A 141,589-nucleotide genomic window follows, 5' to 3' on the forward strand; every position below is an offset into this window, starting at 1 on the left:
CTTTACTGTTTAAAGTATTACATACGGTATTACATATGTGTCCTCTTTCCCCCAATGACCACAAATGAGTGAGATGATGTGATATTTATCTTTCTTCAACTGGCTTATTTTTTTAGTATAATGCTCTCCAGGTACATCCATGCTGTTTCAAATGATAAGAGTTCCTTCCTTGCTGAAACCGGTTTGGCTCAGTGGATAGAGCGTCGGCCTGTGGACTGAAGGGTCCCAGGTTCGATTCTGGTCAAGGGCATGTATCTGGGTTGCAGGCACATCCCCAGTAGGGGATGTGCAGGAGGCAGCTGATCGATGTTTCTCTCTCATCGATGTTTCTAGCTCTATATCTCTCTGCCTTCCTCTCTGAAAAATCAATAAAATATACTTTAAAAAAAAAGAGTTCCTTCCTTTAGGTCGGGACAGCCCAGGTGAGGCTGAAACGGCCCCGGTGAAATCGGAATGGCCCCAGGGAGGTTGAAACGGCCCCAGTGATGCCGAGAGGGCCCTGCTGAGGTCGAGACGGCCCTGGTGAGGTTGAAACAGCCCCAGTGAGGCCGAGACGGCCCCGGTGATGTTGGGACGCCCCGGTGGGGTTGAAACGGCCTGGGTGAGGTAGGGATAGGCCTGGTGAGGTTGGGACGGCTCCAGTTAGGTTGGGACAGATAGTGGGGACCAGTATCGACTGATGAACAGGGGTAGATGCAGAGGCAGAATAGCATTGAACAGACTGTCAAACTACAGTGGGAAGCCTGGGGAGGGTTTGGGGAGGGTGGTTAAGAGATCAACCAAAGGACTTATATGCATGCATATAAGAATAACCAATGGACACAAGACACTGGCGGGTAGGGGAGGCCGGGGGAATGTCAAGGGGAGCGGGAAGGAGACATTTGTGATACTCTGTAATAATTCAAGAAATAAAAATTATTTAAAAAATAAAAAGAGTTCCTTCTTTTTACAGCAGTATAGTATTTCATTGTGTTGATGAACCACAGTTTTTTAATCCATTCATCTACTGATGGGCCCTTAGGCTATTTACAAATCTTAGGTATGGTAAATTGTGCTGCTGTGAACACAGGGGTGCGTATGCCCTTTCCGATTGGTGTTTCTGATTTATTGGGATAGATATATTGCTAGAAGTGCAATTACAGGGTCAAATGGGAATTCCATTTTTAATTTTTTGTGGAAACTCTGTACTATTTTGCACATTGTCAGCAACAGTCTGCATTACCATCCGTCGTGCACAAGGGTCCCTTATGTCCACTTCCTCACCAGGACTTGTCGTTTGTCCGTTAGTTGATGATAGCCATCCTGACAGGTGTGAGATGATATCTCATTGTAGTTTTGATTTGAATCCCTCAGATAATTAGTGACTTTAGGCATGTTTTCATGTGTCTCTCGGCCCTCTGAATGTCCACTTTCGAAAAATGTCTATTTAAGTCTTTTGCTTATTTTTTGATTGGATCTTTTACCTCCTTTTTGTGAAGATGTATGAGTTCCCTGCGAATTTTGGAGATTAAACCCTTACCAGAGATAACATTGGCAAATGTGTGCTCCTGGGCTTTCTTGTTTTTTTGTTGATGGTTTCATTTGCTGTGCAGAAGCTTTTATTTTGATGTAGTGCCATTTGCTTATTTTTTCTCCCTTTCCATTGCCCTCAGAGCTGTACTTGTAAAGATATTGCTAGGACATATGTCTGATATTTTGCTGCCTGTTTTGGATCCTTCTGAGACGTTATGGTTTCCCCTCTTACGTTTAAGTCCTTTTCCCATTTTTAGACGATTTTTGTGTGTCATATAAGTTGGTGGTCTAGTTCCATTTTATGCATGTATCTGTCCAATTTTCCCAACACCATTTATTGAAGGGACTGTCTTGACTCCATGGTATGCTACTTCCTCCTTTGTGAAACATTGTGCATAAGGGCTTGGGTCAATTTCTGGGTTCTCGGTTCTGTTGCATTCTTCTCTGTGTCTGTTGTTGTGTCAGAACCAGGCATTTTTGTGCTATTGCTTGGTATCTGATCTTGTGATTCCTCCAACTTTGTTCTTTCTCAGGATTGCTGTGCTTATTCGTTTTTTTTTAATTCCATATGTATTTTTGAACACTGTATTATAGGTTTGTGAAATATGCCACTCTCATCTTAATGGGTATTGCGTTGAGTCTATACATTTGTTTGGGTAATATGGACATTTTAATAATGTGGATTCTACCAATCCACAAACACATTATTTTCTTTGATTTGTTTATATCTTCTTCTATCTCCTTTTTCAAGTTCCTGTAGTTTTTTCAGTACAGGTCTTTGACCTCCTTACCTAAGTCTATTCCTAAGTATCCTAATATTTTTATTGCAGTGGTAAATAGGATTGTTTGTTTCTGTTTCTGTGAGTTGATTATTGGTGTATAAAAAAGCCATAGAGCCATAACCGGTTTGGCTCAGTGGATAGAGCATCAGCCTGGGGACTGAAGGGTCCCAGTTTCGATTTGATTCCGGTCAATGGCATGTACCTTGGTTGCGGGCACATCCCCAGTAGGGAGTGTGCAGGAGGTGGCTGATCGATGTTTCTCTCTCATCGATGTTTCTAACTATCTCTCTCCCTTCCTCTCTGTAAAAAATCAGTAAAAGATATATTTTAAAAAAAGAAAGCCATATTTTTTCGGGTGTTAATTTTGTATCCTACTACATTGCTGAATACATTTATTATATTTAGTAGTTTTTGATGGAGACTTTAGTGTTTTCCATGTACAATATTATATCATCTGCTAATAATGAGTTTTACTTCTTCTTTTCCAATTTGTTTTTTTAATTAAATCTTTATTGTTCAGATTATTACATTTGTTCCTCTTTTTTCCCCCATAACTCCCCTCCACCCAGTTCCCACCCCACCCTCCACCCTTAGTCCTCACCCACTGTCCTCATCCTTAGGTGCACGATTTTTTTTATTTTATATTTTATTGATTTTTTTACAGAGAGGAAGGGAGAGGGATAGAGAGTTAGGAACATCGATGAGAGAGAAACATCGATCAGCAGCCTCCTGTACACTCCCTACTGGGGATGTGCCCGCCTCCAAGGTACATGCCCTTGACCGGAATCAAACCTGGGACCCTTCAGTCCGCAGGCCGATGCTCTATCCACTGAGCCAAACCGGTTAGGGCAGGTGCACGATTTTTGTCCAGTCTCTTCCCGCATCCCCCACACACCTTTCCGCCCCAAGAATAGTCAGTCCATTCCCTTTCTATGCCCCTGATTCTATTATAATCACCACTTCATTCTGTTCATCAGTTTATTTATTCCCTTGATTTTTAGATTCACTTGTTGATAGATGTGTATTTGTTGTTCATAATTTGTATCTTTTTTCTTCTTCTTCCTCTTCTTAAAGGATACCTTTCAGCATTTCCTATAATACTGGTTTGGTGGTGATGAACTCCTTTAGCTTTTTCTTATCTGTGAAGCTCTTTATCTGACCTTCAATTCTGAATGATAGCTTTGCTGGTTAGCTAAGAACCTACAACCAAGACTGCTTTATCCAGCAAAGCTATCATTCTTTTCCAATTTGGATGCCTTTCATTTCTTCTTGTCTGATCTCTATGCCTAGCACTTCCAGTCTTATATCGAACAGGAGTGGTGCAAGTGGGCATCCCTCTCTTGTTCCTGTTTTTAGGGAAAGTAGTTTTAGTTTTTGCCCATTGAGTGTGATATTGGCTGTAGGTTTGTCACATAAGGCTTTTATTATGTTGAGGTATGATCCCCGTACTCTCACTTTGCTGAGAGTTTTTCTCAAGAAAGGGTGTTGGTTTTTGTCAAATGCTTTTTCTGCATCAATTGATATGATTGTGATTTTTGTCTCTCATTTTATTTATATGATGTATCATATTTATTGATTTGCAGATACCGTACCATCCTTTCATCCACAAATTAAATCCCACTTGGTCATGGTGTATGATCTTTCTAATGAAATGCTGGATCTCATTTTCCAGAATAATGTTGAGGGTTTTAGCGTCGATAGGGGTCATTTGTACTACAATGGGCCAGCTGCCGTGCAGAAAACACCCCTATGTTTTGGGAATTGCTTCAGTTGGGCTTTGGTGCTCAGTGAATCTGCCCCTTGAGTGTGTGGCTTATGGATGTGAAGAGTTGTCAGCTGCTATAATGACACTGACCACTGAGTACACTGGCTCTTGGGTCTCCTGGGAGGTGTAAAGTCAGCCAATGCCTGGGGACACCCAGCTGGATCTACAGAGAGATTTGTAGATTCCCCTCTTTCTATCGGGTTTGGAAATGCCCTGATGAGGCCCAGCCTTGAATAAAGGGAGGCTAGTGCTGCTGCTGCATCTTGGGCCTTTTATTGATAGGTTTGGGGCTCCCAGACCCAACTGCAACTTTTTTAAAAATATTTTATTGATTTTTTACAGAGAAGAAGGGAGAGGGATAGAGAGTCAGAAACATCGATGAGAGAGATCAATCAGCTGCCTCTTGCACATCCCCCCACTGGGATGTGCCCGCAACCAAGGTACATGCCCTCGACCAGAATCGAACCTGGTACCCTTCAGTCCCCAGGTCGATGCTCTATCCACTGAGCCAAACCAGTTTGGCCCAACTGCAACTTTTTTGACAGGATTTAGTGTGGGAAGCCACATATTGTCCTCACTTGCAGGGGGGTGTGGACAAGGAACCAGGAAGGCTGGTGACCCTCGAATCCAGGGCAAAAGGTCAGGTCTGTGCACCCACTTTTATTCCAGACAATGGTAGCTGAATCGACTTCCCCCATTTATTATGATGTAAATCCTTGCTGATGGCCTAGTCTGCCTGTTACTGGAAATTGCCTGCCTAAGGGCTCTGGGTGTATCCCAAACCAATGAAAGGTTGGTGAGACCTGACCACCAGTGGAAGTTCTTCCCCTTGAGTTGGACTTACCCACCTGGCCCCCCAATATTTCCAAATGATTACTTCTCTCGTCTCTTTCATTTGTGTGCGGCCGTCTTCCAGATCCTGAACCCTGAACCACGCGGGATGACCAGGGGAGAGAAACAAACAAACATACAACCTTACACAATTTAGCCGGACAAGACAGGCCATTCATATAGAAAAGGTGCACATAGCTTGGGTGGGGTTTTAAATGGGATATAGTGAGGTCTCATGGAATCCCCAGGGTGAAGCAAACTGAAATGGTTGTCAGTCAGACCCACGACCTGGGATGTCCCAACGTAGGTATAATGACCTCTGCCAGCACCTCCATCTGGGAGAAAGCCTCCCCATAGTTCCTGCCCCAATGTCAGTCAGTCCAGTCTCTCCTCATATATGTCTTCATCTGCCCCTCCCCCGCAAGACCTCCTGGCCCAGGACGTCAGAGGAAGTTATTGCTTGTAAGTTCAGTATTTCCTAACATCGACCTCCCTTTTGATGCTTTGGGGTTCATAGATTCCGGTGTAACGTCTTACGTTTCATTACTTTTTTTCATTTCATTGAGGCTTGTTTTTGTTTGTTTATTTGTTTGTTTTTGTTTTTTGCTTTAGTCTAGATCAAGGTTTACCAATTTTTGTATTAGAGAAAAGTACCTGTTAGGTATTTTTTTTATTTTGTCTTATCTCCCTTTAATTGATGCTTCTTCAAATATTTCTTGTGCCATTTCTTTGCAACCTTTCCGTTTACTTTCTTGTTTTGTTTATAGATTCCTGAGATGGAAGGTTAGGTTTTTTGACATCTTTTTTCATAATGTAGGCATTTTTGCCTACAAAATTTCCTCTTAGAATTGTATTTTGTGAATTTTATACATGATTTTGATAGGTTGTCTTTTTATTTACTTTGTCACTAGACTATTTTGAGTTCAGTTTTGGGTTTGGCTACCTTGAAATTGTTATTTATATAGTTATTATTGCTTTCGATAGAGGAAGATAGATGGAGAGAGAGAGAGAGAGAGAGAGAGAGAGGCAGATAGAGAGAGAGAGAGGGAGAAACATCAGTGTGAGGGAGAAACATCAATCGGCTGCCTTCTATACACAAGCTAACTGGAAATGGAACCCACATACTGATATGTGCCTTCAGTGCAAATAGAATCCTCGACCCTTTGGTACTCAGGATGATGCTCCAACCATTTGAGCCATACAGGCCAACGCATTCTGTGGTTTTTAAACACACAAATTTCCAGGTTTTCTAGAATAGGCCACTAGGGTCAATGAGAGCAGAAGCACAGTGGCTGCTAGAGGTAAGTCTGACCCTTGTTTTTGACTGTCGGTATCTTCAAATATATTTGTTCACCCAGTCTTTCCAGTCATCCTTTCTGTACAGTTCTGCTTTATTTGTGTCTGTAATACTTTCTGTCTTCATGGTACTCTTATTCCCATATCCTCCGGGGTTTTTGTTCATGGAAAGCTGTCTACTTACATTGGGAAGGGGGAAGAAGCTCATCTCTCTGATCCTGCCATCCTGCTGATGTCACTCACATAGGTCTTTTGACTGTGATCTCATTTGTACTTTGTTGTTCTGCCACAGTATTGACCCTCCATGTTCTTTGCATCATTTATCCCAAGCAATGCCTCAAATGGGATTGAAGCGGAAGAATCATTTGTGCATTACAGAAGAAGCACGACTTTATGAATGACACAATGGACCCCAGGTGGTCTTTCTTTAGGGAAGGGTCACTGGGGAGGAATTCAGGACAGGCCTTTGTTACATTCATAGGTAGAAACCCAGTGTTTTCTTACAGTTGCCCGTTCCTCAATGGATTATGCTTGTTTGTGCTGATTGGTGATACCTTACCCACCATTTAGTTTTAATTTTGATAATTTCTACTTAGATTCCCCGCTCAGGGATAACCTTAACCTCTCTGAACTTTGCACCTCTGCCTCTTTCACAGGTCTCTCTTTACTGCAAGCCAATGTTGGTCCATGCCTGCAGCACCTTGGAGAGCACACGTGTTATTATATTGAAGTTGTATATTCTGTGATCTAATACAATTAATTTTTTTAATTAAATCTTTATTGTTCAAATTATTACATTTGTTCCTATTTTTCCCCCCATAACTCCCCTCCTCCCAGTTCCCATCCTACCCTCCGCCCTCACTCCCCACCCACTGTCCTCATCCATAGGTGCACAATTTTTGTCCAGTCTCTTCCCACATCCCCCACACCCCTTTCCCTCCAAGACTAGCCAGTCCACTCCCTTTCTATGCCCCTGATTCTATTATAATCACCAGTTCATTCTGTTCAGCAGATTATTTATTCCCTTGATTTTTAGATTCACTTGTTGATAGATGTGTATTTGTTGTTCATAATTTGTATCTTTACCTTGTTCTTCCTCTTCTTAAAAAATACCTTTCAGCATTTCCTATAATACTGGTTTCGTGGTGATGAACTCCTTTAGCTTTTTCTTATCTGTGAAGCTCTTTATCTGACCTTCAATTCTGAATGATAGCTTTGCTGGATAAAGTAATCTTCGTTGTAGGTTCTTGGCATTCATCACTTTGAATATTTCTTGCCATTCCCTTCTGGTCTGCAAAGTTTCTGTTGAGAAATCAGCTGACAGTCATATGAGTACTCCCTTGTAGGTAACTGCCTTTCTTTCTCTTGCTGCTTTTAAGATTCTCAATATCTTGCTCTCTCTCTTCTTCTGGCACCCCTATAATTCGGATGTTGGTATGCTTGAAGCTGTCCCAGAGGCTCCTTACGATATCTTCGTATTTTTGGATCCATTATTCATTTTGTTTTCCCATGGGTGTTTTTTGCTTTTTTGTATTTCAAATCGTTGACTTGATTCTTGTGATCCTCTACTCTGCTGTTGGGAGTCTGTATAGTATCCTCCAGTTCAGTCAGTGTATGCTTAATTTCCAGTTGATCCTTTATCATAACCTCGAGGGTCTGACTAGATTTCATGAGGATCTCACATTTATCGGTGGTCTCACCAGTCTTTTTGAGAGTCTTACTAAATTTATCGGCGGCTTCTAGAAAGTTCTAGAAAAACCTTAAATGTGTGGTTTTGGACTCTATTTCCAGTAGTTTGCTTTCCTCCATTTCTGTCATTTGTGTCCTGTTTCTTTGTCTCCGCATTTTTTATGCTTCCCTGTGTTGATAAAGTGGTTTCCTGTGCTGAGTGTCCTCTAGGGCCCAGTGGTTCAGCCTTCCCAATTACCTGAGGAGGACACTCTTGGTTCACCCCCTTGTGCTCTTTGTGCACAGTCTTGTTGTAGTTAAGCCTTGATTGTTGTAGTTATCACTGGGAGGAATTGACCTCCAGGCCAATTGGCTGTGAGAATCAGCTGTGTCTGCAGTGGGAGAACTTCTGTGTTGGAGACACCCCTCTGGGCCAAGACTTGCTTCAATGGGGCTTTGGTGCTCACTGAGTCTCGTCCCTCAGTGTGTCCTTTATGGATCCGAGGGGCTGCAAACTGGATGGTCCCACGCTGACCACTGGGCATACTGGCTCCTGGATATCTAGGAAGGTGCTAATCCAGCAAAAGCCTCCCTGCAGGGCTTGGGCGGGGCCGGTAACACGGGATCAACCTAGCGGGGCTAGCAGTTATGGCTGCTCTCAGTCCTGCCTGCAGAGGCCCCGCTTCTCAGTGTCCTAGCAATCACTGCAAGCACTTCAGAGAGAAAGCTGCCCTTGAGTTATAAACGATGCCAGAGAGTCCCACTTCTCCCGTCTGAGTTTGGGTCCCCAGACACTTGCCCGGAACTGGAGCTAACAGCCTGAGACTCCCTCCTGATTGAAAACGACAACCGTGCCGTCAGCCGCCAGCCCGCTCCGCATGCGCCTCTGTACCTTAATATTTTACTTCCTCACCGCACCTCCTCTGAGTCTCAGTATGCTTTTCTCTTTCCTTCTAGTTGTAGAATTTCCACTCAGCCAGCCTTCCTGTGGTTCTGGATATTGTCCATTCCGTCTTTTAGTTGTATTTTTGAAGTGGTTGTGCGAGGCAGCAAACTCCGGTGTTTACCTATGTCGCCATCTTGGTTTCTCCCCTACAATTAATTTTTAAAAAGTATATATTTTATGGATTTTTCACAGAGAGGAAGGGAGAGGAATAGAGAGTTGGAAATATCGATGAGAGAAAAACATCGATCAGCTGCCTCCTGCACACCCACCCACTACTGGGGATGTGCCCACAACAAAGGTACATGCCCTTAGCCGGAATCGAATCCGGGAACTTTCAGTCCGCAGGCCGATGCTCCATCCACTGAGCCAAACTGGTTATGGCTAGAATTAATTTTTATTGCTTTGAGCAGCTTGAAATTATTCCACACAGATTCACATGGTCAGAATGTAAGGTCCTTAAGGAAGCCGTTTTTGCAAGAACAATGAGTAGAGCCTTCCTCTCCTCTTTGTATGTACTGCTGTGCTTCTGTCCCTCTCTAGATGAGATTTCCATCATCGACTCACTTTTGGGGCCGCGTTATTTATAACAGTAATTTCCTCACTGTCTATCTCACTCTTGAAAATCTTCCTATGCAATCATGCCTAGTCATGACAGTTAATCATTTGTGGTGAAGATACTCTGTTTTCATAAGGTCATCATGTACCTAACCAATATTTACTTTTATACAGGTTGCTGCTGTGGAGCAGAGAATGTGGAGGCACCGACTGAGCAGAACATTTCTGTTAGAGTGTCACAGGCAAGGAATCCCAAGGTAGCCTTGTCTTCCCAGAAGAGCCACCCCTGTGAGAGTTGTGGACTAGTTTTGAGAAACATTTTCCACGTGATGGGGCTGCAGGGAACACAACACCCACAGATACTGTTGAGGTGTGGGGCGTGTGCAAGACGGTTTTATTTCACTGTAAAATTTCACCAGCAGCATGTGAGAGAGAAGACTTTCATTAGAGGGGAGGACAGGATCTCACTTGCAAACAGCTGCAATTTCAATGTGTCCCAGGATCGTTTCACCTGCAGGAAAGTTGGTCATGGTGTCTTTACCGAATCAGGACATCTCCACCTAAAGGCTACTCCGACCAGAGACAGTCTAAATGCTATTTCGAACCGTGGGGTGACGTTTCAAAGTAGGAAAAATCGTTACGCCAGAAAAGAATGTAAGGACAGTAGTTGCACTGACATGCTTATTCAGGAAAACGGTGTCCATGTTGCAAGGCAATGTTTTGTGTGCTCTGAATGTGGGAAATCTTTTACAACTAACTCTCACCTTAATTATCATCAGAGAGTTCACACAGGTGAAAAGCCTTATCAATGTAGTGAATGTGGAAAAACTTTTACAGGTCCCAGTGGTCTCCAATATCATGAGAGAGTTCACACTGGAGAGAAACCTTATAAATGCATTGAATGTGGAAAATCATTTACAACTAACTCTTACCTTCATAGATATCAGAAAGTTTACACAGGAGAAAAGGCTTATCAATGCAGGGAATGTGGAAAAACTTTTACAACTACCAAGGGTTCCCAGTATCATCAGAGAGTTCACAATGAAGAAGAGCCTTATAACTGCAGGGAATGTGGGAAAACTTTTACAAGTGTCAAGGGTCTCCAGTATCATCAGAACGTTCACATTGGAAAAAAGCCTTTTAAATGCATTGAATGTGGGAAATCTTTTATCACTAAGACCCACCTTCATAGTCATCAGGGAGTTCATACAGGAGAAAAGCCTTATAAATGTAGTGAATGTGGGAAATCTTTTACAGGTACCAGTAGTCTCCAATATCATCAGAGAGGTCACACAGGAGAAAAACCTTATCAATGCAATGAATGTGGAAAAACTTTTAAAGGTCCTAGTAGTCTCCAATATCATCAGAGAGTTCACACTGGAGAAAAGCCTTATCAATGCAGTGAATGTGGGAAAACTTTTACCACTAACGGCCACCTTCGTAGACATCAGAGAGTTCACACTGGTGAAAAGCCTTATCAATGTAGTGAATGTGGAAAAACTTTTAAAGGTTCCAGTGGTCTTCAATATCATGAGAGAGTTCACACTGGAGAGAAACCTTATAAATGCACTGAATGTAGAAAATCTTTTACAACTAACTCTGACTTTTATAGACATCAGAAAATTCACACAGGAGAAAAGCCTTATCAATGCAGGGAATGTGGAAAAACTTTTACAACGACCAAGGGTTTCCAATATCATCAGAGAGTTCACACTGGAGAGAAACCTTATAAATGCAGTGACTGTGGAAAATCTTTTACTGCTCGGGGTACACTACAATATCATCAGAGAATTCACACTGGAGAAGAGCCTTATAACTGCAGGGAATGTGGGAAAACTTTCACAAGTGTCAAGGGTCTCCAGTATCATCAGAACGTTCACATTGGAGAAAAGCCTTTTAAATGCATTGAATGTGGGAAATCTTTTATTACTAAGACCCACCTTCGTAGTCATCAGGGAGTTCATACAGGAGAAAAGTCTTATAAATGTAGTGAATGTGGGAAATCTTTTAACTCATGCACTGATCTTTGTCGTCATCAGAGAGTTCACACTGGAGAAAAGCCTTATAAATGCAGTGAATGTGGAAAATCGTTTAAATGTAGCAGTGGTCTTCAATATCATCAGAGATTACACACTGGAGAAAGACCTTATAAATGTAATGAATGTGGCAAATCTTTTACAAGTAACTCAATCCTTCATAATCATCAGAGAGTTCACACTGGAGAAAGGCCATATAAATGCAGTGAATGTGGAAAATCTTTTACCACTAGCACCCACCATCGTCGTCATCAGAGAGTTCATTCAGGAGAGAATACTTATTAATGCAGTTTATGTGGGAAATCTTTTACACATAGTGATAGTCTTCAGCATCATCAGAGATTTTATACAGGAGAAAGCCATTATGAGTGCAATTAATGTGAGATATTGTGGGGAGCTGGCACGACCATGGCATAGTCGGTCCCAGTGCGCGTTATGTGCCATCCCATCTCAGCCTGGGTCAGTGACCCTGAGTGGGGGCGGTGAAAGGATTAAGAAAAGACAGACACGCCAAAACCGGTTTGGCTCAGTGGATAGAGCGTCGGCCTGTGGACTGAAAGGTCCTGGGTTCGATTCCGGTCAAGGGCATGTACCTGGGTTGCAGGCACATCCCCAGTAGGAGATGTGCAGGAGGCAGCTGATCGATGTTTCTCTCTCATCGATGTTTCTAACTCTCTATCTCTCTCCCTTCCTCTCTGTAAAAAATCAATAAAATATATTAAAAAAAAAAAGAAAAGAAAAGACAGACAAGAGAATGAAAGCTGGGTCTCGGTGTGACGCTGCCCTCGGGTGGAGAGAGACAGTCCTACGCCCACAAGCCGTGTCTTTATTTTATAGCAGATACCAGGTGGCAAAGTAAGGGCACGATCAAGATGTTTACAATATTCTGGTGGGTTTCAATCCTACTCAACTACATGTACCTGAACTCTATCACTCAGGCACGTGGGGCCAAGTGTTCGGAATATAGGATCAAGCTTACAATGATAGGTATTGGCTATAATTGTGCCAGGAAGGCTCTGCCCTCCAAGCTGGAACTTGCACGTGGCAATGAGAGGACTGTGCCCTGTCATCAGTCCAAGGCTTGAACCTGTCCAAAATACTGTAGCCACGCCCCAAAAGATATCTCTCAGCCAAATTTGTAAATCCGCTCTGCACAAAAGAGTCCAAATGTGGAAATTATTTTAGATGTGTAGGAAATGTCGTTTCTTAGTTAGGATTTAACAATTCTGTAAAAAAATATGTGAAGTCTCAGTCTGAATTACATCTCATATATTTAATCACCTCCATTATGTAATATCCCCCAACTGTTTTTGTTGTTCTGTTTGTTAGTATTTCTTTTGGAACCATATGTGTCTATATTGCAGTTTCCAACATAGAGAGAAGTGTTTCCATGTGTATGTCACTGCATATTTCTGTTGCTGAAGGTATTTCACCTGAATCACCTATAAGGTCCCTACAGATGGCATCAGTCACCATCCTCATGTGCGCAGGGAAGCTAACCCTGTTGTCTCATTTGTTGACGAAAATTAGGAATACCTGGGCCCTTAGTTCTTCCTTGTTTCCCAGGCATGAGTTGCCACATAGGACTGATTACTGTTGGCCCCAGTAAACACAATGTTGGAGAAAAACTGCCATTGTCAGGGACACACTTACCCATTCATCAGATGCCAGTGATGAATTTATTGAGTTCCTAAGTCATCAGTGGGAGAACTGCCCGTCTCGGGTCTCTTTCTTTGCAAAATAATGAAGGCTTTTTCCTAGGACTTCTTTAATGTTGGGTGTTCTTTTGAATCTATTGGTTAACTTATAAGAGAAGGAAATATTTTGCCTCTATGATGTCATTTCCCTCATTTTCACGCACTTAACTTCTTAGAAAAAAGGAACACTGTTCGGATTTGGCAGGTGATGCAGGCTGTGGAAGAATTTACAGCTAAAAGAAGTCATGAAAAGAGGAAGTTTGTTTTACTTTCCAAGAGAAGACAGGGCTAAGTATTGGTTGTCAATACAGGCCAAGGAAGAAAGGCTGGGTTCCATTTTTCATCAGTGGCTCTAACTCAGTGGGCAGCAAACTCATTAGTCAACAGAGCCAAATATCAACAGTAGTTCTTCAAAATAGACTCTGCCATTCCGAAAACTGACTTTTTTGCTTGGGCCACGACGTTTCAATCGCACTGTATGTGCGCACCCACAGGTGGTATTTTCTGAAAGAGCCACACTCAAGGGGCCAAAGTCACCGTTTGCCGACCACGGCTCTAGGTAATAGAGAACAAATACAGGGGCCTGGTGCTTTGCTGAAGTTGAGTAGATATGAGGGGCTGTCTTTTAAAGTTGCAGTTGGTTTGCTTTCCAGGAGACAGTCTGGCAGATGTATAGGGAGGTGTCTTATCAGTATTTTTCCCAAGTCTATAAAATATGACTAGAGAAAAAGTTATGTAGAGTTCAAAAGAGGCTTGTTTGAAGAGGTGGAGGGAAGCAAACTTTCTGATAACTACAGACCCCTTGGGGCAAATAATGTCTGAGGTGTGACAACAGCAGGAAGAAGGGGTACGTAAGAATTTAGCCTTGAAAGTAGCTTATCTTGTTAAGCAGTTTGACCAGAGGAGCTGTGTGAATTAGAGGAGCCAACAATCTTGGGGTTTAATTAGCAGGTCCTTCTCATAAATTGTGGAAGGCCACAGCAAAGAAAAAAACTTTTTTTTTCTTTACAAACACCTCAACCACATTTAGAACCTAATGCTTTATTGGCTGCAGACTGACTACTTGTAGGAGACCAAATAAAGGGGCACCAGCAGTACTGGGGCATTGTGTTCATTAGGACTTAAGCCAGGAGTCCTGGAGTTAATAAACCACTCATTGAATTTTCTCCTGAACCCACAGGTTCTAAAGTTCCCAGTATGGACAAAATTGATGGCTTTGAGACACAGAAGTCACTCAAAAGAGGGGTAGCTGTGACAACCCCAAGTATGTCTGGGAGCAGCATAAATTTTTTTCTTGTTTTCAAGGGATGCTAAGACATTTGAAGGGATTCTTTTCCCCACATGTTGCGGAGGGCCCTGTGCCCTAATGCCTTCAATTCCATGGGTGATGGGCACTGGTTGGAGGACCATCGCAGTGAGGGGGACCCCTTCAGTGCGGAAATCTGACCTAATTCTATTACAAGAAATGGACTCCTATTAAACCTGCACCTAGAAAGTTTTTTGAGGAAAAGACTGCAGGAACTGTCTGAACACAGATCTGAGAAACTCCGGGCATGTTTATGCTGTGTGCAGCAGTCATTGTCATTGATTATAATGAAGAGGTTCTGTGGCTTCCGGTAGCTTCTCAGATGTTCCCAATAGAGCCATTGGTGCTCTGGCAGCAAAACTAAGAGGAAAATAAAGAGTGTCTTTAGGCCGGAGATCTGGCTTTTGTGAACCAGTCAACATTCCAGTGGTTTGGGTGAAAGTTCTTCGTTGTTTGTTACATTTTCTGTCACTGAGATGAGACTGGCCCAGAGGGGATAAGAATGTGGCTTGAGTGCTAACCGGTTTGGCTCAATGGATAGATCGTCAGCCTGCGGATTCCAGGTTCCCAGGTTCCATTCTGGTCAAGGGCATGTACCTTGAATGCGGGCACATCCCTAGATGGCGTGTGCAGGAGACAGCTGATCGACGTTTCTAACCCTATCCCTCTCCCTTCCTCTCTGTAAAAAATCAATAAAAATATATTGAGGAAAAAAAGAATGTGGATTGAATATAGAGTTGAAAAACATGTTGTTCCAAAATTGGTGAACCTACATTTCTTTTATCTTGAGCCATTTAATTTACAGTTACTTTGCATTCCTGGAGACAGTCTGGCAGATGTATAGGTAATTGTGCTGTCAGCATTTTTCCCAAGCCTATAAAATATGATTAGAGAGAAAGTTATGAAAAGTTCAAAAGGCTTGTTTGAAGGAATGGAGGGAAGGAAACATTCTACTAACTAGAGACTCTGTGGTGCAAATTATCTCTGAAGTGTGACAACAGCAGGGAGGAGGGGTAGCAAGAATGTAGCCTTGAAAGTAACTTCTCTTGTTCAGCAGTTTGAACAGAGGAGTTGTTGGATCAGAGGAGTCAACAATCTTGGGGTTTAATTAGCAGGTGATTCTCATAAATTGTGGAAGGCCACAGCAAAGAAAATGAAGACCTTTTTCTTGTCCTTAAAAATATCTCCACCACATTTAGAACCTAAGGCTTTAGTGACCTGAAGAGTGACTACCTCTAGAAGACCAAATAATAGTACACCAGCAATACAGGGGTCCTTGTGTTTAGTAGGACATCAGTAATGGGTCCCTGAGTTAATAAACCACTCATTGAGTTTTCTCCTCAACCCACAGGTTCTAACTTCCTAGTATGGACAAAAATGATGGTACATAGTAAACCTAGTAATCTCAGGGAGCCTGACATAGCATAGCCAATCTTGCAAACTCGGAGGCTAAAAGTACCCATATAGGATGCTTTGAAGTTAAAACTTGCCAAGTAAAAGCTAGTCACAGGGGTATTTATGTCCTACTCTGTTTTATTTGTGTGTGTGAGTGTGTGTGTGTGGTTTTTTAATTTTTTGCAAGTTACAAATTTCACCTTAGTGAGCCTGTCTGTTGTCTTTTTGCACCTGGGACAACATACCTTTGGATTTTCAGGGACATTTCTGTTTCACAGACTCCTAAGAGCACAATCTCTGAACACAGACGATCACAGAGCCCCAATTATTGTTATTGTTTTGAATATTAAATGTTACCAATCATATAAAGTTAAAAAGAAGTTTATGTCTTTTTTTAAACTTTTTATCCAATCCCAGAGAATTTCCTCCTTAGCCCCTGCCCCCCACCCATTTTATCACCAGTGAATGTCATGTAAACCATTTATATCTTCTTCTTTAGTCTCATGTATAACAAAGGTGCAAAACTGCCATTCTCACAAGTAATTTATTGTTATTCTGCTTCCTAGCACTGTTACCGGCTTGGGTCACATAAACTTAGGAACATTCTCCACAAGTTTGGACATTTCTTACATCACCAAAAGCAATTGATTCGTGAAGCAGGAGAAAGTTACATGGAGGGTTATCAGCATTTCCAGAGACACAACTGACTGAACACAGATTAATAAACACAAATTTAGAGCAGACTCAGAACACAGCAAGCTCGTGTTTATCCATTGCTTTCAGAGAACAGAAGAAAATGCTCAAGGCTCAGGTGACTTGGTTGTGTATGTGTGTGTGTGTGTGTGTGTGTGTGTGTTTAGTTCTTATCAGAGGCTGAATTTTCTTTCTTTTTTTCCCCTCCTATTCCTTTCCTCTGAGATTCTGTACTCCCATGCTTCCATGTCTCAGAATCCACTCCCTCCACCATTTTATTTGGTTAATTAGAATTCATATGAGTGAGATCAAGTGATACTTGTTTTCTGACTGACTCATTTCACTCTGTACATCGCTTTCCAGGTGCCTCTATGTTGTCTGTAAAGGTAAAGATTCTTCTTTTTATTTTTCTTATTAATTAAATCTTTATTGTTCAGATTATTACATTTGTTCCTCTTTTTCCCCCCCATAACTCCTCTCCACCGAGTTCCCACCCCACCCTCCTCCCTCACTCCCCATCCACTGTCCTCATCCATAGGTGCACGATTTTTGTCAAGTCTCTTCCCGCATCCCCCTCATCCGTTTCCCCCCCAAGAATAGCCAGTCCACTCCCTTTCTATGCCCCTGGTTGTATTATAATTACCAGTTCATTCTGTTCATCAGATTATTTATTCCATTGATTTTTAGATTCACTTGTTGATAGATGTGTATTTGTTGTTCATAATTTGTATCTTTACCTTTTTCTTCTTCTTCCTTGCCGGGGTCCAATCCCAGCAGGTCCAGGGGTCCCCAAAGGTGTGGACGGAGTCGGCAAAGAAGGAATGACACGAAGACAGCCTTCAGTTGATCAGCAGCCTAGTCAGGACCTATAGCCAGGAACTCCAGCCAAAGTTCTGGTCGGAGCTCTGGTTAGGAACTGATAAGGTTCTGACGTTTATTGTCTTGTTACATCCGTATTTATACCAGCCGATTTTAATCCTGTCAATTTCTATTACAAAGGTTAGGGCGTTTCTTATCTCCATTCCAGGGAGTAAAGATTATGTAGCTTAACTACCCGCCTGGCACTTAATTAAGGGGTTGTATCCCCTCCCTAACCTCAGGGAAAGATCCCCACCTGGGGAAACAACCTTTCTCGGAGAGGTGACCTTGGTTAAAACACATGGGCTAAAGGGAGCAAACATATTAAGAACAGTATGCCATATATGCCAGGTCCCTTGAAACATATGCTGTGCAGATGTTTCTTTCCTGCAGTGACTGTGTCAAGCAGCAAGGATGGACCGGCTTCCGGCACTTCCTCTTCTTAAAGGATACCTTTCAGCATTTCCTATAATACTGGTTTGGTGGTGAGGAACTCCTTTAGCTTTTTCTTATCTGTGAAGCTCTTTATCTGACCTTCAATTCTGAAGGATAGCTTTGCTGGATAAATTAATCTTGGTTGTAGGTTCTTGGTATTCATCACTTTGAATATTTCTTGCCACTCCCTTCTTGCCTGCAAAGTTTCTGTTGAGAAATAAGCTGACAGTCGTATGGGCACTCCCTTGTAGGTAACTGACTTTCTCTTGCTGCTTTTAAGATTCTCTCTTTGTCTTTTGCTCTTGGCATTTTAATTATGATGTGTTTTGGTGTGGCCCTCTTTGGATTCCTTTTGTTTGGGGTTCTCTGTGCTTCCTGGACTTGTAAGTCTATTGCTTTCACCAGGTAGGGGACGTTTTCTGTCATTATTTCTTCAAATAGGTTTTCAACATCTTGCTGTCTCTCCTGGCACCTCTATAATTCGGATGTTGGTACGCTTGAAGCTGTCCCAGAGGCTCCTTACACTATCTTCGTATTTTTGGATCCTTTTTTCATTTTGCTTTTCCAGTTGAGTGTTTTTTGCTTCTTCGTATTTCAAATCTTTGACTTGATTCTTTTTTTTTTTAAACATATTTTATTGATTTTTTACAGAGAGGAAGGGAGAGAGATAGAGAGTTAGAAACATCGATGAGAGAGAAACATCGATCAGCTGCCTCCTGCACACTCCCTACTGGGGATGTGCCTGCAACCAAGGTACATGCCCTTTGACCGGAATCGAACCTGGGACCCTTGAGTTCGCAGGCCGACAATCTATCCACTGAGCCAAACCGGTTCGGCAGTTGACTTGATTCTTGCGATCCTCTGGTCTGCTGTTGGGAGTCTGTATAATATTCTTTATTTCACTCAGTCCATTCTTTTTTTTTTTTTTAATATATTTTATTGATTTTTTACAGAGAGGAAGGGAGAGAGACAGAGAGCTAGAAACCAAGATGAGAGAGAAGCATCGATCAGCTGCCTCCCACACATCTCCCACTGGGGATGTACCCGAAACCCAGATACATGCCCTTGACCGGAATCGAACCCGGGGCCCTTCAGTCCGCAGGCCGACGCTCTATCCACTGAGCCAAACCGGTTTCGGCACACTCAGTGCATTCTTAATTTCTAGTTTGTCCTTTATCACAACCTCAAGGGTCTCATTAGATTTCTTGTAGGTCTCATTAAGTTTATCACCAGTTTCTAGAACATTTTTTAAAAAATTATAAGTGTGGTTTTGAACTCTATATCCAGTAGTTTGCTTTCCTCCATTTCTGTCATTTGTGTCCTTTTTCTTTGTCTCCGCATTTTTTATGCTTCCCTGTGTTGATGAAGTGGTTTTCTGTGCTGAGTGTCCTCTAGGGCCCAGTGGTTCAGCCTCCCCAATTACCTGAGGAGGACACTCTTGGTGCACCCCCTTTTGGTCTTTGTGCACAGTCTTGTTGTAGTTAAGCCTTGATTGTTGTAGTTATCACTGGGAGGAATTGACCTCCAAGCCAATTGGCTGTGAGAATCAGCTGTTTCTGCAGTGGGAGAACTTCTGTGCTGGAGACACCCTCTGGGGCAAGACTTACTTCAATGGGGATTTGGTGCTCACTGAGTCTCCTTTCTGAGTGTGTCCTTTATGGTTCCATGGAGCTGCAAACTGGATGGTCTGACTCTGACCTCTGGATTTCCTGGCTCCTTGTTCTCCAGGGAGGTGCTAATCTAGCCTTTTCCTGCGGCTATCCAGCAAAAGCCGCCCTGCATGGCTTGGGCAGGGCAGGTCCCACAGGATCAACAGGGCGAGGCTAGCAGTTATGGCTGCTCTCAATCCAGCCCTCAGAGGATCTGCTTCTCAGTGTCCTGGTAATCGCTGCAAACCCCTCGGAGAGAAAGCTGCCCTCGAGTTCCGACCAATGCCAGACAGTCCCTCTTCTCCCATATGAGTCTGTGTCCCTAGAGACTTGCTCAGAACAGGATCTTAGAGCCTGAGACTCCCTCCTGATTGAAAATGACAACCGCGCCCTCAGCCGCCAGCCCACTCCGCATACACCTCCACACCTTAGTATTTTACTTCCTTACTGCGCCTCCTCTGAGTCTCGGTATGCTTTTCTCTTTCCTTCTAGTTGTAAAATTTCCACTCAGCCAGCCTTCCAGTGGTTCTGGATGATGTCCTTTCCGTCTTTTAGTTGTATTTTTGAAGTGGTTGTTTGAGGCAGCAAACTCCGGTGTTTACCTATGCTGCCATCTTGGTTTCCTCCAAGATTCTTCTTTTTTACTGCTATAGAGTATTCCATGGTATAAAATTTCCGTGGGTTTTTTTTTTTTTTAAGTATTTGAGAGTAGAAATGACAGGGAGAGAGAGAAACATCAATGATGAGAGAGAATTATTGATTGGCTGCCTATAGTGCACTCCCTACTGGGAATGAAGCCTGCAACCTTGGCATGTACCATTGGCCTGAATTAAACCTGAGATCATTCAGTCTGCAGGGTGACGCTCTCTCCAATGAGCCAAACTGGCTAGGGTTGTATCACAGCATTTGAATCCACTCATCTATTGATGGACACTTGGGCTTTTCCCACATCTTTGCTATTGTAAATTCTGCTGCTATCAACAGAAGGGAGTATATATTCTATCTTATTGTTTCAGGTTTCTTAGAATATATTTCTAGAAGTGGAATCACTGGATCAAATGGAAGTTCCATACTAAATTTTTTTAGGAAAGCCCATACTGATTTTCATAATGGCTGCACCAGTTTGCATTCCCACCAGCAGTGTACTAGGGTTCCCTTTTCCCCATATCCTCCCCAGCACTTGTCTTTTGTTCATTTGTTGATGGCAGCCATTGTGAAAGCGGTGTGTGACACATAATTGTTGCATTAATTTCCATCTCTCTGGTAATCTGTGACTTTTAAGCATCTTTTCATCTGTTTCTTGACCATCTTCTCCACACTGCAGTCCAGTCAGATTTGACACTTTGGATGGCATCAGAAGCAGATGCTCTTAAGTATGAGCATCTGTTTTGTGACCTTAACTTTGTATAATGAATTCAATGGAGGCAGGTTAAGGCAGTTAGAGACTTGAACAACCTCCTCCAGATACATATGGCCTGAGGGAGACACATGCCAAAAGTCTTGAATGAAGAAATAACGCCTGCCAGTCAGAAAGAGCAAGTCCTGAACAAAAATATGCAAAACTCACTGCTAAAGGAATCTGTGCAGGTGCAGTAGGAACAAACTTGTCCTGGAAATCACGTCCCTTGAAGGCTCTAGAAGACCCTTAGTGTACTTGGTATGTTCTTGGGCTATTTGCCCCTAAATCTAGGCCTACAGTCAACTGAGAAATACTGGATCCTGGCCGTGCAGCTTAGAAACTACATTACCCAGAAGGCAATGTATGGAATGGCATCAGGCTGAGCCAATAGAGGTTCAGAGAAGGCATTTCCGTTTGGCCGCTTCTGTAGGGCGGAACCGGCAGTCCTTGTGGCGGGATTTTTGTCTTCTCAGATTTCTGTCTCAGGTGGTGAGGTTTTCCACGTCCGCAGTCCCGTGGGGAAGGCCGGAGAGTGGTGCTCCCAGTCACACAGCTAATGGTCGGAGCCTCCAGTGGTGCTCACAGCTCACACGGCGCCACCCGAACCCACGCCAGGGCCGGGACAGGGACCGCCATTCCTGCAGCGGCTTCTACTCCCGACCCGCTCAGCCCACAGAGGGCAATGGCGGCGCCCCCACCGACGAGACGGGCTGAGGTGAGTTCCTGTTCCCCAAGCCCTCAGCGCCTCCTCACACAGACACCACAGCCTGGGGAGGGCGCCTGTCCCGTCCTGCAGCTCAGTCCCGCGTGGGGGACCGTGAGGAAGGCGGAGGGGAGAGAGGAGTGTTGTGGCTTCTGAGGACACAGCAGGTGCAGGGCAGAGAGGACGGGGGTGACTCGCATCTGAAGGTCCCTGAGGATGTGGCTGTGAGTATTGACGGAAAGAGCAGAGGCTGCAGGGAGGACGGCACAGACTCATTCGGGGCTTTCCCAGCTGTGGGTCCATCAGGGGCCTGGGGTGGGCCTGGATCCGGCTGGACTACAAGCTCTCTACACGCCATATGCCAAGTTCATGGGTGAGTCCAGCGAGATCCAGTGGCATTGGAGCAGGAAGGGGGCAGAGCTGAGGGAGTGAACCTGGGGTCTGAACATGGGAAGGGGATGAACATTACCCAGTGGTGAGCACATCTGGAGGAAGTGTGAGCTGATGGTCCCGGGTCCTGCTGTGGGGACTTAAAGGGGAAGCATAAACCGACGCTTGGCTTTGTCTTGGAGGCAGGATCTAGGAGACTGCAGTGGTGTTGCTTGGCTGGAAGGCTGGGACCCTGCAGGCATCGCCCAGACCTTAAATGGCTTTGCCCTCTCCCCTTCCCTCCCCTCCCCCAATCCTTCCCGCCCAACCCAGCTGCTCTGCTGAGGGCCATCACAGTGAGTAATGGGACTGTGATGAGAGAGCAGCCTGCACTGGCATTAGGGCCTGGTGTCCACATTAACCGGGTGCCCTGGAGGAGCTTGAAGGGGGAAATATGTGTAAGGAGTAGAATTACTGGTTCTAAGAAAGTCAGCTCTGCATTTAATTGTCTCCATTCTGACAGGTTGGAGTCACCTTTGAGGACATTGCCCTATACTTCTCCAGGGAGGAATGGAGCCTCCTTGATGAGGGTCAGAGACAGCTGTACCTGAATGTGATGCTGGAGAACTTTGAACTTATATCCTCGCTGGGTAAGACCCTCACTCTCACCAGTGACCTGGACTTGGCTTTGCGATTTCCCAGGGCCCAGCCCCCAGGGTGTGCTCTGTCCTCCCAGTTAGACTGTGGTTCTGCTTGATTTTTCCAGTTTCCTGGGTAGCTGCTGTCCTGGGGAGGGTTGGTCTATTTCTACTGCTCCCTTCTATTCCTGAAGTCCCAATACTCCCCACTGCACTAAACTCACAGGGAAGGACTTGTGGTTGGTAGTGTTGCTGGAAGCCTGAGGGTTTCCACCTTGTTCAGTGAGGAAAGCATTTTCTATATTCCTGTTGGTCATTTGTACCTATATTTTTGGAAGAATTGTATGTATTTCCTTATCCTGTTTATTAACTGTATTTTTTGGTTAAAGATTCTTTTGACTGCCTGGTATATTTTATAAATTAATTGCTTACGACATACAGGAACGCATATTTTTGTCTGTGCGTAATTGCTCTTTGCAGATGCAGATATCGCTCCCCCACACCGGTGTTTCTAGAAATGCCATATTTTTAGCAACCCTGCGTTCAGCAGGTCTAGTGCCACCATGGTTTTAGCAAGCTCAGATTCTTGTTACTAGTCCTTAGCAATCACCTATTTTTTTAAAAATAAATTTTATTGATTTTTTACAGAAAGGAAGGGACAGGGATAGAGAGTCAGAAACATTGATGAGATACATCGATCAGTTGCCTCCTGCACACCCCCCACCGGTGATGTGCCGAAACTAAGGTACATGCCTTTGACCAGAATTGAACCTGGGACCCTTCAGTCCCCAGGCTGATGCTCTATCCACTGAACCAAACTAGTTAGGGCAGCAATAAAGTATTTTTTTTTTAAATATATATTTTTTTGATTTTTTACAGAGAGGAAGGGAGAGGGATAGAGAGTTAGAAACATTGATGAGAAAGAAACATCGAACAGCTGCCTCCTGCACACCTCATACTGGGGATTTGCCTGCAACCAAGGTACATGCCCTTGACCAGAATCGAAACTGGGACCCTTCAGTCTACAGGCCGACGCTCTGTCCCCCGAGCCAAACTGGTTTTGGCTAAAGTAGTATATATTGTATTACATATGTGTCCTTTTTCATTCATTGACCACAAATGAGTGAAATCATGTGATACTTACCTTTGTCCGACTGTCTTATTTTGCTTAGAATAATGCTTTCCAGTTCCCTCCATGCTGTTTCAAATAGTAAGAGTTCCTCCTTTTTTACAGCAGGGTAGTATTCCATTGTGTAGATGCACCATAGTTTTTTAATCCACTCATCTACTGATGAGTACTTAGGCTATTTCCAAATCTTAGCTATGGTCATTCGTGCTGCTATGAACATATATCCTTTCTGATTGGTGTTCCTGATTTCTTTTTTTTAATATTTCATTATTGATTTCAGAGAGAGGAAAGGAGATGGAGAGATAGAAACATCAATGATAGAGAAATGATCGCTGCGTTCTTCACCCACCCTATTGGTAATCAAGCCCCCAACTTGGCATGTTGCCTTGACCGGCATTGAACCTGGGACCCTTAAGTCTGCAGGCCGACGCTCTATCCACTGAGCCAAAATGGCTAAGGCTGTTTCTGATTTCTTGGGACGTTTTCCTAGAAGTGTGATTACTGGGTCAAATCGGAGCTCCATTTTTAATTTTTGTGGAAACTCTATAGTATAATCCACAGTGTCTTTACCAATATTTATTCCCACCAGCAATGCACAAGGGTTCCTTTTTCTCCACATCCTTGCCAGCACTTGTCGTTTGTTGATTAGTTGATAGGAATCCTGACAGGTGTGAGATGATATCTCATTGTGGTTTTGATTTGTGTCTCTCAGATAAGTGGCTTTGAGCATGTTTTTTTCATGTCTCTTGACTTTCTATATATCCACCTTCGAAAAGTGTGTATTTAAGTCCTTAGCCCATTTTTTGATTGGATTGTTTATCTTCTTTTTGTTAAGATGTATGAGTTCCCTGTAAATTTAGACGAGTAAACCCTTATAGGATATAACATTGGTAAATATGTTCTCCAATTCAGTGGGCTTTCTTGTTGTTTTGTTGATGGTTTCTTTGGCTGTGCAGAAGCTTTTTATCTTTACATAGTTCCATTTGTTCATTTTTTCCTTAGCTTCCCTTACCCTAGAAGCTGTATCTGTAATACATTGCTAGGATATATGTCTGATATTTTGCTGCCTGTAGATTTTTCTAAGAATTTTATGCTTTCCCGTCTTAAGTTTATGGACTTTATATTTAGTTTATTTTGTGTATGGAATAAGTTGGTGGTCTAGTTTCATTTTTTTTCATGTACCTGTCCAATTTTCCCAACACCATTTACTGAAGAGATTATCTTGACTTCATTGTAAGCTCTCACCTCCCTTGTCAAATATTGAGCTAAATGTCTTGGGTGGTTTTCTGGATTTTCTGTTCTGTGGCATTGTTCTATATGTCTGTTTTTGTGCCAGTACCAGGCATTTTTGCAATACACCTTGGTATCTGGTATTATCATCCCTCCAACTTTGTTTTTTTTTTTCAAGATTGCTATGGCTGTACCCAGTTTGGCTCAGTGGATAGAGCGTTGGCCTTTGCATTGAAGGGTCCCAGGTTCAATTCCGGTCAAGGGCATGTAACTTGGTTGCGGGCACATCCCCAGTAAGGGGTGTGCAGGAGGCAGCTGATTGATGTTTCTCTCTCATTGATGTTTCTAGCTTTCTAACCCTCTTTCTTCCTCCCTGTAAAAAAAATCAATAAAATATATATTTTTTAAAATTGCTATGGCTGCCGAAACCGGTTTGGCTCAGTGGATAAGAGCATCTGCCTGCGGACTGAAAGGTCCCAGGTTCGATTCCGGTCAAGGGCATATACCTGGGTTGTGGTCACATCCCCGGTAGGAGATGTGCAGGAGGCAGCTGATCGATGTTTCTCTCTCATCGACGTTTCTAACTCTCTATCTCTCTCCCTTCCTCTCTGTAAAAAATCAATAAAAAATACATTGTAAAAAAAATTACTATGGCTATTTTATTATTATTATTATTCCATATTTATTTTTGGAGAGCTTATTATAGGCCTATGATATAATGCAGTTGATATCTTTTTTTTTATGGAAATTTTATTTATTTATTTTTTTAATTCTTTATTAGTTAAGGTATTACAAATGTGTCCTCATCCCCCTCATTAAATCCCCATCCTCCCCCCCGCCACTCATGCTCTCATCCCCCTCTTGTCCATGTCCATTGGTTTGGCTTATATGCATGCATACAAGTCCTTTGGTTCATCTCTTCCCCTTGCCCCCTCCCTCCCCTACTTTCCCTCTGGGGATTAATAGTCTGATCGCTGTTTCTCTGTCTTTGGATCTGTCCCTGTTCATCAGTCTCTGTTGTTCTCTATATTTCACAAATGAGTGAAATCATGAGGTATTTATCTTTCTCTGACTGGCTTATTTCACTTAGCATAATGCTCTCCAGTTCCATCCGTGCTGTTGCAATAGGCAAGAGTTCCCTCTTTTTTAACGTAGCATAGAATTCCATTGTGTAGATGTACCAGTTTTTTAATCCACTCATCTGTTGATGGACACTTAGGCAGTTTCCAAATCTTAGCTATGGTGAATTGTGCTGCTATGAACATAGGAGTGCATATATCCTTTCTAATTGGTGTTTCTGTTTTCGTGGGATATATTCCTAGAAGTGGGATCACTGGGTCAAATGGGAGTTCCATTTTTAGTTTTTTGAGGAAGCTCAATACTGTTCTCCACAGTGGCTGCAATGGTCTGCATTACCACCAGCAGTGCAGAAGGGTTCCTTTTCTCCACATCCTCTCCAGCACTTGTTGTTTGTTGATTTGTTGATGATAGCCATTCTGACAGGTGTGAGGTGATACCGCATTGTCGTTTTGATTTGCATCTCTTGTATAATTAGTGACTTGGAGGATGTTTTCATATGTCTTCCGGCCTTCTGTATGTCCTCTTTCGAAAAGTGTCTATCTAGGTCCATTGCCCATTTCTTGATTGGATTGTTTACCTTTCTATTGTTAAGTTGCATGAGTTCCCTGTAAATGTTGGAGATTAAACCCTTATCGGTGATATCATTTGCAAATATGTTCTCCCATGCAGTGGGTCTTCTTGTTTGTTTTGTTGTTGGTTTCCTTTGCTGTGCAAAAGCTTGTTATTTTGATGTAGTCCCATTTGTTTATTTTCTCTTTAGATTTAATTGCTCTAGGAGCAGTATCAGAGAAGAAATTTCTTTGGCATATGTTTGCAATTTTGCTGCCTATGGTTTCCTCTAGTATTTTTATGGTTTCCTGTCTTACGTTTAAGTCTTTTATCCATTTTGAGTTTATTTTTTTGTATGGTGTGAGTTGGTGGTCTAGTTTCATCCTTTTGCATGTATCTGTCCAATTTTCCCAACACCATTTATTGAAGAGACTGTCTTGTCTCCATTGTATGCTGTTGCCTCCTTTGTCAAATATTAATTGGGCATAGTGTTTTGGGTCTAGTTCTGGGTTCTCTATTCTATTCCATTGATCTCTATGTCTGTTCTTGTGCCAGTACCAAGGTGTTTTAAGTACAGTGGCTTTGTAATAGAGTTTGATATCTGGTATTGAGATCCCACCGACTTTGTTCTTCTTTCTCAGGATTGCTGCAGCTATTGGATGTCTTTTTTTATTCCAGATGAATTTTTGGAACGTTTGTTCTAGATCTGTGAAATATGCAGTTGATATCTTAATGGGGATTGCATTGAATATGCAGAGTGCCTTGGGCAGCATAGACATTTTAATGATCTTGATTCTACCAATCCATGAACACGATATATGTTTCCATTTGTTTATATCTTCTTCTATCTCTTTTTTTCAACTTCTTGTAGTTTTCGGAGTACAGGTCTTTTACCTTGTTAGTTAAGTTTATTCCTAGGTATCCTAATTTTTATTGTTGCAATGGTAGATAAGATTTTTTGTTTGTTTGTTTCTCTTTCTGTGCGTTGATTATTGGTGTATAAAAAAACCATAGATGTCTGAGTGTTAATTTTGTATCCTGCTACATTTCTGAATGCATTTATTAAATTTAGTAGTTTTTTGATGGAATAATGACCATTTTACTTCTTCTTTTCCAATTATGATGCCTTTAATTTTTTTTCTTTTCTGACAGCTGTGGCTAGCACTTCCAGTTTTATATCAAACAGGAATAGTGAAAGTGGACATCCCTGTCTTGTCCTGTTCTTAGGGAAAATGGTTGTAGTTTTTGCTGATTGACTCTGATATTGGCTGTAGGTTTGTCATATAAGGCTTTTATTATGTTGAGGTATGATCCTTGGGCTCCCACTTGGCTGAGAGTTTTTATCAAGAAAGTGTGTCAGATTATGTCAAATGCTTTTTCTGCATCAATTGATATGATTATATGATATCTGTCTTTCAATTTGTTTATGTTTTGTATCATATTTATTGATTTGCAGATATTGTACCAACCTTTCATCCCAAGAATAAATCCCACTTGGTCATGGTGTATGATCTTTCTAATGTATTGCTGGATCCCATTTTCCAGAATTTTCTTGAGGCTTTAAGGATTGATGGGTGTCACTATGACTACAGTGGGAGAGCTGCCGTGCAGGAGACACCCCTATGGAGCATGACCTGTATCAGTGGGGCTTTGGTGGTCAGTGAGTCTGCCCCTTGAGTGTGTCGCTTATGGATGTGAAGAGTTGTAAGGTGGTATGGTATGACACTGACCACTGGGTACACTGGCTCTTGGGTCTCCAGGGAAGTGTAAAGTCAGCCTCTTCCTGGAACTACCGAGCAGCATCTACAGAGAGATCTGCAGATTCTCCTCTTTGTATCGAGTTTGGAAGTGCCCTGATGAGGCCCAGCTGTGAAGCAAGGAAGGCTAGTGCTTGTGCCAGGTATAGGCCTTTTATTGATAGGTTTGGGGCTCCCTGACCGAACTGCAACTTGTTTGACAGGTCTTAGCCTGAGCAAGGACAGGCAATTCATATACAAACCCTGCTGCACACAACTTGGGTGGAGTTGTAAATTGGATGGGGTGAGGTCTCATGGAATCACCAGGTCGGAGCACACAGAAATGGTTGCCACTCAGACCTGCGACCTTGGATGTGGCAGCATAGGTATAATGACCACAGCAAGCACCTCTGTCTGGAAGAAAGCTGTCCCCGAATTCCTGCCCTGATTCCAGTTAGTCCAGTTTTCCTGGTACGTATCTTGATCCGCCCCTCCACCCCCAGGCTCAACAGGCCCTGGACGTCAGAAGAAGCAGGAGCTTGTATGTTCAGTTGTAAGTGGAGCAGCTGGGTCTCCTGCAGCCTCTGTGTCACTGAGCCCCATCCGCATTGGTTTTTACAGCCCGTAGTTCTTACTGCTATTAGGGCTTTTTTCCCCAGCTCTGGGACCCTGTGCTGGGCGTCTGATATGGTACTGGGACTCCTTGCTCCTCCAGGTGACCTCTGCAGAGATGATCTCCCTCCCCATTAGAAAAGTGGCCCAAATGGGTAGAGGACCATCACCTTCTGAGCCTCTTTACCTCCTACCAGACTCAGGGTGCTTTCTACTTTACCTCTCAAGTCCTAAGACTTCCATTCAGCAAGCTTTCCAGGCTATCTGGCTGATGTTGTTGTGTATTTTAGTTGTAATTTTCATGTGGTTGTGGGAGGAAGCCAGTATAAGCCTTTACCAACACCACCATCTTGGATCACCTCTCTCGTACCTTTCCTGAATTCTATTCTTTCTTCTTTTATCTTCACCGGAATAGTGAGAATATTTTTTCCATTGATTTTTTTCCTGAGGGAGAGAGAGAAACATCAATTGGTTGCCTCCCACTTGTGCCCCGAGTAGGAGGCGGGTTGAACCTGAAGCACACATACCTGCCTCTTATGGAGAATCAAATCCATGACCTCCCACTGTGCAAGCAGGCATTCTCAGCACTGAGTGACACAGGCCAGGGCTATTTATTCCTTAAATTATTTATCTATTTATTTTTAAACTACATTTTATTGATTTCAGAGAGGAAAAGAAGGACAGAGCAATAGAAACATGAATAATGAAGGAGAGTCATTGATCAGCTGCTTCCTGCACAGCCCCCCTGGAGATTGGGTCTGTAACCTGTGCATGTCTTCTGACAAGGAATGGAACTGTGATTTCCTAGGTCCGTGGTCGGCAAATTGCGGCTCGCGATCTACATGCGGCTCTTTGGCCCCTTGAGTGTGGGAAATAGAGAAAAAGGGAAACATTGAACTGCTGTTTTTTCCCATGTGAGCATTTATTGGCTGTCCCCTACATGTACCCTGCAAACCCACAGCCGTGCTGCATCGGGACCACACACTCAACAAGAGAGCTACGTGGCCAGGGCTGTGAATTTGTTTATTAATTTCAGAAGCTCATGTGGGATCTTGACCAATTTCTCTATGGAGGGTCATGTCGTCTTCTAACATCAACATCTCATGATGCTTTGTATTTCCTAGTGTCAGCTGTAATGTCTTATCTTTCATTTCTTTGAAGCATGTTTTTTTTTGTCCCACAATTTACCTTTCACTACGATCCCCTACGCCTCTGAAGCTAGTTTTTGTTTGTTTTTGTGTTTTGCTTTAGTCTAACTCTATATTTAGGGTAGCCAATATTTGTATTGTTTTATTTTGCCTTATCTCCCTTTTACTGATGCTTCTTCAAATATTTGAGGAAGAGTGATGGAGAGAGAGAAACATCAGTGTAAGGGAGAAACATCAATTGGCTGACTTGTGTACACAGGGTAACTACAAATGGAACCCATATACTGATATGTACCTTGCCGTGGGAATTGAATACTCCACTCTTTGGTACACAGGACAATGCTCCAATGAACTGAGCAATACTGACCGAGGCATTCTATGTTTTTTGTTGGTTTTTAAATATATTTTATTTATTTATTACAGAGAGGAAGGGAGAGGGATAGAGACTTAGAAACATTAATGAGCGAGAAACATCGATCAGCTGCCTCCTGCACACCCCCTACTCGGGATGTGCCCGCAGCCAACGTACATGCCCTTGACCAGAATCCACAAGGTCTATGCTGTATCCACTGAGCCAAACCGTTTAGGGCCATTCTATGGTTTTGAAACACACAAATTTCCAGTATTTTTTGAAGAACAGGCCACTATGAGTAATGATAGTGGAAGCTCAGTGGCTGCTGGAGGTAATGGTGACCCTCTTTTTTGACTGTAGGTATCTTCCTATATGTTTGTTCACCCAGTCTATCCCGTCATTCTTTCCATATAGTTTTCCTTTATTTCTGACTCTTATACTGTTTGTCTTCATGGTACTCTTATCCCCATTTTCTATGGGGTTTTTGTTCATGGTTAGCTGCTTACTTACACTAGGATAGGGCAGATACTGATAGCTCTGATCTTGCCGTCTTGCTGATGTCACTCCCATAGGTCTTTTTTTTTTAAATATATTTTTATTGATTTCATAGAGGAAGGGAGAGGGAGAGAGGGATAGAAAAATCAATGATGAGAGAGAATAACTGATTGGCTGCCTCCTGCACACCCCCTCCTGGGGATGAAGCCTGCAACCCAGGCACGTGTCCCTCCCAAGAATGGAACCTAGGAATCTTCAGTACACAGGCAGACACTCCATTCACTTAGCCAAGCCGGCTATGGCTCACATAGGTCTTTTGTCTGCGATCTCATTTGTCCTTTGTTCTACCACAGTGTTGACCATCCAACTTTGTTGTTTATCTTTGCAGATTTGCGTCATTTATCACGTGCAGTGGCTCAAATGGGATTTAAGGGGAAGAATCATTTTTGCATCACAGAAGAAACATGACATTATTGATTTTTAAATGTATTTTATTGATTGTTTTACAGAGGGGAAGGGAGAGGGATAGAGAGTTAGAAACATCCACGAGAGGGAAACATCAATCAGCTGCCTCCTGCACAGGCCCGACTAGGGATGTGCCCGCAACCAAGGTACATGCCCTTGACCAGAATAAAACCTGGGACCCTTGAGTTCAAAGGCCGACGCTCTATCCACTGAGCCAAACCTGTTAGGGCAAAACAGGTCTTTATTAATGACACAGTGGACCCACAGGCGGTCTTGCCTAGGAGAAGGGTCTTTGGGGAGGAATTCTCTGCTGGCCTTTGTTATAGTCATAGCTAGAAATCCAGTGTTTTCTTACGGTTGCCCATTCCTCACCCAACTAATGTGTGTTTGTGCTAATTGTTTTTATTTTGCCAACTTCTCAGTTCTAGTAGTGATCCTTTCTTGGATTCCCAGCCCACAGATAACGTTCACCTCTCTGGATTTTGCACGTCTGCCTCTTTTACTGGTCTCTCTTTACTGTGGGCCAACGTTGGTCCATGCCTGCAGCACCTTGAAGTGCACACATGTTATTACATGGATGTTGAACATCATGTGCTCTAATACAGTTAATTTTTATGACTTTGAGCAGCTTTAAATTATTCTACACAGACTCACATGGCCAACATGTAAGGTCCAAATAGAAGCCATTGGTTTAGGAACTTCCTCTGTTGTTTGTATCCCGTCCTGTGCTTCTGTCCCTCTATTGGTTTGTTTTACATCACCGACTGACTTTTGGGGCCACGATATGTATAACAGCAATTTCCTCAGAGGATACCTCACTGGTCCTTAAAATCTTTCTATGGCCTCATGCCTAGTCATGACAGATAAACATTCGTGGTGAAGATATTTAGTTTTGATGGGATCGACACATACTTCACCAGTGTTTCCTTTTATTCAGGTTGCTGCTGTGGAGCAGAGAATGTGGAGGCAGCGACTGAACAGAATGTTTCTGTAAGAGTGTCACAGGAAACGAATCCCACGTTAGCCTTGTCTTCCCAGAAGAGCCACCCCTGTGAGAGTTGTGGACTAGTCTTGGGAAACATTTTCCACGTGATGGAGCTGCAGGGAACACAACACGGACAGATACTGTTGAGGTGTGGGGCATGTGCAAATCGGTTTTATTTCACTGTAAAATTTCACCAGCAACATGTGACAGAGAAGACTTTCATTAGAGGTGTGGACAGGATCTCCCTTGCAAACAGCTGCAATTTCACTGTGTCCCAGAATCGTTTCTCATGGGTAGAGGTTGGGCAGGGTGTCCTTACCGAATCAGGACATCTCCACCTAAAGGCTACTCAGACCAGGGACAGTCCAAATGCTATTTTGACACAGGAGATGACATTTCAAAGGACAAAAAATTATTACACCAGAAAAGAATGTAAGAAAAACATTACCTGCACCCACACGTTTATTCAGGAAAAAGATTTCAATGCTGGAAGTCAATGTTTTGTGTGCTCTGAATGTGGGAAATATTTTACCAAATTTTCTAGCTTGTATTATCTACAGCGAAGTGACACTGAAGAAAGGCCTTATGAGCACAGTGAACATGGGAAAGCTTTTAGCAGTATTAACAGCTTAGGTGATCATGAAGCTTTGCACACTAATGAAAGGCCTTATGAGCATAGTGAACGTGGAAAATCTTTTACCAATAGCAGTGCCCTCCATTATGATCAGAGAGTTCTCACAGCAGAAAGGCCTTATGAATACAATTTGCAGGGAAAATCTTTTACCGGGAGCAATAACCTTCATGGTCTTCAGAACATTCATACTGGAGAAAAGCCTTATATATGTAGTGAATGTGGGAGAGCTTACACCTATAGGACTAAACTTTTACGTCATCATTATAGAGTGCACACTGCAGAGAGACCCTATCACTGCAGTGAATGTGGGAAATCTTTTATCACCAGCAGTAACCTTGGTCGTCATCAGATACTTCATACAGGAGAAAAGCCTTATAAATGCAGTGAATGTGGGAAATCTTTTGCCACTAAGTTTTTCCTTCACAGACATCAGAGAGTTCACACAGGAGAAAAGCCTTATAAATGCACTGAATGTGGGAAGTGTTTTACCACTAAGTTTCAACTTCATTGTCATCTGAGAGTTCACACAGGACAAAAGCCTTTTAAATGCACTGAATGTGGGAAGTCTTTTGCCACTAAGGCCTACCTTCACAGACATCAGAGAGTTCACACAGGAGAAAAGCCTTATAAATGCACTGAATGTGGGAAATCTTATACCAGTAAGACTGACCTTCGTTGTCATCAGAGTGTTCACACAGGAGAAAAGCCTTATAAATGCACTGAATGTGGGAAATCTTATACCGGTAAGACTGACCTTCGTCGTCATCAGAGAGTTCACACAGGAGAAAAGCCTTATAAATGCACTGAATGTGGGAAATCTTATACCAGTAAGACTGACCTTCGTTATCATCAGAGTGTTCACACTGGAGAAAAGCGTTATCACTGTAGTGAATGTGGGAAGTCTTTTATCACCGGCAGTAATTTTCGTCGTCATCAGAGAGTTCATACAGGAGAAAAGCCGTATAAATGCAGTGAATGTGGGAAATCTTTTGCCACTAAGACCTACCTTCACAGTCACCAGAGAGTTCACACAGGAGAAAAGCCTTATAAATGCAGCCAATGTGGGAAATCTTTTGCCACTAAGGCCTACCTTCACAGTCACCAGAGAGTTCACACAGGAGAAAAGCCTTATAAATGCAGTGAATGTGAGAAATCTTTTACCACTAAGGCCCACCTTCAAGGTCATCAGAGCGTTCACACAGAAGAAAAGCCTTATAAATGCAGTGAATGTGGGAAAGCTTACAGCACTAAGGGCCACCTTCACAGACATCAGAGACTTCACACTGGAGAAAACCCTTTTAAATGCACTGAATGTGGGAAGTCTTTTACCACTAAGTTTCAACTTCATCGTCATCAGGGAGTTCACACAAGAGAAAAGCCTTATAAATGCACTGAATGTGGGAAGTCTTATACCAGTAAGACTGACCTTTGTACTCATCAGAGAGTTCATACGGGAGAAAAGCCTTTTAAATGCAGAGAATGTGGGAAGACTTTTATCACCAACCGTAATCTTGGTTATCATCAGAGAGTTCATACAGGAGAAAAGCCTTATAAATGCAGTGAATGTGGGAAATCTTTTACCACTAAGTTCAACCTTCACAGTCATCAGAGAGTTCACACTTGATAAAAGCCTTATTAATGTAGTGAATGTGGGAAATACTTTGCAGGTCGCAATGGTCTCCAATGTCATCTAAGTTCATACAAGAGAAAAGCCTTATAAATGCAGTGACTTTGGGAAATTTTATACCAGTAGCACCAACCTTCGCTGTCATCAGAGTTCATACAGGAGAAATTGCTTATAAATGCAGTGAATGTGGACAGTCTTTTACAACTGACTCTCACCCTCATTGTCATCAGAGAGTTCACACAAGAGAAAGTCCTAATGAGTGTAATTAATATGAGATACCTTTCTGTCCAATTTGTAAATTCGCTTTGCACAAAAGAGTTCAAATGTGAAAAGTTTCTCAGATGTGTTGAAAATGTAGTTTCTTAGTTAGGACTTAACAATTGTATAAGAAAATATGTGAAGTCTCATTAGTCTGTTTAGCTCATACATTTAATCACCTATATCATGTAACGTACCCGCAACTATTTTTGCTCTTCTGTTTTCTTGTTTGTATGTTGTAACCGTATGTATCTATGTTGGACTGTTAAACATACAGAGCTGTCATGCCAGGTCTGTGTCATTGCATATTTAAGTTGTTGAAGATGTTTCACCTGAACCACTTATAAAGGCCCCTACAGATGGCCTCAATCACCATCCTCATGGGCCCAGGGAAGCTAATTCTGTTGCCTAATTTGTTGAAGAAAATGAGGAATACCTGGGCCCTTTGTGTTACTTGTTTCTCTGTCATGATTTGCCACATAGGACTGATTACTGTTGGCCCCAGTAAACATAATCTTGCAGAGGACCTGCCATTTTCAGGGACAGTCTTTCCGTAAATGCCAATGAGTGCCTAAGTAACCAATGAAAGAAATGCCAGTCTCACGGCTCTTTCTTTGAAAAATAATGAATGTTTTTCCCTAAGACTTCTTTAATGTTGGGTGTTCAATTGACTCCATTGGTTAGTTTATAAGGAGATATGGGCTCTCCAAGCATGATGATGTGAAAAACTTAGATGGGGTCTCAAACATTTTTGTCTTTGGGGGAATACTATGGTGCAGAAATTAGCTCAGCAGTTTTTGCCAAATTTACACTGCTGCCCATAATTTTCCAAGAAACAGTGTAGTCTCTCTAGTCCTCATGTGAAGCTGGATGCCTTGAGACAGAGACCACTCCGAAGAGCATGCAGCTGTGACAACCTCAAGTATGTTTTCTAGCAGCTTGAATGCTTTTCTTGTTTTCAAGGAATGCTAAGACATTTGAAGGGAACCTCCTGTCCAGGTCTTGCAGAGGGCCATGTGCCATAATGCCTACAATTGCATGGGTGATGGGCACTGGTTTCAGGACCATTGCAGTGACTTAATTTCTGTTGGACCAGACTGCAGCCCATTAGATGGAATGGTCTTCATCTAAACCTGCACCAAGAAATGTTTTTGAGGAAAAGACTATAGGAGCCGTGTGTACACAGATCTGAGGGATATCTGGGTATGTTTTTCTTCTGTGAAGCAGTCTTTGTCCTTGATTACAATCAAGATGTTTTCTGTCTTCCTGTAGCTTCTCAGATGTTCCCATCAGAGCCATTGGTGCTCTGGCAGCAAAACTAAGAGGAAAACAAAGGGTGTCTTGAATTCAGAGATGTGGCTCCCGTGAGCCAGCCAGCATTTTTGGTTTGGTTCTGTGGTCGGCAAACTGCGGCTCTCTGGCCCCTTGAGTGTGACTTTTCCTCAAAATACCATTTGCTGGCGTGCGCGTACAGTGCGATTGAAACTTTGCGGCCCATGCACGGAAGTCAGCTTTTGGCCTTGGCCAGTCTATTTTAAAGAAGCACTGTTGACATTTGGCTCTGTTGACTACTGGGTTTGCCGACCACTGGTTTGTGTGAAAGTACTTCATTGTTTGTTACATTTTCTGTCACTGAAATGAGACTTGCCCAGAGGGCATAAGAATGTGGATTGAATATAGAGTTGAAAAACCTGTTGGTACAAAATAGGTGAATGTACATTTCTTTTTATCTTTAGCCATTTTATAACAGCAATAATGCGTAAATTATATGTGTTAAGGATACTGTTTTATAAATATTGACATGTGCATGAAACTGAAACCATCATCTACTTCTATAAAAACTATGGGTGGTGTTTATCACGACCATCAGAATCCCGACCAAGCAGAAGGAAGTCAGTCCTGCACCAGTTGTCTTGGCAAGGGCTGCTCCCTCCCCTGAGCTGTTTCCCAGAGCTATTTCCGGTGAGGGCGGGGTTTGAAGCAGAAACCCGCCCACGGAGCATGGACCCTCTGAATCCTGGGTTGCTTTGCCAAGGGCTGCGCCCTCCTGGAGCTGTTTGGGTGCAACATTAAGCCAGAAGCTTGACCAAGCTGAAGGAAGTTAGTCCTGCAGGGGTTGTTTTGGCAATGGCTGCGCCCTCCTTCAAGCTGTTTCCTGGAGCTATTTCCAGTGAGGGCGGTGTTTGAGGCAGGAACCCGTCCTCGGAGCGTGGACCCACTGAATCCTGGGTCGTTTTGCCAAGGTCTGCACCCTCGCCAGCTGTTTCCCGTGTGGCCTGAGGGAAGAACCCACCCTCAGAGCACCAGGAGCACCCAGAAGCAGTCAGTCCTGGATTGCTGAAGTGGAGACCACAGCATGGTAGAACTCTGGGTCTGGCTTAACCGGGGGTATGGCTGACCTTCAAACCAGACCCTGACAGTAGAAAGGAGGGAGCCCCCATTCCTCACAGAATCCGCTCTTGGATAGCTTGCTGTCAGTGGCCTGCCAGCCATGAAGCCCGTTCTCCTGCATCCCGGACCTTGACAGGAGAGAGGAGGGAGCACTTTCCTCACGGAATTGACAGGTGGCCAGTTTGCTAATTAATTCCCTTTTTAAAAAATATATATTTTATTGATTTTTTTTACAGAGAGGACGGGAGAGGGATAGAGAGTTAGAAACATCAATGAGAGAAAAACATCGATCAGTTGCCTCCTGCACACTCCCCACTGGGAATGTACCCGCAACCAAGGTACATGCCCTTGACCGGAATGGAACCCTGGACCCTTGAGTCTGTAGGCCGATGCTCTATCCACTGAGCTAAACCGGTTAGTGCAATTAATTCCCTTTTAATGGGCATGAATTTCGTGCCCTGGGCCACTAGTTCTACTCATAATACTGATCATATCTATGACTGTGTAGTTGTTTCATGACCTCGTTTAATCTGTCCCTGTTCTTCACAGCTTTCCTGGTAACCAGGAATTTACATTCCATTTTAGTACTTATCTTTGCTTCTTCTAAGTATTTTCCTGCTTTAATTTATATTTCATAAATTCTTTGACATTTATTAAAGATACATTAGTAAGTCTCTTTTTTATAAATATTCTTTTTGTTGTTGTTAATCCTCACCAGAGGATATTTCTTCATTGATTTTTTTTGGAGAGTGGAAGAGAGAGGGAAAGACAGAAACATCGATGTGAAAGAAACACATCTATTGGTTGCCTCCTGCATAAGCCTGGACTAGAGCCCGGGCTAGGAAGGCATCTTGAACCAAGGTACATGCCTTTGACTGGAATCGAATCTGGACCCTTCGGTCTGCAGGCCTATGCTCTATCCAGAGACAAACCAACCAGGGCCCTGGTAGATATTCTTATCTTTGAATATATCACCATCATGTGTCCATTTTAATAAATATTTGGTTATTTCTAATAAAGCTGGTACAAACATTTTTGTGTAATTCTTTATATGGATTTAAGTGTTATTTACCTTTGTCAGTCAGACATCTTCCCAGGGCTTCGGGGTGCAAAAGGGCAGAGCCCGGGATGAAGGCTGCCCTCTGTGTAGGAATGTCGGGGACCAGGCCTGTAGTTTAAAGATACTCTGTAATTTTGTGATTCTACCTCACTATTGTTTGATTGTATTTTTTGTAAGAATTTTTGGTGAGCCTTTTCTCAAAAGTCTTAAGTGGTTTGTTTCTTTTTTCTTATTAGAATAATACTTGTTAATATTTTTTAAATAAATATTTTAATTGATTTTAACAAACATTTTCGTTGCTTTCATAGAACAAGGGGGATGGAGCAAGAGATAGGAACACGATTGTTGAGAAGACAGCTGGCATGGCTCAGTGGTTCCATAGGGACCCATGAATGAGGAGGTCAGGGTTCCATTCACAGTCAGGGAGGATGCCTGTGTCCTGGCTTCATCCCCAATGTGGGGCATGCAGGAGGCAGCTGATCAATGATTCTCTCTCAGCATTGATTTTTCTCAGTCTCAGTCTCCTTGCAACTCCAGCCTCTCCCTGTTGAGACATTCTCAGGTAGGCACTTCTCACTCCCCTGATGCCCACAAGCACCTTTGTCTTTGGGTGCATTTTAATAAGAAATGGGACCTACACTAAGCCACTGACTCTGCTGCAGGGAGGCAGGTGCTGTGGGCACTCAGTTGTCATTGTGGTGGGCCCCACCTGGGAATGTCCAGCAGACTCCCTAGAGCTCCCTGAGTCTCAGGTGGCTGAATGTGACATGCAGATGATTGATGGCGCTTACTCTGGCCTTCCAAGATCAATACAAGGAACAAGGTGAGTACTTGTTGCCAGGATTCCAGGGTTAGATTTTTGAGCATTTTCTCTCTTAATTCTCACAGCAACCTGGACAACTAGAAACTCATCATATTGCTGAAAAACATCAGTATCTGAGAAATGAAGTCAGCTCCCCAAATTTACACCACAGACAAGTGTCAGATTCAAGGGCTGGATTTTTTTAAGTATATTTTATTGGTTTTTTTACAGAGAGGAAGGAAGAGGGATAGAGAGTTAGAAATATCGATGAGAGAGAAACATTGATCAGGTGCCTCCTGCACACCTCCCACTGGGGATGTGCCCACAACCAAGGTACATGCCCTTGATCGGAATTGAACCTGGGACCCTTCAGTCTACAGGCCGCTGCTCTATCCACTGACCCAAACCAGTTAGGTCAGGGCTGGATTTTTAACCATTATTTTCTGCAGCATCAGACACAGTCTCTACCAATGATGTGCAGCCCTCACTGGAGCAGGTATAGTATGAGTACCACAGTGGTTCAGCTGCAGCTCCTAATTCCATGGTTTCAGTTATGCCTTTCCAACCATTCCCTTTACACCTCTGAGTACTAACCCTTGGCCTCCCTGTGTTCAGGGGAATGCCATCATTTCTCAGCTGCAGTGGTTTCTCTAGGGAAACCTTCTTTCAGAGTAAGCTGCTGTTCGTCTGCCTCCCCTTTGATCCCGGAAAAGAGTTTGACCCATATGATACCTGGGTAATTTAGGCTGGTCTCTGTACCTTCACCCACATTTTGGGCGTCATGCTGTGATCCCATGCACTGCGATGATTTTCTTGCCTCATTTTGACCTTCAAATGATTTTCCAGTCTCTTCCCGCATCCCCCTCACTCCTTCCCCCCCAAGAATAGTCATTCCACTCCCTTTCTATGCCCCTAATTCTATTATAATCACCTGTTCATAGTGTTCATCAGATTATTCACTTGATTTTCAGATTCACTTGTTGATAGATGTGTATTTGTTGTTCATAATTTGTATCATTACCTTTTTCTTCTTCCTCTTAAAGGATACCTTTCAGCATTTCATATAATACTGGTTTGGTGGTGGTGAACTCCTTTAGCTTTTTCTTATCTGTGAAGCTCTTTATCTGACCTTCAATTCTGAATGATAACTTTGCTAGATAAAGTAGTCTTGGTTGTAGGTTCTAGGTATCCATCACTTTGAATATTTCTTGCCACTCCCTTATGGCCTGCAAAGTTTCCGTTGAGAAATCAGCTGATAGTCATATGGGTGCTCCCTTGTAGGTAACTGACTTTGTTTCTCTTGCTGCTTTTAAGATTCTTTCTTTGTCTTTTGGTCTCGGCATTTTAATGATGATGTGTCTTGGTGTGGTCCTCTTTGGATTCCTTTTGTTTGGGGTTCTCTGTGCTTCCTGGACTTGTAAGTCTATTTCTTTCACCAGGTAGGGGAAGTTTTCTGTGATTATTTCTTCAAATAGGTTTTCAATATCTTGCTTTCTCTTCTTCTGGCACCCCTATAATTGGGATGTTGGTGCACTTGAAGCTGTCCCAGAGGCTCCTTACACTATCTTCGTATTTTTGGATTCTTTTTTCATTTTGCTTTTCCAGTTGGGTGTTTTTTGCTTCTTGGTATTTCAAATTGTTGACTTGATTCTTGCGATCCTCTAGTCTGCTGTTGGGAGTCTGTATAATATTCTTTATTTCAGTCAGTGTATGCTTACTTTCTAGATTAGGATCTCACTACATTTATCAGCAGTTTCTAGAAAATTCTTGAAAAGCCTTAAAAGTGGGGTTTTGAACTCTATATCCAGTAGTTTGCTTTCCTCCTTTTCTGTCATTTGTGTCCTTTTTCTTTGTCTCCGCATTTTATATGCTTCCCTTTGTTGATAAAGTGGTTTTCTGCGCTAAGTATCCTCTAGGGCCCAGTGGTTCAGCCTCCCCAATTACCTGGGGAGGTTACTCTTGGTGCACCCCCTTGTGGTCTTTGTGCACAGTCTTGTTGCAGTTAAGCCTTGATTGTTGTAGGTATCACTGGGAGGAATTGACCTCCAGTCCAATTGGCTATGAGAATCCACTGTGTCTGCAGTGGGAGAACTTCTGTGCTGGAGACACCCCTCTGGAGCAAGACTTACTTCAATGGGGCTTTGGTGCTCACTGAGTCTGCCCCATGAGTGTGTCCTTTATGTTCCATGGAGCTGCAAACTGGATGGTCCCACTCTGACCTCTGGGTTTCCTGGCTCCTGGATCTCTAGGGAGGTGCTAATCTAGCCTCTGCCTTAGGCTATCCAGCAAAACCCTCCCTGTAGGGCTTGGGCGGGGCGGGTCCCAGGGTATCAACAGGGCGGGGCTAGCGGTTATAGCTGCTCTCAGAGGCTCTGCTTCTTAGTGTCTGGGCAATCTCTGCATGCCCCTCTGAAAGAAATGCCCTCAAGTTACATGGACGGGTGTCAGCATTTCCAGGGACAGAGTTGACTAAAGACAGATTTACAAACAAATTTAGAGCCAACCCAGAACACAGCAAGCTAGAGCTTTCTTGTTGCTGCCAGAGAACTGAAGAAAATGCTCAAGTGGCTTTGTTTGGTATGTATGTGTGAGTGTGTGTATGTTTCTTTAATCTTCACCCAAGGGTGTTTATTCTCTCTCTCTCTCTCTCTCTCTCTCTCTCTCTTTTTTTACCCTCCCTCGAGTTCCATCTGAGATTCTGCACTCTCTTCCATGCTTCCCTGTCTCTGGATCCACTCCATTCTTCAGTTAATTTTGTTAATTTGGTTTCATCCATGTGTGTGATCAAGAGATGCTTTTCTTTCTCTGACTGACTTGTTTCACTTAGCATGATGCTCTCCAGGTCCCTCCATGCTGTGTGAACGGTTAAGAAATACTTCCTTTTTACCGCTGCGTAGCATTCCATGTTATAAATGAACCACAGCTTTCCTATCCACTCTTCTACTGATGGACATTTGGGCTGATTTTAAATCTTAAGTATTGTAAATTGTGCTGCTATGAACATAGCGGTGCATACATTCTTTCTGATGATTGTTTCAGGCTTATTAGGATATATTCTCATTAGTGTGATCATAGGGTCAAATGGCAGTTCCATATTTAATTTTTTTTAGAAAACTCCCTATGATTCCATAATGTCTGCACCAGTCTGCATTCCTACCAGCAGTGTACTAGGGTTCCCTTTTTTCCATATCCTCACCAGCACTTGTCCTTTGTTACCGGTAGCCATGCTGACAGTTGTGAGGTGGTATCTAATTGTTACTTTAATTTGCATCTCGATGATCAGTGTCTTTCACCATTGTCACATGTCCCTTGGCCCTCTTATCCACACTGAAGCTCAGGCAGAGCCTACACTTGGAATGGCCCCAGAAGCAGAGGCTCTTAAATAGTGATGTCTGTTTTGAGACATTAACTTCGTTCATTGGAGGCAGGTTAGATGAGTTAGACACTTGAGCAACCTCTGCAAGCAACATTTAGCCTAAAGGAGACAGATGCCTAATGGCCTGAAAGAAGACACAATGCCTGCCATTCAGAAGAGAGCTGATCCTGAAGAAAGATATGCAAAACCAGCAGCTAAAGGAAGCCATGCCAGTGCTGCAGAAACAAACTTATCCTTGAAATCACCTCCCCTGAAGGCACTGAGGGTCCGGTGTATTGATAGATCCTCCCTTCCCCCAACTGGTGGGCGGGGTATGACGTAACCTGCTGCCCAGAAATACCAGAGTGACTAACCAGGTACCTTATATGGACTACACATTGGACCACCAATCCACACCTGCCAAATACCCTAAGCCTTTGTCCTGTATGGACGATGCAGTAAGCCACCAATCAGTGTGCGCCGAGTACACTAAGCCCCCACCCCTTCCCATTCCGCCCCTCAAAAGGCGTGCCCACCCTTGCACGTGCTGCTGTTCTCCCCTGGCTAGGCAGCCTGGCAGGTGCTTCTCCTCTAATAAAGCCTGTAGTCCCGGTATTAGGCCTCCGTCTGATCTTTCCAGTATACTTGGTATTTTCTTGGGCTATTTGCTCTCAAAACCAGTCCTGGAATCAGCTAAGGAAATACAGACCAATGGCCGTGGAGGCTGGGAACTACATTACCCAGAAGGCGGCGCGTGGAATGCCACCAGCCTGAGCCAATGGAAGCTCAGAAAGGGCGTTTCCGTTTTTCAAGTTCTGGTGAGCGGAAACTTTAGTCTTTTCTCCATTTTGTCTAACCGGTCGGCACTTCCTGGTCGTAGAGTCCGGTGGAGAAGCCTGGAGAGTGGTGCTCCCTGCATCCCAGCCAATGGTTTGAGCCTCCAGTGGTGCTCACAGCGCACACGTGGGATTGAACCTCGGAGTCGCCACCAGACCCGCCCAGGGCCGGGACAGGGACCGCCATTCCTGCAGCGGCTTCTGCTCCCTTCTCCGCCCCGCTCAGCCCACGAGGGCAATGGCGGCGCCCCCGCCGAGGAGACGGGCTGAGGTGAGTTCAGTCCCCCGGGTCCTCACCGCCTCCTCACACAGACACCACAGCCTGGGGAGGGCGCCTGTCCCGTCCTGCAGCTCAGTCCCGCGTGGGGGACCGTGAGGAAGGTGGAGGGGAGAGAGGAGTGTTGTGGCTTCTGAGGACACAGCAAGTGCAGGGCAGAGAAGACGGGGGTGACTTGCATCTGAAGGTCCCTGAGGATGTGGCTGTGAGTATTGACGGAAAGAGCAGAGGTTGCGGGGAGGACGGCACAGCCTCATTCGGGGCTTTCCCGGCTGTGGGTCCATCAGGGGCCTGGGGTGGTCCTGGATCCGGCTGGACTACAAGCTCTCTACACGCCATATGCCAAGTTCATGGGTGAGTCCAGCGAGATCCAGTGGCATTGGAGCAGGAAGGGGGCAGAGCTGAGGGAGTGAACCTGGGGTCTGAACATGGGACGGGGGTAAACATTACCCAGTGGTGAGCACATCTGGAGGAAGTGTGAGCTGATGGTCCCGGGACCTGTTGTGGGGACTTAAAGGTGAAGCATAAACCCAGGCTTGGCTTTGTCTTGGCGGCAGGATCTAGGAGACTGCAGTGGTGTTGCTTGGTTCGAAGGCTGGGGCCCTGCAGGCACCCTGCAGGCATCGCCCAGACCTTAAATGGCATTGTTGCCTCCCTTCCCCTCCCCTCCCCCAATCCTTCCCACCAACCCAGCTGCTCTGCTGAGGGCCATCACAGTGAGTAATGGGACTGTGATGAGAGAGCAGCCTGCACTGGCATTACGGCCTGGTGTCCACACTAACCCGGTGCCCTGGAGGAGGTTGAGGGGGGGAAGGTGTATAAGGAGTAGAATTACTGGTTCTGAGAGAGACAGCTCTGGTTACAATTGTCTCCATTCTGACAGGTTGGCGTGACCTTTGAGGACATTGCCCTGTACTTCTCCAGGGAGGAATGGAGCCTCCTTGATGAGGGTCAGAGACAGCTGTACCTGAATGTGATGCTGGAGAACTTTGAACTTATATCCTCGCTGGGTAAGACCCTCACTCTCACCAGTGACCTGGACTTGGCTTTGCCATTTCCCAGGCCCCATCCCCCATGGTGTGCTCTGTCCTCCCAGGTAGACTGTGGTACTGATGGATTTTTTCCAGTTTCCAGAGTCATTGCTGTCCTGGGGAGGATTGGTTCCACTGCTCCCTTGTATTCCTGAAGTCCCAATACTCCCTGCTGTACTACATTCACAGGGAAGGACTTGTGGTTGGTAGTGTTGTTGACATGTAAGGGATTCCACCTAAAGTAGTGAAGAAAGCATTTTCTGAAGAAGAAGGAAAAAAAAAAAGAAAGTATTTTCTGTATTCCTATTTGTCATGCGTAAATATTATTTGAAAAATTGTCTCTACATACTTATCCAGTTTGTTAACTAATTTTTTCTTGTTAAAGAATCTTTGGAATACCATGTATATTTTATATATTAATTTCTTACAACATACAGGAACACATATTTTTGCATGTGCTTAATTATGCTTTGCAGATATTACTCCCCCCACCTGCTTTTCTACGAAGTCCATGTTGTTGGCAACCCTGTGTTCTGCAGGTCTAGTGCCACCATGATTCTAGCAAGCTCAGATGCTTGTTATTGGTGCTTAGCAATTAAATATTGTTAGTGAAGTTATATAGACTTTGCTTATGAGGCAGAGTCATTGCATTGTTCTTAGCCAGCAGTATAGTATTAACATACCTTCATTATTCCCAGGGGACTCCAACTATTTGTGTGAATTTTTGTCTATATCGCAATATTTGATTTATTGTGCTGATCAGAGCTGAATCCACAATATCTCCAAGATATTCCTTCTTATGATTTGCAAGTATTTTCTCCTGTCCTCTTGATTGCCTTTCGTTGCGTTTTGTTTATTGCTGTTGTGCAGTGAAGGCGCTATTTTTCTTTATTTGTTGCAATCTGAACTGTTTATATTTTCTATTTTGTGTGGTGGTTGGTGTCACATTCAGGAAATCCTGTCCAAAACCAACCTTCAAAACGTTTTCTCTAGGTTGTCCTGAAGAATTTTAAGTTTTAGCGCTGACATTTAATTCTGTCCTGCAGGTTGAGTTAAATTTTATCAGCAGTGTCCAGTTTTGTTGTTTTACATGGGAATGTTGATTATTACCAGCCCCATTCAAAGAAGAAACTATCTTTCCTTCCTTCTGTGGCTGTTGCATTGTCAAAGATACTTGAAAGTCTGTGCCTGGGCTTATTTTTGTGTTTTTTTGTTCTGTTCTATTGATGTATGTGTCTGTGTTTCTCCAGCAACACACTGCTTGCTTGCTTTGTCTTTGTAAGAAATTGAAGCCAGGAAGAGTGATGCTACCAGCTTTGTTCTCCCTCAAGATTGATTTTGTTGGTGGAGGTTTTGATTCCATTGCAAGATTCTCTATTGATGTTTTTGTAAAATGCCATTGGAATTATTGGGATTGCATTTAATCTTTAGATTGCTTTGTATACTACAGCTGTCTCCACCCTATTTCATTTCCAGATCCATGAACACAGGTTGTCTTTCAAGTTATTTGTGTTTTCTTCCATTCCTTTCATCACTGTCTTATAGTATTCACTGTACAGATGTTTCACATTTGGGTTGAATTTATTCCTGCAAATTTTGTTGTGGTTTTTCATTATTTTGTTTTGTTTTTAATATATTTTATTGATTTGTTACAAAGAGGAAGGGAGAGGAATAGAGAGTTAGAAACATTGATGGGAAAGAAACATTAATCAGCTGCCTCCCGCACACCTACAACTGGGGATGTGCCCACAACGAAGATACCTGTCCTTGACCAGAATCAAACCTGGGACCATAAAGTACGCAGGCCGACGCTCTCTGCACTGAGCCAAACCGGTCAGGTTCCTTCATCATTTTTCTGTCAAAGAATATATTGTTAGTATGTAGAAATTGAACTGGTATTTATATATTTATGTTGCATCCTGTAACCTTTCTGAATTTAATTCTTTATTCTTCTGTTATCTTCACCTGAATAGTGAGGATATTTTTTTCATTGATTTTTTTTTTTTTTTTTTTAGAGAGAGAGCGTGGGAGACAGAGAGAGAGAGACAGAAATCGATGGGTTCCCTCCCACATGTGCCCCTACTGAGAGTGTGGATCGGACCAGCAACCCAGTACTTGCCTTTGACTGGGAATCGAACCCTTGTCTTCCAGTGCACAAGCTAGCACGCTCCTCAGTGAGCTACACTGCCTAGGGCTCTTTATTCTTTAAATTATTTATTTATTTAAATATATGTATTTTTTATTTCCTAGAGGAAGGGGAGAGAGAGATAGGAACATCAGTGATGAGAGAGAGTCATTGATCAGCTGCCTCCTGCACGACCCCCACTGGTGATTGAGCTTGCACCAATGGAGGTGTCCTAACAAAGAATTGAATTGTGACCTCCTAGTTCATGAGTCAATGCTCAATCAGTGAGACATACCGGTAGCATTTATTTATTGATTTGAGAGACAGGAAGGGAGACAGAGAAAAGGAGGAAAACACTGATCAGCTGTTCTACCCACCTCTGCATTCATTGGTTGTCCCCTACATGTGCCCTGATGGGTGATCAAATCCACAATCTTGGTGCATCAGGAGCGCACACTCACCAACTGAGCCACCTGGACAGGATTCTGAATTTCTTTATTAATTTCAGAATCTCATAGTGGGATCTTGACCAATTTCTCTATGGAGGATCATGTCATGTGCTAACATCACCATCTCTTATGATGCATTGTGGTTCATTGTGATAGCCGTAATGTCTTATCTTTCATGTGTTGTTGTTTTTTTAAATGTATTTTATTTTATTTTTTAAAAATAAATCTTTATTGTTCAGATTATTATAGTTGTTCCTCTTTTTTGCTCCCATAGCTCCCCTCCACCGGGTTCCCACTCCATCCTCTGCCCTTACCCACCCCTGCACTGTCCTCATCCATAGGTGTACAATTTTTGTCTAGTCTCTTCCCACACCCCAACCCTTTCCCCCCGAGAATTGTCAGCCACTCCCTTTCTATGCCCCTGATTGTATTATATTCACCAGCTTAATCTGTTCATCAGATTTTTTATTCACTTGATCTTTAGATTCACTTTTTGATAGATATGTATTTGTTGTTCATAATTTTTATCTTTACCTTTTTCTTCTTCTTCCTCCTCATTTTTTTTTTAAAATATATGTTTATTGAATTTTTACAGAGAGGTAGGGAGAGGGATAGAGAGTTAGAAACATCCATGAGAGAGAAACATCGATCAGCTGCCTCCTGCACACTCCCCGCTGGGGATGTGCCTGCAACCAAGGTATATGACCTTGACAAGAATCGAACCTGGGACCCTTGAGTTGACACGCTGTTGCTGTATCCACTGAGTGAAACTTGCTAGGGCTTCTACCTCTTCTTAAAGAATACCTTTCAGCATTTCCTATACTATTGGATTGTTGGTGATGAACTCTTTTAGCTTTTTCTTATCTGTGAAGCTCTTTATATGACCTTGATTCTGAATGAACGCTTTGCTGGGTACAGTAATCTAGGATATAGGTTCTTGCTATTCATCACTTTGAATATTTCTTGCCACTCCCTTCTGGCTGCATAGTTTCTGTTGAGAAATCAGCTGACAATTGTATGGGTACTCCCTTGTAGGTAACTAACTGTTTTTCTCTTGCTGCTTTAAAGATTCTCCCTTTGTCTTTTGCTCTTGGCATTTTAATTATGAAGTGTCTAAATGTGGTCCTGTTTGGATTCCCTTTTTTGGGGGGAGTGGGAGCTTTGGATTCCTTTTGTTTGGGATTCTCTGCACTTCCTGGACTTGTAAGTCTATTTCTTTCACGAGATAGGGGAAGTTTTCTGTCATTATTTCTTCAAGTAGGTTTTCAATATCTTGCTCTCTCTCTTCTGGCACCCCTATAATTCGGATGTTGGTACGCTTGAAGCTGTCCCACAGGCTCCTTACACTGTCTTCATATTTTTGGATTCTTTTTTTCATTTTGCTTTTCCGGTTGGGTGTTTTTTGCTTCTTCGTATTTCAAATCTTTGACTTGATTCTTGCGATCCTCCAGTCTGCTGTTGAGGGTCTGTATAATATTCTTTATTTCAGTCAGTGTATGCTTAATATCTAGTTGGTCCTTTATCACAACCTCAAGGGTCTCATTAGATTTCTTGTGGGTCTCATTAAGTTTATTGGCGATTTCTAGAAAATTCTTGAAAAACCTTAAAAGTGTGGTTTTGAACTCTATATCCAGTAGTTTGCTTTCCTCCATTTCTGTCATTTGTGTCCTGTTTCTTTGTCTCCGCATGATTTTATGCTTCGCTGTGTCGTTAGAGTGGCTTTCTGAGGTAGGTGTCCTATAGGGCCCAGTGGCTCAGCCTCCCCAATAACCTGAGGTAGACACTCTTGGTCCACCCCCTTGTGGGCTTTGTGCACAGTCTTGTTGTAGTTAAGCCTTGATTGTTGTAGATAACACTGGGAGGGATTGACCTCCAGACCAATTGGCTGTGAGAATCAGCTGTGTGTGCAGTGGGAGAACTTCTGTGCTGGAGACACCCCTCTGGGGCAAGACTTGCTTCAATGGGGCTTTGGTGCTCTCTGAGTCGGCCCCCTGAGTGTGTCCTTTATGGATCAGAGGAGCTGCAATCTGGATGGTCCCACTCTGACCACGGAGCACACTGGCTCCTAGATCTCTAAGTAGGTGCTAATCTAGCCTCTGCCTGAGCCTATCCAGCTGGAGCCAGCTGTGAAGCAATGCAAGTTGCCCTGGGGCCTTGGACTAGCTGCAGTTTGTTAGGTAATTATCAGATTGCAACGGGCCAGGCCTTTCATATGCCAAAGCCTAGTGGCTTGGGCAGGGCAGGGTCCCAGGAAATCAATCGGGCGGTGCGAGCAGTTATGGCTGCTCTCAGTCCTGCCCTCAGTGGCCCTGCTTCTCAGTGTGCCTGCAATTGCTGCAAGCACCCCGAGAGAAAGCTGCCCGCGAATTCTGACCCATGCCAGACAGTTCTGTTTCTGCCGTATTACTCTGGGTCCCCACGAGACTCCCCCGGAATTGGAGTTCAGAGCTTGAGATTCCCTCCCGATTGAAAAAGGCAACTGTGTCCTCAGCCACCCACCTTCTCCGCATGTGCCTCTGTACCTCTGTATTTTACTTCCACACCGCACCGCCCCTGAGTCTCGGTATGCTTTTCTCTTTCCTTCTAGTTGTAGAATTTCCACTCAGCCAGCCTTTCTGTGGTTCTGGATGATGTCCTTTCCGTCTTTTAGTTGCAGTTTTGAAGTGGTTGTGCGAGGCAGCAATCTCCGGTGTTTACCTATGCCGCCATCTTGGTTTTTCCCCTCTTCAGAGTTCTTAATCAGGATAAATCTTCTTTCATTTTTCAAGGTTACTGAGTGGCAGAATTGGATCTTCTTTTTTTTTTTTTTTTTTTTAAATATATTTTATTGATTTTTCCACAGAGAGGAAGGGAAAGGGATGGACAGTTAGGAACATCGATGAGAGACAAACATCGGTCAGCCGCCTCCTGCACTTCCCCACTGGGGAATTGCCCGCAACCAAGGTACATGCCCTTGACTGGAATCGAACCCGAGACCCCCCAGTGCTCAGGCCAGTGGTCCATCCACTGAGCCAAACCAGTTAGGGCAGAAGGTACCATTTTGCACATCCTTTTATCCAAGTGATACAACCACCAGCAGTGACTGAGAGTTCCAGATCCTGCAGATACTTGCCAATAATTAATATTATAAATCTATTTAATTTTAGCTATCCTGGTAAGTAAGTACTGGAGGAACAAATTTGAGTTTATCTAGAGAGATGATATTGAATATATTTCATTTATTTTTTGAGATTTGGATATTATCCTTTATCAATTCTTCTTTACATTTGTGTTCTCTTTCCTGAGGAGCCTTGATTTTCCCCATATTGCTGAAGGGTATTTTCACTGGAAATAGGACTCTGTTGACAGTTCTTTTATTTTTAGACTTTCTGGTTTCTAATGGAAAACGTATTGTAGCCGAAACCGGTTTGGCTCGGTGGATAGAGCGTCACCCTGCGGACTCAAGAGTCCCAGGTTCCATTCCGGTCAAGGGCATGTACCTGGGTTGCGGGCACATCCCCAGTAGGAGATGTGCAGGAGGCGGCTGATCGATGTTTCTCTCTCATCGATGTTTCTAACTCTCTGTCTCCCTTCCTCTCTGTAGAAAATCAATAAAATATATTTAAAAAAAGAAAAGGAAAACGTATTGTCATGAGAGTTACTTTTTCCTTATAGAGGAAGTGCTATTTGTCATTCAGAACTTTCAAGATTCTTTTCTTTGTTTTTATTTTTCAGAAATTTGACTATGATATGGGTAATTGCTATCTTTGGGTTTATTTCATTTTGTATTTGCTCTCCTTCTAAAATTGAGGATTTCTGTCTTTTGACCAATTGGAAGATTTTTCAGCCATTATTTCTTCAAGTACTCTTTCAGTTCCATCTTCTTTTATTTCTTCTTGGACTCCAAATGTTACAGTTTTATTTTGTGGTGTGTTTTCTATTGTTGTTTTTGTTGTTATGACGCCACTGGTTCCTGTGGTTCTGATCTTTTTCTGTTGCTGTTTTCAAGCCCATTTTCTCTCTATTCTCATTGAATATTTTTATGGTTATATTTTCTAGTTCCCTAAGTGTTTCCTCTGTTTTATCCTTTCTGCTTTCAGCCTATTCACTGAGTTATTTATTTCAGTTATTATAGTCTTCTGTACTATTATTTTCATCTGGTTTTCTTTATAGCTTCATTTTCTTTGCTGAGACTTTCTATTTACTTGCCATAACTTGCTTTTTTTTCCCATTTAAGGATGTTCAAAATCACTCATGTAAAGATTGTTTTGGCCGAAACCGGTTTGGCTCAGTGGATAGAGCGTCGGCCTGCGGACTGAAAGGTCCCATGTTTGATTCCGGTCAAGGGCATGTACCTGGGTTGCGGGCACATCCCCAGTGGGAGATGTGCAGGAGGCAGCTGATCGATGTTTCTCTCTCATCGATGTTTCTAACTCTCTCTCTCCCTTCCTCTCTGTAAAAAATCAATAAAATATATTTAAAAAAAAAAGGATTGTTTTGATGGCTGCGTTAAACTTATTATCAAATAACTCTATCATCTCTAATAGTGTTAGTCTCTATTATCTTTTTTATTCAGTTTTAGATCTTTCTGCTTCTTTGTATGACTAATTTGATCATTGACACCTAGAAATGTTGAGCATTATGAAACTTTGGATCTTTTCAAGCCATTTTATCTGGGTTGCTTTGTTACTGCTCTTGTAAGGGAAGGGTGAGATGCTATCTCATTATTTCAAGAAGAGAGTAGAAGTCCAGGTTCCCCACTTGGCCCAGGATTTGTAGGTGTCTGTGTGTGTGTGTGATTCGGTGGGGGTGGGGGGCGAAATGGGTATTCGTTATTGTTCTCAGTTGGTGGGAGTTCTGGTTCCCTACTATACTTCTGCCAATAGCTCCTCAGGTGGAGGGATAGGTCTTCCATGTTTCTATATCTCACGGTTTCCACTTACATGACCCGGAAATGACACCTTCCCAGGACTGACTCCCACCTCTGACTCCCGCCTGGCGCTGCCAGACTTCCAGACTCGGCAGTCAGTGTCGGGTCAGGATTGACTTCCGGTGTTCGGTTGTCAGTTCGGTCATTTAGGCCGCCAGGGCCCCTAGCTGTTTATATAATTAGATTCCTTTTACATAGAGAGGAGGAGAAATGGAGAAAGAGAGAGACAGATAGAGGTGGGGGAGAAAAATCAATCTGCTGGCTGCCTTCTGCACACATGCAAACCAGATATGAAAACCTCATTCTGATATGTGCCCTAAATGAGAATCGAACCCACCACCCTTCGATACACTGGAGGATGCTCCATCCAACTGAGCCACACTGACCAGGGCAATCTGTGGTGTGTTGTTTTTTTTGTTTGGTTGTTTTTTGTGGTGTTTAAAATAAAAAATTTCTAGTTTTTTAGAGAACAGGCCACTAGGATGAATGAGAATAGAAGCACAGTGGCTGATAGTGGTAACGGTAACCCGTTATTTTTATTTATTTATTTAAATATATTTTTATTGATTTAACAAGGGAGAGAGAATGAGAGATAGAAACATCAATGATGAGAGAGAATCATTGATTGGCTGCCTCCTGCACGTCCCCCAGCGGTCATGTGCCTTTGCCTTGAATGGAACTGGGACCCTTTAGTCTAAAAGCTGATGCTCTATCCACTGAGCTAAACCAGCTAGGACTAACACTTGTTTTAATACATTTTTATTGATTTCTCAGAGGAAGGGAGACAGACAGAGAGAAACATTAATGATGAGAGAGTATCACTGGTAAGCTGCCTCCTGCATGCCCCCTTACTGGAACTGAATCCACAACAACCTCGGCCTGTGACCTTGACTGGAACTGAACCTAGGACCTTTCAATCCCCAGACTGACACTCTATCCACTGAGTAAACCAGCTAGAGCTGACCCTTACTGTATTTATTTATTTACTTAGTCAGTTCGCTCGTTATTTAGTTATTATTAACCCTTGTTTTTGACCTCAGGTATTCTCAAATGTGCTTCTTCACCCAATTTACTGTCATCCTTTCTATGCAGTTGTCCTTATTTGGTATTCTGTATTCCTTTTTGGATTCATGGTACTCTTATTCTCATTTCCTGTGGAATGTTTTTCTCATGGATAGCTGTCTACTTACTCTGGGATGGGGAAAGATTCTCTCTCTCTCTCATTCTGCCATCTTGCTGATGTCACTCTCATAGGTCTTTTGTCTGTGATCTCCTTTGTGCTTTGTTGTTCTACCACAGTGCTGACCATCCATCTTTTTAGTTTTTCTTTTTAAGATTTGCATAATTTATCCCATGCAGTGGCTCAACTGGGATTTAAGAGGCAGAATCCTTTGTGCATCACAGGAGAAACATGACTTTATCAATGATAGTCAAGACTAGAGGTCCTCAAACTTTGTAAACAGGGGGCCAGTTCACTGTCCCTCAGACTGTTGAAGGTCCAGACTATAGTTTTTAAAAAAACTATGAACAAATTCCTATGCACACTGCACATATCTTATTTTGAAGTAAGAAAACAAATAGGGAACAATTACAATATTTGTATTTGCATGTGGCCCGCGAGCCGTAGTTTGAGGACCTCTGGGCTAGACCCGGAGGCAGTCTTGCCTTGGTGAAGGGCTGTGGGACAGTTTTCACGCATGGGCTTTGTTACATTCATAACTAGGAACCCATTTTGTTCAACAGTGTTGTCTTACCATTGCCCACTCCTCACCCAATTCTACTTCTTCTTACTTAATGTTGACACTTTTCAGTTTTAACACTTGGAGTGCGGGAAACGAGTTAAGTCGGCTCGCGTGAATTGCGCGTACTCCGCGGGAGCCGTCTTTAACTCGGTTCATATAGATTTGCGGTGGAGTGCGGGAAACGTGTAAACTCGGGCCGATTGTAACTGCGTATTACCAAATATTTGTTTGTAATCCACCCTTTTGGTGGATGGAACAAAACCAAAAGACAGAGCCATCTTATATTTTGGCGGGAAATTCACCCGCACTCCAAGTGTTAATACTGATCATTCCACTCGGATTCCCAGCCCGTGGATAACCTTAACCTCTCTAAACTTTGCACCTCTACCTCTTTCACAAATCTCTCTTTATTTCACTACAATACTGTTCCATACCTTCAGGCCTTAGAGTGCACATGTGTTATTATGTTGGCGTTGAACATCACGTGCTCTAATTGGATTGATCATTTGTGGTTTTGATCATATTGAAATTATTCTACACAGACTCATATCACCAGCATGAAAGGTCCTAAAGGAAGCCATTTGTGGAGTAATAACGAGCAGACACTACCTCTCTTCTTTTTGTGCCAGCCTATGCTTCTGTCCTCCCTTAGTGAGATTTTGATCATCCAGTGACCGTTTGGGCCATGTTATATATAACAGCTATTTCCTGAGAGTCTGACTCACTTGTCTTGAAAATCGTTGTAGGGAATCATGTCTAGTCATGACAGAGAAACATCTGTGTGGAAAATATTCTGTTTTTATTAGGTCAACACGCACTTCAGCTACGTTTCCTTGTTTTCAGGTTGCTGCTGTGGAGAAGAGAATGTGGAGGTCCCGACTGAACAAAAGGTTTCTGGAAGATTGTCACAGGCAAGGAATCCAAATTTACCCTTGTCTTCCCAGAAGAGTCACCCTGTGAGAGTTGTGGGCTAGTCCTGGGAAACATTTTGCACATGATGGAGCTATAGGGAACACAACACAGACAGATACTGTTGAGCTGTGGGGCATGTGCAAAAAGATTTTCTTTGTGTGCAAAATTTCACCAAAGCATGTGAGAGAGAAGACTTTCATTAGAGGTGTGGAAAGGCTGTCACTTGCAAACAGCTGGAAGTTCAATGTGTCCCAGAATCATTTCACATGCAGGGATGTTGGGCAGGTTGTCCTTAATGGCTCAGGACATCTCCACCTAAAGGCTACTCAGACCAGGGACAGCCCAAATGCTATTTTGATGAGTGTGCTGGCATTTCAAAGGAGAAAAAATTATTTCAGCAGAAAAGAATGTAAGAAAGACATTAGTTGCTCCCACACATTTATTCAGAAAAAAGGTGTCCATCTTGGGAGTGGTTGTTATGTGTGCTCTTAATGTGGTAAATATTTTTTGGTTTTCATTTTCAACAGAGAGTTCACACTGGAGAAAAGCCTTATCAATGCAGTGAATCTGGAAAATCTTTTACAAGGAGCAGTGTTCTTCAATATCATCAGAGGGTTCACACTGGAAAAAAGCCTTATCGATGCACTGAATGTGGTAAATCTTTTACATGTAAGTCCAAATTTCATCGTCATCAGACAGTTCATACAGGAGAAAGGCCTTTTCAATGCAGTGAATGTGGAAAATCTTTTACCCAGAAGACATACCTTCATTGTCACCAGAGATTTCATAGGGGAGAAAATCCTTTTAAATGCAGTGAATGTGGAAAATGTTTTCTAAGTAGGAGTGGTCTCCAATATCATCAGAGACTTCACACTGGAGAAAAGCCTTATCATTGCAGTGAATCTCAAAAATCTTTTACCACTAAGACCGTCCTTCATCGTCATCAGAGAGTTCATACGGGAGAAAAACTTTATAAATGCAGTGAATGTGGAAAACCCTTTAAAAGTAGAGGAGGTCTCCGATATCATCGGGGTGTTCACACTAGAGTACAGCCTTATCAATGTAGTGAATGTGGGAAATCTTTTACCCAGAGCAATGTCCTTCATAATCATCAGAGACTTCATAGAGGAGAAAAGCCTTACAAATGTAGTGAATGTGGGAAGTCTTTTCCCACTAATTTCGAACTTAATCGTCATCAGAGAGTTCATACGGCAGAAAAGCCTTATAAATGCAGTGAATGTGGAAAATCACTTAAATCTAGAGAAAGTCTCCAATATCATCAGAGAGTTCACACTGGAGAAAAGCCTCATCAATGCAGTGAATGTCAAAAATCTTTTACCAGTAAGACCACCCTTCATTGTCATCAAAGAGTTCATACGGGAGAAAAACCTTATAAATGCAGTGAATGTGGAAAATCTTTTAAAAGTAGAGTAGGTCTTCAATGTCATCGGAATGTTCACACTGGAGAAAAGCCTTATCAATGTAGTGCATGTGAAAAGTCTTTTACCCAGCGCACTGCCCTTCATTATCATCGGAGACTTCATACAGGAGAAAAGCCTTATAAATGCACTGAATGTCAAAAATCTTTTATCACTAAGATAGTCCTTCATCATCATCAGAGAGTTCATACAGGAGAAAAGCCTTTTCAATGTAGTGAATGTGGAAAATCTTATACCAGTAAGAACAGTCTTCATCTTCATCAGAAAGTACATACGGGAGAAAAGCCTTTTAAATGCAGTGAATGTGGAAAATGTTTTCAAAGTTTCAGTGGTTTCCAATATCATCAGAGAGTTCACACTGGAGAAAAGCCTTATCAATGCAGTAAATGTGGAAAATCTTTTGCCATTAAGATCGACCTTCGTCGTCATGAGAGAGTTCATACGGGAGAAAAGCCTTATGAATGCAGCGAATGTGGGAAATGTTTTAAAAGTAGAAAAGGTTTCCAATATCATCAGAGAACTCACACTGGAGAAAAGCCTTATCAATGCAGTGAATGTCAAAAATCTTTTGCTAGTAAGACGGTCCTTCATCATCATCAGAGAGTTCATACAGGAGAAAAGCCTTTCCAATGTAGTGAATGTGGAAAATCTTTTTCAAGTTGTAATGGTCTCCAGTATCATCAGAGAGTTCACACTGGAGAAAAGCCTTATCAATGCAATGAATGTGGGAAAACTTTTACAGGTCCCAATGGTCTCCAATCTCATCAGAGAGTTCACACTGGAGAAAAGCCTTATCAATGCTTTGAATGTGGGAAAACTTTTACAGGTCCCAATGGTCTCCAATATCATCAGAGAGTTCACAATGGGGAAAAGCCATTATGAGTGCAATTAATATGAGGTATCTCTCAGCCAAATTTCTAAATTCGCTCTCCGCATATATGAGGCCAAATGTGAGAAATTTCTTAGATGTGTAGGAAATGTAGTTTCTTAGTTAGGACTTAACATTAGTACAAGAAAATTTGTGAATCCTCATTTTTCGGAATTGTGTCTCATACATTTAATCACCTACATTATATAAACTTCCAATTAGTGTTTTAGTTATTGTCTTTGTTTTATGTTGGATCACTGTGTAATTATGTTGCACTTGCTAACATACAGAGATGTCCTGCCAGATCTATGCCCCTTCTTATTTCTGTTGTTGATGGTATTTCACCTGAACCACCTATAAGGTCCCTACAAATGCCATCAATCTCCATCCTCATGTGCCCAGCAAAGCTAACTCTGCTGTCTTTTTTGTTGAAGAAAATGAAGAATACCTGATCCCATAGTTCTTTCTTGTTTCCCTGTTATGCGTTGCCACCTAGGACTTATTACTGTTGGCCCCAGTAAACATGTTGCAGAGGGAATGCTTTCCCTGAATGCCAGTGATGAATTAATTGAGTGCCTGAGTCATCAGTGGAAGAACTGCCAGTCTCATGTCTCTTTGCTTTGTACTGGTGGACTTTGATCCAAATCCAGAAAGATGGTGCCATTACAATGCAGAAGCATATGAAGATGATGACCATCATCCTAGGGGTGGTGTTCAGTGTCAGACCTCTTAATGGGGCCAGTCAATAACACTCACTGCTGGCATTTTATATACAGTAGTGAATGAGGGAAGGACTGTAACCTTAATATGCTCACTACTTGGTTTGGTTTTTGTTTTAATATTCAAGTATAGTAATGTTTTAAAAAGTTCAATGAAGAATAAACACAAATGCTCAAATATAAAAGCTCTGAAAAAAATATTTTATTGATGTTACAAAGAGGATGTGAAATGGGTAGAGAGTTAGAAACATCGCTCAGTCCATCAGCTGCCTCCTGCACCTTCCCTACTGGAGATGTGCCTGCAGCCAAGGTACATGCCCTTGAGCAGAATCGAATCTGGGACCCTTTGGTCCACAGGCCAGCACTGTATACCCTGAGCCAAACTAGTTAGGGCTCTGATAGATATTCTTATCATTGATATATCACCATCAGTTTGTCCATTTAAATATTTGTTTATTTCCTAAAAAGTCTCGTACAAACATTTCTGTGTAATTTTACATATATGTGTGTGTGTGTGTGTGTGTGTTATTTACCTTTGTCAAAAATTCAGTGCATAGTCTGGGTTTTTGAGTAGATGAATGTTTAAATTTACAGACATTAGCAAATTGTGATCTAACCAGAATACACCACCAGGGTCTGGCTTGTGGGCTAGATCCACAGAAGTGGGTGTGCATGGGGGGGCTCTTTCATCAATGTTTCTCTCCCTCACCCTTCTCTCTAAAAATTACTAAGCTATTCTTTAAAAATAGAAAATAAACTTTAACTGATTGTAGTTTTTTACATTTTTCAGCAGTGTGTTAGGGATTCACAATCTCCACATCCTAGAGAATAATTTGTTCAGTCAAGAATTGATTTAAACTGTAAAAAAAAAAAAAATATATATATATATATATATATATATATATATATATATATATATTATTGATTTTTTTTACAGAGAGGAAGGGAGAGGGATAGAGAGCTAGAAACATCAATCAGCTGCCTCCTGCACACCCCACACTGGGGATGTGACCGCAACCAAGGTATATTCCCTTGACTGGAATCTGAGACCCTTCAGTCCACAGGCCGATGCTCTATCCACTGAGCCAAATCTGTAAGGGCTAAACTTTTTTTTTTGAGATGTTTGTAGTGCTGCTTCACTGTTTGTATATTTTCTAGGAATTTATGCTGAGCCTTCTCTCAAACGTGTGTTTCCTGAGCGTGTATCTTTCTTAAAACATCATATGCTCTGCCTGATGTGCTATGAGTTTAGGCAGTTTTCTTTAACAAAAGAATTGTGGAACAACAAAGATGGATGTTGGCATTTCACTCATTTAGTGCATTTTTACTATAGAAAATAAACATTTTTTGTATTGGAGTAATATGTTTTAATATTTTTTTCCTTAAAAAATATTTTAATTGCCCTAGCTGGTTTGGCTCAGTGAATAGAGCATCAGCCTTCGGACTGAAAGGTCCAGGTGAGTTTCTAGTCAAGGGCAGGTGCCCTGGTTGCGGGCTCAATCCCCAGTGTTGGGACTGCAGGAGGCAGCCAATCAATCATTCTCTCTCATCATTGATGTTTCTCTCTCTCTACCTCTCCCTTCCTCTGTGAAATCAATAAAAATATATTTTAAAATATTTTAATTTATTCTACTAAATTAATACACATATTTAATTGATTTTTAAAATAGTTTTATTGATTTCATAAACCAATGGTCAGTAAACTGCGGCTCACGAGACACATGCGGCTCTCTGGCCCCTTGAGTGTGGCTCTTCCACAAAATATCACGTGTGGGCGCGCACATACAGTGCGATTGAAACTTTCTGGCCCATGGGCAGAAGTTGGTTTTTGGCCTGGGCGAGTCTATTTTGAACAAGTACTGTTGATATTTGTCTCTGTTGACTACTGAGTTTGCCAACCATTGTACGTAGACCAAGGGAGATGGAGAGAGCGAGAGAGAGAAACGATGATAGCCAGGTGAAGGGGGCTCAGTCTACCTATGAACCAGGAGGTCACAGTTCCATTGCCCCTCAGAGCACATGCGTGGGCCCCCTGCTAGATCACCAGGTGGGGCTTGCAGGAGGCAGCTTATCACTGATTCTCATCATTGATATTTCTATCTTTCTGACTCTCTTCCTCTATGAAATCAATTAAAAATTAAAGAAAATTGAGTCCCTCATTTTAAAAAAGAAAAGGAACATTAATGATGAGAGGGAATCATTGATCGCTGCTTCCTCCACACCCTGCTGGGGTTGGAGCCTTCAATCCAGGCATGTTCTCTGACTGGGAATCTAACCAAGGACCTCTTTTTGCACAGGTTTAAGCTCAAGCACTGACCCATGCCAGCGCGGTGATTCATTACTTTTTCAATGCTATGCCCTGTGCAATGAACACTTTTAATTTTAACCTGCACTACTAACATTCTCCATTGCTTTCAGAACACCAGTCATCTGATCCTGCACTAAACCCTTGATTTGTCATCTTCTGCATTGTCCTTGTCTCCTGTCATGGGGATTCTTGGGTTGGAACAGTTCTCTCAGGAAGTCAGGAGGACATTTGGTTGGGCAGGTGTTTTATAGTCCCGAAGCCAATGCAGTGGGAATTGGGGGGCAGTGATCAGACTCTCTATGCCATGGATCCAGGCATCCTAGATTTGAATTTCAGATTCTCTATTATCACTGGGACTTGCAGTGAAATAACCCCTTCTGCTGGTCTAAATCAGTTTCCTCCTGTGAAAAACAAGTATGAGGTAAGTCCCCATGCCGGAGCTATTGGAGAAGGTCCAGTGGTAAGGTGTCCACTTGTGTAATGCAGCTGTGCCTGCAGCCTGCCGTGGCTCTAGCAACTCCATCCTCTCCCTGCAGAGACCTTCCCAGGCAGGCGCTTCTCACTCCCCCGATGCCCGCAAGCACCTTTGTCTTTGGGTGCATTTTAGTGAGAAATGGGACCTATAAGGAGCCACTGACTCTGCTGCAGGGAGGCAGGTGCTATGGGCACTCAGGTCTCATTGTGGTGCGTCCCGTATCAAATTGCTGAAAAAGTTCAGTGTCAGGAATGAAGTCAGCTCCCCAAGTTTACACCACAGACAAGTGTCAGATTCAAGGAGCTGGATTTTATCTATTATTTTCTCCAGCGTCAGACACAGTCTGTACCTCAGATGTTTAGCCCTCACTGGAGCAGTTATGCGATTCCTTCCATTCCCTTTACATCCCAGAGCACTTGCCCTTGGCCTCCCTGTGTTCAGGGGAACGGCATCATTTCTCAGCTGCAGTGGTTTCTCCAGGGGAACCTTCTTTCAGAGTGAGCTGCTGTTTGTCTGCCTTCCCTCTGATCCCAGCACAGACTATGACCCTCAGGAGACCTCGGTAATTAGGGCTGGGTCTCTGCACTTGTGCCCATATGCTGGGTGTCATGCTGCCATTCTCTTTACTGGGGTGAATTTCATGCTTCAGTTTGACCCTTCATATGTGACACTGACACTCACCCTTCAGGAGAGGATAGGATTTGACATGAATTTTGGGACCTAATATTCGGAAGTGATGGTGGAGTCCTACATGATCCTGGTCTCATTGGACGGGTGCTCACCTCATTCCTGCATAGGACCCACTGCCATGTGATCCTGTGCTATATATCCCTCCTGGCTGAGACAATGGCACTCACCATGCTTTCCCTGCAGCCTGGATCATGTTGTGGACTCCCATCCTCCCCAGTCTCCTGTGTCTGCACCATTGGTCCTTGGATTGGAACAGAGTCCTTTTGAGGACAAGCCCTCACCATAGTGCACAACACACTGGGCCACAACGGAGGTCCTTACTGTGCTTTTCCTGACAAGCTACGCTGACTGACTCTCCACACACAACATTTTTTGACTCTAGGTTAAGTTGGCTTTTCAGATGATGGTGTTTGCCATTTCGGACTGGTTTTTGAGTCCTTTCCATATACTAAGCATGTCAAGCTCAAAGGCTAACATGAGCCATATAAACAAGGTTTAAGTTTATGTGAGCTGCAAAAAAACAAAAATATAAAACAAAAAAAACCCCCACAAAATCAAATTTGAATTTTATAGAAATGTAGGCTTATTTCGATAGGTTGAATACAAAGGACTGATTAAAATTCTGATGGGCATTCACGCTTAGCGCCATATTGTGAAATGGGTATAGATATGTAACCTCTAACTGACGTAAAGAAAATTTTGTAACTTGTTTGTATTGTCTGTATCCTGATGTCACTCTGTACTTCAGGGACTCGGACACGCTCCAGCCAAGGGTTACACCTGTTTCTACTAAACTTTCAAAGAGTAGGTAGTTTCCACTGGATTGTTCAAAGAATGGGTTGTGGTTAAAAAGCTCCAGCCAGGTGTGACACCGTACTGGCCGCTGTCGAGTTTGTGACACCTTTTAAAAAGGCTCTTAGGGAAAGGCTCGGGGCTGCCAGGATGGGCCTCCCTGTGTGGAGGCACCTGTTGCAGACGCTGGCCAGCTTTCAATAAATCCTCGCTTGCTGCTAAGACCTAATTGGAGTTGGTGGTCTTACTGTCGCGAACATTGGTCCATAACAAAATGAGTGATCGTTATTGAATATTCATTCTGGGCCCCCTGCAGCCTGAGGGACCCACCTTTGACAGGCTTGATTATACAGCAGGTATACATTTTAATAAGTTTTTTTTTATTGTTTTCCCCTGTTAATCTGTGTTATATCCATTTAATTTTCTATTTTATTTTTTAAAAATATATTTCTATTGATCTCAGAGAGGCAGGGAGAGTGAGAGACAAACATCTATGATAGCCCAGAATCATTTCTGGGCTATCTCCTGTGTGCCCCACACTGGGGATCAAGCCCGCAACCCGGGCATGTGCCCCTAACTGGAATTGAACAGGAACCCTTCAGTCCACAGGCCGAATCTCTGTCCACTAAGCCAAATCAGCTAAGGCTAACCATTTAATTTGTAGACTAACCAAAGAACCTACAAAAGAAGGGAAAATTATTTTGCCTCTACAATGTCATTTCCCTCATCTTCTTTCACAATCACTCCCTTTACTCCACAAAATAAAGGAATACTGTTAAGTTTTGGGCGGTGATACAGCCTGTGAAAGAATTCGCAACAAAAAACAATGGAGAGAGGAAGTTTATTTTACTTTCCAAGAGAGGAAAAGGCCAAGTATTGCTGGTCAATTCAGGGCAGGGAAGAAATGGTGGCTTCTGCTTTTCAGCTGTGCCTGTCACTAAGGGACACTGAATGGAGGCGCCTTGGGCTGAACTGAAGTTGTGTAGATAAGAGGGGCTGCCCTTAAAACTTACAGTTTGTTTGTTTTCCCGGAGACAGTCTGCAGATGATCTAGGGAGGTGTCTTATCAGTTTCTTCCCCAGCCTATAAAATATGACCAGAGAAAAAGTTATGAAGAGTTCAAAAGAGGCTTGTTTGAGGGCATGGAGTGGAGGAAACTTTCTACTAACTAGAGACTCCTTGGTGTGAGTTATCCCTGAGGTGTAAGAACAGCAGGAAGGAGGGGTATGTAAGAATTTAGCCTTAAAAGTAGCTTATCTTGTTCTGCAGTTTGAACAGAGGAGCTCTTTGAATTAGAGGAGCCAGTAGTTTGGGGGTTTAATTAGAAAGTGCTTCTCATAAATTGTGGAAGGTCACAGAAAAGAAACAGAAAGACCTCCTTCTTGTCCTTACAAATACCTTGACCACTTTTAGAACCTAAGGCTTTATTGACCTGAAGAGTGAATACTTCTAGGAGACCAAATAAAGGGGCACCAGCAGTACTGGGGGCATTGTGTTCAGGAGGATGTCAGCAATGGGTCCCAAAGGAAATACACCACTCAGTGATTTTTCTCCTGACCCCATAGGTTTTAAAACCACAGTATGGACAAAAATGATGGTACATAGTAAACATAGCAAGCTCAGGTAGCCTGGCATTGCACGGTGAATCCTACAAACTCAGGCCAAAAGTAACCACCTGTTGTAGCTGGACAAGTGGAATGAGAAGTTAACTAGAAGAGGACATTCTGCCAGGAAAAGGCGGGGGCCTGAAAGCGGGCCACGTCAGAACAAAGTCTTGCACGCAAGACTTATTGTTCAGAGGCAGAACTTTCCTTGAGGTGATAAATAGTCCATAAGGGCATGGGAAGTTCAAGGGAGGGTGCACTGCTGCAGGTGGAAAGGGTCTTTCTATAACATAGGAAATTAATAGTGTAATGTATAACTTTGCTGTGATGATCTCATAAGCATGCCTGTTAGTCATTGTCACTTGCTGTACTCCATTGTTATTTGCTGTACTCCCCAAATAAAAGCTATGAGGGCTTTGGGGGCTTGGCTATTCGCCTGAGCGAGCGGTGGCCCTCTGCTTCTCTAAACTTAATCCTGTACTCGAAGCTCATCTCAGCGTCACCGTTCACAAAGAACATCAACACCTGTTAAAAAGAATTCTTGTGAGTTTATTTGAGCCAAACTGTCGACATATGCCGGGAACCAGAACCTCAACGAATTGAGATAATGCTCTGGAGAATGGCGGGATTACAATTGTATTTATACATTGCAATCAAAGGAGGGACATAGGTGAGTTACATGAAATTCATTGGTCATAGATGAAGGATGAGGGATAAAGCAAAGCGGGGAAACCCCTGGGATTGGATAAAAATAAAATGATGGACACACACTGAGGTGGGTACAGGAACATGAACATGATAAACAAAGGAATCTGCTGCATCTGTCCTGGGCCCAGCACACCTGGCTGTGCCCCAGGGGCTCCATAAAAAGGGAAGTCACAAGTTACCCAGACATTTCAAGGATATGTTATCATAGATGCAAAAAGACATAGGCTCAGTTATGGTAAAGGTTGACCTTGTCAGTGAAGATACTGGCCTAGGACATAACTGCCCACCATAACTGCTTTTGTTAAAGTTTAATTTCAGCCAAAGCCGATTTGGCTCAGTGGATAGAGCGTCGGATTCCGGTCAAGGGCATGTTCCTGGGATGCGGGCACATCCCCTGTGGGAGATGTGCAGGAGGCAGCTGATCGACGTTTCTGACTCTCTATCTCTCTCCCTTCCTCTCTGTAAAAAATCAATAAAATATATTTTTTTTAAAAAAAGTTTAATTTCAGACCATCCTTTGTGGTTATTTTAGGTCTTTGAGTCTGCAAAACTGCTATGCAGGCCTCCCCTGAGCTTGTCAGGTCAGCATGTGGCCCCTTTCGTCCACACACCTATGATGGTTTGAAGTTAAAACTTTCTTTTTTTTTAAAAAAAATATATATTTTATTGATTTTTTACAGAGAGGAAGGGAGAGAGATAGAGAGCCAGAAACATCGATCAGCTGCCTCCTGCACATCTCCCACTGGGGATGTGCCCGCAACCAAGGTACATGCCCTTGACCGGAATCGAACCTGGGACCCTTCAGTCCGCAGGCCGACGCTCTATCCACTGAGCCAAACCGGTTTTGGCTGAAGTTAAAACTTCCTAAGGAAAAGCGAGTAACGGGTAGTTATGCCGTAGCCTCCTTTTTTTTTTTTTTTTGCAAAGGTCAATCTTGAGATTATTGTATTTTTGCATCTAGAATACATACCTTTGGATTTTCAGGGAAATTTCCTTTTTTACAGACTCCTAAGGGCACAATCTCGAAACACAGAAAACCTCAGGATGCAATTATTATTATTGTTGTGTCAAATATTAACTGTTAACTATTGGAGAGCATTTTAAAAAGAAGTTTTTGTCTATTTTTTTTACTTTTTATTTAATCCCAGAGATTTCCCTTTTCATTCCCCCCCACTCTAATTTATCACCAGTGAAGTTCATCTAACTCCCTTATGTCTTCTCCTTTTAGTATAATGTATAAGAAAGGTGCAAAACTGTTGTTCTCCAGAGCATTACTCATCCTTTTGTTATTTTGCTTCCTGGAAAATGTCTCCGACTTGGGTCAAATAAACTTAGAAAAAGTCTCCACAGGTTTGGACATTTCTTACAACATCACCAAAAACAATCGACTCATGTGAAGCAGGAGAATGTTACATGGAGGGGTATCAGCATTTCCAGGGACTCAACTGACGGAAGACAGATTTATAAACACAAATGTAGAGCAGCCCCAGGACCCAGCAAGCTACAGCTTTCCGGTTGCTTCCAGAGAACAGAAGAAAATGCTCCAGGCTCAGGTGACTTTGTTATTATTGTGTGCGTGCGTGCGTGCATGCGTGCGTGCGTGCATGCGTGCGTGCCTGCATGCGTGTGTTTTTAATCCTTACCTGAGGACATTTCTTTTTACCCTTCCCCACTTTCCCTCTAAGATTCTGCAGTAATCCCATGCTTCCATGTCTCTGAATCTACTCCATTCATCAGTTTTTTTGTTAATTAGATTCCAAATATGAGTGAGATCAAGTGACACTGTCTTTCTCTGACTGACTTATTTCACTTAGCATGATGCTCTCAAGGTCCCTCCATGCTGTGTGAAAGGGTAAGAGATTCTTCATTTTTACTGCTGCATAGTATTCCATGGTATAAATGTAAATCAGTTTTTTATCCACTATTCTACTGATGGATACTTGGGCAGTTTCCAGATTTTTGCTACTGTAAATTGTGCTGCTATGAACAGAGGGGTGCATACATTCTATCTGATAGTTTCAAGTTTCTTAGGATATATGCCTAGGAATAGAATCACTGAAATAAATGGCAGTTCTATATTAGAATTTTTGCAAAAATTCCAAACTGATTTCCATAACAGCTGTACCAGTTTGTATTCCCACCAGGGGTGTACTAGGGTTCCTTTTTTTCACATCCTCCACAGCACTTGTCCTTGGTTGATTTGTTGACAGCCATTCTGACAGTTGTGAGGTGGTATCTAATTTTTGCTTTAATTTGCATCTCTCTGATGATCAGTCACTTTGAGCACTTTTCACATGTCTCTTGGCCATCTTATCCACACTACAGCCCAGGCAGAGCTGACCTTTTGGACGGCATCAGAAGCTGATCCTCTTGAGTATGAGTGTCTGTTTTGTGACATAAACTTTGTATAATGAATTCCATGGAGGCAGTTTGGATCGAGTCAGAGACTTCAGCAACCTCCCCCAGCTACAGTTGGCCTGAAGGAGACAGGAGCCAAAAGTCCTGAATGAAGAAACAATGCCTGCCAGTCAGAAAGAGCAGGTCCTGTAAGAACGATATGCGAAACCAGCACCGCAGGTGCTAGAGAAACAAACTTGCCCCGGACATCACCTCGATGAAGGCACTAGAGGACCCTTAGTGTACTTGGTGTGTTCTTGGGCTACTTGCCCCTAAATCCAGTCCTTTAATCAACTGAGAAATAGGGCATCCCGGCATTGGAGCGGAGAAACTACATTACCCACAAGACCAAACGTGGACTGCCACCAGGCTGAGCCAATGGGGGCTCAGAGAAGGCATTTCCGTTCGGCCGCTTCTGCAGGGCGGGACCGGTAGTCCTCTTGGTGGGTTTTGTCTTTTTACGTTTTCCTCTCAGGCGGTCGGGAGTTCTTGGGCTCAGTCCCGTGGAGAAGGCCGGAGAGCGGTGCTCCCCGCCTCACAGCCCATGGTCGGAGCCGCCAGTGGTGTCACAGCTCACACTTGGGATTGACGCTCGGAGTCGCCGCCCGGACCCAGGCCAGGACCGGGACAGGGACCGCCATTCCTGCAGCGGCTTCTGCTCCCGCCCCGCTCCGCCCACAGAGGGCAATGGCGGCGCCCCCGCTGAGGAGACGGGCTGAGGTGAGTTCAGTCCCCCAGGCCCTCACCGCCTCCTCACACAGACACCACAGCCTGGGGAGGGCGCCTGTCCCGTCCTGCAGCTCAGTCCCGTGTGGAGGACCGTGAGGAAGGCGGAGGGGAGAGAGGAGTGTTGTGGCTTCTGAGGACACAGCAAGTGCAGGGCAGAGAGGACGGGGGTGACTTGCATCTGAAGGTCCCTGAGGATGTGGCTGTGAGTATTGACGGAAAGATCAGAGGCTGCAGGGAGGACGGCACAGCCTCATTCGGGGCTTTCCCGGCTGTGGGTCCATCAGGGGCCTGGGATGGTCCTGGATCCGGCTGGAAGACAAGCTCTCTACACGCCATATGCCAAGTTCATGGGTGAGTCCAGCGAGACCCAGTGGCATTGGAGCCGGAAGGGGGCAGAGCTGAGGGAGTGAACTTGGGGTCTGAACATGGGAAGGGGATGAACATTACCCAGTGGTGAGCACATCTGGAGGAAGTGTGAGCTGATGGTCCCGGGACCTGGTGTGGGGACTTAAAGGTGAAGAACAAATCCACCCTTGGCTTTGTCTTGGAGGCAGGATCTAGGAGACTGCAGTGGTGTTGCTCGGCAGGAAGGCTGGGGCCCTGCAGGCATCGCCCAGACCTTAAATGGCATTGCCCTCTACCCTACCCTCCCCCAGTCCTTCCCACCCAACCCAGCTGCTCTGCTGAGGGCCATCACAGTGAGTAATGGGACTGTGATGAGAGAGCAGCCTGCACTGGCATTAGGGCCTGGTGTCCACAGTCACCAGGGGTCCCAGAGGAGGTTGAGGGGGGAAAGGTGTGTAAGGAGTAGGGTTACTGGTTCTCAGAAAGGCAGGTCTGGTTACAATTGTCTCCATTCTGACAGGTTGGCGTGACCTTTGAGGACATTGCCCTGTACTTCTCCAGGGAGGAATGGAGCCTCCTTGATGAGGGTCAGAGACAGCTGTACCTGAATGTGATGCTGGAGAACTTTGAACTTATATCCTCGCTGGGTAAGACCCTCACTCTCACCAGTGACCTGGACTTACTTGGCTTTGTAATTTTTCAGAGCACATCCCCCAGGGTGTGCTCTGTCCTCCCATGTAGACTGTGGTACTGCTTGATTTTCCAGTTTCCTGGGCAGTTGCTGTCCTGGGGAAGAGTTGGTTCCACTGCTCCCTTCTATTCCTGAATTCCCAATACTCCCCGCTGCACTGAATTCACAGGGAAGGACTTGTGGTTTGTAGTGTTGCAGGAAGCTTAAAGGATTCCACCTTAATTAGTAAGGAAAGCATTTTCTATATTCCTATTGGTAATCCTATATAATAAAGGGGTAATATGCATATTGACCATCACTCCAACACACAAGATGGCCTGCAGGGGAGGGCAGTTGTGGGCGATCAGGCCTGTAGGGGAGGGCAGTTGGGAGGGACAAGGCCTGTAGGGGAGGGCAGTTGGGGGGAACCAGGCCAGCAGGGGAGGGCTGTTGGGGGGCAGGGACCAGGCCTGCAGGTGAGGGCAGTTGGTGGGGACCAGGCCTGCAGGGAGGGCATTTGGAAGCGACCCAACTGGCAAGAAATTGCAGTTAGGGGTGACTGGGCTGGCAGGGAAGGGCAGTTAGGGCAACCAAACCTGTAGGGGAGGGCAGTTAGGGGCTTCAGCTGGCAGGGGAGCAGTTAGCAATGATCAGGATGGCGGGAGAGTGGTTAAGTGGTGATCACGCTGGCAGGACGAAGCAGTTAGGGGATGTCAGGCAGGCAGGCAGACAAGAAGTTAGGAGCCAGCCGTCCTGGATTGTGATGCTGGGCTGAGAAACACACCCCCCACCCCCCACCCCCACCCCCACATGAATTTCATGCATCGGGCCTCTAGTGTGTATATATTTTTGAAAAACTGTCTCTACATCCTTATCCTATTTATTAACTGTATTTTTGTATCCTTATTTTTTTATTTTTTATTTTTCATTAATTAAATCTTTATTGTTCAGATTTTTACATTTGTTCCTTTTTTTTCCCCCCAAAGCTCCCCTCCACCCAGTTCCCACCCCACCCTCCTCCCTCACTCCCCACCCACTGTCCTCATCCGTAGGTGCATGATTTTTGTCCAGTCTCTTCCCGCATCCCCCTCACCCCTCTCCCCCCCAAGAATACTCAGTACACTCCCTTTCTATGCCCCTGATTTTTATAATCACCAGTTCATTCTGTTCATCAGATTATTCACTTGATTTTCAGATTCACTTGTTGATAGATGTGTATTTGTTGTTCATAATTTGTATCTTCACCTTTTTGTTCTTATTCCTCTTCTTAAAGTATACCTTTCAGCATTTCATCTAATAGTGGTTTGGTGGAGATGAACTCCTTTAGCTTTTTCTTATCTGTGAAGCTCTTTATCTGACCTTCAATTCTGAATGATAGCTTTGCTGTGTAAAGTAATCTTGGTTGTAGATTCTTGGCATTCATCACTTTGAATATTTCTTGCCACTCCCTTCTGGCCTCCAAAATTTCTGTTGAGAAGTCAGGTGACAGTCCTATGGGTACTCCCTTGTAGGTAACTGACTTTCTTTCTCTTGCTGCTTTTAGGTTCTCTCTTTGTCTTTTGCTCTTGGCATTTTAATTATGATGTGTCTTGGTGTGGTCCTCTTTGGATTCCTTTCAGTCCGCAGGCCGACGCTCTATCCACTGAACCAAACCAGTCAGGGCAATAGTTCGTTTTCGACACTTCTCTCTGGTACTCCTGTCTCTAATCGCTTTTTTTCAATGTTTTCCAAGTCAACTTTAAGGCCAATAAATTTCTGCTTCGAAATTGAGCTACTCTGAAATTCAATCAACTGCATTTCAAAGTCAGCCATGTCTATCTATGAAAACATTTGTAAGTTTAGTTCCTCCAGTTTTATGCTGTCTGGAAATCTCATGAATTTTGCTGTCTCTTCCAGTTCTCTGAATTTCGCAAATCTTGAGAAGAACTGCTCAATACTTGACTCGATGATGTTTAAAAACAGCTTTTGAAGACTTTGACAGTCCGTTCTGTCATCTTTTTTTGGAGGTTTTTGATGTGCCTCTTGAGTTTTGGGAAATAACTAAATATCTCACCATCCACATCCCTTTTTTTTTTTTAAGTTTTTTTTTAAATATTTATTTTATTGATTTTTTACAGAGTGGAAGTGAGAGGGATAGAGAGTTAGAAACATCGATGAGAGAGATGGATCAGCTGCCACCTGCACGATCCCCACTGGGGATGTGCCCGCAACCAAGGTACATGCCCTTGATCGGAATCAAACCTGGGACCCTTGAGTCTGAAGGCTGACCCTCTATCCACTGATCCAAACCAATTCGGCCATTCACACCCCTTTTAAAAACTTCCAGTTTCGCCCTAACCGGTTTGGCTCAGTGGATAGAGCGTCGGTTTGCAGACTCAAGGGTCCCAGTTTTGATTCCAGGCAAGGACATGTACCTTGGTTGCGGACACATCCCCAGCAGGGGGTGTGCAGCTGGCAGCTGATCAATGTTTCTAACTTCTCTATCACTCACCCTTCCTCTCTGTAAAAAATCAGTAAAATATATATTTAAAAAACAAAACAAAAAAAACTTCCAGTTCCTTTTCAAAAGCCTTGATGTAACCAAACATAACTTCAAGTGTCTTGCCAGTTTTTTGTAATTTAACATTTAAGTTATTTAAATGTTCACAAAAATTATAAATGGAAGATTATAAGAGAGGGTTTCTTGTGCCAGCAAAAGTTACTGGCGTGCCATGTTTGGCATGTGTGCCAGGGGTTGCCCACCCCTGTACTAGTTCTTGAGTTGATGCTCAATCAGTGACACATACCGGGCAGCATTTGTTTATTGATTTTAGAGACAGGAAGGGAGAGAGAGAAACAGAGAGAATGAGGCATTGATGTGCTGTTGTACCCATCTGTGCATTCATTGGTTATCCCCTACATGTGCCCTGATGGGGGATCAAACCCATAACCTTGGGGTATCAGGGCCACACCCTGAACAACTGAGCCACCTGGACAGGATTGTGAACTTGTTTATTAATTTCAGGAGCTCATAGTGGGATCTTGAGAAATTTCTCTATCGAGGGTCATTTCGTCTCCTAACATCCACATCTCTCATATACTTTTTTTTAAATATACCTTTTAGGTATTCCTTTCTTTTGTCTTGTCTCTCTTTTATTTATGTTTGTTCTAATATTTATGGTTTCTTTCCTTTGAAACTTTTGGTTTACTTTCCTGTTGTGTTTCTAGTTTCCTGAGGTGCCATGTTAGGTTCTTTGAGATCTTTTGTGACAATGTAGGCATTCATCTCTATAAAATTTCTCCTTAGAATTACATTTTCTTTCTTTTCTTTTTTTTTTTTTTTTTTAATATATTTTATTGATTTTTTACAGAGAAGAAGGGAGAGGGATAGAGAGCCAGAAACATCGATGAGAGAGATCAATCAACCTGCACGCCCCCCCAGTAGGGATGTGCCCACAACCAAGGTACATGCCCTTGACCGGAATCGAACCCGGGACCCTTCAGTCCGCAGGCCGACGCTCTATCCACTGAGCCAAACCGGTTCGGCCTTTCTTTTCTTTTTTAAAATATATTTTATTGATTTTTTTACACAGAGGAAGGTAGAGAGAGGGATAGAGAGAAACATTGATGATAGAGAAACATTGATTCCGTTGCCTCCTGCACAACCACGGTATATGCCCCTGACCGGAATTGAACCAGGGACCCATCAGTCCTCAAGCCAATGCTCTATCCACTGAACCAAACCAGTTAGGGCTTCATTTTCTGAATGTTATCCATAAACTTTGGTACGTTGTCTTGTTATTTACTTTGCCTCTAGACTTTTTTGAGATCTCTTTTGTTTTTGGCTACCCTGAAATTCTTATGTCTTTATTATTCCTTTTACATAGAGAGGAAGGGAAATGGGGGGAGAGAAATGAGGGAGAAACATCAATCGGCTGCCATCTGCACAGTTGAAAACCAGGTATGGAACCCACATTGTGATATGTGCCCTAACCGGGAATTGAACCCTCGACCCTTCAATACACAGGACACTGCTCCAATCATCTGAGTCACACTGGCCAGGGCATTGTGTGGTTTTTTGAAACAAAAATTTCTGGGTTTTTGGAGAACAGGCCACTAGGATCAATGAGAACAGAAGCACAGTGGCTGATAGTGACCCTTTATTTGTATTTTTTATTTACAATATATTTTTATTCACTTCAGTCAGCAAGAAAGAGGGAGAGAGAGATAGAAACATCAGTGATGAGAAAGAGTCATTAATTGGGTGCCTCCTGCATTTCCCCCCACCGAGCCCACAACCCGGTCATGTGCCCTTGACCTAATCGAACCTGGGACCCTTCAGTCCACAAGAAGATGCTCTATCCAACTGAGCCAAACTGGCTATGGCTGACTCTTTTTAAAATATATATATATATATATATATATATATATATATATATATATATATATTTATTAATTTCTGAGAGGAAGTGGGGGGAGAGCGAGAGAGAGAGAAACATTAATGATGAGAAAGTGTCACTGATCAGCTCCCTCCTATATGCCCCTACTGGAGACTGAACCCACAACAAACTGGGCATGTGCCCTTGAGTGGAATGGAACCTTGGACCTTTCAGTCCGCAGGCTGACACTCTATCCACTGAGCAAATCAGCTAGGGCCGACCTTTCCTTCCTTCCTTCCTTCCTTCCTTCCTTCCTTCCTTCCTTCCTTCCTTCCTTCCTTCCTTCCTTCCTTATTTCCTTAGTTAGTAGTTAGGTAGGTAGTTATTATTAACCCTTGTTTTTGACCTTAGGTATCTTCAAATGTGTTTGCTCACCCAGTTTCCTGTTATCCTTTCTATGCAGTTGTCCTTATTTGCTATTCTGTATTCCTGTTTGTCTTCATAGTACTGTTATTCCCATTTCCTGAGGGATTTTATTTCATGGATAGCTGTCCACTTACTCTGGGATGGGGAACGGTTCTCTATCTCTGATTCTGCCATCTTGCTGATGTCACTCTCATAGGTCTTTTGCCTGTGATCTCATTTGTGGTTTGTTGTTCTACCACAGTGCTGACCATACCTCGTTTTAGTTTTTCTTTTAAGATTTGCATCATTTATCTCATGCTGTGGCTCAACTTGGATTTAAGCGGCAAAATCTTTTGTGCATCACAGGAGAAATATGACTTTATCAATGACAGGGTAGACCCAGAGGCAGCCTTGCCTTGGTGAAGGGCTGTGGGGGCAGTTTTCATGCCCGGGCTCTTTTACATTCCTAACTAGGAAGCCATTTTGTTCAACAACAAAAATGTTTTGTTACCATTGCCCACTCTTCACCCAATTCTACTTCTTCTTGCTTAAGGTTGAAACTTTGCCTATTACTCAGTTTTAATAGTGATCATTCTACTTGGATTCCCAGCCCATGGATAACCCTTAACCTCTTTAAACTTTGAACTTCTACCTCTATCACACATCTTGGCTTTACTGCACTCCAGTGTTGTGGCATGCCTGCAGAGCTTTAGAATGCACATGTATTATATTGACGCTGAACATCACATACTTTCCTATGATTGATATTTTATGGGTTTGAGCACATTGAAATTATTTTACACAGACTCATATCGCCAGATGAAAGGTCCTAAAGGAAGCCATATGTGGAGTAGTAACGAGCAGACACAGCGTCTCTTCTTTTTGTGCCAGCCTATGCTTCTGTTCTCCCTTGGTGAGATTTTGATCATCCAGTGACCTTTTGGGCCATGTTATATATAACAGCCATTTCCTGAGTAGCTAACTTACTTATCTTGAAAATCATTGTATGGAATCATATCCAGTTGTGACATAAACAATTGTGGTGAAGATATTATGTTTTTATCAGGTCAACATGCACTTTACCTACGTTTCCTTTTGAACAGGTTGCTGCTGTGGAGCAGAAATTATGGAGGCAACGACTGAACAGAAGGTTTCAGTAAGAGTGTCACAGGCAAGGAATCCCAAGTTAGCCTTGTCATCCCGCAAGAGCCACCCCTGTGAGAGTTGTGGGCTAGTCTTGGGAAACATTTTCCACATGATGGAGCTGCAGGGAACACAACACAGACAGATACTATTGAGGTGTGGGTCGTGTGATAAACGATTTTATTTCTGTGCAGAATTTCAACAGCAGCATGATACAGAGAAGACTTTCATTAGAGGTGTGGACAGGATCTCACTTGCAAACAGCTGCAATTTCAATGTGTCCCAGAATCATTTCACCTGCGGGGAGGTTGGGCAGGGTGTTCTTACCGGGTCAGGACATCTCCACCTAAAGGCTATTCAGACCAGGGACAGTCCAACTGCAATTTCCACATGTGGGATGATGTTTCAAAGGAGAAAAAAATATTACAGTAAAAAAGAATGTAAGAGAGACATTAGTTGCACCCACACATTTATTCAGGAAAAAGGTGTCCATCATGGAAGTGGGTGTTTTGGGTTCTCTGAATGTGGAAAATTTTTTACCAAATTTTCTAGCTTTCATTATCAACAGAGAGGTCACACTGGAGAAAAGCCTTATGAATGCAGTGAATGTGGGAAATCTTTTGCAGGGAGCAATGGCCTTCGTTATCATCAGAGAGTTCACACAGGAGAAAAGCCTTATAAATGCAATGAATGTGGAAAATCTTTTCCACGGAGCGATGCCCTTTGTTATCATCACAGAGTTCATAGAGGAGAAAAGCCTTATAAATGTAGTGAATGTGGGAAAGCTTACACCACTAGAACTAATCTTTGTTGTCATCAGAGAGTGCACACTGGAGAGAGGCCTTATCAATGCAGTGAATGTAGAAAATCTTTCCCAACTAACAGCCAGCTTCGTAGTCATCAGAGAGTTCACACTGGAGAAAAGCCTTATAAATGTAGTGAATGTGGAAAATCTTTTACATATAGCAGTGGTCTCCTATATCATCAGAGAGGTCACTCTGGAGAAAGGCCTTATCAATGCAGTGAATGTGGAAAATCTTTTATCACTAAGGCTGATGTTCATCAACATCAGAGAGTTCATACGGGAGAAAAGCCTTATAAATGCAGTGAATGTGGAAAATCTTATACCAGTAGTAGTGACCTTTATTGTCATCAGCGTATTCACACTGGAGAAAAGCCTTATAATTGCAGTGAATGTGGAAAATCTTTTGCACGGAGGAATGCACTTCGTTATCATCAGAGAGTTCACACGGGAGAAAAGCCTTATAAATGCACTGAATGTGGGAAATGTTTTAAAAGTGTCAATGGTCTCCAATATCATCAGAGAATTCACACTGGAGAAAAGCCTTATCAATGTAGTGAATGTGGGAAATCTTTTACCTCTAAGAACATCCTTCATCAACATAAGATAGTTCATACAAGAGAAAAGTCTTATAAATGCCCTGAATGTGGGAAATCTTATAAAGGTAGAAGTGGTCTCCTATATCATCAGAGAGTTCACAATGGAGAAAGCCCTTATGAGTGCAATTAATATGAGGTTTCTCTCAGCCAAATTTCTAAATTTGCTCTCCACTAGAGTACAAATGTGAGAAATTTCTTAGATGTGTAGGAAATGTAGTTTCTTAGTTAGAACTTAACAATAGTACAAGAAAATTTGTTCATCCTCATTTTTCTGAATTATATCCTATACATTTAATCACCTATCTTTTGTAAAGTTCCCATAAGTGTTTTTGCTGTTCTATGTGTGTGTTTTTATGTTGGAACTCTATGTAATTATGTTGTACGTTCTAACATACAGAGATGTCCTGCCAGATCTATGTCACTGCACATTTCTGTTGCTGAAGGTATTTCACCTGAACCACCTATAAGGTCTCTACAGATGGCATCAGTCACCATCCTCCTGTGGCGGGGAAGCTATGTCTGTTGTCTGATTTGTCAACGAAAATGAGGAATACCTGAGCCCTTGGTTCTTACTTGTTTCCCTGTCTTGTGTTGCCACATAGGACTCATTACTGTTGGCCCCAGGAAACATAATGTTGCAGAGGGCCTGCCATTTTCAGGGACACACTTTCCGTAGATGCTAATGATGAGTTTATTGCGTGCCTAAGTCATCAATGGAAGAAATGCCAGTCTCGTGTCTCTTTGGTTTGTAAAATAATGAAGGCTTTTTCTTAAGACTTCTTTAATCTGGGGTGTTCTATTTACTGTATCGGTTAGTTTATAAGGAAATCAGGGCTTTCCAAGCATCTTGAGGTGAAACACTTTTATGGGATCTCAAACATTTTTCCCGTGGGGGAACCGTATGGTTCAGAAATTAGCTCATCGGTTTTTTGCAAATTTACACTGCTGCCCATATTTTCCTAGGAAACACTGTAGACTCTCTACTTCTCATGTGATGCTGGATGCTTTGAGACACGGAGGTCACTCCAAAGAGGGGGTAGCTGTGACAACCCCAAGTATGTCTGGGAGCATGAATTTTTTTTCTTGTTTGCAAGGAATGTTAATACGTGTGAAATGAATCTCTGTCCCAGGTCTCGCAGAGGGCCATGTGCCCTAATGCCTACAATTTTACGAGTGATGGTCACTGGTTTGAGGAGCATCGCATTCAGGGGAAACCCTTTCACTACAGCAACACTGACCTAATTGTTGTTAGATGAGACTGCACCCCTTTAGATGGAATGGTCCTCACCTACCTGTGCATCCAGGAATTGTTTTGAGGAAAAGACTACAGGAGCTGTGTGTACACAGATCGGAGGGACTCCAGGGATGTGTGTCTTCTGTGGAGTCGTCATTGTCATTATTATAATCAAGATGTTTTGTGGCTCCTGTGGTTTCTCAGAAGTTCCCATCAGAGCCATTGTGGTGCTGGCATCAAAAGAAAGATGGAGACAAAGGCTGTCTTTAGTCCAGGGATGTGGCTTTTGTGGGTTTGGGTGAAAGTTCTTCATTGTTTGTTACATTTTCTGTCACTGAGATGAGACTCTCACCCAGAGGGCATAAGTACAAGGGGATTGACTATGGAGTTGCCAAACCTGTTCTTCCAGAATACCATTGACCCATTTTTAACAGCTATAATGAGTAAATTACATGTGTTAAATATAGTGTTTCATAAATCTTGACATGTGCATGAAACTGAAACCATCAGTATGGTCATAATGCTGACCATATCTGTCTCTGTGTAATTAATTGCATAATGACCTCTTTTAATCTGTCCCTGTTCTTCACAGCTCATCTAGTAACCATGGATTTACATTCCGTTTTCATAGAGAACTTTATGTTTATAAATATTTTTCTGCTTTAGTTTATGTTTCATGAATACTTGGAGATTTATTAAAGTTACTCTAGTAACTCTTCTCTTTTTTTCTGATAGATATTATCATTGATATATCACCATCAATTTGTCCATTTTCATAAATGTTTGCTTATTTCTAATAAAGCTGGTACACACATTTCTGTATAATTCCTTGTGTGTACATGTGTTATTTACCTTTGGCAAAATTTCAGTGCATAGTCTGTGGTTTTTGAGTAGATGAATGTTTGAATTTACCGAGATTAGCAAATTGTGATCTAAATGGGATATACCACCGGGGCCGGTGTGGGTCAGTGCTTGGCCATCATCTCGTGCAGCACAGGGTTGTAGATTTGATTACCGGTAGGGATATGTGCCAAGTTGTGGGCTAGCTCCACAGAAGTGGGTGTGCAGGAGGTCACTGGCCAATATGGCATTTTTCCATCAATGTTTCTATCTCCCTTCTCTCTAAAAATTAATAAACTATTCTTTAAAAATAAAAAACAAACCTATCCCTAGCCGGTTTGGAAGAGTGGATTGAGGGTCAGTCTGTGAACTAATAGGTCCCTGATTGGATTCTGGCCAAGAGCACATGTCTGGGTTTGGGGCTGAATCCCAAGTAGTGGGCATGCAGGAGGTGCAATCAGTGATTCTCTCTCCCTCTCCTTCTTCGAAATCAATAAGAAAATACGTTTGTTGGTTTTTTTAGATGCAAGCACACAGGGGGTTTATTTACCAGTTCCTGATGGGTCTCAGATGCTTGGAAGGATCCACCTGGTGATGCTCGCTGACACACACACAGGGGTAGAGGGCGCTGTTGGCTGCTGTCTCCTTTCGTGCTGGGAACAGAGATGTGAGCACACACAGGTCCTCACCCTCTGGCCACAGGAGACCTATGTGCTCAGAAAATATGTTTAAAAACAAAAACCATCATTGTCTATGAGCATGTCTCACTAAGAATGGAGTGATTCAACCAATAGCTGAGCTCTATGGTATGCTAATAAGTAATAAAGATTGTTTTTTTTTTGTTTATTTATTTATTTTTACAGAGAGGAAGGGAGAGGGATAGCGAGCCAGAAACATCGATGAGAGAGAAACATCGATTCAGCTGCCTCCTGCACGCCCCCCACTGGGGATGCGCCCGCAACCCAAGTACATGCCCCTGACCGGAATCGAACCCGGGACCCTTGAGTACGCAGGCCGACGCCCTATCCGCTGAGCCAAACCAGCCAGGACAATAAAGATTGTTTTTAAAACATAAATAAAATAAACCTTAACTGATTGTACTTTTTTGCATTTTTCCAGTGGTGTGTGAGGGATTCACATTCATCACATCCTAGAGAATATTTTGTTTGGTCAATCATTATTTATTTAAACGTTTTATTTTGTAAGTTTCTCATGCCACCTCACTGTTTGTACTTTTTCTAGGAATTTACGGTGAGCCTTTTCTCAGAAGTGTATTTGCTGAGTCTGTATCTTTGTTAAAACATCTTACCATATGTTCTGCTTAATGTGCTTTCAGTTTTGGCAATTGTCTGTAACAATAGGACAGTGGAACAACAAAGATGGATGTGGCATATCACTCATTTTGTGCATTTTTACTTTAAAAAATAAACATTTTTTTTGTATTGGAATAATATAAGGAAATACTAGATCTGAGCTCAGGTAGCCAGGCATTGCATGGTGAATCCTACAAACTCCGAGGACGAAAGTAACCTCCTACGATCGTTTGAAATTAAAACTTTCTAAGTAAAAGCAAGTCACTGGGATAGTTATGTCCTAGCCTCCTTTTTTTGTTTCTTTGCAAAGGTCAATCTTTACCTTATTAAGCCTGTCTATTGCCTTTTTGCATCTAGGAGAACATACCTTTGGATTTTCAGGAAAATTTTTTTTACAGACTCCTAAAGGCACAATCTCCAAACACAGAAGACCTCAGAGCTAGAATTATTATTGTTGTTATGTTAAATATTAACTCTTAAGGATTGGAGAACATTTTTTTTAAGAAAAGTATATTAGCCCTAACCGGTTTGACTCAGTGGATAGAGCGTAAGCCTCCGGATTCAAGGGTCCCAGGTTTGATCTTGTCAAGGGCATGTACCTTGGTTTCCGGCACATCCCCAGTAGGGGATATGCAAGAAGCAGCTGATCGATGTTTCTCTCTCATCGATGTTTCTAACTCTCTATCCCTCTCCCTTCTGCTCTGTAAAATATCAATAAAATATATTTAAAAGAAAAAAGAAAAATAAGAAAAGTATATTGTATTGATTTTTTTACATAGAGAAAGGGAGAGGGATAGAGAGTTAGAAACATTGATCAGCTGTCTCCTACACACCTCCTACTGGGGATGTGCCCGCAACCAAGGTCCATGCCCTTGACTGGGATTGAACCTGGGACCTTTCAGTCAGCAGGCCGATGCTCTATCCACTGAACCAAACCAGTTACAGTTTGGAGAATATTTTAAAAAGAGGATTGTGTCTATTTTTTTTTAACTTTTTATTCAATCCCAGAAATTTCCCTCCTCAGTCATCCCCACTCTAATTTTTTACCAGTGAATTTCATGTAACCCCAATATGTCTTCTTTGAGTCTCATGTATGAAAAAGGTGCAAATTTGCCATTCCTCTTACCATTGCTCAATGTGTTGTTATTTTGCTTCCTGGCAAATATTGCCAACTTGGGTCAAGGAAACTTAGAAAAACTCCCCTCACGTTTGGACATTCCTTACAACAACACCAAAAGCAATTGACACATGTGAAGCAGGTGAAAGTTACATGGAGGGGTGTCAGCATTGACTGAAGACAGATTTACAAACACAAATTTAGAGCCAACCCAGAACACAGCAAGCTAGAGCTTTCTTGTTGCTGCCAGAGAACTGAAGAAAATGCTCAAGTGGCTTTGTTTGGTATGTGTGTGTGTGTGTGTTTCTTTAATCTTCACCCAAGGGTGTTTATTCTCTCTCTCTCTCTCTTTTTTTTTTTACCCTCCCTCGACTTCCATCTGAGATTCTGCACTCTCTCCCATGCTTCCATGTCTCTGGATCCACTCCATTCTTCAGTTAATTTTGTTAATTAGTTTCCATCTATGAGTGAGATCAAGAGATGCTTTTCTTTCTCTGACTGACTTGTTTCACTTAGCACGATGCTCTCCAGGTCCCTCCATGCTGTGTGAACGGTTAAGAGATACTTCCTTTTTACTGCTGCGTAGCATTCCATGGTATAAATGTACCACAGCTTTTCTATCCACTCTTCTACTGATGGGCATTTGGGCTGTTTTTAAATCTTAAGTATTGTAAATTGTGCTGCTATGAACATAGCGGTGCATACATTCTTTCTGATTGTTGTTTCAGGGTTCTTAGGATATATTCTTAGAAGTGTGATCACAGGGTCAAATGGCAGTTCCATATTTAATTTTTGAGAAAACTCCCTATGTTTTCCATAATGTCTGCACCAGTCTGCATTCCTACCAGCAGTGTACTAGGGTTCCCTTTTTTCCATATCTTCACCAGCACTTGTCCTTTGTTGATGGTAGTCATGCTGACAGTTGTGAGGTGGTATCTAACTGTTGCTTTAATTTACATCTTATTGATGATCAGTGTCTTTCACCATTCTCACATGTCTCTTGGCCATCTTATCCACACTGAAGCCCAGGCAGAGCTGACACTTCGAATGGCCCCAGAAGCAGATGATCTTAAATAGTGATATCTGTTTTGAGACATTAACTTCGTTCAGTGGAGGTAGGTTAGATGAGTTAGACACTTGAGCAACCTCTGCAAGCTACGTTTAGCCTAAAGGAGACAGATGCCTAATGGCCTGAAAGAAGACACAATGCCTGCCATTCAGAAGAGAGCTGGTCCTGTAGAAAGATATGCAAAACCAGCAGCTAAAGGAAGCCACGCGGGTGCCCCAGAAACAAAGTTATCCTTGAAATCACCTCCCCTGAAGGCAATGGAGGGTCCTGAGTATACTTGGTGTTTTCGTGGGCTAATTGCCCTCAAAACCAGTTCTGGAATCAGGTAAGGAAATACAGGATCCTGGCGGTGGAGCCGGGGAACTACATTACCCAGAAGGCCGCGCGTGGATTGCCACCAGGCTGAGCCAATGGAAGCTCAGAAAGGTCGTTTCCCTTTTTCAAGTTCTGGTGTGCAGGACCGGTAGTCTTTTCTCCATTTTGTCTTAAGTTGTTGGCAGTACCTGTTCGCAGAGTCCCGTGGAGAAGGCTGGAGAGTGGTGCTCCCCGCATCCCAGCCAATGGTGGGAGCCTCCAGTGGTGCTCACAGCGCACACGTGGGATTGAAGCTCGGAGTCGCCACCAGACCCGCCCAGGGCCGGGACAGGGACCGCCATTCCTGCAGCGGCTTCTACTCCCGCCCCGATCTGACTATCGAGTGCAATGGCAGCGCCGGTGCTGAGGAGCTGGGCTGAGGTGAGTTTGTGTCCCCCAGGCCCTCACCGCCTCTTACAGCGAAAAGCACAGCCCGGGTGCAGGCGCCTGTCCCGTCCTGCAGCTCAGTCCCGCGTGGAGGACCGTGAGGAAGGCGGAGGGGAGAGAGGAGTGTTGTGGCTTCTGAGGACACAGCAAGTGCAGGGCAGAGAGGACGGGGGTGACTTGCATCTGAAGGTCCCTGAGGATGTGGCTGTGAGTATTGACGGAAAGAGCAGAGGCTGCAGGGAGGACGTCACAGACTCGGGGCTTTCCCGGCTGTGGGTCCATCAGGGGCCTGGGGTGGGCCTGGATCCGGCTGGACTACAAGCTCTCTACATGCCATATGCCAAGTTCATAGGTGAGTCCAGCGAGATCCAGTGGCATTGGAGCAGGAAGGGGCAGAACTGAGGGAGTGAACCTGGGGTCTGAACATGGGAAAGGGATAAACATTACCCAGTGGTGTGCACATCTGGAGGAAGTGTGAGCTGATGGTCCCGGGATCTGCTATGGGGACTTAAAGGTGAAGCATAAACCGATGCTTGGCTTTGTCTTGGAGGCAGGATCTAGGAGACTGCAGTGGTGTTGCTTGGCAGGAAGGCTGGGGCCCAGCAGGCATTGCCCAGACCTTAAATGGCATTGCTCTCTACCCTCCCCTCCCCCAATCCTTCCCACCCAACCCAGCTGCTCTGCTGAGGGCAATCACAGTGAGTAATGGGACTGTGATGAGAGAGCAGCCTGCACTGGCATTAGGGCCTGGTGTCCACACTAACCTGGTGTCCTGGAAGACGTTGAGGGTGGGCAAGATGTGTAAGGAGTAGCATTTCTGGTTCTCAGAAAGGCAGGTCTGGTTTCAGTTGTCTCCATTCTGACAGGTTGGCGTGACCTTTGAGGACATTGCCCTGTACTTCTCCAGGGAGGAATGGAGCCTCCTTGATGAGGGTCAGAGACAGCTGTACCTGAATGTGATGCTGGAGAACTTTGAACTTCTATCCTCCCTGGGTAAGACCCTCACTCTCACCAGAGACCTGGACTTGGCTTTGAGGTTTCCCAGGCCCCATCCCCCTGGGTGTGCTCTGTCCCCCCAGGTAGACTGTGGTACTGCTGGATTTTCCAGTTTTCTGGGTAGTTGCTTTCCTGGGGAGGGTTGATCTGTTTCCACTGCTCCCTTCTATTCCTGAAGTCCCAATACTCCCCGCTGCACTAAATTCACAGGGAAGGACTTGTAGTTGGTAGTGTTGTAGACATCTAAGGAATTCCACCTTAATTAGTGAAGAAAACATTTTCTGAAGAAAAAATAAAAAAACAAAGCATTTTCTGTATTCCTATATGTCATGCATAAATATTATTTGAAAAATTGTCTCTACATCCTTATCCAGTTTATTAACTAAGTTTTTTTTAGTTAAAGAATCTTTGAAATACCTTGTATATTTTATATATTAATTGCTTATTACATACAGGAACACATAATTTTTTTTCTCCAAAGTCCATGTTTTTGGAAACCCTGCATTCATCAGGTCTAGTGCCACCATGTTTCTAGCAAGCTCAGGTGCTTGTTACTAGTACTTAGCAATTAAATATTGTTAATGAAGTTGTATTGACTTTGCTTTTGAGGCAGAGTCATTGCATTGTTCTTAGCCTGCAGTATAGTATTAACATACCTTCTTTATTCCCAGGGAACTCCAACTATTTGTGTGAATGTCTGTGTATATCGCAATATTAGCTTTATTGTGCTAATCAGAGCTGAATCCACAATATCTCCAAGAGATTCCTTCATATGATTTGCGAGTATTTTCTCCCGTCCTCTTGATTGCCTTTCATTGCGTTTTGTTTATTGCTGTTGTGCAGTGAAGGTGCTATTTTTCTTTTTTTTTTTTAAATATATTTTATTGATTTTTTTACAGAGAGGAAGGGAGAGAGACAGAGAGTCAGAAAAATACATGCCCTTGATCAGAATCAAACCTGGGACCATTAAGTACGCAGGCCGACGCTCTATTCATTGAGCCAAACCAATCAGGTTCCTTCATCATTTTTCTATCAAAGAATATATTGTTAGTATGTAGAAATTGAACTCGTATTTATATGTTTATGTTGCATCCTGTAACCTTTCTGAATTTAATTCTTTATTCTTCTATTATCTTCACCTGAATAGTGAGCATATTTTTTTCATTGATTGGTTTTTTTAGAGAGAGCGTGGGAGACAGAGAGAGAGAGACAGAAATCGATGGGTTCTCTCCCACATGTGCCCCTACTGAGAGTGTGGATCGGACCAGCAACCCAGTACCTGCCTTTGACTGGGAATCGAACCCTTGTCTTCCAGTGCACAAGGTAGCATGCTCCTCAGTGAGCCACACTGCCTAGGGCTTTTTATTCTTTAAATTATTTATTTATATATACTAGAGGCCCGGTGCACAAAAATTTGTGCACTTGGGGGGGGAGAGGGGGTCCCTCAGCCCATCCTGTGCCCTCTCGCAGTCTGGGACCCCTCAGGAGATAATGACCTGCTGGCTTAGGCCTGCTCCTGGGTGGCAGAGGGCAGGCCCAATCCCTAGGTGCAGCCCCTGGTCGGGCTCAGAGCAGGGCCGATTGGGGAGTTGGGGCGCCGCCCCCTGTCATGCACAGAGCAGGGTGGATGGGGAGGTTGTGATGCCACCCCTAGTCACGCTCAGGGTAGGGCCGATTGGGGGGTTGGGGAACCGCTCTCTGTCACACTCAAGGCAGGGTCGATAGGGAAGTTGCGGCGCCACCCCCTGCCACGCACAGAGCAGGGCCGATCAGGGGGTTGGGGCGCTGCCCCCTGTCACAGAGCAGGGACCATCGGGGGTTGGGGCTCCGTACTCTGTCACAGAGCAGGGCCCATCAGGGGTTTGGGGAGCTCCCCCTTGTCATGCACAGAGCAGGGTCAATCAGGGGTTTTGGGAGCTCCCCCCTGTCATGCACAGAGCAGGGCCAATCAGGGGGTTGAGGAGCTCCCCCCTGTCACGCACAGAGTAGGGCCAATAGGGGAGCTGGGGCACCCCCCCCTGTCACATACAGAGCAGGGCCCTTGGGGGGGGGGGGTAGTTGAGGCGCCACACCCTGTCACACTCAGGGCAGGGCCGATGGGGAGGTATGGCTCTACCCCGTCTCACATAGAGCAGGGCCCGTGGGGGGGTTGGGGCGCCGCCACTGTCACACACAGAGCCGCAGGGCAATCGGGGTTGGGGCGCTGCCCTCTATCACCCACAGAGCCGCAGGGCTGATCAGGGGGTTGGGGCGCTGCCCCCTGTCACCCACAGAGCAGGGCAATCAGGGGGTTGGGGCGCCACCCTCTATCACCCACAGAGCTGCAGGGCAATCAGGGGGTTGGGGCACCACCCCCTGTCACACACAGAGCCACAGGGCAATCAGGGCGTTTGGGCATTGCCCCTTGTCACGCTGATCCCGGTGCTGGGAGGCCTCGCGGCTCCGCTGATCCCGCCCGGCAGGGTCACAGATCCGGGTCCCAGACCGCAGACAGCCTTGCCTGCTGCCGCCTGCCTTCAGTATGCAAATTAGCCACCATCTTGTTGCTTCAGGGTGGGGTCCCCACTGGGGTGCCTGGCAAGTCTGGGTGAGGGGCTGAGGGCTGTTTTCAGGCTGGCGGGTGACTGGAGCTCCAAACCTCTCCTTTTTTTCTTTTTTTTTTATTCTGGCATTTATTTACCTTCTATGGCTGTCACTGGAGCTGAGAGCCGGCTTTCTCTCTGAGGCTCGGCTGAAAGCAGGTTTCTGGCCTTTGTTTTCTGTATTCGAAACAATGTTGCGACTCCAGCTCTGAGATCCCGGCTGACTGACAGGAGGTTTCTGGAGTTTTGTTTATCTTCTGTAAATGTTACTATGTTTCCAACTGAAGCTCAGAGGCCGGCGGGGAACGTTGGAGTCCACAGCAAGCAAGCCTCCTGTTAGCTTCCAGCTGCCTGGCTGCCGGCCGCCATCTTGGCTGACAGTTAATTTGCATAAGGATACGCTGATTAGCCAATGGGAAGGGTAGCGGTTGTACGCCAAATACCATGTTTCTCTTTTATTAGTGTAGATAGATATAGATATATATATATAGATATAGATATATATATATATATATATATAGATATATATAGATATATATATCTATATATATATATATATATTTTATTTCCTAGAGGAAGGGGAGAGAGAGATAGAAAGATCAGTGATGAGAGTCATTGATCAGCTGCCTCCTGCACGACCCCCACTGGTGATTGAGTTTGCAATCAGTGCAGGTGTCCTAACAAAGAATTGAATTGTGACCTCCTAGTTCATGAGTCAATGCTCAATCAGTGAGACATACCGGTAGCATTTATTTATTGATTTTAGAGACAGGAAGGGAGACAGAGAAAAGGAGGGAAACACTGATCAGCTGCTCTACCCACCTTTACATTCATTGGTTGTCCCCTACATGTGCCCTGATGGGGGATCAAATCTACAACCTTTGTGCATCAGGACCACACACTCAACAACTGAGCCACCTGGACAGGATTCTGAATTTGTTTATTAATTTCAGAAGATCATAGTGGGATCTTGACCAATTTCTCTATGGAGGATCATGTCATGTGCTAACATCAACATCTCTTATGATGCGTTGTGGTTCATCGTGATAGGTATTAATGTCTTATCTTTCATGTATTGTTTTTTTAAAATATATTTTATTAATTTTTAAAAAATATATCTTTATTGTTCAGATTATTACAGTTGTTCCTCTTTTTTACCCCCATAGCTCCCCTCCACCTGGTTCCCACCCCATCCTCTGCCCTTACCCCCCACCCCCACTGTCCTCATCCATAGGTGTACGATTTTTGTCCAGTCTCTTCCCACACCCCTCACACCCCTTTTCCCCTGAGAATTGTCAGTCCACTCCCTTTCTATGCCCCTGATTCTATTCACCAGCTTACTCTGTTCATCAGATTTTTTATTCACTTGATTTTTAGATTCACTTGTTGATAGATATGTATTTGTTTTTTATAATTTTTATCTTTTTCTTCTTCTTCCTCTTCTTTTTTTTTTTTTAAATATATTTTTATTGAATTTTTACAGAGGGGAAGGGAGAGGGATAGAGAGTTAGAAACATCCATGAGAGAGAAACATCAATCAGCTGCCTCGGTTGTCAGTTCGGTCATTTAGGCCGCCAGGGCCCCTAGCTGTTTATATAATTAGATTCCTTTTACATAGAGAGGAAGAGAAATGGAGAAAGAGAGAGAGAGAGAGATGGGGGAGAAAAATCAATCGGCTGGCTGCCTTCTGCACACATGTAAACCGGATATGAAACCCTCATTCTGATATGTGCTCTAACCGAGAATGGAACCCTCTACCCTTTGATACACTGGAGTATGCTCCAACCAACTAAGCCACCCTGACCATGACATTCTGTGGTGTTTAAAATAAAAAATTTCCAGTTTTTTAGAGAACAGGCCACTAGAATGAATGAGAATAGAAGCACAGTGGCTGATAGTGGTAACGCTAACCCATTATTTTTATTTATTTATTTAAATATATTTTTATTGATTTCAGAAGGGAGAGAGAGTGAGAGATAGAAACATCAATGATGAGAGAGAATCATTGATTGGCTGCCTCCTCCACGCCCCCCAGCGGGGACGAAGCCTACAACCCGGTCATGTGCCCTTGCCCGGAATGGAACCTGGGACCCTTCAGTCTAAAAGCTGATGCTCTATCCACTGAGCTAAACCAGCTAGGACTAACACTTTTGTTTTAATACATTTTTATTGATTTCTCAGAGGAAGGGAGACAGAGAAAGAGAGACAGACAGAGAGAAACATTAATGATGAGAGAGTATCACTGGTCAGCTGCCTCCTGCATGCCCCCTTACTGAAACTGAACCCACAAAAAACTCGGCCTGTGACCTTGACTGGAATGGAACCTAGGACCTTTCAGTCCCCAGGCTTACACTCTATCCACTGAGTAAACTAGCTAGGGCTGACCCTTGCTCTATTTATTTATTTACTTAGTTCGTTAGTTAATTATTATTAACCCTTGTGTTAGACCTTAGGTATTCTCAAATGCCCTTCCTCACCCAGTTTCCTGTCTTCCTTTCTATGCAGTTGTCCTTATTTGGTATTCAGTATTATTGTTTGTCTTCATGGTACTGTTATTCCCATTTCCTGTGGGATTTTTTTTCATGGATAGCTGTCTACTTACTCTGCGATGGGGAAAGATTCTCTGTCTCTCATTCTGCCATCTTGCTGATGTCACTCACATAGGTCTTTTGTCTGTGATCTCCTTTGTGCTTTGTTGTTCTACCACAGTACTGACCATCCATATTTTTAGTTTTTCTTTTAAGATTTGCATCATTTATCCCATGTAGTGGCTCAACTGGGATTTAAGAGGCAGAATCCTTTGTGCATCACAGGAGAAACATGACTTTATCAATGACAGGCTAGACCAGGGGTCCTCAAACTTTTTAAACAGGGGCCAGTTCACTGTCCCTCAGACTGTTGAAGGGCCAGGCTATAGTTTTAAAAAAAACTATGAACATATTCCTATGCACACTGCACATATCTATATCTTATTTTGAAGTAAGAAAACAAAACGGGAACAAATACAATATTAGTATTTGCATGTGGCCTGCGGGCCGTGGTTTGAGGACCTCTGGGCTAGACCCAGAGGCAGTCTTGCCTTGGCGAAGGGCTGTTGGGGCAGTTTTCACACCTGGGCTTTGTTACATTCATAACTAGGAACCCATTTTGTTCAACAGTGTTTTCTTACCATTGCCCACTCCTCACCCAATTCTACTTCTTCTTGCTTGATGTTGACACTTTTCAGTTTTAATACTGATCATTCTACTTGGATTCCCAGCCCATGGATAACCTTAACCTCTCTAAACTTTGCACCTCTACCTCTTTCACACATCTCGCTTTATTGCACTCCAATATTGTTCCATGCCTTCAGGCCTTAGAGTGCACATGTATTATTTATTATATTGGCGCTGAACATCACGTGCTCTAATATGATTGATCATTTATGGTTTTGAACACATTGGAATTATTCTACACAGACTCATATCGCCAGCATGAACGGTCCTAAAGGAAGCCATCTGTGGAGTAATAACGAGCAGACCCTGCCTCTCTTCTTTTTGTCCCAGCCTATGCTTCCGTCCTCCCTTGGTGAGATTTTCCTCATCCAGTGACCTTTTGTGCCATGTTATATATAACAGCCATTTCCTGAGAGTCTGACTCACTTGTCTTGAAAATCATTGTAGGGAATCATGTCCAGTCATGACAGATATACATGTGTGTTGAAGATATTCTGTTTTTATCAGGTCAACATGCACTTCACCTACATTTCCTTTTGTTCAGGTTGCTGCTGTGGAGAAGAGAATGTGGAGGTCCCGACTGAACAAAAGGGTTCTGGAAGATTGTCACAGGCAAGAAATCCGAATTTACCCCCGTCTTCCCAGAAGAGTCACCCTGTGAGAGTTGTGGGCTAGTCCTGGCAAACATTTTGCACATGATAGAGCTGCAGGGAACACAACACAGACAGATACTGTTGAGCTGTGGGGCATGTGCAAAAAGATTTTCTTTGTGTGCAAAATTTCACCAAAGCATGTGAAAGAGAAGACTTTCATTAGAGGTGTGGAAAGGCTGTCACTTGCAAACAGCTGGAAGTTCAATGTTTCCCAGAATCATTTCACATGCAGGGATGTTGGGCTGGTTGTCCTTACTGGGTCAGGACATGTCCACCTAAAGGCTACTCATACTCAGACCAGGGACAGTTCAAATGCTATTTTGATGCGTGGAGTGGCGTTTCAAAGGAGAAAAAATTATTTCAGCAGAAAAGAATGTAAGAAAGACATTAGTTGCTCCCACACGTTTATTCAGCGAAAAGGTGTCCATCTTGGAAGTGGTTGTTGTGTGTGCTCTGAATGTGGTAAATATTTTACCAAATTTTCTGGTTTTCATTTTCAACAGAGAGGTCACACTGGAGAAAAGCATTATAAATGCTGTGAATGTGGGAAATCTTTTACAAGTAGCCATGCTCTCCAATATCCTCAGAGAGTTCACACTGGAGAAAAGACCTATCAATGCAGTGAATGTGGGAAAGCTTTTACCGCTAAGACCCACCTTCGTCGACATCTGAGACTTCATTCGGGAGAAAAGCTTTATAAATGCAGTGAATATGGAAAAACTTTTACGCAGAGCACTAGCCTTCATGATCATCAGGTAGTTCATACAGGAGAAAAGCCTTTTCAGTGCAGTGAATGTGGGAAATCTTTTACCCGGAGCACTCACCTTCGTTTTCATCAGAGAGTTCATACAGGAGAAAAGCCTTATAAATGCACTGGATGTGGGAAATCTTTTAAAACGAGCAATGGTCTCCAATATCATGAGAGAGTACACACTGGAGAAAAGCCTTATCAATGCAATGAATGTGGAAAATCTTTTACCTCTAAGACCATCCTTTGTCAACATCAGAGAATTCATTCGGGAGAAAAGCCTTACAAATGCAGTGAATGTGGGAAGTCTTTTATTCAGAGCACTGAACTTCATTATCATCACAGACTTCATACAGGAGAAAAGCCTTATAAATGCAGAGAATGTGGGAAATCTTTTACCCATAGCTCCACTCTTTATTATCATCACAGACTTCATACGGGGGAAAAGCCTCATAAATGCAGTGAATGTGGAAAATCTTTTACACGTAGCAGTTCTCTCCAATATCATCAGAGTGTTCACACTGGAGAAAAGCCTTATAAATGCAGTGAATGTGGGAAATCTTTTTTCGCTAAGACCGACCTTCATCATCATCAGAGAGTTCATACTGGAGAAAAGCCTTATAAATGCAGTGAATGTGGAAAATCATTTAAAAGTAGAAAAGGTCTCCAATATCATCAGAGAGTTCACACTGGAGAAAAGCCTTATCAATGCAGTGAATGTCAAAAATCTTTTACCACTAACACCGTCCTTCATCGTCATCAGAGAGTTCATACGGGAGAAAAACCTTATAAATGCAGTGAATGTGGAAAATCTTTTACAAGTTGCAATGGTCTCCAATATCATCGGAGTGTTCACACTGGGGAAAAGCCTTATCAGTGTAGTGAATGTGGGAAATCTTTTACCCAGAGCACTGCCCTTCATTATCATCAGAGACTTCATACAGGAGAAAAGCCTTATAAATGCAGTGAATGTGGAAAATCTTTTACAAGGAGCAGTGGTCTTCAATATCATCAGAGAGTTCACACTGGAGAAAAACATGAGTGCAATTAATATGAGGTATCTCTCTGCCAAATTTCTAAATTCGCTCTGCACATATGAGTCCAAATGTGAGAAATTTCTTAGATGTGTAGGAAATGTAGTTTCTTAGTTAGGACTTAACATTAGTACAAGAAAATTTGTGAGTCCTCATTTTTCTGAATTTTATCTGATATATTTAATCACCTACATTATGTAAAGTTCCCATAAGTGTTTTTGTTTTTGTCTTTGTTTTTATGTTGGAACACTATGTAATTATGTTGCACTTTTTAACATGCAGAGATGTCCTGCCAGATCTATGTCACTGCATATTTCTATTGAAGGTATTTCACGTGAACCACCGATAAGGTCCCTACAGATGGTGTCAATCACCATCCTCGTGCCCAGGGAAGCAAAGTCTGTTTTTTTTTGTTGACGAAAATGAGGAATACCTGAGCCCATAGTTCTTTCTTTTTTCCCTGTCATGCGTTGCCACCTAGGACTCATTACTGTTGGCCCCAGTAAACATAATGTTGCAGAGGGAATGCTTTCCCTGAATGCCAGTGATGAATTTATTGAGTGCCTGAGTCATCAGTGCAAGAACTGCCTGTCTCATGTCTCTTTGGTTTGTACAATAATGAAGGCTTTTTCCTAAGACTTCTTTAATCTTGGCTGTTCTATTTACTGTGTGGGTTAGCTTTAAGGAGACCGGGGCTCTCCAAGCATGATGAGGTGAACAACTTTTATGGGGTCTCAAACCTTTTTGCCCTTGGGGCAACAGTATGGTGCAGAAATTAGCTCAGCAGTTTTTGGCAAATTTACACTGCTGCCCATATTTTCCTAGGAAACACTCTGGACTCTAATCCTCATGTGATGTCTGGATGCTTTGAGACACAGAGATCACTCCAAAGAGGAGGTAGCTGTGACAACCTCTAGTATGTCTGGGAGCATGAATTTTTTTCTTGTTTGCAAGGAATGCCAATACATGTGAAGGGTATGTCTTGCCCAGGTCTTGCAGAGGGCCATGTGCCCTAATGCCTACAATTTCACTGGTGATGTTTACTGGTTTGAGGACCATAGAAGTGAGGGAAACCCTTTCACTGAAGAAACACTGACCTAATAATTGTTGGACGAGACTGCAGCCCCTTAGATGGAATGGTCCTCACCTAACTGGGCATCCAGGAATTGTTTTCAGGAAAAGACTACAGCAGTTCTGTGCACACATATCCATGGGACCCCAGGCATGTTTATCTTCTGTGGAGCATTCATTGTCATTGATTATAATCGAGATGTTTTGTGGCTCTTGTAGCTTCTCAGATGTTCCCATCAGAGGCATTGGCGCTCAGGCAGCAAAACAAAGATGGAGACAAATGCTGTCGTTAGTCCAAGGATGTTTCTTTTGTGGCTTTCGGTGAAAGTTCTTCATTGTTTGTTAAATTTTTTGTACTGACATGAAACTCTCACCCAGAGGGCATATGAATGTGGAATGAATATAGAGTTGTGAAACCTGTTCTTCTAAAGTAGATGAACATACATTTGCTTTATCTTGAACCATTTTTAACAGCTGTAATGAGTAAGTTACATGTGTTAAGTATAGTGTTTCATAAATCTTGACATGTGCATTAAACTGAAACTATCATTATAGTCATAATGCTGACTATATGTTTTACTGTGTAATTGCTTCATGACCTATTTTAACCTGTCCCTTTTCTTCAAAGCTTTCCTAGTTTCCGTGGATTTACATTCCATTTTCATAGAGAACTTTATTTTTTAAGTATTTTTTGCTTTAATTAATTTGTCATATACTTGTGGATTTATTCAAGTTATATTAGTAACTCAACTTTTTTTCTGATAGATATTCTTTTTTAAAAATAATATATTTTATTGAGGAAACTTTCCAGTACACGTGGTGTTAGGTGGAGGAGCAGCTGCTGCCTCAGCTGCGCGCAGTAACACCCTCTCTCCAGCTCCTCCACACCTGCCTCGGCCTGCTCACCGGCTGTCAAATATGATGAAAGCAACCACTTACTATGATGTTTTGGGGGTCAAACCCAGTGCCACCCAGGAAGAACTGAAAAAGGCTTATAGGAAGCTGGCCTTGAAGTACCACCTTGATAAGAATCCAAATGAAGGGAGAGAAGTTTAAACATTTCTCAAGCTTACAAAGTGCTCTCTGATTCTGCTTCCTGAGTGTGTCCCTTATGTATGAGAGGAATGGAAGTCTGCCTTTTTTTGGGTTGGGCTGCAGAAGCACAAGAGTTTCTCTTTGTGCCTGGGGCCTGGAGGGAGGAATTATAGCCTCAGGAGAAAAAATGGCTGCCCAAGTCCCGGGCTCAGGGGTGACTCAGCAGTCAATTTGCTGCCACCTCTCCTGTCCCCCCTTCTCTCCCAGCCTCTCCCTAGATTCCACTCGTCCACACCTCCTCCCGCTCTTCAGCACGGGTGAGTGTCTGTATCCGAATTGTCCTATGAACAGGGTTCAGTGAACACAAACGCCGGCCGCAGAAACGGGAAAGGCTGAGTCTCTGTAAGCTCCTCTCTTACCGGCACTGCATGGTCTGGTCAGCGCTTCAGGCTGCCCCTTTTAGGCTCAGTCCTCCGTAATTACGGAACCCAGATCTCAAATACCCCAGCACCAATAGTCCCGCGGATCTGCTTTCCACAGTCAGGGGCTGTGCTTGTCCCGAGAGACATGGCTGTGTGCCAGGCCGTCTCCCTCTGACCCTCTGAGTTCAGAGGTCTGGCAGACTTTCCTGCCCAGATCCCTGGTTTTTACCTTTCAGGGGGAACTCTGCCCTTCCCAGCTGCAAACTGTCTCACCAGCTGAGTATACTTTGCCAATTTGGGGTGGGTGTTACTAGTTTCAGCTGCTCACTCCTTTGCCCCGGGACAAGACCTGGGACACGTCTGCCTATACCACCGCCATCTTGACTCTTGGGCAGGTGTTTTAGAGTCCTGACGCCAATTCAGCGGGAAATGGGGGGCAGTGATCAGACTCCCTATGCCCTGGATCCAGGCATCCTAGATTTGAATTTCAGATTTTCTATTATCACTGGGACTTACAATGACATAACCCATTCTGCCAGGTTTAAGTCAGTTTCCTCCTGTGAAAAACAAGTATGAGGCATGTCCCCATGCCAGGGCTATTGGAGAAGGTCCAGTGGAAAGGTGTCTACTTGGCCCCAGCAACTCCAGCCACTCCCTGCAGAGACCTTCCCAGGCAGGCACTGCTCACTCCCCGGATGCCCGCAAGCACCTTTGTCTTCGGGTTCATTTTAGTGAGAAATGGGACCTATAAGAAGCCGCTGACTCTGCTGCAGGGAGGCAGGTGCTGTGGGCACTCAGGTCTCATTGTGGTGCGGCCCATATCAAATTGCTGAAAAAGTTCATTGTCAGAGAAATGAAGTCAGCTCCCCGAGTTTACACCACAGACGAGTGTCAGGTTCAAGGGACTGGATTTTATCTATTATTTTCTCCAGCATGAGACACAGTCCGTACCTCAGATGTGCAGCCCTCACTGGAGCAGGTACAGTCTGAGGACCAGGGTGGCTCAGCTGCAGCTCCTGTTTCCATGGCTGCAGTTATGCGATTCCTCCCATTCCCTTTACATCTCAGAGCACTTACCCTTGGCCTCCCCTTGTTGAGGGGAACGCCATCATTTCTCAGCTGCAGTGGTTCCTCCAGGGAAACTTCTTTCAGAGTGAGCTGCTTGTTTGTCTGCCTCCACTTTGATCCCAGCACAAAATATGACCCTCAGGAGACCTCGGTAATTAGGGCTGGGTCTCTGCACTTGTGCCCACATGTTGGGTGTCATGCTGCCATTCTATTTACTTGGGTGAATTTCATGCTTCAGTTTGACCCTTCATATGTGACACTGACACTCACCCTTCAGGAGAGCATATGCTTTGATAGGAATTTTGGGACCTAATATTCGGAAGTGATGCTGGAGTCCTACCAGATCCTGGTCTCAGTGGACAGGTGCTCACCTCTTATTCCTGCATAGGACCCACTGCCCATGTGATTCTGTCCTCTATATCCCTACGGGCTGAATGAGACAATGGCTCTCACCGTGCTTTCCCTGCAGCCCGGATCATGTTCTGGACCCCAGTCCTCCTTCCCAGCCTCCTGTGTCTGCACCCTGGGTCATTGGGTTAGAACAGGGTCCTTTTGAGTACAAGCCCTCACCGCAGTCCACAGCACACTGGGCCACAACGGAGGTCCTTACTGTGCTTTTCCTGACAATCTGCCCGAACTGAGTCTCCACACATAACATTTTTTGATTGTAGGTTAAGTTGGCTTTTCAGATGATGGTGTTTGCCATTTCAGCCTGTTACTCTTTTTTGAGTCATTTCCATATACTAAGCATGTCCAGTTCAAAGGCTAACACAGGCCATATAAACAAAGGTTAAGTTTCTGTGTGACACACACACAAAAAAACTTAAATTTTCATAGAAATGTAGGTTTATCTCGATAGGTTGAATACAAATGGCTGATATAAATAAGTGATCATTAATGAATATTTGTTGTTGGTCCCCTGCAGCCTGGGGGCCCCACTTTGACATGCTTGATGTATACAGTAGGTGTACATGTTAACAAGTTTTTTATTGTTTTCCCCTGTTAATCTGTGTTATTTAATTTTTAAAAAACTATATTTCTATTGATCCCAGAGAGAGAGACACGAAAACATCAATGATGAGAGAGAATCATTGCTGGACTGCCTCCTGTGTGCCCCACAATGGGGATCAAGCTTGAAACCCGGGCATTCGCCCCCGACCAGAATTGAACCAGGAACCCTTCAGTCCACAGGCCGACACTCTGTCCACTAAGCCAAATCAGCTAAGGCTATCCATTTAATTTCTTTTTATGTTCCAATAAAACTTTATTAACAAAAGCAGTCCAGCTGACTTTGACCCCAGGCAGTAGTGTGCCAATTTTCACTATAATACAAAACACCGTGAATTCAAATTCCGAAATCCCAGACAAAACGAATTTTAAATGAACAAGGTTTGGTTTACACAGTAAAGAAAAAGAAATGTCCCATTCAGCTGGAGATCAATATTGCCTCATTTGGGGGAAAAAAACAAAATTCACTGACGGAGACAGAAATGATGTAAAAAAAAAAATAAGAAAATGGTTTTGTCTCTGGAAACAATTCTTATACGGTTATGGGGGGGAAAAACACATTTAACTCTATTATCCACAGTAATGTTACAAATAAGAGGTCAAAGTGACAAACAAACAGAAAGTCCTCCTGACATCAGATATGCCTTTCTTTTCCCTTCCTTCATAGGACTCAATCCTGGCCATGAGCTGTGCAGGGTTGATGGAATGGACATCGCGCAGAGAAGCGCGAGAGCTCTGGCTCCCTGTGAGAGCATTCTCCATGTCTGCTGGCAGGAAGTTCATCCTGGAGGGGAGTTACAGGAGCCTTTTTCCAACTTCACCATCCCTAGAGAGAAGAGGCCTCATAGTGTGTTTCCAGGCCTGCTGCCCCGGGCTGGCCCGGGGACCACAACTCCGTGGTCGCGCCCTTGGGGGGCCTCACAGCAGAGGGGCGGCCTCTGCAGGCCAGGACCCTGGATCGAGCCCCGCAGGCGAGGCACAGCCCACCGCCTTCCCTATCCATTTAATTTGTAGACTAACCAAAGAACCTAGAAAAGAAGGGAAAATTATTTTGCCTCTACAATGTCATTTCCCTCATCTTCTTTCACAATCACTCCCTTAACTCGATAAATTAAAGGAATACTGTTAAGTTTTGGGCTGTGATACAGCCTGTGAAAGAATTCACAACTAAAAGCAATGCAGAGAGGAAGTTTATTTTACTTTCCAAGAGAGGAAAAGGCCAAGTATTGCTAGTCAATTCAGGGCAGGGAAGAAATGGTGGCTTCTGCTTTCCAGCAGTGCCTGTCACTAAGGGACACTGAATGGAGGGGCCTTGGGCTGAGCTGAAGTTGTGTAGATAAGAGGTAGATCCAGTTAGACAATTGAGCCACCTCCCTCAGCTACATATGGCCTGAAGGAGACACATGCCAAATGTCTTGAATAAAAAACGTTGCCTCCCATTCAGAAAGAGCAAGTTCTGAAGAAATATATGCAAAATCAGCCGTGCAAGTGGCAGAGAAACAAACTTGCCCCCGACATCACCTCCACTGAAGGCTCTTGAGGACCCCTAGTGTAGTTGGTGTGTAATTGGGTTCCATGAACCTAAATCAAGTCCTGGAGTCCACTGAGAAATATGGCACCTTGCCCTTGAAGCGAAAAAAACTACAATACCCACAAGGCCGAGCGTGGGATGCCATCAAGCTGAGCCAATGGGGGCTCACAGAAGGCATTTCCGTTTGGCCGCTTCTGTAGGGCGGGACCGGTAGTCCTCCTGGCGGGTTTTGTGTTTTCAGGTTTTCCTCTCAGGCGGTCGGGAGTTCTTGGACTCAGTCCAGTGGAGAAGGGCAAAGAGTGGTGCTCCCGCCTTACAGCCAATGGTGGGAGCCGCCAGTGGTGTCACAGCTCACACTCCGGATTGACGCTCGGAGTCACCGCCCGGACCCACTCCAGGGCCGGGACAGGGACCGCCATTCCTGCAGCGGCTTCTACTCCCGCCCGGCTCAGCCCACAGAGGGCAATGGCGGCGCCGGTGCTGAGGAGACGGGCTGAGGTGAGTTCAGTCCCCCAGGCCCTCACCGCCTCCTCACACAGACACCACAGCCTGGGGAGGGCGCCTGTCCCGTCCTGCAGCTCAGTCCCGCGTGGAGGACCGTGAGGAGGCGGAGGGGAGAGAGGAGTGTTGCGGCTTCTGAGGACACAGCAAGTGCAGGGCAGAGAGGACGGGGGTGACTTGCATCTGAAGGTCCCTGAGGATGTGGCTGTGAGTATTGTCAGAAAGATCAGAGGCTGCAGGGAGGACGGCACCGACTCATTCGGGGCTTTCCCGGCTATGGGTCCATCAGGGGCCTGGGGTGAGCCTGGATCCGGCTGGAAGACAAGCTCTCTACACGCCATATGCGAAGTTAATGGGTGAGTCCAGCGAGATCCAGTGGCATTGGAGCAGGAAGGGGGCAGAGCTGAGGGAGTGAACCTGGGGTCTGAACATGGGAAGGGGATAAACATTACCCAGTGGTGTGCACATCTGGAGGAAGTGTGAGCTGATGGTCCCGGGAGCTGCTATGGGGACTTAAAGGTGAAGCACAAACCCAGGCTTGGCTTTGTCTTGGAGGCAGGATCTAGGAGACTGCAGTGGTGTTGCTTGGCAGGAAGGCTGGGGCCCTGCAGGCATCGCCCAGACCTTAAATGGCATTGCCCTCTACCCTCCCCTCCCCCAATTCTTCCCACCCAACCCAGCTGCTCTCCTGAGGGCCATCACAATGAATAATGGGACTGTGATGAGAGAGCAGGCTGCACTGGCATTAGGGCCTGGTGTCCACAGTAACCAGGTGCCCTGGAGGAGGTTGAGGAGGGAAGGTGTGTAAGGAGTAGGATTACTGGTTCTCAGAAAAGCAGGTCTGCTTACAATTGTCTCAATTCTGACAGGTTGGTGTGACCTTTGAGGACATTGCCCTGTTCTTCTCCAGGGAGGAATGGAGCCTCCTTGATGAGGGTCAGAGACAGCTGTACCTGAATGTGATGCTGGAGAACTTTGAACTTCTATCCTCGCTGGGTAAGACCCTCACTCTCACCAGTGACCTGGACTTGGCTTTGAGGTTTTCCAGGCCCCATTCCCCAGGGTGTGCTCTGTCCTTCCATGTAGACTGTGGTACTGCTTGATTTTTCCAGTTTCCTGGGTAGTTGCTGTTCTGGGGAGGGTTGGTTTGTTTCTGCTGCTCCCTTCTATTCCTGAAGTCCCAATACTCCCCGCTGCACTAAACTCACAGGGAAGGACTTGTCGTTGGTAGTATTGCAGGAAGCTTAAAGGATTCCACCTTGATGAGTAAGAAAAGCATTTTTTTAATTGTTATTTTTTTTTTATTGCTTAAAGTATTACAAAGAGTATTACATATGTCTCCTTTTTTTCCCCCGCCCTTGACAATCCCTTGGACTCCCCTACCCCTCCAGTGTCTTATGTCCGTTGGTTATGCTTATAAGAAAAGCATTTTCTATATTCCTATTGGTCACGTCTATATATTTTTAAAAAATTGTCTCCACATCCTTATCATGTTTATTAACTGTATTTTTTTATTAGAGTGTTTTGAATACCTTGTAGATTTTATATATTAATTGCTTATGACAGACAGGAACACATATTTTTGCATGTGCTTAGTAGATATTTGCAGATATTGCTCCCCACACACACTTTTCTACAAAGTCCATGTTTTTGGCAACCCTGTGTTCAGCAGGTCTAGTGCCACCATGTTTCTAGCAAGCTCAGATGCTTGGTCCCAGTGCTTAGCAATTAAATATTGTAAATGAAGTTATATAGACTTTGGTATTAGCCTGCAGTATAGTATTAACATACCTTCATTATTACCGGAGAACTCCAACTATTTGTGTGAATTTCTGTCTATATCACAATATTTGCTTTATTGTGCTGATCATAGCGGAATCCACAATATCTTCAAGGGATTCCTTCATATGGTTTGCAAGTATTTTCTTGTATTCTCTAGATTGCCTTTCATTTCACTTTGTTTATTGCTGTTGTTCAGTAAAGACGGTATTTTTCTTTATTTGTTGCAGTGTGGACTGTTTCTTTTTTCTATTTTGTGTGGTGGTTGGTGTCGCATTCAGAAACTCCTGTCCAAAACAAACCTCCAAAACTTCTTCTCTAGGTTGTCCTGAGGAGTTTTAAGTTTTAGCGCTGACATTCATTTCTGTCCTGCAGGTTCAGTTAAATTTTATCAGTGGTGTCCAGTTTTGTTGTTTTACATGTGAATGTCGATTTATACCAGCACCATTCATTGATGAAACTATCTTTCCCTTCTTCTGTGGCTACTGCTTTGTCAAAGATTACTTAAAAGTATATGCCTGGGCTTATTTCTCTGTGTTTTTTGTTCTGTTCTGTTGATGAATGTGTCTGTGTTTCTAGAGCAACACACCGTTTGTTTGCTTTCTCTTTGTAATAAATTGAAGTCAGAAAGTGTGATGCCACCAACTTTCTTCTTGCTCAAGATTGCTTTGTTGCCGCAACCGGTTTGGCTCAGTGGATAGAGCGTCGGCCTGCGGACTGAAAGGTCCCAGGTTCGATTCCGGTCAAGGGCATGTGCCTGGGTTGCGGGCACATCCCCAGTGGGAGGTGTGCAGGTGGCAGCTGATTGATGTTTCTAACTCTCTATCTTTCTCCCTTCCTCTCTGTAAAAAATCAATAAAATATATTTAAAAAAAAAAAAAAAAAGATTGCTTTGTTGCCCTGTCTGGTTTGGGTCAGTGGATAGAGCATCCGCTGCGGACTCAAGGGGCCCAGGTTCGATTCTGGCCAAGGGTAGGTACCTTGGTTGCGGGCACATCCCCATTATGGAGTGTTCAGCAGGCAGCTGATCGATGTTTTTCTCTCATTGATGGTTCTAACTCTCTATCCTTTTCCCTTCCTCTCTGTAAAAAATCAATAAAATATATTTTTTAAAAAAGATTTCTTTTGTTAATGGAGGTCTTTTGATTTCATTTCCAGATTTTCTATTCATTTCTTTGTAAAATACCATTGGAGTTATTGGGATTGCATTTAATCTGTAGTTTGCCTTGTGTACTATAGCTATCTCCACCATATTTCATTTTCAGGTCCATGAACACAGGTTGTCTTTCAACTTATTTGTGTTTTCTTTCATTCCTTTCATCACTGTCTTATAGTACTCACTGTACAGATGTTTCACATTTTGGTTGAATTTATTCCTTTGGGTTTTATTGTTTTTGATTCTTTTGTAAATTTCATTACATTCTTCATTATTCCATCAAAGAATTTATTATTAGGTTGTAGAAATGGAACTAATGGTTGTATGTTTATTTTGCATCCTGTAACTTTTCTGAATTTAATTCTTTTTTTTTTTTTTAAATATATTTTATTGATTTTTTACAGAGAGGAAGGGACAGAGATAGAGAGTTAGAAACATCGATGAGAGAGAAACATCGACCAGCTGCCTCCTGCACACCCCCCACTGGGGATGTGCCGGCAACCCAGGTACATGCCCTTGACCGGAATGGAACCCGGGACCCTCCAGTCCGCAGGCCGACGCTCTATCCACTGAGCCAAACCGGTTTCAGCTGAATTTAATTCTTTATTCTTCTGTCATCTTCACCTGAATAGTGAGGATATTTTTTCCACTGATTTTTTTTTTTTTTTTTTTTTTTAGAGAGAGAGAGTGGGAGACAGAGAGAGAGAAAGAGAAACATCGATTGGCTGTCTCCCACATGTGCCTCTACTATGAGTGGGGATGGGACCTGCAACCTAGGTATCTACCCTTGACTGGGAATCGAACCCTAGCCCTCCATTGCACAAGCCAGCACTGTCATCAGTGAAGCACAGTTGCTAGGGATATTTACTTATTTTTGGATTTATTTATTTATTTATTTAAATAGATGTATTTTTTATTTCCTAGAGCAGTAGTCAGCAAACTCATTAGTCAACAGAGCCAAATATCAACAGTACTTCTTCAAAATAGACTCACCCAAGTCGAAAACCGACTTCTGGCATGGGCCACGAAGTTTCAGTCGCACTGTACGTGCACGTGGTATTGTGGAAGGGCCACACTCAAGGGGCCAAAGAGCCCCATGTGGTTCGTAAGCCGCAGTTTGCCGACTACGGACCTAGAGGAAGAAAGGAGAGAGAGAAAAACATTAGTGATGAGAGGGAGAGAGTCATTGATCAGCTGCCTCCTGCACGACCCCCACTGGTGATTGAGCTCGCAACCAGTGTAGGTGTCCTAACAAGGAATCGAATTGTGACCTCCTAGTTCACGAATCAGTGCTCAATCAGTGACACATACTGGGCAGCATTTATTTATTGATTGCAGCGCCAGAAAGGGAGACAGAGAAAGGAAGAGAGTGAAGCATTGATGTGCTGTTTTACCCATCTATGCATTCATTGGTTGTCCCCTACAAGTGCCCTGATGGGGGATCAAACCTACAACCTTTGGTCATCAGAGCCACACATTGAAAAACTGAGCCACCTGGACAGGATTCTGAATTTGTTTGTTAATTTCAGGAGCTCGTAGTGGGATCTTGACAAATTTCTCTATGGAGCATCATGTCATGTGCTAACATCAACATCTCTTATGATGTTTTGTGCTTCATAATGACAGGTGTAATGTCTCATGTTTCATTTCTTTTTTTACTTGTTTGAAGCTTGGTTTTGTTTTGTTTTTCCTTTAGTGTAGCTAAAGGCTTGCACATTTTCATATATCTTTAAAAAATATACCTTTTAGGTATTCCTTTCTTTTGTCTTGTCTTCCTTTTATTTATGTTTGTTCTAATATTTATGGTTTTTTTCCTTTGAAACCTTTGGGTTTACTTTCCTGTTGTGTTTCTAGTTTTCGTGAGGTGTCATGTAAGGTTCTTTGAGATCTTTTGTGACAATGGAGACATTTATCTCTATGAAATTTCTCCTCATAATTACATTTTCTGAATGTTATACATAAAAAGTCTTGTTATTTACTTTGCCTCTAGACTTTTTTGAGATCTCTGTTTTCTTCTTGGCTACCCTGAAATTCTTATGTATTTATTTATTATTCCTTTTACATAGAGAGGAAGGGAAATGTGGAGAGAGAGATAGATAGATAGATATGGGGGAGAAATATCACTAGGCTGCCTTCTGCAAACATGCAAACTGGATATGGAACCCACATTCTGATATGTGCCCTAACCGGGAATTGAATCCTCAACCTTTGGATACACAGGACGATGCACCAACCATCTTAGCCACACTGGCCAGGGCATTCTGTGGTTTTTAAAAACAAGAATTTCCAGTTTTTTGGAGAACAAGTCGCTAGGATCAATGAGAAGAGAAGCACAGTGGCTGATAGTGGTAACGCTGACCCTGAATTTTTTTTTTCTTAAAATATGTTTTTATTGTTTTCAGAGAGGAAGGTAGAGGGAGAAAGAGATAGAAACATCAATGATGAGAGAGAATCATTGATTGGCTGCCTGCTGCACGCCCCCCCAGCAGGCACCAAGCCTGCAACCCCCTACTAGGTACTGAACCCACAGGAACAGCGGTTCTCAACCTGTGGGTCGAGACTCCTTTGGGGGTCTAAGGGCCCTTTCACAGGGGTGGCCTAAGACCATCAGAAAACACATATATAATTCCATATTGCTTTTGTTATGCATTAATTATGTTCAATTTGTAACAATGAAAATACATTCTGCATGTCAGATATTTATATTACGATTCATAAGAGTAGCAAAATTACAGTTATGAAATAGCAACAAAAATAATTTTATGGTTGGGGGTCACCACAATATGAGGAACTGTATTAAAGGGTGGTGGGATTAGGAAGGTTAAAAACCATTGCAGAAGAAACTGAGTATGTGCCCTTGACTGGAATGTAACCTGGGAACTTTCATTAGCAGGCTGACACTCTATCCACTGAGCAAACCAGCAAAGGCTGACCCTTTCTTCTTTCCTTCCTTCCTTACTTTTTTTAGTTAGTTACTTAGTTATTATTAACCCGTGTTTTTGACTTTAGGGATCTTCAAATGTGTTTGCTCACCTAGTTAGTTTCCTGTCATCCTTTCTATGCAGTTATCTTTATTTGGTATTCAGTATTACTGTTTGTGTTCATGGTACTTTTATTCCCATTTCCTATGGGATTTTATTGAATGGACTAGTAGCCCGATGCACAAAAATTTGTGCACTCAGGGCGGGGGGTCTCTCAGTCCAACCTGTGCCCTCTTGCAGTCTGGGACCCTTCAGGGGATGACCACTTGCTGGATTAGGCCTGCTCCCCGGGGGATTGGGCCTAAGATGGCAATCAGACATCCCTCTGGCAGTCCGGCAACCCTCGGGGGATGTCCACTTGCCAGCGGAGAGAGGAGTCAGACATCCTTAGCGCTGCTGAGGAGGCAGGAGAGGCTCCCACCACCACCGCTGTACTGGCAGCCATTAGCCTGGCTTGTGGCTGAACAGAACTCCCCATGTGAGAGCTCACTGACCACCAGAGGGCAGCTCCTGCATTGAGCGCCTGCCCCCTGCTGGTCAGTGTGTGTCATAGTGACCAGTCTTTCCCAGTCTTTCTGCTGTTAGGGTCAGTTTGCATATTACCCTTTTACTATATAGGATAGAGGCCTGGTGCACGGGTGGGGGCCGGCTGGTTTTCCCTGAAGGGTGTCCCGGATCAGGGTCGGGGTCCCCACTGGGGAGCCTGGCCAGTCTGAGTAAGGGGCTGAGGGCCGTTTTCAGGCTGGCGGGCGACTGAAGCTCCCAGCCTCTCCTTTTTTTCTTTTTCTATTTTTTTTTTATTCTGGGATTTATTTACCTTCTACAGCTGTCACTAGAGCTGAGAGCCAGCTCCAGCTCTGAGGCCACGGCTGGCTAAAAGCAGGTATCTGGGGTTTGTTATCTTCTATAATTGAAATATTGTTGCTTTTGGAGCTGTTGCTTTCGGAGCTCAGAGCTGGGCCGTGGCAGGCGAGGAACCTTTGCTTCCTCCATCACTGGAGGAAGCAAACCTCATGTTCGCTTCAGCTGCGTGGCTGCCGGCCGCCATCTTCGTTGGCAGTTAATTTGTATATCGCCCTGATTGGCCAATGGGAAGCATAGCGGAGGTATGGTTAATTACCCTTTTTGTCTTTTATTAGATAGGATAGCTGTCTACTTACTCTAGAGGCCCGATGTACAAAAATTTGTGCACTGGCCCGGGAGGAGGATGAGGGGGTGTCTCAGCCCCACTTGTGCCCTCTCACAGTCTGGGACCCCTCGGGAAATAACTACCTGCTGGCTTAGGCCCATTCCCTGGGTGGCAGATGGCAGGCCCAATCCCTCGGTGCCTGCCCTGCCTCTCCAGGTCGTGCACATGGCAGGGCCGATCTGGGGGTTGGGGCGACGCTCCAGGTCCTGCACATGGCAGGGCCAATCCAGGGGTGGGGCACCGCCCCAGGTCGGGTCGCACACAGACGCCCGCCACCCCAGGTCGTAGATAGCAGGCCCGGATGGCAGCAGGACAGGCAGGATAGTGCTGTCCCTCGCCACTGCCCCGGGTTGCAAGTAGCAGGCCCAGATGGTGATGGGGCGGGCCGGATGGCACTGTCCTGCCCCGCCTGCAGTATGCAAATCAGCCGCCATATTTGTTGGCGGTTAATTTGCATATCACGCTGATTAGCCAATGGGAGGAGTAGCAAAGGTACGGTCAATTACCATGTTTGTCTATTATTAGATTGGGTAGCTGTCTACTTACTCTGGGATGCGGAAAGATTCTCTATCTCTCATTCTGCCATCTTGCTGATGTTACTCTCATAGGTCTTTTGTCTGTGATCTCCTTTGTGCTTTGTTGTTCTACCATAGCACTGACCATCCATATTTTTAGTTTGTCTTTTTTTAAAATATATTTTATTGATTTTTTTACATAGAGGAAGGGAGAAGGATAGAGAGTTAGAAACATCGATCAGCTGCCTCCAGCACACTCCCTACTGGGGATGTGCCCGCAACCAAGGTACATACTCTTGACTGGAATTGAACCTGGGACCCTTGAGTCTGCAGGCCAACGCTCTATCCACTGAGCCAAACTGGCTAGGGCTTTAGTTTTCCTTTTTTTTTTTTTTTTTTTTTTAATATGTTTTATTGATTTTTTTACAGAGAGGAAGGGAGAGAGATAGAGAGTTAGAAACATCGATGAGAGAGAAACATCGATGAGCTGCCTCCTGCACACCTCCTACTGGGGATGTGCCCGCAACCAAGGTACATTCCCTTGACTGGAATCAAACCCGGGACCCTCCAGTCCGCAGGCCAACGCTCTATCCACTGAGCCAAACCAGTCAGGGCTAGTTTTCCTTTTAAGATTTGCATTATTTATCCCTGCAGGGCTCCAGTCGGATTTAAGAGGAAGAATCCTTTGTGGAACTTGGGAGAAACATGATTTTATCAGTGACAGCCCAGATCCAGAGGCAGTCTTGCCTTGAGGAAGGGCTCTGGGGGAGGTTTTCACGCCTGGGCTTTGTTACATTCATAACTAGGAACTCATTTTGTTCAACAATGTTTTGTTAACATTGCCACTCCTCACCCAATTCTACTTCTCCTTGCTTAATGTTGACACTTTTCAGTTATAATAGTGATCATTCTACTGGGATTCCCAGCCCATGGATAATCTTAACTTCTTTAAACTTTGCACCTCTAGCTGTTTCACACATCTTGCTTTACTGCACCCCAATATTGTTCCGTGCCTGCAGGCCTTAGAGTGCACACGTATTATATTGACCCTGAATATCACGTGCATAATATGATTGATGATTTATGGGTTTGAATACATTGGAATGATTCTACACAGACTCACATGGCCAGCATGAAAGGTCGAAAGGAAGCCATTTGTGGAGTAATGATGAGCAGACCCTGCCTATTTCTTTTGGTGCCAGTCTATGCTTCTGGCCTCCCTTGGTGATATTTTCCTCATCCAGTGACCTTTTGGGCCATGTTATATATAACAGCCATTTTCTGAGAGTCTGACTCACTTTTTTTGAAAATCATTGTATGGAATCATGTCCAGTTGTGACATAAACTATTGTGGTGAAGATATTCTGTTTTGATCAGGTCAACGTGCACTTCACCTACGTTTCCTTTTGTTCAGGTTGCTGCTGTGGTGCAGAGAATGTGGAGGCCCCGACAGAACAAAAGGATTCTGGAAGATTTTCACAGGCAAGGAATCCCAAGTTAGCCTTGTCTTCCCAGAAGAGCCACCCCTGTGAGAGTTGTGGGCTAGTCTTAGGAAACATTTTCCACGTGATGGAACTGCAGGGAACACAACACAGACAGATACTGTTGAGGTGTGGGGCGTGTGCAAAATGGTTTTATTTCCGTGCAAAATTTCACCAGGAACATGTGAGAGAGAAGACTTTCACTAGAGGTGTGGACAGGATGTCACTTGCAAACAGCTGCAATTTCAGTGTGTGCCAGAATCGTTTCACATGCGGGGAGGTTGGGCTTAGTGTACTTACTGGGTCAGGACATCTCCACCTAAAGGCTACTCAGACCAGGGACAGTCCAGATCCCATTTTGACTTGTGGCGTGACATTTCAAAGGAGAAATAATTATTACAGTAGAAAAGATTGTAAGGGAGACATTAGTTACACCCCCTCATTTCTTCATGGAGAAGGTGTTCATCTTGGAAGTCGATGTTTTATGTCCTTTGAATGTGGAAAATATTTTACCAAATTTTCTAGCTTTCATTATCAACAGAGAGGTCACACTGCAGAATGGCCTTATCACTCCAGTGAATGTGGGAAATCTTTTACCGAGAACCCTGCCCTTTGTAATGATCAGACACTTTGTACAGGAGAAAAGCCTTATCAATGCAGTGAATGTGAGAAATCTTTTACCGCTAAGAACATCCTTCTGCAACATCAGAGATTTCATACGGCAGAAAAGCCTTATAAATGTAGTGAATGTGGGAAGTCTTTTATTGCTAAGAGCATCCTTCATCGTCATCAGAGAGTTCATACAGGAGAAAAGCCTTATCAATGCAGTGAATGTGGGAAAGCTTACACCACTAGCACTAATCTTTCTTATCATCAGAGAGTGCATACTGATGAAAGACCTTATCAATGCAATGAATGCAGAAAATCTTTTACCACTAGCACCCAACTTCGAATTCATCAGAGAGTTCACACTGGAGAAAAGCCTTATCAATGCAGTGAATGTGGAAAATCTTTTACCTATCGCAGTGGTCTCCAATATCATCAGAGAGTTCACACTGAAGAAAAGCCTTATCAATGCAGTGAATGTGGAAAATCTTTTATCACTACGGCCGACGTTCATCAACATCAGCGTACTCACAGTGGAAAAAAGCCTTATAAATGCAGTGAATGTGGAAAATCTTTTACCACTAGTAGTGACCTTCATTGTCATCAGCGTATTCACACTGGAGAAAAGCCTTATAAATGCAGTGAATGTGGAAAATCTTTTACCACTAGTAGTGACCTTCATTGTCATCAGCGTATTCACACTGGAGAAAAGCCTTATAAATGCAATGAATGTGAAAAATCTTTTACCACTAGTAGTGTCCTTCATTGTCATCAGCGTATTCACACTGGAGAAAAGCCTTATAAATGCAGTGAATGTGGAAAATCTTTTACCCAGAGCACTACTCTTCGTTTTCATCTGAGAGTTCATACAGGTGAAAAGCCTTATAAATGCAGTGAATGTGGAAAATCTTTTACTACTAAAACCATCCTTGATCGACATCAGCGAGTTCATAGTGGAGAAAAGCCTTATAAATGCAGTGAATGTGGGAAGTCTTTTATGCAGAGCAATTCCCTTCGTAATCATCAGAGAGTTCATTCGGGAGAAAAGCCTTATCAATGCAGTGAATGTGGGAAATCTTTTACCACTAAGTACATCCTTCATGAACATCAGAGAGTTCATACAGGAGAAAAGCCTTATAAATGCAGTGAATGTGGAAAATCTTATAAAAGTAGCAATGGTCTCCAATATCATAAGAGAAGTCACACGGGAAAAGCCTTATAAATGCAGTGAATGTGGGAAATCTTTTCCCTCTAAGACCAGCCATTGTCAACATCGGAGAGTTCATATGGGAGAAAAGCTTAATAAATGCAGTGCATGTGGGAAATCTTTAACTGCTAAGAACATCCTTCATCAATATAAGAGAGTTTTTAGAGGAGAAAAGCCTTATAAATGCACTGAATGTGGGAAATGTTATAAAGGTAAAAGTGGCCTCCAATATCATCAAAGAGTTCACAATGGAGAAAGCTATTATGCGTGCATTTAACTCTAGTTCTCATGTGAAGATGAATGCTTTGATACATAGAGATCACTCCAATGAGGGGGTAGCTGTGACAACCTCAAGTATATCTGGGAGCATGAATTTTTCTTTTTTGCAAGCGATGCCAATACCTGTGAAGTAATTATCTTGCCAGGGTCTTGCAGAGGGCTATGTGCCCTAATGCCTACAACATCATGGGTGATGGTCACTGGTTTGAGCACAGTTGCATTCAGGGGAAACCCTTTCACTACAGAATCACTGACGTAATTGTTGTTGGATGAGACTGCACACTTTTAGATGGAATGGTCCTCATCTAACTGTGCGTCCAGGAATTATTTTGAGGAAAAGACTACAAGAGCTGTTTGTGCACAGATCTGAGGGACTCCAGGCATGTTTATCTTCTGTGGAGCAGTCATTGTCATTGATTATAATCAAGATGTTTTCTGGCTCCTGTAGTTTCTCAGATGTTCCCATCAGAGCCATTGGTGCGCTGGCATCAAAAGAAAGATTGAGACAACGGCTGTCTTTAGTCCAGGAATGTGGCTTTTGTGGGTTTGGGTGAAAGTTCTTCATCATTTATTACATTTTCTGTCACTGAGATGAGACTCTCACCCAGCGGGCATAAGTTCGGGGATTGACTATAGAGTTGCCAAGCCTGTTCTTCCAGCATACCATTGAACCATTTTTAACAGGTATAATGAGTAAATCACATGTGTTGGGTATAGTGTTTCATAAATCTTGACATGTGCATGAAACTGAAACCATCAGTATAGTCATAACACTGACCATATCTTTCTCTGTGTAATTGGATAATGACTTCTTTTAATTTGTCCCTGTTATTCACAGCTTTCCTATTTTCCATGGGTTTACATTCTATTTTTGTAGAAAACTTTATTTTTCTAAGTATTTTTCTGGTTTAGTTTATGTTTCATAAATACTTGGAGATTTATTAAAGTTACACTAGTAACTGTGTTTTCTGATAGATATTCTTATCATTGATTCATCACTGTCAGTTTGCCCATTTTAATAAATAATTTGCTTATTTCTAATAAAGCTAGTAGAAACATTTCTGTATATAATTCCTTGTATGTATATAAGTGTTATTTACCTTTGTCAAAATTTCATTGCATAGTGGGTGGTTTTTGAGTAGAGGAATGTTTAAATTTACCGACATTAGCAAATTGTGACCTAATGAATATACCACCAGGGCCGGTGTGGGTCAGTGCTTGGCCATCATCTCGTGCAGCACAGGGTTGTGGAATTGTTTGCCAGTGGAGATATGTGCCTGTGTTGTGGGCTAGGTCCACAGAAGTGGGTGTGCAGGAGGTCACTGGCCAACATGGCACTCTTCCTGCACTGTTTCTCTCCCTCCCTTCTTTCTCTAAAATTTAACAAACTATCCTTTAAAAATAAAAAATAAATCTTTCCCTAGCCGGTTTTGAACAGTGGATTGAGCGTCAGTCTGCGAACTAAAGAGTCCCTGATTGGATTCCAGCCAAGGACACATGTCTGGGTTTGGGGCTGAATCCCCAGTAGTTTGCCTGCAGGTGGTGCGATCAATGATTCTCTCTCCCTCTGACTCCCTCTTTGAAGTCAATAAGGAAATATGGTTTAAAACAGAAAACATCAATGTCTATGAGCATGTCTCACTAAGAATGGAGTGACTCAATCAATAGCTGAGCTCTATGGTATGCTAATAAGTAATAAAGATTGTTTTTAAAAAATAAATAAAATGAATCTTAACTGATTGTACTTTTTTGCATTTTTCCAGTGGTGTGTGAGGGATTCACATTCGTCACATCCTAGAGAATATTTTGTTTGGTCAATCATTATTTTTTTTTTTTTTTAATATATTTTTTATTGATTTTTTACAGAGAGGAAGGGAGAGAGATAGAGAGTTAGAAACATCGATGGGAGAGAAACATCGACCAGCTGCCTCCTGCACATCTCCCACGGGGGATGTGCCCGCAACCCAGGCACATGCCCTTGACCGGAATCGAACCCGGGACCTTTCAGTCCGCAGGCCGACGCTCTATCCACTGAGCCAAACCGGTTTTGGCATGGTCAATCATTATTTATTTAAACGTTTTATTTTGTAAGTTTGTCATGCTACCTTACTGTTTGATTGTATTTTTTCTAGGAATTTACTGTGAGCCTTTTCTCAGAAGTGTATTTGATGAATCTGTATCTTTGTTAAAACTTCTTACTGTATGTTCTGCCTAATGTGCTGTGAGTTTTAGCAATTTTCTTTTTTTTTTTTCCTTATTAAATTTTTATTGTTCAGATTACATTTGTTCCTCTCCCCCCCCCCCCCATAACTCCCCTCCTTCCAGTTCCCGCCCCACCCTCCGCCCTCACTCCCCACCCACTGTCCTCATCCATAGGTGCACGATTTTTGTCCAGTCTCTTCCCGAATCTCCCATTCCCCTTTCCCCCCCCAAGAATAGTCAGTCCATTCCCTTTCTATGTCCCTGATTCATTATAATCACCAGTTCATTCTGTACATCAGATTATTTATTCACTTGATTCTTAGATTCACTTGTTGATAGATGCATGTTTGTTGTTCACAATTTGTATCTTTACCTTTTTCTTCTTTCTCTTCTTAAAGGATACCTTTCAGCATTTCGTATAATACTGGTTTAGTGGTGGTGAACTCCTTTAGCTTTTCCTTGTCTGTGAAGCTCTTTATCTGACCTTCAATTCTGAATGATAGCTTTGCTGGATAAAGTAATCTTGGTTGTAGGTTCTTGGTATTCAGCACTTTGAATATTTCTTGCCACTCCCTTCTGGCCTGCAAAGTTTCTGTTGAGAAATCAGGGCAATTTTCTTTAACAATAGGACAGTGGAACAACAAAGATGGATGTTGGCATTTCACTCATTTTGTGCATTTTTACTTTAAAAAATAAACATTTTTTGTATTGGGATAATATGTTTTAATATTTTTTCTTTAAAGAAATATTTTAATTGCCCTAGCTGGTTTGGCTGAGTGAATAGGGTATCAGCCTTCGGACTGAAAGGTCCAGGGTGAGCTCCTTGTCAAGGGCCGGTGCCCAGGTTGCGGGCTCAATCCCCAGTGTGGGGCCTGCAGGAGGCAGCCAATCAGTCGTTCTCTCTCATCGTTGTTTCTCTCTACCTCTCCCTTCCTCTCTGAAATCAATAAGAATATATTTAAAGGCCGGGGAGGGTCGGGGGGTGGGGGGAGCGAGAGGGGCGGGGTAAGAGACCAACTGAAGGACTTGTATGCATGCATATAAGCATAACCAATGGACATAAGACACTAGGGGGTAGGGGAGTCCAAGGGATTGTCAAGGGCGGGGGAAAAAAAGGGGACATATGTAATACTTCAAGCAATAAAACAGTTGAAAAAAATAAAAATAAAAAATCTGATCATAAAATATATATATTTTAAAATATTTTAATTTATTTTACTAAATTAATAAATATATTTAATTGACTTTAAAAATAGTTTTATTGATTTCATAAACCAAGGGAGGTGGAGAGAGAGAAAGAGAAACAATGAGAGCTAGGCGAGGGGGCTCAGTCGACCTATGAACCAGGAAGAAACAGTTCCACTGCCACTCTGGGCACATGCATGGGCCCCTGCTAGATCCCCAGGTGGGGCTTGCAGGAGGCAGCTTATCACTGATTCATCATTGATGTTTCTATCTTTCTGACTCTTTCCTCTGTGAAATCAATAAAAAATTAAAGAAAATTGTGTCCCTTATCTTAAAAAAGAAAAGAAACATCAATGATGAGAGGGAATCATTAATCAGTGCTTCCTCCATTTGGAATTGAACTGGAATTGAACCCTACTGGGGATGGAGCCTGCAATCCAGGCATGTCCTCTGACTGGGAATCTAACCAAGGAACTGTTTGTGCACGGGTTGAAGCTCAAGCACTGACCCATACCAGCGGGGTGATTCATTACTTTTTCAATGCTATGCCCTGTGCAATGACCATTTTTAATTTTAACCTGCACTACTAACATTCTCCATTGCTTTCAGAACACCTGTCATCTGATCCTGCACTAAGCCCTTGCTTTGTCCTCTTCTGCATTTTCCTTGTCTCCTGTCATGGGGGTTCTTGGGTTGGAACAGTTCTCTCAGGAAGGCCAGAGAACATCTGGGTGGGTACGTGTTTTAGAGGCCCAAAGCCAATGCAGTGGGAAATGGGGGGCAGTGAGCAGATTCCCTATGCCCTGGATCAGGCATCCTAGATTTGAATTTCAGGTTCTCTAGTATCACTGGGACTTACAATGACATAACCCCTTCTGCTGGTCTGAGGCCGTTTCCTCCTGTGAAAAACAAGTATGAGGTATGTCCCCATGCCGGAGCTATTGAAGAAGGTCCAGTGGTAAGGTGTCCACTTGTGTAATGCAGCTGTGCCTGCAGCCTGCCTTGGCTCCAGCAACTCCAGCCACTCCCTGCAGAGACCTTCCCAGGCAGGCGCTTCTCACTCTCCCAATCCCCGCAAGCACCTTTGTCTTCGGGTGCATTTTAGTGAGAAATGGGGCCTATAAGAAGCCGCCGACTCTGCTGCAGGGAGGCAGGTGCTGTGGGCACTCAGGTCTCATTGTGGTGCGGCCCATATCAAATTGCTGAAAAAGTTCAGTGTCAGAAATGAAGTCAGCTCCCCCAGTTTACACCACAGACAAGAGTCAGATTCAAGGGGCTGGATTTTAACTATTTTCTCCAGCGTCAGACACAGTCCGTACCTCAGATGTGCAGCCCTCACTGGAGCAGGTACAGTCTGAGGCCCAGGGTGGCTCAGCTGCAGCTCCTGTTTCCATGGTTGCAGTTATGCTTTTCCTCCCATTCCCTTTACACCTCAGACCACTTGCCCCTGGCCTCCCTGTGTGCAGGGGACACCATAATTTCTCAGTGCAGTGGTTTGTGCAGGGGAACCTTCTTTCAGAGTGAGCTGCTGATTGTCTACCGTCCCTCTGATCCCAGCACAGACTATGACCCTCAGGAGACCTCGGTAATTAGGGCTGGGTCTCTGCACTTGTGCCCACATGTTGGGTGTCATGCTGCCATTCTATTTACTGGGGTGAATTTCATGCTTCAGTTTGACCCTTCATATGTGACACTGACACTCACCCTTCAGGAGAGCATATGCTTTGATATGAATTTTGCGACCTAATATTCAGAAGTGATGCTGGAGTCCTACATGACCCGGGTCTCATTGGACGGGTGCTCACCTCTTATTCCTGCATAGGACCCACTGCCATGTGATTCTGTCCTCTATATCCCTACGGGCTGAATGAGGCAATGGCTCTCACCATGCTTTCCCTGCAGCCCGGATCATGTTGTGGACTCCCGTCCTCCTCCCCAGTCTCCTGTGTCTGCACCATTGGTCCTTGGATTGGAACAGGGTCCTTTTGAGTACAAGCCCTCACCACAGTGCGCAGCACACTGGGCCACAGCGGAGGTCCTTACTGTGCTTTTCCTGACAAGCTACGCTGACTGACTCTCCACACACATTTTTTGACTGTAGGTTAAGTTGGTTTTTCAGATGATGCTGTTTGCCATTTCAGCCTGTTACTCTTTTTTGAGTCATTTCCAGATACTAATCATGTCAAGTTCAAAGGCTAACATGTGCCATATAAATAAGGTTTAAGTTTATGTGAGCTGCAAAAAAAACCCAAAACTTGAATTTTCATAGAAATGTAGGTTTACCTAACCGGTTTGGCTCAGTGGATAGAGCGTCGGCCTGCGGACTCATGGGTCCCAGGTTTGAATCCGGTCAAGGGCATGTACCTTGGTTGTGGGCACATCCCCAGTAGGGAGTGTGCAGGAGACAGCTGATCGATGTTTCTCTCTCATCGATGTTTCTAACTCTCTACCCCTCTCCCTTCCTCTCTGTAAAAAAGTCAATAAAATATATTTTAAAAAAAGAAATGTAGGTTTATTTCGATAGGTTGAATACAAAGGGCTGATATAAATGAGTGATCATTAATGCATATTCGTTGTGGGCCCCCTGGAGCCTCGGGGCCCCACCTTTGACATGCTTGATGTATATAGTAGGTATACATGTTAATAAGTTTTTGATTGTTTTCCCCTCTTAATCTGTGTTATATCCATTTAATTTTTATTTTATTTTATTTTTAAAAGAATATATTTCTGCCCTAACCACTTTGGCTCAGTTAATTGAGCATCAGCCTGCGGACTGAAGGGTCCCAGGTTCGATTCTGGTCAAGGGCATGTACCTTGGTTGTGGGCACATCCCCAGTGGGGGGTGTGCAGGAGGCAGCTGATCGATGTTTCTCTCTCATCGATGTTTCTAACTCTTTATCCCTCTCCCTTCCTCTCTGTAAAAAATGAATAAAATATATATTTTTAAAAAAAGAATATATTTCTATTGATCTCAGAGAGGAAGGGAGAGTGAGAGAGAGATGGAAACATCACCGATGGCAGAGAATCATTTCTGGGCTACCTCCTGTGTGCCCCACACTGGGGATCAAGCCCGCAACCGGGGCATGTGCCCCTAACTCGAATTGAACCAGGAACCCTTCAGTCCACAGGCCGACATTCTATCCACTAAGGCAAATCAGCTAAGGCTATCCATTTAATTTGTAGGCTCACCAAAGAACCTACAAAAGAAGGGAAAATTATTTTGCCTCAACAATGTCATTTCCCTCATCTTCTTTCACAATCACTCCCTTAACTCCACAAAATAAAGGAATACTGTTAAGTTTTGGGCGGTGATACAGCCTGAGAAAGAATTCACAACTAAAAGCAATGCAGAGAGGAAGTTTATTTAGTTCCCAAGAGAGGAAAAGGGCAAGTACAGTGGGGCCTTGACTTACGAATTTAATTCATTCCGTGAGGGAGTTTGTAACTCAAATTACTCGTATGTCAAATCACTGTGACGTTCGCTGCGCCAACTGGCGGTGGGGTATCTGAGGCTGGCTCATAATCCAAATTTAGCTCAAAACTCAAAAAAACATCTAATAGCCGCCTCAAATCTCGAAAAACTCGTTAGTCGGGACACTCCTAAGTCAAGGCCCCATTGTATTGCTAGTCAATTCAGGGCAGGGAAGAAATGGTGGCTTCTGCTTTCCAGCAGTGCCTGTTACTCAGGGACACTGAATGGAGGGACCTTGGGCTGAGCTGAATTGTGTAGATAAGAGGGGCTGCCCTTAAAACTTACAGTTTGTTTGGTTTCCAGGAGACAGTCTGGCAGATGTTCTAGGGAGGTGTCTTATCAGTTTCTTCCCCAGCCTATAAGATATGACCAGAGAAAAAGGTATGAAGAGTTCAAAAGAGGCTTGTTTGAAGGGGTGAAAGAGAGGGAACTTTCTACTAACTAGAGACTCCTTGGTGTGAGTTATCCTTGATGTATAACAACAAACAGCAGGAAGGAGGGGTATGTAAGGATTTAGCCTTCAAAGTAGCTTATCTCGTTCTGCAGTTTGAACAGATGAGTTCTTTGAATTAGAGGAGCCAGTAATTTGGGGGTTTAATTAGCAAGTGCTTCTCATAAATTATAGAAGGTCACAGAAAAAAAACACCAGAAATACCTTCTTCTTGTCCTTACAAATACCTGGTCGACTTTTAGAACCTAAGGCTTTCTTGACCTGAAGAGTGAATACTTCTAGGAGACCAAATAAAGGGTCACCAGCAAAACTGGGGGCATTATGTTCAGGAGGATGTCAGCAATGGGTCCCAAAGGAAATACACCAGTCTGTGATTTCTCTTCTGATCCTATAGGTTTTAACACCACAATATGGACAAAAATGATGGTATTGTAAATATAGGAAGCTTAGGTAGCCTGGCATTGCATGGTAAATCCTACAAACTCAGGCCAAAAGTAACCACCTATGATGGTTTTAAGTTAAAACTTTTTAAGTAAATGTAAGTCACAGGGGTAGATATCCCCTAGCCTCATTTTTTTTTGTTTTTTTGTTTGTTTTTTGTTTTGTTTTGTTTCTTTGCAAAGGTCAATCTTTAGCTTATTGAGTGTGTCTATTGTCTTTTTGCATCTAGAACACATACCTTTGGATTTTCAGGGAAATTTCCTTTTTTACAGACTCCTAAGGCACAATCTCCAAACACAGAAGACCTCAGGTCCGCAATTATTATTGTTGTTGTATCAAATATTAAGTGTTAACTGTTGGAGAACATTTAAAATTGTTTTTTTACTTCTTATTCAATCCTAGAGATTTCCCTCCGCATTCCCCCCACTCTAATTTATCACCAGTGAATTTCATGTAACTCCCTTATGTCTTTTCCTTTGAATCTAATGTATAAAAAAGGTGCAAAACTGCCGGTCTTCTGAGCATTATATAACCTATTGTTATTTTGTTTCCTGGCATATATTGCCAACTTGGGTCAAAGACACTTAGAAAAAGTCTCCACAGGTTTGGACATTTTCTTACAACAACACCAAAAGCAATGGACTCATGTGAAGCAGGAGAACGTTACATGGAGGAGTATCAGCATTTCCAGGAACACAACTGACTGAAGACAGATTTATAAACAGAAATGTAGAGCAGACCCAGAACCCAGCAAGCTAGAGCTTTGCCCTTGCTTTCAGAGAACAGAAGAGAATGCTCAAGGCCCAGGTGACTTTGTTTTCATTGTGTGTGTGCATGTTTTTAATCCTTACCTGAGGATGTTTCTTTTTACCCTCCCCAACTTTTCTTCTGAGATTCTGCAGTAATCTCCATGCTTCCATGTCTCTGAATCCACTCCATCAGTTTTTTGTTCATTATATTCCAAATGTGAGTGCAATCAAGTGATACTGTCTTCTCTGACTGACTGATTTCACATAGCTTGATGCTCTCCAGATCCCTCCATACTGTGTGACAGGTCCCTCTCCAGGTCCCTCCATACTGTGTAAGAGATTTTTTTTTTACTGCTGCATAGTATTCCATGGTGTAAATATACCAGTTTTTTATCCACTCATCTACTGATGGGTACCTAGGCAGTTTCCAGACCTTTCCTATTGTAAATTGTGATTCTATGAACAGAGGGGTGCATACTGTCTACTTGATTGTTTCAGGTTACTTAGGATATATTGCTAGAAGTAGAATCACTGGATCAAATGGCAGTTCCATACTAAATATTTTGCAAAAACTCCAAACTGATTTCCATAATGGCTGTAGCAGTTTGCATTCCCACCAGCAGTGATCTGGGTTCCCTTTTTTCCACATCCTCCCCAGCACTTGTGCTTTGTTTATTTGCTGATGGAAGCCATTCTGACAGTGGTGAGGTGATAGCTAATTGTTGCTTTAATTTGCATCTCTCTGATGATAAGTCACTTTGAGCATTTTTTCACATGTCCCTTGGACATCTTATCCACACTGCAGACCAGGCAGAGCTGACACTTCCGGTGGCATCAGAAGCAGATGCTCTTAAATATGATTGCCTGTTTTGTGACATTAACTTTGTATGAAGGATTCAATGGAGGCAGGTTAGATCAATTTAGAGACTTGAGGCACCTCCCCCTGCTACAAATGAGCTGAAGGAGACACATGCCAAAAGTCATGAATGAATAAACAGTGCCTTGCCATTCAGAAAGAGCAGGTCCTTAAGAAAGATATGCAAAACCTGCCACACAGGTGCCTGAAAAAGAAACTTGCCCCAGACATCACCTCCCCTGAAGCCGCTAGAGGACCCTTAGTATACTTGTTGTATTTTGGGCTGTTTGCCCCTATATCCAGTCCTTTGGTCAACAGAAATACCGGATCCTGGATTTGGAGCGGGAAAACTACATTACCCACAAGGCCTCGCAAGGAATGCCACCAGGCTGAGCCAATGGGGGCTCAGAGAAGGCATTTCCGTTTGGCCGCCTCTGAAGGGCGGGACTATAGTCCTCGTGGCGAGGTTTTGTCTTTTCAAGCCTCTGTCTCAGTTGCTTAGGATTTCCTGGTCGCACAGTCCGGGGGAGAAGGCCTGAGAGCGGTGCTCCCCGCCTCACAGCCCGTGGTCGGAACCTCCAGTGGTGCCCACAGCTCACACTTGGGATTGAAGCTCGGAGTTGCCACCAGGACCCACTCCAGGGCCGGGACAGGGACCGCCACTCCCGCAGCGGCTTCTACTCCCGCCCGGCTCAGCCCACAGAGGGCAATGGCGGCGCCCCCGCCGAGGAGACGGGCTGAGGTGAGTTCGATCCCCCAGGCCCTCACCGCCTCCTCACACAGACACCACAGCCTGGGGAGGGCGCCTGTCCCGTCCTGCAGCTCAGTCCCGCGTGGAGGACCGTGAGGAAGGCGGAGGGGAGAGAGGGCTGTTGTGGCTTCTGAGGACACAGCAAGTGCAGGGCAGAGAGGACGGGGGTGACTTGCATCTGAAGGTCCCTGAGGATGTGGCTGTGAGAATTGACGGAAAGATCAGAGGCTGCAGGGAGGACGGCACAGACTCATTCGGGCTTTCCCGGCTGTGGGTCCATCAGGGGCTTGGGGTGGGCCTGGATCCGGCTGGGAGACAAGCTCTCTGCACGCCATATGCCAGGTTCATGGGTGAGTCCAGCGAGATCCAGTGACATTGGAGCAGGAAGGGGGCAGAGCTGAGGGAGTGAACCTGGGGTCTGAACATGGGAAGGGGATGAACATTACCCAGTGGTGAGCACATCTGGAGGAAGTGTGAGCTGATGGTCCCGGGACCTGCTGTGGGGACTTAAAGTGAAGCATAAACCGACGCTTGGCTTTGTCTTGGAGGCAGGATCTAGGAGACTGCAGTGGTGTTGCTTGGCAGGAAGGCTGGGGCCCTGCAGGCATTGCCCAGACCATGAATGCCATTGATATCTACCCTCCCCACCCCTCCCCCCACATTCCTCATCTCCACTCCCCTCCCCTTTCTTCCCCTCCCTTAAAACTTCCCGCCCAACCCAGCTGCTCTGCTGAGGGCAATCACAGTGAGTAATGGGACTGTGATGAGAGAGCAGCCTGCACTGGCATTAGGGTCTGGAGTCCACACTAACCCGGTGCCCTGGAGGAGGTTGAGGGGGGAAGATGTATAAAGGAGTAGGATTAATGGTCCTCAGAAAGGCAGCTCTGGTTACAATTGCCTCAATTCTGACAGGTTGACGTGACCTTTGAGGACATTGCCCTGTACTTCTCCAGGAAGGAATGGAAGCTCCTTGATGAGGGTCAGAGACAGCTGTACCTGAATGTGATGCTGGAGAACTTTGAACTTGTATCCTCCCTGGGTAAGACCCTCACTCTCACCTGTGACCTGGCTTTTCGATTTCCCAGACTCCATCCCCCAGGGTGTGCTCTGTCCTCCCGTGTAGACTGTGGAACTGCTGGATTTTCCAGTTTCCTGGGTAATTGCTGTCCTGGGGAGGGTTGGTCTGTTTCTGCTGCTCCCTTCTATTCCTGAAGTCCCAATACTCCCCGCTGCACTAAACTCACAGGGAAGGACTTGTGGTTGGTAGTGTTGCAGGAAGCCTAAGGGATTCTACCTTGATCAGTGAGGAAAGCATTTTCTATGTTCTTGTCGGTCATTTGTACATATTTCTTGAAGAATTGCCTCTAAATCCTTATCCTGTTTATTAACTGTATCTTTTGGTTGAAGAGTCTTTGGAATACCTTGTATATTTTATATATTAATTGCTTATGACATACAGGAACACATATTTTTTCATGTGCTTAATTGTGCTTTGCAGATATGGCTCCCATACCTGCTTTTCTACAAAATCCATGTTTTGTGTTTGGCAACCCTGGTTTCAGCAGGTCTAGTGCCACCATGTTTCTAGCAAGCTCAGATGCTTGGTACTAGTGCTTAGCAATTAAATATTGTTAATGAAGTTATATGGACTTTGCTTTTGAGGCAGAGTCATTGCATTGTTATTAGCCTGCATTATAGTATTAACATACCTTTGTTATTCCCGGGGAACTGCAACTCTTTGTGTGAATTTCTGTCTATATCGCAATATTCGCTTTATTGTGCTGATCATAGCCGAATCCACAATATCTCCAAGAGATTCCTTCATATGGTTTGCAAGTATTTTCTTCTGTTTTCTAGATTGCCTTTCATTTCATGTTGTTTGTTGCTGTTGTTCCGTGAAGATGCTATTTTCTTTATTTGTGGCAGTGTGGACTGTTTATGTTTTCTATTTTGTGCGGTGGTTGGTGTCACATTCAGAAAATCCTGTTCAAAACAAACCTCTAGAACTTTTTCTCTATATTGTCCTGAGGAGTTTTAAGTTTTAGCGCTGACATTTAATTCTGTCATACAGTTGGCTTAGATTTTATCAGTGCTGTCCAGTTTTGTTGTTTTACACGTGAATGTCCGTTTATACCAGCACCATTCATTGAAGAAACTATCTTTCCCTTCTGTGGCTTGCAGCTTTGTCAAAGATTACTTAAAAGTATGTGCCTGAGGGTAAAAAGAGGAACAACTCTAATAATCTGAACAATAAAGATTTATTAATTTTAAAAAAAGAAAAAAAAAAAAAAAAGTATGTGCCTGAGGTTTTTTTGTTTGTTTGTTTTCTGTTCTGTTCTGTTGATATGTGTCTGTGTTTCTCCAGCAACACACCGTTTGCTTGCTTTCTCTTTGTAATAAATTGAAGTCAGGAAGTGTGATGCCACCAGCTTTCTTCTTGCTCAAGATATCTTGTGTTATCCTAGCCCAGTGGTCGTCACACTGCTGCTCGCGAACCACATGCGGCTCTTTGGCCCCTTGAGAGTGGTTCTTCCACAAAATACCACGTGCAGGTGCGCATGTACAGTGCAGTTGAAACTTCATGGTCCATGCACAGAAGTCAAAACCCAAATAAGCTTGTCTTTCAACTTATTTGGGTTTTCTTTCATTCCTTTCATCACTGTCTTATAGTAGTCCCTGTACAGATGTTTCACATTTTGGTTGAATTTATTCCCTTGGGTTTTATTGTTTATGATTCTTTTTTATTTCTTTTATTTTTTATTTTTTAAAAAAATATATTTTTTGCCGAAACCTGTTTGGCTCAGTGGATGGAGCGTCGGCCTACGGACTGAGAGGTCCCAGGTTCGATTCCGGTCAAGGGCATGTACCTGGGTTGCGGGCACATCCCCAGTGGGAGATGTGCAGGAGGCAGCAGGTCGATGTTTCTCTCTCATCGATGTTTCTAACTCTCTATCTCTCTCCCTTCCTCTCTGTAAAAAATCAATAAAATATATTTAAATATATATATATATATATATATATATATATATATTTTATTGATCTTTTCCAGAGAGAAAGGGAGAGGGATAGAGAGTTAGAAACGTTGATGAGAGCCTTAACCGGTTTGGCTCAGTGGATTGAGCATCAGCCTGGTGACTCAAGGGTCCCAGGTTCAATTCCAGTCAAGGGCATGTACCTTGGTTGCGGGCACATCCCCAGTAGGGAGTGTGCAGGAGGCAGTTGCTTCCACTACCACCACCAAAGCCGCCTCCGCCTCCTCCGTTGTTACAGCTGTCATAGCTGCCACTCCCCGCCATGGCCACTGCCCTGGTTTCCATAACCCTGTCCACCACTTCCATAGCCTCTGCTTCCTCCAGAGTAACCAGGGCCGCCTCCTCCATAACCGCCGTCAGTACCAAATCCATTATAGCCATCCCCACTGCTACCATATCCACCGCCACCACAGGTGCCACCAAAACCACCTCAACCACTGAAGTTTCCTCCACAACCAAAGTTGTCGTTTCCACCAAAACCACCTCCGCGATCACCTCCGAAGTTTCCAGAACCACTTCGACCTCTTTGGCTGGACGAAGCACTAGCCATCTCTTGCTTAGATAGAGCTTTCCTTACTTCACAGGTGTGGCCATTCACAGTATGGTATTTCTGAATGACAATCTTGTCTACAGAGTCATGGTCGTCAAAGGTTACAAAAGCAATGCCTTTCTTTTTGCCACTGCCTCGGTCAGTCATGATTTCAATCACTTCTATCTTCCCACACTTTTCAAAATAATCTCTTAGAGGATGTTCTTCAGTGTCTTATTTAATACCACCGACAAAAATCTTTTTCACAGTTAAGTGGGCACCAGGTCTTTGAGAATCTTCTCTCGAGACAGCCCTCTTTGGTTCCACCACTCTTCCGTCCACCTTGTGTGGCCCTGCGTTCATGGCTGCATCCGCCTCCTCCTCAGTGGCATAGGTGACAAACCCAAAGCCTCTGGAGCGATTGGTGTTTGGATCTGTCATCACCACACAGTCCGTGAGCATTCCCCATGGCTCAAAATGGCTCCTCAGATTCTCATCAGTTGTTTAAAGCTCAAACCTATAAAGAGCTTCCGCAGCTGCTATGGCTCTTTGGGAGACTCAGACTTAGACATGATGACAGCAACAGGGGAAATTCCAACGACGCTTACTCCTCGGCGTTCACCGGCAGAAAGGAGTGATCTAAGGAGCGTATCTCTCTTTTTAATTTTTATTTACAATATATTTTTATTGATTTCAGACAGCAAGAAAGAGGGAGAGAGAGATAGAAACATCAGTGATGAGAGAGAATCATTAATTGGCTGCCTTGTGCATGCCCCCCAAGCTGGAACTGAGCCTGCAACCCGGTCATGTGCCCTTGACATGAATCAAACCTGGGACCCTTCAGTTCACACACAGATGCTCAATCCACTGAGCCCAACTGGCTAGGGATGACCCTCTTTTAAAAAAAAAACATATTTTATTAATTTCTGAGAGGAAGCGGGGGGAGAGAGAGAGAAACATTAATGATGACAAAGTGTCACTGATCAGCACCCTCCTGCATGCCCCCTACTGGGACAGAACCCACAAAAAACTGGGCATGTGCCCTTGAGTGGAATAGAACCTTGGACCTTTCAGTGCGCACGCTGACACTCTATCCACTGAGCAAACCAGCTAAGGCTAACCCTTGCTTCCTTCCTTCCTGTATTTGTTTACTTCCTTAGTTAGTTAGTTATTAACCGTCTTTTTGAACTTAGATATCTTTAAATGTGTTTGCTCACCCAGTTTCCTGTCATCCTTTCTATGCAGTTGTCCTTATTTGGTATTCTGTATTCCTGTTTGTCTTCATGGTACTCTTATTCCCATTTCCTGTGGGATTTTTTTTCATGGATAGCTGTCCGCTTACTCTGGGATGGGGAAAGATTCTCTGTCTCTGATTCTGCCATCTTGCTGATGTCACTCACATAGGTCTTTTGCCTGTGATCTCATTTGTGGTTTGTTGTTCTACCACAGTGCTGACCATATCTCATTTTAGTTTTTCTTTTAAGATTTGCATCATTTATCTCATGCTGTGGCTCAACTTGGATTTAAGAGGCAAAATCTTTTGTGCATCACAGGAGAAGCATGACTTTATCAATGACAGGGTAGACCCAGAGGCAGTCTTGCCTTGGAGAAGGACTCTGAGGGCGGTTTTCATGCCTGGGCTCTTTTACGTTCATAACTAGGAAGCCATTTTGTTCAACAAAATAAATGTTTTGTTACCATTGCCCACTTCTCACCCACTTCTTCTTCTTCTTGCTTAAGGTTGAAACTTTGCCTATGACTCCGTTTTAGTAGTGATCATTCTACTTGGATTCCCAGCCCATGGATAACCTGAACCTCTCTAAACTTTGCACCTCTACCTCTATCACACATCTCGGCTTTACTGCACTCCAGTGTTGTGGCATGCCTGCAGAGCTTTAGAGTACACACGTATTATATTGACGCTGAGCATCACATTCTTCCCTATGATTGATATTTTATGGGTTTGAGCACATTGAAATTATTTTATACAGACTCATATCGCCAGCATGAAAGGTCCTAAAGGAAGCCATTTGTGGAGTAGTAACGAGCAGACACAGCCTCTCTTCTTTTTGTGCCAGCCTATGCTTCTGTTCTCCCTTGGTGAGATTTTGATCATCCAGTGACCTTTTGGGCCATGTTATATATAACAGCCATTTCCTGAGTAGCTAACTTACTTATCTTGAAAATCATTGTATGGAATCATATCCAGTTGTGACATAAATAATTGTGGTGAAGATATTATGTTTTTATCAGGTCAACATGCACTTTACCTACGTTTCCTTTTGAACAGGTTGCTGCTGTGGAGCAGAAATTATGGAGGCAACGACTGAACAGAAGGTTTCAGTAAGAGTGTCACAGGCAAGGAATCCCAAGTTAGCCTTGTCATCCCGCAAGAGCCACCCCTGTGAGAGTTGTGGGCTAGTCTTGGGAAACATTTTCCACGTGATGGAGCTGCAGGGAACACAACACAGACAGATACTATTGAGGTGTGGGTCGTGTGATAAACGATTTTATTTCTGTGCAAAATTTCAACAGCAGCATGAGACAGAGAAGACTTTCATTAGAGGTGTGGACAGGATCTCACTTGCAAACAGCTGCAATTTCAATGTATCACAGAATCATTTCACATGCGGGGAGGTTGGGCAGGGTGTCCATATGGGGTCAGGACATCTGCACCTAAAGGCTGTTCAGCCCAGGGACAGTCCAACTGCAATTTCCACATGTGGGATGACGTATCAAAGGAGAAAAAAATATTACAGTAAAAAAGAATGTAAGAGAGACATTAGTTGCACCCACACATTTATTCAGGAAAAAGGTGTCCAACTTGGAAGTGGGTGTTTTGGGTCCTCTGAATGTGGAAAATATTTCACCAAATTTTCTAGCTTTCATTATCAACAGAGAGGTCACACTGGAGAAAAGCCTTATGAATGCAGTGACTGTGGGAAAACTTTTGCACGGAGCACTGGCCTTCGTTATCATCAGAGAGTTCATACAGGAGAAAAGCCTTATAAATGCATTGAATGTGGAAAATCTTTTGCACGAAGCAATGCCCTTCGTTATCATCAGAGAGTTCATACAGGAGAAAAGCCTTATGAATGCAGTGAATGTGGAAAATCTTTTGCACGAAGCACTGCCCTTCGTGAGCATCAGAGAGTTCATATAGGAGAAAAGCTTTATAAATGCAATGAATGTGGGAAATCTTTTACCCTGAAAACTAGCCTTCGTTGTCATCAGAGAGTTCATACAGGAGAAAAGCCTTATAAATGCAGTGAATGTGGAAAATCTTTTACCCAGAGCATTACCCTTCATTTTCATCAGAGAGTTCACACAGGAGAAAAGCCTTATAAATGCAGTGAATGTGGGAAATCTTTTACACGGAGTGATTCTCTTCGTCGTCATCAGAGAGTTCATACAGGAGAAAAGCCTTATAAATGCAGTGAATGTGGGAAATCTTTTGCACGGAGCCATAGCCTTCATTATCATCAGAGAGTTCATACAGGAGAAAAGCCTTATAAATGCAGTGAATGTGGGAAAGCTTACACCACTAGGACTAATCTTCGTTGTCATCAGAGAGTGCACACTGGAAAGAGACCTTATCAATGCAGTGAATGTAGAAAATCTTTTACCACGAACACCTATCTTCGTAGTCATCAGAGAGTTCACACTGAAGAAAAGACTTATAAATGTAGTGAATGTGGAAAATCTTTTACACATAGCGGTAGTCTCCAATATCATCAGAGAGTTCACTCCGGAGAAAAGCCTTATCAATGCAGTGAATGTGGAAAATCTTTTACACATAGCAGTAGTCTCCAATATCATCAGAGAGTTCACTCTGGAGAAAAGCCTTATCAATGCAGTGAATGTGGAAAATCTTTTACCACTATTAGATACCTTCATTGTCATCAGCGTATTCACACTGGAGAAAAGCCTTATAAATGCAGTAAATGTGGAAAATCTTTTGCACGGAGCATTAAACTTCGTTATCATCAGAGAGTTCATACGGGAGAAAAGCCTTATAAATGCACTGAATGTGGGAAATGTTTTAAAAGTATCAGTGGTCTCCAATATCATCAGAGAGTTCACAATGGAGAAAGCCCTTATGAATGCAATTAATATGAGGTATCTCTCAGCCAAATTTCTAAATTTGCTCTCCACTAGAGTATAAATGTGAGAAATTTCTTAGATGTGTAGGAAATGTAGTTTCTTAGTTAGAAGTTAACAATAGTACAAGAAAATTTGTTAATCCTCATTTTTCTGAATTATATCCTATACATTTAATCACCTATCTTTTGTAAAGTTCCCATAAGTGTTTTTGCTGTTCTATGTGTGTGTTTTTATGTTGGAACTCTATGTAATTATGTTGCACGTTCTAACATACAGAGATGTCCTGCCAGATCTATGTCACTGCACATTTCTGTTGCTGAAGGTATTTCACCTGAACCACCTATAAGGTCTCTACAGATGGCATCAGTCACCATCCTCCTGTGGCGGGGAAGCTATGTCTATTGTCTGATTTGTCAACGAAAATGAGGAATACCTGAGCCCTTGGTTCTTACTTGTTTCCCTGTCTTGTGTTGCCACATAGGACTCATTACTGTTGGCCCCAGTAAACATAATGTTGCAGAGGGCCTGCCATTTTCAGGGACACACTCTCCGTAGATGCTAATGATGAGTTTATTGCGTGCCTAAGTTATCAATGGAAGAAATGCCAGTCTCATGTCTCTTTGGTTTTAAAATAATGAAGGCTTTTTCTGAAGACTTCTTTAATCGGGGGTGTTCTATTTACTGTATCGGTTAGTTTATAAGGAGATCAGGGCTTTCCAAGCATGTTGAGGTGAAACACTTTTATGGGGTCTCAAACGTTTTTCCCTTGGGGGAACCGTATGGTTCAGAAATTAGCTCATCAGTTTTTTGCAAATTTACACTGCTGCCCATATTTTCCTAGGAATCACTGGGACACTCTACTTCTCATGTGAAGATGGGTGCGTTGAGACACGGAGATCACTCCAAAGAGAGTGTAGCTAGGACAACCTCAAGTATGTCTGGGAGCATGAATTTTTTTTCCTGTTTGCAAGCGATGCCAGTACGTGTGAGGTAAATCTCTTGCCCAGGTCTTGCAGGGGGCCCTGTGCCCTAATGCCTATGAGCATGTCTCACTAAGAATGGAGTGACTCAACCAATAGCCGAGCTCTCTGGTATGCTAAAAAGTAATAAAGATTGTTTTAACAGCCCCGGTGTGGTAGGGACAACCCCGGTGAGGTCGGGACGGCCCCGGTGAGGTTGAAACGGCCCCCGTGAGGTAGGAACAACCCCGGTGAGGTTGAAACAGCCCCCGTGAGGTAGGGACGACCCCGGTCTGGTAGGGACTACCCCGGTCAGGTTGAAACGGCCCCGGTGTGGTAGGGACAACCCCGGTCAGGTTGAAACGGCCCCGGTGTGGTAGGGACGACCCCAGTGAGGTTGAAACGGCCCCCGTGAGGTAGGGACGACTCCGGTGAGGTTGAAACCGTCCCCGTGAGGTAGGGACGGCCCCAGTGAGGTTGAAACGGCCCTGGTGAGGCTCAGACGGCCTTGGTGAGGTTGAGACTACTCCAGTGAGGTTGGGACAAATAAAGGGGACCAGTATGGACTGATGAACAGGGGTAGATACAGAAGCAGAGCAACATTGAACAGAATGTTAAACTACAGTGGGAAGCCTGGGGAGGGTTTCGGGGGGGGGGGATTAAGAGACCAACTGAAGGACTTATATGCATGCATATAAGATTAACCAATGGACACAAGACACGGGGCGGGGGGGGGCGGGGGGTAGGGGCCGGGGGAATATCAAGGGGGGGAAAAAAAGGAGACATATGCAATACTCTTTGTAATACTTTAAGAAATAAAAATTATTAAAATATTTAAAAAAAAATCAACTGGTATAAATACAGATGTAATAAGACAATAAAATACAGAACTTGGCTAGAGATCCTGGCTAGGCTGCTGATCAACTGAAAAAAAAAAAAAAAAAGATTGTTTTAAAAAATAAATAAACCTTAACTGATTGTACTTTTTTACATTTTCTTCCAGCAGTGTGTGTGGAATACACATTCTCCACATCCTAGAGAATATTTTGTTTAGTTAACTATTTATTTAAACATTTTATTTTGTATGCTTATGCTACCTCACTGTTGGATTGTATTTTTTCTAGAAATTTATGGTGAGTCTTTTCTCAGATGTATATTTGCTGTGTGTGTGTCTGTCTTAAAACCGCTGATCATATGTTCTGCCTCATGTTTTATGAGTTTTGGCAATATTCTTTAACCAAAAGACAAACATTCTTAAAACTTTTACAATTACTCTTAAGTGTTCCTACTCCCATATTTTTCTTCCTATTATATTCATTCTTTATATCCCTTCTCACTATTTTTATTTCCTCACCTCTAATTCTTTACAGCTCCTCTGCAACTTACACAAACCCTTCAGTTTGTCAATTTAGCTTTTTCCTTTATCTCTATACTTCTATTATATCAAAACTATACATTCTGCCCTAACTGGTTTGGCCCAGTGGATAGAGCGTCGGCCTGCGGACTGGAGGTCCCAGGTTCGATTCTGGTCAAGGGTATGTACCTGGGTTGCAGGCATGTCCCCAGTAGGGGGTGTGCAGGAGGCAGCTGATCCATGTTTCTCTCTCATCGATGTTTCTGTCTCTCTCCCTTCCTCTCTGTAAAAATTCAATAAAATATATTTTAAAAAAAAAGGGGGGGGGGGGCTGTCCTTAAAAGTTACAGTTTGTTTGGTTTCCAGGAGACAGTCTGGCAGATGTTCTAGGGAGGTGTCTTATCAGTTTCTTCCCCAGCCTATAAAATATGACCGGAGAAAAAGGTATGAAGAGTTCAAAAGAGGCTTGTTTGAAGGGTGAAGGGGAGGAAACTTTCTACTAACTAGAGACTCCTTGGTGTGAGTTATCCTTGATGTATAACAACAAACAGCAGGAAGGAGGGGTATGTAAGGATTTAGCCTTAAAAGTAGCTTATCTCGTTCTGCAGTTTGAACAGATGAGTTCTTTGAATTAGAGGAGACGGTAATTTGGGGGTTTAATTAGCAAGTGCTTCTCATAAATTATAGAAGGTCACAGAAAAAAAAACCAGAAATACCTTCTTCTTGTCCTTACAAATACCTGGTCGACTTTTAGAACCTAAGGCTTTCTTGACCTGAAGAGTGAATACTTCTAGGAAACCAAATAAAGGGTCACCAGCAAAACTGGGGGCATTATGTTCAGGAGGATGTCAGCAATGGGTCCCAAAGGAAATACACCAGTCTGTGATTTCTCTTCTGATCCTATAGGTTTTAACACCACAATATGGACAAAAATGATGGTATAGTAAATATAGCAAGCTTAGGTAGCCTGGCATTGCATGGTAAATCCTACAAACTCATGCCAAAAGTAACCACCTATGATGGTTTTAAGTTAAAACTTTTTAAGTAAATGTAAGTCACAGGGGTAGATATCCCCTAGCCTCATTTTTTTTGTTTTTTTGTTTGTTTTTTGTTTTGTTTTGTTTCTTTGCAAAGGTCAATCTTTAGCTTATTGAGTGTGTCTATTGTCTTTTTGCATCTAGAACACATATCTTTGGATTTTCTGGGAAATTTCCTTTTTTACAGACTCCTAAGGCACAATCTCCAAACACAGAAGACCTCAGGTCCGCAATTATTATTGTTGTTGTATCAAATATTAAGTGTTAACTGTTGGAGAACATTTAAAATTGTTTTTTTACTTCTTATTCAATCCTAGAGATTTCCCTCCGCATTCCCCCCACTCTAATTTATCACCAGTGAATTTCATGTAACTCCCTTATGTCTTTTCCTTTGAATCTAATGTATAAAAAAGGTGCAAAACTGCCGGTCTTCTGAGCATTATATAACCTATTGTTATTTTGCTTCCTGGCATATATTGCCAACTTGGGTCAAAGACACTTAGAAAAAGTCTCCACAGGTTTGGACATTTTCTTACAACAACACCAAAAGCAATGGACTCATGTGAAGCAGGAGAACGTTACATGGAGGAGTATCAGCATTTCCAGGAACACAACTGACTGAAGACAGATTTATAAACAGAAATGTAGAGCAGACCCAGAACCCAGCAAGCTAGAGCTTTGCCCTTGCTTTCAGAGAACAGAAGAAAATGCTCAAGGCCCAGGTGACTTTGTTTTCATTGTGTGTGTGCATGTTTTTAATCCTTACCTGAGGATGTTTCTTTTTACCCTCCCCAACTTTTCTTCTGAGATTCTGCAGTAATCTCCATGCTTCCATGTCTCTGAATCCACTCCATCAGTTTTTTGTTCATTCCAAATGTGAGTGCAATCAAGTGATACTGTCTTCTCTGACTGACTGATTTCACATAGCTTGATGCTCTCCAGATCCCTCCATACTGTGTGACAGGTCCCTCTCCAGGTCCCTCCATACTGTGTAAGAGCTTTTTTTTTTTACTGCTGCATAGTATTCCAGGGTGTAAATATACCAGTTTTTTATCCACTCATCTACTGATGGGTACCTAGGCAGTTTCCAGACCTTTCCTATTGTAAATTGTGCTTCTATGAACAGAGGGGTGCATACTGTCTACTTGATTGTTTCAGGTTACTTAGGATATATTCCTAGAAGTAGAATCACTGGATCAAATGGCAGTTCCATACCAAATATTTTGCAAAAACTCCAAACTGATTTCCATAATGGCTGTAGCAGTTTGCATTCCCACCAGCAGTGATCTGGGTTCCCTTTTTTCCACATCCTCCCCAGCACTTGTGCTTTGTTTATTTGCTGATGGCAGCCATTCTGACAGTGGTGAGGTGATAGCTAATTGTTGCTTTAATTGGCATCTCTCTGATGATAAGTCACTTTGAGCATTTTTTCACATGTCCCTTGGACATCTTATCCACACTGCAGACCAGGCAGAGCTGACACTTCCGGTGGCATCAGAAGCAGATGCTCTTAAATATGATTGCCTGTTTTGTGACATTAACTTTGTATGAAGGATTCAATGGAGGCAGGTTAGATCAATTTAGAGACTTGAGGCACCTCCCCCTGCTACAAATGAGCTGAAGGAGACACATGCCAAAAGTCATGAATGAATAAACAGTGCCTTGCCATTCAGAAAGAGCAGGTCCTTAAGAAAGATATGCAAAACCTGCCACACAGGTGCCTGAAAAAGAAACTTGCCCCAGACATCACCTCCCCTGAAGCCGCTAGAGGACCCTTAGTATACTTGTTGTATTTTGGGCTGTTTGCCCCTATATCCAGTCCTTTGGTCAACAGAAATACCGGATCCTGGATTTGGAGCGGGAAAACTACATTACCCACAAGGCCTCGCATGGAATGCCACCAGGCTGAGCCAATGGGGGCTCAGAGAAGGCATTTCCGTTTGGCCGCCTCTGAAGGGCGGGACTATAGTCCTCGTGGCGAGGTTTTGTCTTTTCAAGCCTCTGTCTCAGTCGCTTAGGATTTCCTGGTCGCACAGTCCGGGGGAGAAGGCCTGAGAGCGGTGCTCCCCGCCTCACAGCCCGTGGTCGGAACCTCCAGTGGTGCCCACAGCTCACACTTGGGATTGAAGCTCGGAGTTGCCACCAGGACCCACTCCAGGGCCGGGACAGGGACCGCCACTCCCGCAGCGGCTTCTACTCCCGCCCCGCTCAGCCCACAGAGGGCAATGGCGGCGCCCCCGCCGAGGAGACGGGCTGAGGTGAGTTCGATCCCCCAGGCCCTCACCGCCTCCTCACACAGACACCACAGCCTGGGGAGGGCGCCTGTCCCGTCCTGCAGCTCAGTCCCGCGTGGAGGACCGTGAGGAAGGCGGAGGGGAGAGAGGGCTGTTGTGGCTTCTGAGGACACAGCAAGTGCAGGGCAGAGAGGACGGGGGTGACTTGCATCTGAAGGTCCCTGAGGATGTGGCTGTGAGAATTGACGGAAAGATCAGAGCCTGCAGGGAGGACGGCACAGACTCATTCGGGCTTTCCCGGCTGTGGGTCCATCAGGGGCCTGGGGTGGGCCTGGATCCGGCTGGGAGACAAGCTCTCTGCACGCCATATGCCAGGTTCATGGGTGAGTCCAGCGAGATCCAGTGGCATTGGAGCAGGAAGGGGGCAGAGCTGAGGGAGTGAACCTGGGGTCTGAACATGGGAAGGGGATGAACATTACCCAGTGGTGAGCACATCTGGAGGAAGTGTGAGCTGATGGTCCCGGGACCTGCTGTGGGGACTTAAAGTGAAGCATAAACCGACGCTTGGCTTTGTCTTGGAGGCAGGATCTAGGAGACTGCAGTGGTGTTGCTTGGCAGGAAGGCTGGGGCCCTGCAGGCATTGCCCAGACCATGAATGCCATTGATATCTACCCTCCCCACCCCTCCCCCCACATTCCTCATCTCCACTCCCCTCCCCTTTCTTCCCCTCCCTTAAAACTTCCCGCCCAACCCAGCTGCTCTGCTGAGGGCAATCACAGTGAGTAATGGGACTGTGATGAGAGAGCAGCCTGCACTGGCATTAGGGTCTGGAGTCCACACTAACCCGGTGCCCTGGAGGAGGTTGAGGGGGGAAGATGTATAAAGGAGTAGGATTAATGGTCCTCAGAAAGGCAGCTCTGGTTACAATTGCCTCAATTCTGACAGGTTGACGTGACCTTTGAGGACATTGCCCTGTACTTCTCCAGGAAGGAATGGAGGCTCCTTGATGAGGGTCAGAGACAGCTGTACCTGAATGTGATGCTGGAGAACTTTGAACTTGTATCCTCCCTGGGTAAGACCCTCACTCTCACCTGTGACCTGGCTTTTCGATTTCCCAGACTCCATCCCCCAGGGTGTGCTCTGTCCTCCCGTGTAGACTGTGGAACTGCTGGATTTTCCAGTTTCCTGGGTAATTGCTGTCCTGGGGAGGGTTGGTCTGTTTCTGCTGCTCCCTTCTATTCCTGAAGTCCCAATACTCCCCGCTGCACTAAACTCACAGGGAAGGACTTGTGGTTGGTAGTGTTGCAGGAAGCCTAAGGGATTCTACCTTGATCACTGAGGAAAGCATTTTCTATGTTCTTGTCGGTCATTTGTACATATTTCTTGAAGAATTGCCTCTAAATCCTTATCCTGTTTATTAACTGTATCTTTTGGTTGAAGAGTCTTTGGAATACCTTGTATATTTTATATATTAATTGCTTATGACATACAGGAACACATATTTTTTCATGTGCTTAATTGTGCTTTGCAGATATGGCTCCCACACCTGCTTTTCTACAATATCCATGTTTTGTGTTTGGCAACCCTGGTTTCAGCAGGTCTAATGCCACCATGTTTCTAGCAAGCTCAGATGCTTGGTACTAGTGCTTAGCAATTAAATATTGTTAATGAAGTTATATGGACTTTGCTTTTGAGGCAGAGTCATTGCATTGTTATTAGCCTGCATTATAGTATTAACATACCTTCGTTATTCCCGGGGAACTGCAACTCTTTGTGTGAATTTCTGTCTATATCGCAATATTCGCTTTATTGTGCTGATCATAGCCGAATCCACAATATCTCCAAGAGATTCCTTCATATGGTTTGCAAGTATTTTCTTCTGTTTTCTAGATTGCCTTTCATTTCATGTTGTTTGTTGCTGTTGTTCCGTGAAGATGCTATTTTCTTTATTTGTGGCAGTGTGGACTGTTTATGTTTTCTATTTTGTGCGGTGGTTGGTGTCACATTCAGAAAATCCTGTTCAAAACAAACCTCTAGAACTTTTTCTCTATATTGTCCTGAGGAGTTTTAAGTTTTAGCGCTGACATTTAATTCTGTCATACAGTTGGCTTAGATTTTATCAGTGCTTTCCAGTTTTGTTTTACACGTGAATGTCCGTTTATACCAGCACCATTCATTGAAGAAACTATCTTTCCCTTCTGTGGCTTGCAGCTTTGTCAAAGATTACTTAAAAGTATGTGCCTGAGTTTTTTTTGTTTGTTTGTTTGCTGTTCTGTTCTGTTGATATGTGTCTGTGTTTCTCCAGCAACACACCGTTTGCTTGCTTTCTCTTTGTAATAAATTGAAGTCAGGAAGTGTGATGCCACCAGCTTTCTTCTTGCTCAAGATATCTTGTGTTATCCTAGCCCAGTGGTCGGCAAACTGCTGCTCGCGAGCCACATGCGGCTCTTTGGCCCCTTGAGCGTGGCTCTTCCGCAAAATACCACGTGCAGGTGCGCATGTACAGTGCAGTTGAAACTTCATGGTCCATGCACAGAAGTCAAAACCCAAATAAGCTTGTCTTTCAACTGATTTGGGTTTTCTTTCATTCCTTTCATCACTGTCTTATAGTAGTCCCTGTACAGATGTTTCACATTTTGGTTGAATTTATTCCCTTGGGTTTTATTGTTTATGATTCTTTTTTATTTCTTTTATTTTTTATTTTTTAAAAAAATATATTTTATTGATCTTTTCCAGAGAGAAAGGGAGAGGGATAGAGAGTTAGAAACGTTGATGAGAGCCCTAACCTGTTTGGCTCAGTGGATTGAGCATCTGCCTGGGGACTCAAGGGTCCCAGGTTCAATTCCAATCAAGGGCATGTACCTTGGTTGCGGGCACATCCCCAGTAGGGAGTGTGCAGGAGGCAGTTGCTTCCACTACCACCACCAAAGCCGCCTCCGCCTCCTCCGTTGTTACAGCTGTCATAGCTGCCACTCCCCGCCATGGCCACTGCCCTGGTTTCCATAACCCTGTCCACCACTTCCATAGCCTCTGCTTCCTCCAGAGTAACCAGGGCTGCCTCCTCCATAACCACCATCAGTACCAAATCCATTATAGCCATCCCCACTGCCACCATCCCACCACCACCACGGCTACCACCAAAACCACCTCGACCACTGAAGTTTTCTCCACAACCAAAGTTGTCGTTTCCACCAAAACCACCTCCACGATCACCTCCGAAGTTTCCAGAACCACTTCGACCTCTTTGGCTGGACGAAGCACTAGCCATCTCTTGCTTAGATAGAGCTTTCCTTACTTCACAGGTGTGGCCATTCACAGTATGGTATTTCTGAATGACAATCTTGTCTACAGAGTCATGGTCGTCAAAGGTTACAAAAGCAATGCCTTTCTTTTTGCCACTGCCTCGGTCAGTCATGATTTCAATCACTTCTATTTTCCCACACTGTTCAAAATAATCTCTTAGAGGATGTTCTTCAGTGTATTATTTAATACCACCGACAAAAATCTTTTTCACAGTTAAGTGGGCACCAGGTCTTTGAGAATCTTCTCTCGAGACAGCCCTCTTTGGTTCCACCACTCTTCCGTCCACCTTGTGTGGCCCTGCGTTCATGGCTGCATCCGCCTCCTCCTCAGTGGCATAGGTGACAAACCCAAAGCCTCTGGAGCGATTGGTGTTTGGATCTGTCATCACCACACAGTCCGTGAGCATTCCCCATGGCTCAAAATGGCTCCTCAGATTCTCATCAGTTGTTTCAAAGCTCAAACCTTTAAAGAGCTTCCGCAGCTGCTCCGGCTCTTTGGGAGACTCAGACTTAGACATGATGACAGCAACAGGGGAAATTCCAACGACACTTACTCCGCGGCGTTCACCGGCAGAAAGGAGTGATCTAAGGAGCGTATCTCTCTTTTTAATTTTTATTTACAATATATTTTTATTGATTTCAGACAGCAAGAAAGAGGGAGAGAGAGATAGAAACATCAGTGATGAGAGAGAATCATTAATTGGCTGCCTTGTGCATTCCCCCCAAGCTGGAACTGAGCCTGCAACCCGGTCATGTGCCCTTGACCTGAATCAAACCTGGGACCCTTCAGTTCACACACAGATGCTCAATCCACTAAGCCCAACTGGCTAGGGCTGACCCTCTTTTAAATAAAAAACACATTTTTATTAATTTCTGAGAGGAAGCGGGGGGAGAGAGAGAGAAACATTAATGATGACAAAGTGTCACTGATCAGCACCCTCCTGCATGCCCCCTACTGGGACAGAACCCACAAAAAACTGCGCATGTGCCCTTGAGTGGAATAGAACCTTGGACCTTTCAGTGCGCACGCTGACACTCTATCCACTGAGCAAACCAGCTAAGGCTAACCCTTGCTTCCTTCCTTCCTGTATTTATTTACTTCCTTAGTTAGTTAGTTATTAACCGTTTTTTTGAACTTAGATATCTTTAAATGTGTTTGCTCACCCTGTTTCCTGTCATCCTTTCTATGCAGTTGTCCTTATTTGGTATTCTGTATTACTGTTTGTCTTCATGGTACTCTTATTCCCATTTCCTGTGGGATTTTTTTTCATGGATAGCTGTCCACTTACTCTGGGATGGGGAAAGATTCTCTGTCTCTGATTCTGCCATCTTGCTGATGTCACTCACATAGGTCTTTTGCCTGTGATCTCACTTGTGCTTTGTTGTTCTACCACAGTGCTGACCATACCTCATTTTACTTTTTCTTTTAAGATTTGCATCATTTATCTCATGCTTTGGCTCAACTTGGATTTAAGAGGCAAAATCTTTTGTGCATCACAGGAGAAGCATGACTTTATCAATGACAGGGTAGACCCAGAGGCAGTCTTGCCTTGGAGAAGGACTCAGGGCGCTTTTCATGCCTGGGCTCTTTTACGTTCATAACTAGGAAGCCATTTTGTTCAACAACAAAAATGTTTTGTTACCATTGCCCACTTCTCACCCACTTCTTCTTCTTGCTTAAGGTTGAAACTTTGCCTATGACTCAGTTTTAATAGTGATCATTCTACTTGGATTCCCAGCCCATGGATAACCTGAACCTCTCTAAACTTTGCACCTCTACCTCTATCACACATCTCGGCTTTACTGCACTCCAGTGTTGTGGCATGCCTGCAGAGCTTTAGAGTACACACGTATTATATTGACGCTGAGCATCACATTCTTTCCTATGATTGATACTTTATGGGTTTGAGCACATTGAAATTATTTTATACAGACTCATATCGCCAGCATGAAAGGTCCTAAAGGAAGCCATTTGTGGAGTAGTAACGAGCAGACACAGCCTCTCTTCTTTTTGTGCCAGCCTATGCTTCTGTCCTCCCTTGGTGAGATTTTGATCATCCAGTAACCTTTTGGGCCATGTTATATATAACAGCCATTTCCTGAGTAGCTAACTTACTTATCTTGAAAATCATTGTATGGAATCATATCCAGTTGTGACATAAACAACTGTGGTGAAGATATTATGTTTTTATCAGGTCAACATGCACTTTACCTACGTTTCCTTTTGAACAGGTTGCTGCTGTGGAGCAGAAATTATGGAGGCAACGACTGAACAGAAGGTTTCAGTAAGAGTGTCACAGGCAAGGAATCCCAAGTTAGCCTTGTCATCCCGCAAGAGCCACCCCTGTGAGGGTTGTGGGGTGGTCTTGGGAAACATTTTCCACGTGATGGAGCTGCAGGGAACACAACACAGACAGATACTATTGAGGTGTGGGTCGTGTGATAAACGATTTTATTTCTGTGGAAAATTTCAGCAGCAGCATGAGACAGAGAAGACTTTCATTAGAGGTGTGGAGAGGATCTCACTTGCAAACAGCTGCAATTTCAATGTGTCCCAGAATCATTTCACATGCGGGGAGGTTGGGCAGGGTGTCCGTATGGGGTCAGGACATCTGCACCTAAAGGCTGTTCAGACCAGGGACAGTCCAACTGCAATTTCCACATGTGGGATGACGTATCAAAGGAGAAAAAAATATTACAGTAAAAAAGAATGTAAGAGAGACATTAGTTGCACCCACACATTTATTCAGGAAAAAGGTGTCCAACTTGGAAGTGGGTGTTTTGGGTCCTCTGAATGTGGAAAATATTTCACCAAATTTTCTAGCTTTCATTATCAACAGAGAGGTCACACTGGAGAAAAGCCTTATGAATGCAGTGACTGTGGGAAAACTTTTGCACGGAGCACTGGCCTTCGTTATCATCAGAGAGTTCATACAGGAGAAAAGCCTTATAAATGCATTGAATGTGGAAAATCTTTTGCACGAAGCAATGCCCTTCGTTATCATCAGAGAGTTCATACAGGAGAAAAGCCTTATGAATGCAGTGAATGTGGAAAATCTTTTGCACGAAGCACTGCCCTTCGTGAGCATCAGAGAGTTCATATAGGAGAAAAGCTTTATAAATGCAATGAATGTGGGAAATCTTTTACCCTGAAAACTAGCCTTCGTTGTCATCAGAGAGTTCATACAGGAGAAAAGCCTTATAAATGCAGTGAATGTGGAAAATCTTTTACCCAGAGCATTACCCTTCATTTTCATCAGAGAGTTCACACAGGAGAAAAGCCTTATAAATGCAGTGAATGTGGGAAATCTTTTACACGGAGTGATTCTCTTCGTCGTCATCAGAGAGTTCATACAGGAGAAAAGCCTTATAAATGCAGTGAATGTGGGAAATCTTTTGCACGGAGCCATAGCCTTCATTATCATCAGAGAGTTCATACAGGAGAAAAGCCTTATAAATGCAGTGAATGTGGGAAAGCTTACACCACTAGGACTAATCTTCGTTGTCATCAGAGAGTGCACACTGGAAAGAGGCCTTATCAATGCAGTGAATGTAGAAAATCTTTTACCACGAACACCTATCTTCGTAGTCATCAGAGAGTTCACACTGAAGAAAAGACTTATAAATGTAGTGAATGTGGAAAATCTTTTACACATAGCGGTAGTCTCCAATATCATCAGAGAGTTCACTCCGGAGAAAAGCCTTATCAATGCAGTGAATGTGGAAAATCTTTTACACATAGCAGTAGTCTCCAATATCATCAGAGAGTTCACTCTGGAGAAAAGCCTTATCAATGCAGTGAATGTGGAAAATCTTTTACCACTATTAGATACCTTCATTGTCATCAGCGTATTCACACTGGAGAAAAGCCTTATAAATGCAGTAAATGTGGAAAATCTTTTGCACGGAGCATTAAACTTCGTTATCATCAGAGAGTTCATACGGGAGAAAAGCCTTATAAATGCACTGAATGTGGGAAATGTTTTAAAAGTATCAGTGGTCTCCAATATCATCAGAGAGTTCACAATGGAGAAAGCTCTTATGAATGCAATTAATATGAGGTATCTCTCAGCCAAATTTCTAAATTTGCTCTCCACTAGAGAAATTTCTTAGATGTGTAGGAAATGTAGTTTCTTAGTTAGAAGTTAACAATAGTACAAGAAAATTTGTTAATCCTCATTTTTCTGAATTATATCCTATACATTTAATCACCTATCTTTTGTAAAGTTCCCATAAGTGTTTTTGCTGTTCTATGTGTGTGTTTTTATGTTGGAACTCTATGTAATTATGTTGCACGTTCTAACATACAGAGATGTCCTGCCAGATCTATGTCACTGCACATTTCTGTTGCTGAAGGTATTTCACCTGAACCACCTATAAGGTCTCTACAGATGGCAGCAATCACCATCCTCCTGTGGCAGGGAAGCTATGTCTATTGTCTGATTTGTCAACGAAAATGAGGAATACCTGAGCCCTTGGTTCTTACTTGTTTCCCTGTCTTGTGTTGCCACATAGGACTCATTACTGTTGGCCCCAGTAAACATAATGTTGCAGAGGGCCTGCCATTTTCAGGGACACACTCTCCGTAGATGCTAATGATGAATTTATTGCGTGCCTAAGTTATCAATGGAAGAAATGCCAGTCTCATGTCTCTTTGGTTTTAAAATAATGAAGGCTTTTTCTGAAGACTTCTTTAATCTGGGGTGTTCTATTTACTGTATCGGTTAGTTTATAAGGAGATCAGGGCTTTCCAAGCATGTTGAGGTGAAACACTTTTATGGGGTCTCAAACGTTTTTCCCTTGGGGGAACCGTATGGTTCAGAACTTAGCTCATCAGTTTTTTGCAAATTTACACTGCTGCCCATATTTTCCTAGGAATCACTGGGACACTCTACTTCTCATGTGAAGATGGGTGTGTTGAGACACGGAGATCACTCCAAAGAGAGTGTAGCTAGGACAACCTCAAGTATGTCTGGGAGCATGAATTTTTTTTCCTGTTTGCAAGCGATGCCAGTACGTGTGAGGTAAATCTCTTGCCCAGGTCTTGCAGGGGGCCCTGTGCCCTAATGCCTATGAGCATGTCTCACTAAGAATGGAGTGACTCAACCAATAGCCGAGCTCTCTGGTATGCTAAAAAGTAATAAAGATTGTTTTAACAGCCCCGGTGTGGTAGGGACAACCCCGGTGAGGTTGAAACGGCCCCCCTGAGGTAGGGACAACCCCGGTGAGGTTGAAACGGCCCCCGTGAGGTAGGGACGACCCCGGTCAGGTCCAAAAGGCCCCGGTGTGGTAGGGACAACCCCGGTCAGGTTGAAAAGGCCCCCGTGAGGTAGGAACGACCCCGGTGAGGTTGAAACAGCCCCCGTGAGGTAGGGACGACCCCGGTCTGGTAGGGACAACCCCGGTCAGGTTGAAACGGCCCCGGTGTGGTAGGGACAACCCCGGTCAGGTTGAAACTGCCCCGGTGTGGTAGGGACGACCCCAGTGAGGTTGAAACGGCCCCCGTGAGGTAGGGACGACCCCGGTGAGGTTGAAACGGCCTCCATGAGGTAGGGACGACTCCGGTGAGGTTGAAACCGTCCCTGTGAGGTAGGGACGGCCCCAGTGAGGTTGAAACGGCCCTGGTGAGGCTCAGACAGCCTTGGTGAGGTTGAGACTACTCCAGTGAGGTTGGGACAAATAAAGGGGACCAGTATGGACTGATGAACAGGGGTAGATACAGAAGCAGAGCAACATTGAACAGAATGTTAAACTACAGTGGGAAGCCTGGGGAGGGTTTGGGTGGGG

At 43.7% G+C, this 141,589-nt stretch overlaps 9 protein-coding genes and 2 pseudogenes across 10 annotated transcripts; 9 read left to right on the plus strand and 2 right to left on the minus strand.

Moving 5' to 3' along the window:
• The first annotated feature begins 9,655 nt into the window (after positions 1-9,655).
• LOC138999926 (zinc finger protein 665-like) lies at positions 9,656-15,058 on the plus strand. Its single transcript, XM_070402143.1, has one exon. The coding sequence runs from the start codon at positions 9,685-9,687 to the stop codon at positions 11,674-11,676; it is 1,992 nt and encodes a 663-aa protein (XP_070258244.1). The 5' UTR covers positions 9,656-9,684; the 3' UTR covers positions 11,677-15,058.
• Positions 15,059-32,703: 17,645 nt separating this feature from the next.
• Positions 32,704-35,647, plus strand: LOC139000308 (zinc finger protein 850-like). Its single transcript, XM_070402547.1, has one exon. It carries the CDS (start codon positions 32,704-32,706, stop codon positions 34,570-34,572), a length of 1,869 nt encoding a protein of 622 aa, XP_070258648.1. The 3' UTR covers positions 34,573-35,647.
• Positions 35,648-43,321: 7,674 nt separating this feature from the next.
• LOC139000369 (zinc finger protein 850-like) lies at positions 43,322-58,572 on the plus strand. The gene is made up of 4 exons (XM_070402596.1): positions 43,322-43,548; positions 44,438-44,564; positions 54,654-54,721; positions 55,250-58,572. The coding sequence occupies exons 1-4, from the start codon at positions 43,516-43,518 to the stop codon at positions 57,041-57,043; spliced, it is 2,022 nt and encodes a 673-aa protein (XP_070258697.1). The 5' UTR covers positions 43,322-43,515; the 3' UTR covers positions 57,044-58,572.
• Positions 58,573-67,204: 8,632 nt separating this feature from the next.
• On the plus strand, positions 67,205-77,832 carry LOC139000374 (zinc finger protein 211-like). 2 transcript variants are annotated; one of them, XM_070402600.1, is made up of 3 exons: positions 67,205-67,442; positions 68,317-68,443; positions 74,333-77,832. In XM_070402600.1, exons 1-3 carry the CDS (start codon positions 67,410-67,412, stop codon positions 75,901-75,903), a joined length of 1,731 nt encoding a protein of 576 aa, XP_070258701.1. In that variant the 5' UTR covers positions 67,205-67,409; the 3' UTR covers positions 75,904-77,832. The 2 variants fall into 2 exon arrangements, with proteins under 2 accessions (XP_070258701.1, XP_070258702.1); XM_070402601.1 differs by lacking the exons at positions 67,205-67,442; positions 68,317-68,443 and adding an exon at positions 72,977-74,142.
• A 2,181-nt stretch (positions 77,833-80,013) lies between these two features.
• On the plus strand, positions 80,014-89,555 carry LOC139000379 (zinc finger protein 211-like). Its single transcript, XM_070402605.1, has 3 exons — positions 80,014-82,081; positions 82,954-83,080; positions 89,425-89,555. Exons 1-3 carry the CDS (start codon positions 82,049-82,051, stop codon positions 89,553-89,555), a joined length of 291 nt encoding a protein of 96 aa, XP_070258706.1. The 5' UTR covers positions 80,014-82,048.
• LOC139000375 (zinc finger protein 420-like) lies at positions 89,476-92,923 on the plus strand. Its single transcript, XM_070402602.1, has one exon. It carries the CDS (start codon positions 89,629-89,631, stop codon positions 91,330-91,332), a length of 1,704 nt encoding a protein of 567 aa, XP_070258703.1. The 5' UTR covers positions 89,476-89,628; the 3' UTR covers positions 91,333-92,923.
• Positions 92,924-98,880: 5,957 nt separating this feature from the next.
• On the plus strand, positions 98,881-108,957 carry LOC139000371 (zinc finger protein 418-like). Its single transcript, XM_070402598.1, has 2 exons — positions 98,881-98,947; positions 106,986-108,957. Exons 1-2 carry the CDS (start codon positions 98,914-98,916, stop codon positions 108,878-108,880), a joined length of 1,929 nt encoding a protein of 642 aa, XP_070258699.1. The 5' UTR covers positions 98,881-98,913; the 3' UTR covers positions 108,881-108,957.
• Positions 108,958-119,035: 10,078 nt separating this feature from the next.
• Positions 119,036-128,498, plus strand: LOC139000370 (zinc finger protein 418-like). Its single transcript, XM_070402597.1, has 3 exons — positions 119,036-119,242; positions 120,164-120,290; positions 125,103-128,498. The coding sequence occupies exons 1-3, from the start codon at positions 119,210-119,212 to the stop codon at positions 126,923-126,925; spliced, it is 1,983 nt and encodes a 660-aa protein (XP_070258698.1). The 5' UTR covers positions 119,036-119,209; the 3' UTR covers positions 126,926-128,498.
• Positions 121,449-123,384, minus strand: LOC139000179 (heterogeneous nuclear ribonucleoprotein A1-like; annotated as a pseudogene).
• Positions 128,499-133,507: 5,009 nt separating the features above from the next.
• On the plus strand, positions 133,508-139,898 carry LOC139000372 (zinc finger protein 418-like). The gene is made up of 2 exons (XM_070402599.1): positions 133,508-133,572; positions 138,035-139,898. The coding sequence occupies exons 1-2, from the start codon at positions 133,539-133,541 to the stop codon at positions 139,855-139,857; spliced, it is 1,857 nt and encodes a 618-aa protein (XP_070258700.1). The 5' UTR covers positions 133,508-133,538; the 3' UTR covers positions 139,858-139,898.
• LOC139000181 (heterogeneous nuclear ribonucleoprotein A1 pseudogene) lies at positions 133,588-136,320 on the minus strand (annotated as a pseudogene).
• Positions 139,899-141,589: the final 1,691 nt, after the last annotated feature.

The sequence above is a fragment of the Myotis yumanensis genome, unplaced genomic scaffold (genome assembly GCF_028538775.1).
Source record: "Myotis yumanensis isolate MYYU_CA2020_CCGP unplaced genomic scaffold, mMyoYum1.0.hap1 SCAF_23, whole genome shotgun sequence".
Classification (NCBI taxonomy): Eukaryota; Metazoa; Chordata; class Mammalia; order Chiroptera; family Vespertilionidae; genus Myotis; species Myotis yumanensis.

What these genes read in the sequence shown, in the direction of transcription:
- LOC138999926 (XM_070402143.1), top strand. Translation starts at nt 9,685, where the DNA reads ATGGGGCTGCAGGGAACACAACACCCACAGATACTGTTGAGGTGTGGG.
- LOC139000371 (XM_070402598.1), top strand. Translation starts at nt 98,914, where the DNA reads ATGCTGGAGAACTTTGAACTTCTATCCTCGCTGG. An exon ending in TGAACTTCTATCCTCGCTGG is followed by an intron (nt 98,948 to 106,985) that starts GTAAGACCCTCA and finishes CCTTTTGTTCAG; the next exon opens with GTTGCTGCTGTGGTGCAGAG.
- LOC139000379 (XM_070402605.1), top strand. Translation starts at nt 82,049, where the DNA reads ATGGCAGCGCCGGTGCTGAGGAGCTGGGCTGAG. An exon ending in TGCTGAGGAGCTGGGCTGAG is followed by an intron (nt 82,082 to 82,953) that starts GTGAGTTTGTGT and finishes CCATTCTGACAG; the next exon opens with GTTGGCGTGACCTTTGAGGA. An exon ending in TGAACTTCTATCCTCCCTGG is followed by an intron (nt 83,081 to 89,424) that starts GTAAGACCCTCA and finishes CCTTTTGTTCAG; the next exon opens with GTTGCTGCTGTGGAGAAGAG.
- LOC139000308 (XM_070402547.1), top strand. Translation starts at nt 32,704, where the DNA reads ATGACATTTCAAAGGACAAAAAATTATTACACCAGAAAAGAATGTAAG.
- LOC139000375 (XM_070402602.1), top strand. Translation starts at nt 89,629, where the DNA reads ATGTGCAAAAAGATTTTCTTTGTGTGCAAAATTTCACCAAAGCATGTG.
- LOC139000374 (XM_070402600.1), top strand. Translation starts at nt 67,410, where the DNA reads ATGGCGGCGCCCCCGCTGAGGAGACGGGCTGAG. An exon ending in CGCTGAGGAGACGGGCTGAG is followed by an intron (nt 67,443 to 68,316) that starts GTGAGTTCAGTC and finishes CCATTCTGACAG; the next exon opens with GTTGGCGTGACCTTTGAGGA. An exon ending in TGAACTTATATCCTCGCTGG is followed by an intron (nt 68,444 to 74,332) that starts GTAAGACCCTCA and finishes CCTTTTGAACAG; the next exon opens with GTTGCTGCTGTGGAGCAGAA.
- LOC139000370 (XM_070402597.1), top strand. Translation starts at nt 119,210, where the DNA reads ATGGCGGCGCCCCCGCCGAGGAGACGGGCTGAG. An exon ending in CGCCGAGGAGACGGGCTGAG is followed by an intron (nt 119,243 to 120,163) that starts GTGAGTTCGATC and finishes CAATTCTGACAG; the next exon opens with GTTGACGTGACCTTTGAGGA. An exon ending in TGAACTTGTATCCTCCCTGG is followed by an intron (nt 120,291 to 125,102) that starts GTAAGACCCTCA and finishes CCTTTTGAACAG; the next exon opens with GTTGCTGCTGTGGAGCAGAA.
- LOC139000369 (XM_070402596.1), top strand. Translation starts at nt 43,516, where the DNA reads ATGGCGGCGCCCCCGCCGAGGAGACGGGCTGAG. An exon ending in CGCCGAGGAGACGGGCTGAG is followed by an intron (nt 43,549 to 44,437) that starts GTGAGTTCAGTC and finishes CCATTCTGACAG; the next exon opens with GTTGGCGTGACCTTTGAGGA. An exon ending in TGAACTTATATCCTCGCTGG is followed by an intron (nt 44,565 to 54,653) that starts GTAAGACCCTCA and finishes CCTTGTTTTCAG; the next exon opens with GTTGCTGCTGTGGAGAAGAG.
- LOC139000372 (XM_070402599.1), top strand. Translation starts at nt 133,539, where the DNA reads ATGCTGGAGAACTTTGAACTTGTATCCTCCCTGG. An exon ending in TGAACTTGTATCCTCCCTGG is followed by an intron (nt 133,573 to 138,034) that starts GTAAGACCCTCA and finishes CCTTTTGAACAG; the next exon opens with GTTGCTGCTGTGGAGCAGAA.